This window comes from Panthera tigris, chromosome E2 (genome assembly GCF_018350195.1).
Source record: "Panthera tigris isolate Pti1 chromosome E2, P.tigris_Pti1_mat1.1, whole genome shotgun sequence".
NCBI classification, from domain to species: Eukaryota; Metazoa; Chordata; class Mammalia; order Carnivora; family Felidae; genus Panthera; species Panthera tigris.
In genome coordinates this window covers 17,179,546-17,303,851 of record NC_056674.1, presented here as the reverse complement: position 1 = coordinate 17,303,851, position 124,306 = coordinate 17,179,546, and the positions used below count along the sequence as shown (strand labels likewise).

General features: G+C 37.9%; 1 protein-coding gene and 1 long non-coding RNA gene across 10 annotated transcripts; one reads left to right on the top strand and one right to left on the bottom strand.

Annotated features, from left to right (window-relative positions):
- Positions 1-32,568: 32,568 nt before the first annotated feature.
- On the top strand, positions 32,569-105,310 carry ZNF260 (zinc finger protein 260). 9 transcript variants are annotated; one of them, XM_042969016.1, is made up of 6 exons: positions 33,407-33,533; positions 62,372-62,465; positions 63,384-63,510; positions 66,973-68,366; positions 101,255-101,425; positions 101,585-105,310. In XM_042969016.1, exons 2-6 carry the CDS (start codon positions 62,412-62,414, stop codon positions 102,464-102,466), a joined length of 2,628 nt encoding a protein of 875 aa, XP_042824950.1. In that variant the 5' UTR covers positions 33,407-33,533; positions 62,372-62,411; the 3' UTR covers positions 102,467-105,310. The 9 variants fall into 9 exon arrangements, with proteins under 9 accessions (XP_042824946.1, XP_007096897.2, XP_015399599.2 ...); XM_042969012.1 differs by lacking the exons at positions 101,255-101,425; positions 101,585-105,310 and adding an exon at positions 32,569-32,657 and having other exon boundaries at positions 33,474-33,533; positions 66,973-69,769; XM_007096835.3 differs by lacking the exons at positions 101,255-101,425; positions 101,585-105,310 and adding an exon at positions 32,609-32,686 and having other exon boundaries at positions 33,474-33,533; positions 66,973-69,769.
- Positions 69,273-88,082, bottom strand: LOC107181052. The gene is made up of 3 exons (XR_001511848.2): positions 88,004-88,082; positions 70,941-71,014; positions 69,273-69,352 (listed from the first exon to the last, which is right to left on the bottom strand). It is a non-coding gene; the product is annotated as an uncharacterized LOC107181052 (long non-coding RNA).
- Positions 105,311-124,306: the final 18,996 nt, after the last annotated feature.

Here is a 124,306-nt window from a genome sequence, read left to right as displayed (position 1 = left end):
GAGAAAGAGAATCCTAAGTAAGCTCCTCACTGTCAGCACAGAGCCCAATGCAGGGCTTGAACCACGAACTATGAGATCATGACCTGAGCTGAAATGAAGAGTCGGACACTTAACTGAACCAAACCACCCAGGTGCCCCTATAAGATACTGTTTCTGAATCTAGTGAAGTGATGTCTTTTCTCCTTTATTCAACTAATATGATGAATAAAATTGACTGGCATTTGGATGTTAAATCAACCTTGTATTTGTGCATCATATTGTATTTCCTTATCTATATTTCCAGATTAAATTTGTGAAATAGAAAAACATGTATTGGTCTCTGCCCACCCGACCCCTGCACTGTTCCTGGTACCTGGTATAGAACTTCTAAAACCGTTGTAATTTCTGAAGTGATAAGGATACTAGGAGCATCTTTTGTTCTAATATTTGGTCTTTGACTCTGGTTCCTGACACAGAGTTCCTATGTTCTTTGAAATTTCCTAATAGGAGTGTCTTTTGTTCCAAGAAGGCAACTTCTGGTGATCCTCTGGAAGAGGGATGGTCACCAGAAATATCAAGCTATGATTAGAAACTTGGAATTTTCAGCCCCACCCCCCTCCATGAAAAGGAGAGAAAGACTAGAGATTGAGTTAATGATTGATCATGCATGTGTTGAAGTCTCATAAGAATCCCAAAAGTACAGAGTTTGGAGAGCATCCAGGTTGGTGAATACATTCATGTACTGGGAAGGTGGTGTACCCCAGCTACATGGGGACAGAAGCTTCTTTGGCTCAGGACTCTTCCAGACTTTACCCTGTGTTACTCCTCATCTGGCTATTCATTAGTATCCTTTATGATATCCTTTATTTTATAATAAATTAGTAAACGTAATTGTTTCCCTGAGTTCTGAAAGCTATTCTGGCAAATGCTCAAACCCAAGGAGGGGATCATGGGAACCCCAGTTTATGGTCATTCAGTCAAGAGTACAGGCAACAACCTGGAACTTATGATTGGTATCTTAAAAGGTGGGACAGGACCATTTTGTGGGACTGAGCCCTTAACCTATGGGGTCTGATGCTACTGTCAGGTACATAGCACCAGAATTGAATTAAATTATAGGAAACCCAACTAGTGTTAGAAAATTGCTTGGTAGGGTGAAAATTCCCAAACATTTGGTGACCAGAAGTGAAGTGTCATAGTAGTGTAAAAGTAAAGGAGAAGCTCAGGAGAAGTGTGTTTTTCCTACTCAATTTTGTTCTTTCTTTCTTTCTTTCTTTCTTTCTTTCTTTCTTTCTTTCTTTCTTTCTTTCTTTCTTTCTTTCTTTCTTTTTTTTTTAAAGTAAGCTCTAAGCCCACTGTAGGGCTTGAACTCATTACTCCGAGGTCATGAGTTGCATGCTCTACTGACTGAGCCAGCCAAGTGCCCCTCTTTTTTTAAATTCCAGTATAATTAACATACAGTGTTATATTAGTTTCAAGTGTACAATATAGTGATTCAACAACTCTATACATTACTCAGTGCTCATCAAGGTGACTGTACTCTTGATCCCCTATTTTACCCATCCCCCTCACCAACTTCTCCTCTGACAACCATCAGTTTGCTCTCTATACTGAAGAGTCTGTTATTTTGTCTCTTTTTTCTTTGATTATTTTCTTAAATTCCACATGTGAGTGAAATCATACGGTATTTGTCTTTCTCTTTCTGACTTCTTTCATTTAACATTATACCTGTAGATCCATCCATGTTGCAAATGGCAAGATTTCATTTTTTAGGCTGAGTAATATTTCATTGTATATATACACCACATCTTCACCCATTCATCTACTGCTGGATACTGGGTTGCTTCTGTATCCTGGCTATTATAAATAATGCTGCAATAAAACATAGGGATGCATATATCTTTTCAAATTAGTGTTTTCATATTCCTTGTATAAATACTCAGTAGTGGAATTAATTACTGTATCATATGATAATTCTATTTCTAATTTTTTGAGGAACCTTCATACTATTTTCCACAGTGGCTGCACCAGTGTGCATTCCTACCAACAAGGCAGGAAGCCACCAACAAGGCAGGAGTGTTCCTTTGTCTCTACATCCTCACAAACACTTGCTGTTTCTTATGTTTTTTATTTTAGCCATTCTGACACGTGTGATGTGATACCACATTGTGGTTTGGGTTTGCATTTCCCTGATGATCAGTGTTGAACATCTTTTCACATGTCTGTTGCTCAACTGTATGTTTTCTTTGGAGAAATGTCTGTTCATGTCTTCTGCCCAATTTTTAATTGGATTATTTGTTTTTTGGGTGTTGAGTTGTATCAGTTCTTTATATATTTTGGAGATACACACACACACACACACACACACACCCTTTATCAGGTGTGTCACTTGCAAATATTTTCTCCCATTTAGTTGGTTGTCTTTTACTTTTGTTGATTATTTCCTTTGCTTTGCAGAAGCTTTTTATTTTGATGTAGTCCCAATAGTTTGTTTTTGCTTTTGTTCCCCTTGCCTCAGGAGACATATTTGGAAAAATGTTCTACAGTTGATGTCAGAGAAATTATTGCATATGCTCTTTTCCAGGATTTTTATGGTTTCAGTCTCACATTTATGTCTTTATTTTGAGTTTATTTTTGTGTATGGAGTAAGAAAGTGGTCCAGTTTCATTCTTTTGCATATAGCTGTCCATTTTTCCCAGCACCATTTGTTGAAGAAACTGTCTTTTTCCCATTGCATATTGTTAACATTTTCTTAGCAATTTTCGTAAAGCTGGGGCCCCTGGGTGGCTCAGTCATTTGAGGGTCCAACTCTTGATTTCAGCTCAGGTCATGATCCCGGGGTCGTGGAATCGAGTCCATGACAGGTTCCCTGCTGAGCTTGGAGCCTGCATGAGAGTCTCCCTCTCTCTCTCTCTCTCTCTCTCTCTCTCTCTCTCTCTCTCCCCCTCTCCCTTTACCCTCCCACCCCCCACTCCCCTGCTCACTCACTCGCTTGCACTCTCTCAAAAAAATTTTTTTTTCATAAAGCTTTTGGCACCTCATTTTCTTGTAATGTCTTTGTCAGGTATTGGTGGTATTGTAGTACTGGCCTCTAAAAACAAGATGTGAACTCTACTCCTCTATTTCCTGGAAAAGTCTGTGTAAAATTGGTATTATTTAAATGTCTGGTGGGATCCTATGGTAAAAACAGCTGGGCCTGGAGTTTTCTTTGTTTGTGGTAACAAATTCAATTTATTCAATAGGTATCGGGCTATTCAGATACTATAATTTCATCTTTTTTGTTTTCTTTAAAAAATTTTTTTAAATCTTTATTTATTTTTGAGAGAGAGAGAGAGACAGAGTGTGAGCAGGGGAGGAACAGAGGGGGCGGGGGTGGACACTGAATCCTAAGCAGGCTCCCGGCTCTGAGTTGTCAGCACAGAGCCTGATGCGGGTCTCGAATTCATGAACTGTGAGTTCATGATCTGAGATGAAGTCGGGTACTTAACTGGCTGAGCCACCCAGGCACCCCTCATTTTGTTTCTTTTTTATAGTAAGTTGTATTTTTCAAGAATTTTGTCCATTTCATGTGTGTTGTCAAATTTGTTGGAATGAGGTGGTTTTTAGACTTCTAATATTTATGTATTCCTTAGTGATAAGCTCTCTTTCATTCCTGTTATTAGTGATTTGTCTTTATGATTTTTTATTTTTGATCATTTTAGCCAGTTTTAATCAATTTTGTTGCTCTTTCCAAAGAAATCACTTCTGTTTTGGCAACTTGTGTTTTTATTTCTATTTCATTTAGTTTTTCTCTTATTTCCTTCTAGGTGCTGATTGTTTTTAGCTTTTTAATTTTTTTTTAATGTTTATTATTTTGAGAGAGAGAGCGTGCAAGCAGGGGAGGGGCACAGAAGGAGGGAGAGAGAGAGAATCCCAAGCAGGCTCTGCCCTGCCCTCCAATGCAGGGCTCAAACTCACAAATTGTGAGATCATGGCTTGAGCCAAAATCAAGAGTCAGACGATGCTTCACTGACTGAGCCACCTAGGCGCTCCTTGTCTTTAGCTTTCTAAAGTGGAACCTCTGGTTACTGACTTCAGACTTTTCTTCTAATATAACATTCAAAGCCAGAAATTCCCTACTTTAACTCCATTCCACAAATATGTATATGTTGCATTTTTATCAATCACTTAAAAATACTTTATTTCCCTTTTGATTTCTTCTTTTACCCATGCATTATTTAGAAGTGTGTTGTTTAATTTCCAAATATTTGTGGATTTTCTACATACTTCATTTTTACCGATTTCCAACTTGCTGCCATTTGATCAGAGAATATATGGTATATGATTTTGATCCTTAAAAATTCATTAGTACTTTATGTATGGCCTAATTATATAGTCTGCCTTGGTGAATATGCCATGTGCACTTGAAAGGAATATGTATTTGATGGTCATTACGTAAATTATTGTATACATATTAATTAGCCCAAGTTGGTTGATAGTTCATATCATTTATATCCTCACTAATTTTTTCTTTTTTTTTTTTTTTTAATAGTTGAGAGGTGGATATTAAAATCAGGGCTGGGATGACAGTAATGCTGAAGTGAGTAAAGCCCCTGGGGTGCAAAATTTAAGGAGGCACTCATTCTTAGGGTCATGCAAGTACAGTGTTGTTTGATGCTGTTTTTAGATACATACAAATATGTGATAATTATGTCTTCCTAATGGCACATGACAATGTGCCTTTGTCACTGGTCTAGCTTATCTGAAATTAATACAGTCACTTTAGTTATATATACTATATCTATATACATTATAAACTCCACAACACACTGCTTTTAATAGTCATATGTAGTTTAAAGAATTTGAGATAATAAAAAGAGTTATTATATTTATCCAGTGAGTTACCAATTATGCTCTCTTCCTGCAGATCCTGTTTTCCCACTGGTAGCATTTTGTTTCAGCCTGAAGAGCTTCCTTTTATCATTTCTTGTAATGCAGGTCTGTTGGTGACAAATTCTATTAGTTTTCTTTTATCTAAAAATGCCTTTATTTTGCATTCATTCTTGAATACATTTTTCTCTGGATATGGAATTCTGCTTTGTTAAAATTTAAATAATTTTTAAATAGCTTAGTGTACACTGCCACCTCTAATTCCAGTCCAGTTTAACAGGGTGATACAATGTATTATTACTTGTTACTTAGTTACTCTGCATGTATCCAGTCTGCCATCCATACAGACCATAACATCTGCCTGAGTTTCTCTATACATGTCAAAATATGGGCCCAGACCCTAATTCTGTCCCCAGTTGTAGTCACAAAGACTGAACTCCTCCACCAGCCCCAGCTTACACTCTCACAGAGAATATGTAAACACTTCTTTTTCTATACCTCTGTTTTAAAATTTGGAGGGAAGAAATTCTCTTAGAGCAAGCCCTGATACTAAGACCCCATGGCAGGCATGTATATCGAGTTAATCAATCTCTTTAACCGAGAACTGAATACTTTCATTGTAGACACATGCGCCCCAGGCTGTTTATATCATTTTTATTTAAAAAATTTGTATTTATTTTTGAAAGAGAGAGAATGTGAGTGGGGAAGGGGCAGAGAGAGAGGGGGACAGAGGATCCAAAATGGGCCCCATGCTGACAGCAGAGAGTCTGATGTGGGGCTTGAACCCACGAGTCATGAGATCATGACTTGAGCTAAAGTCGATGCTTAATCGACTGAGCCACCCAGGTGCCCCTATTATATGCAGTTTTAAATGTGTTGTCCAATTCATTATATTCTGCCTCTATGTTTATTAATTCATTCCTTCTACTTTTCTTTGTTTTACTTTTTTTTTACGTTTATTTGTTTTTGAGAGACAGAGGGAGAGTGAGTGTGCTTAAGTGGAGGAGTGGCAGAGAGATAGGGAGAGAGAGACAATCCAAAGCAGGCTTGCACTGTCAAGCATGGAGCCTGTTGTGGGGCTTCAACCCACGAACCATGAGATCATGACATGAGCTGAAATCAAGAGTCAGATGCCCAACCGACTGAGCCACCCAGGCGCCCCTCTTTGTTTTACTTTTTTTTTTTTTTTAATGTTTACTTATTTTTGAGACAGAGAGAGAGAGAGAGAGAGAGCCCAAGTGGGGTAGGGGCAGAGTGAGATGGAGACAGAGGATCCAGAGAAGGCTCCGCGCTGACAGCAGAGAGCCCAGTGGGAGGCTCAAACTCATGAACTGTGAGATCATGACCTGAGCAGAAGTCAGATGCTTAATTGACTGAGCCACCCAGGCACTCCTTGTTTTACTTTTTTTATCCCTAACTTGTTGAAAGGGGTGTCTCATTTATTTATCTTTATTATTTTATTTTCATTAATATAAGCATTAAGTTTATGATTTATCCTCTGACCACTATACTTGTATGCCCTAGGTACTACTGAAAAATTATTTAATGTTTGTAATATGGTTTCTAGAGGTTATTTATTTATAAGATTTCATTTACATTCCAGTTAGCGAACATACAGTGTTACATGTAGTTTCAGATGTACAACAGAGTGATTCAGCAATTCCATACATAAAACTCCTGTGTCTGGAGACACAGTGTTGGCAGGGGTTTGGGTTGGTCTTCTAAGGGAGGGGGCCCACCACACTGAGACTGAGGCAAGCATGACTGAGAAGGGTGATTCTTCTGGAGTGTGTGTGTGTGTGTGTGTGTGTGCACGCATGTGGTTGATGTAAGCAAATTAGGTAGCCAGCATCCGTGCTGCTCTGTTTCCAGCAGGTGGCCCAGCATAAGCTGAGGAGTGGGGGAGGGAAATGGCACTAGCCAGTTCCTTTGTTCCTGGAGATGTCTCTCCCTGAATGCTGCTTCTTTGGGACACACCCCCAGAAGAGCAATTAAGCTCCCCACTGTGTGCTCCAGGTGCTCTTCAGATTGCTATTTCCACACTGTGTGTCCACATGCTGTTTGCCCTGTCTTCTCTCCAAGAGCAGTGCAATGCCCTCTGGGCTCTCCCCAGCCAAGCCCACTAACCTTTAAAACTCCAGGCTTTAAGCCTTGCTGGTTGTAAGAACTCATGAAACTCAGCCCCTCTTGTTTTCCAAGCCACTGTAATGGGGAATCATCTTCTCCATGTACTCCCCTGTGTGCTAGTCTGTCTCTCACCCTTCTCTCCACCCACTTACTCCCCACCATGGCTGCCAGGGTCTATTTCTCTCCCAACTACGTCTCCGCACTTCATACCTTCTTTGTTGTGGCCTCTTCTCTACCTTTAGTTGTGGAGGGTTTGTTCTACCAGTCTTTAGGTTGATTTCTGGGGCATTTAGGATGATTTGATAGTTATCTAATAGTATTCATGGGATGAGGAGAGCCTAGGTTCCTCCTACTCTACCACCTAATCTTCCTCCCTCTAGAAGTTTTCTTTATTTGGATTATATTTCCACAATTGACACAAGATTTATTTAGTAGATTGCTTGTTTATTGCCAAGTCAAAGTCTTGGTTCCCTCAATTTTCATCAATCTATTTTATTAAGCAGCCAAATAATGTTGTTTTATTTTACTTTTATTATATATACCTTGCTTTAGTAATAATGGAAAAATTATTCTTGGTCCCACTTGGTTAATCCACCACTTTTGATTTTCTTTAGGCTATCTGTTAACCTTTATTACCATCCTCTAGTGAACAGCCATGGCACCCATGGCACTTTGGTCCCCATGAAGATCCTTCTTCATATTATTGAGTTAGCATATTCTCTACTGTAGTTCCAAGTCTTTTTAAAATTTATTTTTATATTGTAATTTTAATTTTTTTTCTAGAGAGAGCATGAACATGTGAGTAGGGGGAGAAAGGCAGAGAGGGAAAGAAAGAGAGAGAGAGAGAGAGAGAGAGAGAGAGAGAGAGAGAGAATCCCAAACATGCTCTACACTCAGTGTGGAGCCCGACATGGGGCTTGGTCCCCTGACCCTGGGATCATGACTTAAACCAAAATCAAAAGTTGGATGCTCAACTGACTGAACTGCCTAGGGTACCCTGTTCCAGGTCTTTCTGATCAAAATTTTATAAGCTTTATAGATGGTATACTTGTGAATAATATCTGAAAAGTCTTTGAGATACTTTTCTAAGACATATAAGAATGGCCGGCTTTAGCTCTGCTAGTTTGGATATACTTTTATTCTCAAATGAAATGGAGAATGGAGGAAACAATATAATGAGCCCATCCATGGATGGGAGGTAGATAGGTACAGGAGATAAATACTGCATGATCTTGGAACTAAAAGGAAGAGGATTTAGGTGCCTGGCTGGCCCAGTCAGTTGAGTGTCTGACTTCAGCTCAGGTCAAGATCTCAGTTTGTGAGTTTGAGTCCTGCTTGAGCCCCATTAAGCTCCACTCTCAGCACAGAGCCCCCTTCAGATCCTCTGTCTCCCTCTCTCTCTGCCCCTCCCCAGTCATGCTGTCTCTCTCTCAAATATAAAAATAAACACGAAAAAAACAAAACAAAGCAAGGATTGTATGGAAGAGGATTGGGTGGAATGAAATGTCTTATAAGTAGGGCCTTGTTATCCGTGAGAAATTACTTGGATTTCATTCTAAGAAAAAAGAGAAGCCATTAAAAAAAATTGTAAGTAGGGACTATCAAATCTTGATCTGCATCAGAATTAATCCAATAGAGACATTAAAAATATAAATGCCTGGGACCTACCCTATAGATGCTGATTCAGTCCATCTGGGTTGGTCACTGTACATCAGTACTTTGCAACAACTTTCCCAGTTGATTCTGATCGACACCTAAATTTCAGAACCATGGACTTAACATTTTACCTTTTCATAACTTCTTTATCATATATACAGTCCTCTCATTCTCTGAGTTTCCTTCCTTTTCTTCAAATTTCCAATACCGTGTTAGCTATTGACTGCTGATATTCATTATTTTCAATTTATTTCCTCCATGTAATAATTTTATTTTTATGATACAGGGAAAATAAAATCATTGTTTCCCTTCCACTGTCCTTTCAGATTTGGAGTCCAGATGTGAGACAAAGACGTTTTTAGGGGGGAAAAAAGGCTCTCAATGCAAGGTAATGGAAGGAAAATCCTTGACTTTGAGGATTCCCAATTCAGAAATAACTGGCAAAATAAAAGCACGATTTAGGCAAGGGTCTCAAGAGAGAGATCTTAGCTAAATGGAAATAATGGCTGAAAATGGAACCAATTATAAAAAAGCGTAAGTCTCTTACTCCACATCAGGGAATTTAGAGATATTCTATGGGATAAGGAATATGAGAACATCATTGATTATAGTTCAAACTTTGTTCGTGATGAGAGAATTCATTCTAGTGAGAAAATCTATGATTGTAAAACATAGGGAAAGGCTTTTTGTGTGCACAAATGGTGAAATGCATTATCTGAAAATTCCTGCTGTTATGAAACTTAGTAAGTGTCTGAAGTTTAAATGTTGTATATCCATAAAATGGAATATTATTCAGCTATTAAAAAAAGAAATAAAGTACTGATGCATGCTAAAACATAGATGAACCTTGAAAATATTACCCTAATTTAAAGAAGCCAGACACAAAGGCCAAATATTGCATGATGTCATTTATATAAAGTGTTCAGAAGAGGTAAAACCACAGAGACAGAAAGTATATCAGTAGTTGTATGAGCACTGGGTGGTGTATGTAAATGATGAATCACCGAATTCTACTCCTGAAACCAATATTGGACTATATATTAACTAACTAAAATTGAATAAATAAAAAAAAGAAAGTAGATTAGAAAAGAAAGGGGCTGGGGAGAGGGAAGAATGGGAAGACTATTAATGTTGATAGTGTTTTTTTCCTGGGGTAATGAAAATGTTCTGGAATTGGTGGTAGTGATTGCACAACTTTGTGAATATACTAAAAATTACTGAATTTTACACTTAAAGGGAGTAAATTTTAAGGTTACATGAATTATATCTCAGTTAAAAGAGATTATTATATATATATATATATATATATATACGCACAACAGGCTGGAAGAGCATCACCCTCTAATAGGCATTTCACTTCCATAAAGCATTTATTAGCAAGATGACTGTTTTCTAAAACTACAAAAGTATATTTACAGCTAGTTAGAAAAACTATTAATTAAGTAATATGCAGGGCTTTTGGGTTTAGTAGAAATTTTAGAGATCATTAAAGAATTCACTGTTGAGGAACTACATGAATGTAAATAACGTAGGAAGAGCTTTAGAGCATTTAGAGTTCATATTGGTGATGAGTCTCATGAATTTACGGAATGTAAGAAGTCCTTTACCTATGGAAGGTACTTTTGAGTATATCAGAAAAGGTTTCCTGATGAGACACTCTATGAAATATATAGAAATTTGGTTAATAGTAAGATTTGATTCACACATTAATGACAATCAGAACTTACATGTTGAGAAAACATACAAGAAATGTATCAAGGCTTAAAATTTTTTTTAATTTTTTTAATGTTTATTTTTGAAGGAGAGAGAGACAGAGCATGAGCAGGGGAGGGGCAGAGAGAGAGGGAGACACAGAACCCGGAGTAGGCTCCAGGCTCTGGGCTGTCAGCACAGAGCCTGTCGCGGCTCTTGAACCCATGAACCGTGAGATCATGACCTGAGCTGAAGTTGAATGCCCAACCAACTGAGCCACCCAGGTGCCCCTTAAAAATTTTTTTAATGTTTAGTTATTTTTGAGTGGTGGGGGCAGAGAAAATGGGGGAGGGGCAAAGAGAGAGGGAGACACAGAATCGGAAGCAGGCTCCAGGCTCCGAGCTGTCAGCACAGAGCCTGATGTAGGGATTGAACTCATGAACTGTGATATCATGACTTGAACTGAAGTCAGACACTTAACTGACCGAGCCACCCAGCACCGCTAAGGCTTTTACAACAACATTCCCTATCTTTTTCAGATAGGGAAAATAAGAACAGAATTATTTTCAAAATTTTATTTTCTTTTTGAGAGAGCAAGAGTGAGCAGGGAAGGGGCAGAGAATCCCAAGCAGGCTCCACGCTGTCAGTGTGAAGCCTGACATGGTGCTCGATCTCACAAACTGTGAGATCCATGACCTGAGCCGAAACCAAGAGTTGGACACTTAACCAACCGACTGAGCCACCCAGGTGCCCCTCCTTGTTGCCATTCTTTACATAGAAGTAGAGGTACCTGGTCATAGGGAATAGATACATTCAACTTTATCAGATATTGCAAAATTGCTTTCCAGTTTATAATAGTATGTTCTGATCAACTTGTGGAATATATTAGCCATATAAACCTGTTTCTAGAATGTCTCTTCATGATTACTATTTATATCTTTTTTTCTTTTTATCTATTCCTTCTTTACCTATAGATTTATAAATTTACTTAAATGCATTTTCTGTATTCGGATTCTTCAGTTGTTACACAGGACACATTTATCTTCATTAAGTAGGACATATTTAATTTTCTCTGGAAATTAGTAGTTAGAACTTCACGTAGATAGAAGTTTCAAAATCTTAGAGTGTTGGATTCCTTTGGGTGTATTTGTTTGGGTTTCTTTAACTGATTGAATCCTAGGTCTTTCACCAAAACTTAGAAGTTTTTATCCATTATTTCTTCATCTGTTTTTCAGCCCTGCACTTTCTCTTCTCCTTTCAGGAATCCAATGACATGGATGTCCGATTTTTATCTACCCCACCGCCCCCACCTCCCATTTCATTAAAAATAAAACAACAGAAAACAGCTTTTTATCTCTGTTCAGATCAGATCATTTCTATTGCTCCACCTTCAAGTTTGCCGGATTCTCTCCTCTATAATCTCCATTTGGCTATTGAGCCCATTTGGTGAGTTTTAAATTTTGGTTATTGTATTTTTCAGTTCTAAAATTTCCATTTGGCTCTTTCTTTAATATCATGTTTCTTTACTGAGATTTCCTATTTTCCCTTTGCTTTAAGAGTGTTCTTAATTGTCCGGATATGTCATAAGAAGTAAAATTTCTGGGGCGCCTGGGTGGCTCAGTCGGTAAGCATCTGACTTCAGCTCAGGTCATGATCTCGCGGTTTGTGAGTTCGAGCCCCACATCAGGCTCTGTGCTGACAGCTCAGAGCCTGGAGCCTGCTTCGGATTCTGTGTCTCCCTCTCTCTCTGCTCCTCCCCTACTCACACTCTGTCTCTCTCTCAAAAATAAATAAACATTGGGGCGCCTGGGTGGCGCAGTCGGTTAAGCGTCCGACTTCAGCCAGGTCACGATCTCGCGGTCCGTGGGTTCGAGCCGCACGTCAGGCTCTGGGCTGATGGCTCGGAGCCTGGAGCCTGTTTCCGATTCTGTGTCTCCCTCTCTCTCTGCCCCTCACCCGTTCATGCTCTGTCTCTCTCTGTCCCAAAAATAAATAAAAAACGTTGAAAATAAATAAATAAATAACATTTTTAAAAAGTTAAAAAAAAAAAAAGAAAAAATTTCTAAGAAGTAAAAACAAAATCTTGAGAGCAGCCATCAGATGCTTTGGAGGACAGAAAGAAGTTCAGAAGGAAAAGAGCTTCCAACCCAGAATTCTGTGTCAGGATATCATTCAGGAATGAAGATGAAGAGAATTATGAGAATTTGTCAGCAGACTTTCTTTAATAGAACTGCTAAAGGAAGTTCTTCAAACAGTAAGAAATGATAACAGGAAGAAATATGGAACACTTGGGATGAAGAAAGCATTGAAAGAGGTAAACAGATAAAAATAATAAATAAAAATAAAGTAACAGACAACTCTTGAGTTTTAAAAATTGGCATTTAAAGTTAAAATGATTAAATAGTTTGATGCGACTCTCACTGTACAGAGAGGTAATATTTAAGATGATTATAACAGTATGTGGGGGAGGTTAAAGATACCTAGGTCATGTTAAGATCTTTATTTTTTGCATGAAGTAATAATGTTGATATCAGTAGACTGCGATGGGCATGTAAATCATATTCCCTACCTAGTGCCATCACTAAATAAGATTATACAAAGAAATATAAACAATACAAATATATGAAATGGAGTATTATTAAGTGTTCAAAAAACCCACAACAAAGGCAGGAGAGGGGAAATAGAAATAAAAAACAGTAGAGAGCAACAGAACACAAATAATAAGATGGCAGATTTAAATCTTAACATCAGTAAGTATATTAAATGTAAATGGTATGGATTTTTTTTTAATGACCAGTGTGATGTAGTCTACAAGAAACCCTTCAAGCAATATAGCTAAGTTAAGAGTAAACAGATGGACAAGAAAAAAAACAACTGTTGGTGAGGATGTGGAGAAATTAGAGTATTTGTGCACCACTGGTGGGAGTACAGAATTCTTAAACAAACAAACAAAAAAAAACCCAGTAGTTAAAGTTTTGGGAAAATCTCATCCTATCCATGTTGCAAAAAATGAAACAGCTTGTTCTGAAGAGCACACAAGATATGGTCCAACAACCATTTGAAAAGGAGATCAGTATGGGCATGAAGCCACTACAGTAGAAACACTAACAGTTTAAAGGGGAGAAAGAGGTGGGGGCGCCTGAGTGGCTCAGATGGTAAGCGTCAGAGTTTGGCTCAGGTCATGAGTTCAAGCCCCGTGCTGGGCTCTGTGCTGACCACTCAGAGCCTGGAGCCCGCCTTGGATTCTGTCTCCCACTCTCTGCTCCTCCCCCACTCACACTTTGTCTCTCTCAAAAATAAATAAACATTAAAAAAAAAAAAACTTTTTTTTTTTTTTTTTTTTTTTTTAAAGGGGAGAGAGATGAGAGGAAATGAGGAAAGGCTGTCTGGCTTTGTAGATCCTGCAAGACTACACCACAGAGCTATTTGGTTGCAAATGCTATTCTTCAAGACAAGGAAGAATGATCCCAAAGGTGATTCAGAGATCATGAATTAGGACTGCCTCCTCTGTTTCAAAAGCAGGGAGCATTAATTACCTTGATTTCAACTGGCTAGCTGGTAGCTAGCTGGAGCCTTGGGGGCGCTGTTGCCTAGAGCCTTGGGAGAATAATCCCCACCTGGCAGACTCTTGGCATGACCTCCATCTGACAGAGATACAGAGGCAGGGCTGCTGTCTCAGTGGATCTAGGAGGTGGGACATTGAGCCAAAGAGAATTACTGTCAGGCCTTAAGATGTAATGGTATTTGCCTTGCTAAGTTTTGGACTTGCTTGGAACCTGTCCCTCTTTTTTTCTGATTTGTCCCTCTTGGAATGGGAACATCTATCTCTGTTCCAAAATTGCATTTTGGAAGCTCATAATTTACGTGGTCTCATGGGTTCACAGCTGGAGAGGAATTTTGCCTCAGGATGAATCATACCTCAAGTATCACCTATATCTGATTTAGGTGATATTTAGATGAGGCTTTGGACTTTACATTTTAGAGTCAATGTTAGAACAAGTTTAGACTTTGAAGGCTGTTGGGATGGGATGAATGTTATTTTGCGTGTGAGAAGTACATGAATTTTGGGGGGGCCCAGTGGTGGAATGTTATTTTCCAGAATTCATTGTGAAGCCCTAAGCCCCTAATGTGATAGTATGTGAAGGAGAAGCCTTTGGAAGATAAATGATATTACAATTGTGGGTGCTCATGATAGGATTAGTGATTAGATAGGATTCCTCTTTATAAAAAGAGGAAAAAACTAGACCTTATTCTCTCCTTCATGTGAGGACACAGTGAGAAGGTGGCCACCTATAAGCCTGGAAAGAGTGTCCTCACCAGGAAATAAATCTGCTGACACTTTAATCTTGGACTTCCAGCTTACTGAACAGAAGTAAATGTTGTTTAAGGTACCCAGTTCATGGTATTTTGTTATAGCAATCTGAGTTAAGACAAAGAGGAAATTTAAAAATATGTAAAACAATAAAAATGAAAATACTAAATTTCAAAATTTGTGGTGTGCAGCAAAGCATGCTAAGAAGTTTATAATGCTAAATGCTTATGTTAGAAAAGTAGAAAAGTCTTATCACAATTATCTGAGTCCCTATCTCAAAACAAAAACAAAAACAGAAAAAGATGAATAAAATAAACTTAAAGCCAAAGGATGGTAGGAAATAATAACAGGAGTGGAAATTGAAGAAATTGAAACCCGAATTAATTGAACAATGAATAAACCAAAAGTTGGTTCTTCCAAAAAAAATTTGGCAGGTGCCTGAGTGGCTCAGTTGGTTAAGCATCTGACTTGATCTTAGCTCAGGTCATGATCTCACAGTTCATGAGATCAAGCCCCATGTTGGACTCTGTGCTGACAGCACAGAGCCTGCTTGGGATTCTCTCTCTCCCCCTCTCTCTGCCCTTCCCCTGCTCATGATCTTTCTCTGTCTCTCACAATAAATAAGTAGACTTAAAAAAATTTTTTTTCAATAAAACTGATCATCCTCTACCAAGACTACCAAAGGTAAAAAGTGAGAAGACACAAATCTTCAATATCAGGAATGAAAAGGAGTAGTTGCAGATCCTGCAACTACTGAAAAGACAAATAGGGAATACTATTGTGGTAGACAGGAAATGGCCTCCCCAAATTGTCAGTGTCCTAATCTCTGAAACATGTGCATATGTTACATTACATGGCAAAGGAGAATTAAGTTTACAGATAAAACCAAATTTTCTATGAGTTGGTTTTAAGATAGAGAAATTATCCTGGATTATCCAGATGCATAAGAGTCCTTAAAAAGTGTCAGAAGGCAGAAAAGGAGATTACAATGATGTGATGTGGAGTAACAGCAGCAAAATGGCACACTAGGAAGCTCCACGTTTTTCATTAATCTTTTCAACAAACAGTGTTTGGAAAACTCAATATCTTTATACCATATATAAAGAGTAACTCAAAGACCTTTACATATATAGTAAAACTGTAAAACTCTTAGAAGAAAATATAGGAAGAGTCTTCATGACACATGATCTGCCAATGCTTTTTGGATATGACATTAAAAGCATAGGTAACGGGGCGCCTGGGTGGCGCAGTCGGCTAAGCGTCCGACTTCAGCCAGGTCACGATCTCGCGGTCCGTGAGTTCGAGCCCCGCGTCGGGCTCTGGGCTGATGGCTCAGAGCCTGGAGCCTGTTTCCGATTCTGTGTCTCCCTCTCTCTCTGCCCCTCCCCCGTTCATGCTCTGTCTCTCTCTGTGCCAAAAATAAATAAAAAACGTTGAAAAAAATTTTTTTTAACAAAAAAGCATAGGTAACAAAAGAAAAATATATAAATTGGACTAAATGAAAATTAAAAGCTTTTGTGTGTCAAAGTGTTTCACGGTATCAACAGTTTCATACTATCAACAGTAAAAATGCAAACCATGGAGTGGGAGAAATATTTGCAAATTGTATCTAATAAAAGATATTTAAAGAATATTTAAAAAATTTCTACAACTCATCAACAAAAAACAACCCAATTTAACAATGGGCAAAGAACTTGAATAGTTTTCTGGGCAATAAGCACATGAAAAGCTGCTCAACATCACTATTAAATGTAAGTGAAAGGGGCACCTGGGTGGCTCAGTCAGTTGAGCGTCCAACTTTGGCTCAGGTCATGATCACACAGCTCGTAAGTTTGAGCCCCCCATCAGGCTCTGTGCTGACAGCTCAGAGCCTGGAGCCTGCTTCGGATTCTGTGTCTCCCTCTCTCTCTGCCCCTAACCCATTCGCATTCTGTCTTTGTCTCTCTCAAAAATAAACATTAAAAAAAAAAAAATGTAAGTGAAAACCACACTGAGTTACCACCTCACACCCATTAGAATGATTTTTTTTTTAAGGCAAAACAAAATGAGTGTTGATTAGGATGCAGAGAAATTGGAAGCATTGCTGGAGGAAATATAAAATGGTGCAGCCACTGGGAAAAACTGACATTTGACATTTCCTCAGAAAGTTAAACACAGAATTACCACCTGATCTAGTAATTCCACTTCTGATTATATACTGAAAAGAACTGAAAGCAGGGACACAAACAGATATTTGTATACCCACGTTTGTAAAGCATTCTTGACAGTAGTGAAAAAGTTGAAGCAACTCAAGAGTCCACTAAGAATGTTTATACACATTTTTGACTAATGTGGTAAATAATGGAGTATTATTGAAGACATTATACTAAGTGAAATAAGCCAGTCACAAAAGGACAAATATTGTATGTCTCTTATACGAGGTGTTTAGAGTAGTCAAATTCATAGAGATAGAAAATAGAATGATAGTTGTTAGGGATTGAGGGAGAGGGGAATGTGGAGTTCTTGTTAAATGGGTATGGATTTTCTTGAGTTTTTGAGATGGATGGTGGTTGTACAAAAATGTGAATGTATTTAATGTTACAATTATACACTTAAAATGGTAAATTTTAGAGTTAACTATATTAACTATGTGAGGTGATGGATGTGTTATATTCATAATCATCCTATAATGTGTATGCATATCAAATCATCACATTGTACCCTCTAAGTATATATAATTATATTTGTCAGTTACTCCTTAGAAATGTAGAAAAGGTAACTTTTATGCATATTTTACAATAATAAAAAGAAAAAAGACACAAATAAGTTAAAAATGAACGACAGAAAAAGACATTCCATGCAAATAGTAAAAGGTAGAAGGTGTCCCTTTACTAAATCAATCAAAATACATTTTAATTTAAGAATTGTTACAAGATAGGCATCTGGGTGGCTCAGTCGGTTAGGTATCTGACTTTGGCTCAGGTCATGATCTCATGGCTCATGAGTTCAAGTCCCGCATAGGGTGAGCTTGAGCCCTGCTTCGGGTGAGTTCAAGCCCCGCTTCAGGTGAGCACGAACCCTGCTTCGGATGAGCTCGAACCCTGCTTCTGGAGAGCTCCTCTTCTCTCTCTCTGTCCCTTGCTCGCTTGTGCCTTCTTGCTCTCTCTCAAAAAAATAAAAAAAGAATTGTTAAAAGACAAGAATTTCATTATATATTGATAAAAGAGTAAATTAAGAAGATATAACAAACATAAATCTATATGCACCAAACAACAAAGCCCCATAATATGTGACAGAAACATTGAGAGAGCTGAAGAGAAATAGAGCTTTCTGTAATAATAATTGGAGACATCAATATCCACTTCCACTCATGGACAGAACAATCCTACAGATGATTAATAAAGAAACAGAATTTTGGTAACAGTATATTAGACCTAACAGACATATACAGAACACTCTACCTGCCACAGGATATTACACATTTTTCTCCAGTGCATATTAAACAACCTCCAAGATAGACCATATATTTTTTTTTTAATTTTTTTTTTCAACGTTTTTTATTTATTTTTGGGACAGAGAGAGACAGAGCATGAACGGGGGAGGGGCAGAGAGAGAGGGAGACACAGAATTGGAAACAGGCTCCAGGCTCCGAGCCATCAGCCCAGAGCCTGACGCGGGGCTCGAACTCACGGACTGCGAGATCGTGACCTGGCTGAAGTCGGATGCTTAACTGACTGTGCCACCCAGGCGCCCCTAAGATAGACCATATATTAGGCCACATTAAGTCTTAATACATTTTTAACGTTTATAATCATACAACAGAAAGAAGCTAGAAATCAGTAACAAAGGGAAAGTTTGAAAATTCACAAATATATAAAAATTAACCCAGTCTTAAACAACCAATGGGTCAAGGAAGAAATCACAAGGGAAATTAGAAAATACTTTGGGATGTAAGAAAAGGAAAACAGAATACTCCAAATTTTAATATATATAATTATTTATAATTATATTTCATTTCTAATAATTATATAAAATTATTACTATGACAAAGCATACAATGGGAAACATACACATATATTGAAAAGATCTCAGGGGCGCCTGGGTGGCTCAGTTGGTTGAACGTCCAATTTCAGCTCAGGTCATGATCTCACAGTTTGTGAGTTTGAGCCCTGCATTGGGGTCCGTGCTGACAGCTCACAGCCTGGAGGCTGCTTTGGATTCTGTGTCTCTCTCTCTCTCCACCCATCCCCTGCTTGTGCTCTATCTCTCAAAAATAAATAAACATTAAAAAAATTTTTTTAAATATCTCAAATCACCAACTTAACTTTAACACCTTAAGGAACCAGAAAAAGAACAAAGTAAACCCAAAATAGCAGAAGGAAGGAAATAATAAAGATTAGAGCAAAGATAAATGAAATAGAAATAGGAAAACAATATACATATATGGTGTTTATTTTATTTTTGAGAGAGAGGAGTGGGGAGGGGCAGAGAGAGAGGGAGACAGGGAACCCCAAGCAGGCTCCCCACTGTCAGCACAGAGCCCAACACGGGGCTCAAACCCATGAACCATGAGATGATGACCTGAGCTGAAATCAAGAAGAGTTGGATGCTTAACCAACTGAGCCATGCAGGTGCCCCCAAAACCATTATATTGACTAAGAAAAAGATGTTACTCAAATTACTAAAAACAATAGGAAGTGGAACATTACTATTGATTTTACAAAAATAAATACTATTGTAATAGAATGCTATAAAGTTGTATAACACCAAATTAGATCACCTAGATGTAATGGACAAAATCCTAGAAACACCCAATCCACCAAATAGGACTCATGAAGAAATACAAAATATGAATAGCACTATAACCAGCAAGGAGATTGAATCAGTAATCAAAAACTTTTCAAAAAAGAAAAGCTTAGGACCAAATGGCTTCACTGATGAATTCTACCAAAGAAGAGTTCACACTAGTCCTTTTCAAACTCTTTCAGAAAAATCAAGGAGGAAATCCTTCCTAGTTCATTTGATGAAGCCAGCATTACCTTGATTTGTCAAAGAGCCAGGACAAAGACACTACAAAAAAGGAAAACTATAGAGTGATATCCTTAGGAATATTGTAAAATCTGTCATAAAAATACTAGCAAATCAAATTTGGCAGGATATTAAAAGGATTGTACACCATGAACAAGTGGTTTTTATTCAAAACATACAAGGATTGTTCATTATGTGAAAACCAAATATACCACATGATAGAATGTGGGAAAATACATGATTACCTCATTTGATGCAGAGAAAGCATATGGCAAAATTCAACACCATTTCATGGTTAAAAAACAAAACAAAACCATAATTAAATTAAAAGCATAAGGAAACTTCCTCAACATGGTAAGGACCATTATATGAAGAACCTGCTGCTAACATCATATTCAATAGTGAAAGACTGAAAGCTTTCCTTGTAAGATCAGGAGGAATATTAAGATGCCCATTTTTGACCTTTCTATTCAGCACAGTATTAGAAGTTCTAGCTAGAGAAAAAAAAAAAAAAAAAGAACTTCTAGCTAGAGCAATCAGGCAAGAAAAAGAAAAGGCAGCCAATTGTGAAGAAAAAGTAAAGAATCTGTCCATAGATGATACTAGTTTTTGTTGAGGACTAAAAATTTCATTAAGAAGCTGGTGGATCATGGTCATGTTTGCTGTTTCTTAATGTTTTCAAAAGTTTTATAGTTCTTCTCTGAAGACGGCATGGCATGCTCCAGAACCAGAGAGGTCTACATTGCATGTTTCCTATTGTGGAGTTTCCTTGGTTGTGGAATCTGCCACATGTAAAATCCAAAGAGGCCAACCAGTCATTAATGCTTCTTGATGGTGGGAAGTGCAAGATGCAATACTGTATCCATTATTTCAGAGGGAATATTCTGGAATGCCTCAAACCACTATACCCCCAATATTATCACTGCTGTGGTGACATTTTAATCTTCATAATATTTATCTGTTTTGTTGTGTTTTACCAAACCCTCCAATCTGGTTACTATCTCTTGCTAAACCAGTCTGATTAGGATGATTTCAGTCATGTAGTGGACCAGTATGTAGTCTGTGGGATGTCCAACTGGTCCAGATCTCTTTGAAATATGACAGAAGGAAGCTAAAATAACTTAGTTGTAGAGCCAGAATAAAAATGTGTAATATCCAGGGGCACCTGGGTGGCTCAGTTGGTTAAGCGTCCAACTTTGCCTCAAGTCATGATCTCATAGTTTGTGGGTTCGAGCCCCATGTCGGGCTCTGTGCTGATAGCTCAGAGCCTGGAACCTGCTTCAGATTCTGTGTCTCCCTCTCTCTCTGCCCCTCTCCCGCTTGAGCTGTCTCTCTCTCTCAAAAATAAATAAACATTAAAAAAAATTTTTTAAGACACAAAATCTCCATCCCAAGTGAATGTGAACTGTTTGTGATCCACCTTTCTGACAAGGATGGCCAATAGTTCAATGATTGGATAATGTATTTATTTTCTACTGCTGCACAAGAAATTACCACAAATTTAGCTTGATAATACTCATTTTTGTTTCAGTCTGTCAGAAGTCTGGGGATAGTATATATATATGGGTTCTCAGAAGGCTGAAAACCAGTGCTTGTTGGGGCTGTGATTTCATCTGGAGGTAGAGATTCTCTTCCAATCTCACTTGGGTTGTTGGCACAATTCAGTTCCCTTCAGGTTTGTGACTGAGGTCCCATTTTAAAATTATGTTGTTGTTTTTTTTTTTAATTTATTTATTTTGAGAGAGCATGTACAGGGTAGGGGCAGAGAGAGAGGGACAGAGAGATTCCCAAGCAGGCACTGCACTGTCAGCACAGAGCCCAACATGGGGCTCGATCTCACAAGCTGTGAGATCATGACCTGAGCTGAGATCAGGAGTCAGATGCTTAACTGAGTCATCCAGGTGCCCTGAGTTCCCATTTTCTTGCTGGCTGTTGACTCAGTGTCATTTTCATCTCCTAGAGGCCACCCTGAGGTACTAGCCACATAGCCCCAACCATAGCTCACAACATGGTTGTATGATTTTTTTTTCCAGGCCAGCAGGAATGTGTCTGCTGCTGTTTCTTCTCTCTTTTTAAAAAGCTCCCCAGTTAGATGAATGGTGGTAACAAGGTTGGATTCTTGTCTGCCATTGTACATTTGGTTTCTATGTCTATTATGTCCTTTTTCTTCCTCTATTTCTAACTTACCACATCCTTTAAGTGAATACTTTCTAATCTTTTAATGTATCCAGTGACTTCTTGCTATATTGTTTTAGTTATTTAGTTTTTTTTATTTAAAAAATTTTTTTAATGTTTATTTTTGACAGAGAGAGAGAGAGAGAGACAGAGCATGAGTGGGGAGGGGCAGAGAGAGAAGGACACACACAATCTGAAGCAGGCTCCAGGCTCCGAGCTGTCATCACAGAGCCCGACGTGGGGCTCGAACTCACGAACCATGAGATCATGACCTGAGCCGAAGTTGGACGCTCAACCGACTGAGCCACGCAGGCGCCCCTAGTTATTTAGTTTTTGATTACATAAATCTTGTTCTGGAGCTTATCAGAAGCAGTTTCAGATTTATGCTAACTTAAATCCAATAAGACAGAAATGTTAGACTCCCTATGGGTTTATTCTCTTTTCTCCATTTTTGATGTATTATTGTTTTACTACATCTGTGTCTATATCTATACATACTACATCTGTGTTACAACTCTACAATACCTTGCTATGATCATTACTTTCTATAATTGTGTTTTAAAGCTAATAGAATATGTATAGATTTATAGATTTTGTTGTATTTTCTTATTATTCTGGTTCTTATTTGTTCCTGTGGTTTTGAGTAACCATCTGGGCTCATTTCCTTATCTCCCTACTACAGCAGCATTGTTTCCTCCCACCTCTTTTGTTCTTTTGTGCTGTTACCAGTATAGTAATATTACATATTAACATTTTAAATTATTTTTCCAACACATTATTTACATGTTTTATAGAAATGCTTTTAACATAAGACAATAAAGTAGAAAAATGTGCATTTGTATTGTATTTTATAATTACATAGTTACTTTTACAGGTGCTGTTTTTAATGTATATCAAAATTACAATTAGGGGTCATTTGCTTTCAGCTTGAAGAAATTACTTTAGTAATCTCTTAAAGCTGGTGACAAAGCCTCCAGTTGTTTATCTTGGAATAAACAAGGCTTTATTTAGCCTTAATTTAAAAAAAAAACCCTTTTAATTTTTATTTACTTTTGAGAGAGAGAGAGAGAAAGAGAGAGAGTGAGAGCACAAGCAGGGGAGGGACAGAGAGAGGTAGACACAGAATGTGAAGCAGGCTCCAGGCCCTGAGCTGTCAGCACAGAGCCCAATGCGGGGCTTGAACTCACGAACTGAGATCATGACCTGAGCTGAATACTCAACTGACTGGGCCACCCAGGTGCCCCTAGCTTTCATTTTTTAAAGCCACTCTGGCTGGGTGTAGGATTCTTGGTTAAAAGGCATTTGTCTTTCAGGACTTGGAATTTGTCTCCCCACTCCCTTCTGGCCTCCATTGTTTCTGATGTGAAGTCAGCCATTAATCTAGTTGGGGCTCCATTTTAAGTGATGAGTTCTTTTTCTCTTGGTCCTTTAAAGACGTTTTCTTTGCTTTGTTTTCAGCATTTTTACCCTGATATGCTGGTGGATTCCTTTGTGTTTCTACTACTTTGAATTTGTCGAACTTCATGGACACATAAATTATGATGACTATTAAATGAACATTTGTTTACTGGAGCACAGACTGCTGGATGGGGAGTCATGGTTCAACAACAGAACACAGGAGAAATTGAAATAGAGAAGTGCATTACATGTCTTGGAGGAAGTACACAAGAGGCCAGATGGGAAGGTCAAGGCAGAGTGCAGACAGAGAAAGTACAACATGGGGCACATGGCTTTATTACAGTGGAGTGCTTTATGGTTCCTGGGCTGGGGCTGGATTGGTCAATACAAACCAAAAGAATAGTATTTTAGTAAGACTCCCACAGGAGTCTTATCTAAGGGGCACATACAGATGCTGGTAGCCTGAGGAGACTTGATCAGAAGGCTGTTGGGAAATCATTTCAGGAACTTTCATTTGCTGTGACTCTGCAGGCTGCTACCTAGGGTATGTGCTTATATGAGGGGGTTACTGTCAGTTGAAGATTTTGGCAAGACACTTAACCAAACGAAATCTATGCCAAAGCAGCAATATTAGTTTAGCTAATGATAATAGTAAATAATAGCTAATAATAATAGCTCAGCTAAACTCTCATTATTATTGTCAATAAATTTGGGAAGTTTTTAATTTTTTAAATGCTTTTTTTCCGAAACCTCTCTGTTCATTCTGGTATTCCCATTATGCATATAATGGTGCACTTCACTAGTGCCCCACATTTCTCTGTTCATTTTTCCTTATTATTTTTTCTGTGCTTCAACCTGTATACTCACTAATGACCTATCTTCAAGTTTGCTAATTCTTTCTTCTGCTAATTCAAATCTTTTGAACCCTTCTAATGAAATTTTCAATTCTAGGATTTCCATTTTCTATCTTTGCGGTACTTGGCTGGCTTAGTTGGTACAGCATGTGACTCTTGATCTCAAGGTTGTGAATTCACACCCCACACTGGGATGGAGCCTACTCAAAATTTTTTTTCTGTCTTTATCGCCACACCTTACTTGATGTAGCATTGCCACTATTTCTTTAATCATGATTCCCTTTTGTTCTTTGAATATATTTATAATGGCTTCTTTGAAGTCTTTGTTAAATCTGACATCTGGTTGCTCTATTAGGCAGTCTCTTTTTCTTTTTGCCAAAGCAGGAGTCATATTCTGTAGTTTCTTTGCATGTCTTATAAATTTTCTGTTGGCAAATAAGACATTTTAGATAATATATTGTTATTTCTGCATTCATCTGCTTAGGAAAATGTCAGAGGAGAAGGATATCCTCAAGAAAAGATAGAAGTAGGGCTTGAGATATTCCATGGCTACAAAGACCAGTTAAGGGTGTAAATGGACCAAAAAAGAAAAAAAAAATTAAAGATGTTTTTTAAAAGTAAAAAGGATACAAGGTTTGATTCTGGGAAACTACTGTTTGGCCTCATGGTTTAAAACTTGTTCAAAAGTACAACATTCATTTGGGCTTTATGATAGAATATCTGTTGTATATTGCATCACTTTCTTTCCTGCCTCAATGTGGAAATTAAAGAGGGAGGAATAGGCAAACCGGGAATATAGAAGGGCTGACCTATTGCAGCTCTAGGTACTGTCACTCCTAGTTGGTGGGAAAAAGAGAGCAAGAGAAGGGGAAGTAGTTTTGAATGTTTGGTCTCATGAATACTTTGCAACCTCTCATTATTTTACTGTATTTTAGGGCTTTTTCATATAAAATTTGTATACACTGTATACATAGGTATGAAAAATATCAACTGACCTTATTAGTTAAGTACCCCTTAATATGCTCCAGCACTAAGCAAACATTAATTCATTTTGTCTACATATTTACCTTTCCTGGATATCTCCTGTAAAAGGGATTATACAACATGCGGTACTTTGTGACTAGTTTCTTTTATTTACCATAAAGTTTTGAAGATTCAAGTTATAGCACGTATCCTTTTCATTTCTTTTTATTGTTGAATAATGTTACATTGTATGGGTATGCCACATTTTGTTTATCCATTCATCAGTTGATGGACATTGTTTCCATGTTTTGGCTGTTATGAATAATGCTGCTGTGAACATATGTACATGTTTTATGTGGACATGTATTTTCATTTCTCTTGATTATATACATGGGGGTGGAATTGTGGATCTATGTTTACCCATTTGAGGAACTGCCAGATTCTTTTCCACAGTAACTGCACCATTTTATATTGTCTAGTTGTGTATGAATTTTGATTTCCCCATGTCCTTGCCAATACTCATTACCTTTATATTTGATTCTAGCACATCCTTGTGTGTAGTATCTTATTATTTTGCTTTCCATTTCGCTGTTGGCTAAAGGTCCTGGGATTTTATTATACCTTTATGCATAAAGAAAGTAAACAGAATTCCCTTAACATAAAAATATTTTAACTGTTTATGGCTTTCAATAAAACACAGATGACAGTTTAAACATTATTACCTGGGCAGCAAATAATGAAATAAATAACTAAGTAGGTTTACAGATTTAGAAAGTAAGGGACAGGAGAGTGAGGCTAATATTCATTTAATGTTCTCAATTTAACGCTTTATTATATCAGTTTCTTTGAAATAAATTTTATGACAAAGAATGGTATTAATTCCTCTGCAGCTCCACAGGGAGAGGGAGGACATGGCCTTCCTATTTTTCTAAGATTATTTTTTACTACTGTTCATTAGGTGGGTCTCCCTTCTTAGGTTAAGACATTAACTTGTTTGCATTGTAATACAAAACAGGACTGGAAAGCTCAAAATATAAGGAAATGGAAAGTGCACAAGATAATTTTTAAAAACGTTTATTTATTTGGGGGCACCTGGGTGGCTCAGTCAGTTAAGCGTCTGACTTCAGATCAGATGATGTCAGTTTGTGTGTTCGAGCCCCACGTAGAGCTCTGCACTGACAGCCCAGAGCCTGGAGCCTGCTTCGGATTCTGTGTCCCCTGCCCCCCGCCTCAAAAATAAACATTTAAAAATAATAAATAAATGCTTATTTTGAGAGAAAGAGCACATGCACATGTGTGAGTGGGGGGAGGAGCAGAGAAAATCCCAAGCAGCATCAGTGCTGTCAGCTCAGAGCCCAACATGGGGCTCCATCTCATGAACTGTGAGATCATGACCTGAGCTGAAACCAAGAGTCAAATGCTTAACCAACGGAGCCACCCAAGGTGCCCCTGCAGAAGATAACTTTGTTAAGACACAATGTAACGCAGAGCATATAATGTTTTGCAATCAGGATGACATTTCACTTTCCATCTTGCACAATCCTGTCTTTGCCTAATTTCTCACTGTTACCTCTTCTGCCTCATGATGAACATCTGAGCATCCTAAACAATGTGGCATGTAAATTAAGAAACCATATATACTGATACTCAAAAGACATAGGGTAAATGTAAGATGTTGTTTACAGATCCATAGTTACTGACGTAGTTGGGAACTGAGCTGTGTATTATTAACCATCATATCCAGTGATAGATCCAGTGAGGATCCAGGCTCTCACTACCCACCAAAACTCAACCTCCCATGTTGCCACTGCTAAAGAATAAACAAAGGGGGCATGTCAATGTGATTAAAAGTAGTTAATCAATTAGCAGGAATTCATATTAATCTCTTTGGGTGTGCATAGTTGCCTTATGCTATACAGTTTTCCAGCTATTTTTAATTTTAGTTTTGTGACATACAAGTGGAAAAACACTAATTTTCTGAATGACTACATTGTAAGCACTTTATATTCTTTATAAACTCCTTTGTATACTTTGTAAATATCCCTTCGTTTAGACATGGTAGGTAGAGCACTGGCATGTCTATCTTCATACTTTATCTGAAGAGAATGAGTCTCAGTGATATTAAACTAAAAATAGTGATACAACTAAAAATGGTGCACGTGGAGACTGGAATCTAGATCTGTTTGACCCCAGAACTCATGAACATTATCCTGTAACTGACTGTCTCCACATAAGCTTGAATCTGGGAATATCTGCTGGCCAGGAGGTAGCCCAAAATTATACAAAAACTTCATATTCATCCTTTAGCCCCATAAACCTCCAAACTGGCAGTAATGGGAAGGCAGGGAGTGGAAGGTGAAAAGCCTGAATATTTAACCAATTCTCTTTCGTCTTCTTCTCTGCAGTCAGCATTTGGGTTTATTTTTCCAAATACACAGACTAAGAAAGGCAAGGACACTGCACTTTAGCCTCAACAAGTGACATGCTATTCTACTGAGTCTTCATCTTCCAAGAGCTGTTGCCAGGCCTCCTTTTAGCTCCATATCCCATCTCCCCAGTTTCTTTTTAATCAAGCTTATACTTCTTATGCTACACTTTGATTTCTGTTGGATCATGTTTTCTTTATTCTCCCTTTCTACTGGATTAAAAACTATTCTATTTCTTTTATAGGGTACCCTTAAATTTTTAACTTGTATCTTTGATTTGTAATTAGTGGGTATCTCCAGAAACACTTTAGAATGCTTTAAGTACTTTTTTTCTATTGTTATCTGGTGATTTTAATCTAATTTGTTTTGAAATGCCATTAAAATTAATAATTATTGTTTAGTATATGCTTAGATTTTCCAACAGTTACCGATTTTATCTCATTCAGTCTTTCCAGGTTTAACTTACTTCTTGCCAATGTACATCCTTTAGAAATTCTCCAGTGAGTCTATGAAAGAAAAGGGTGGATAGTATTGAATTTATGTCCAAAGGAAGGCTTCGGACACTATTCCTTCTTTTACTGAGATTCAAGGTCTATTCTATCCGTAGGTTCTTGTCATCATGGACCCGCTCCTCTTGTCCTTTCTCTTCTCCAGTGCTTTGTGTATAGAAAGCAGGCTTTCCCATCTGCTCTTTCAACCATAGGTTACTTCTATACTTTTGGTGCCTATTATAGAGTGGAGGCATATAAACGGGACAAGGCATTCCTGGCATATGACTACATGGGAGAGGAGAAACATGATCCAGAAGGGTGAGCTGGAGAGGAAGAAGGACACTGTGATATGGGACTTCCCTTCTCACCATATATTAACATATTATTAATACATGTATTAATATGTACACAATAATAATACATATTAATACAATAGCGATACATATTAATAATAAAATATAATAATAATGCATATATTAATATTGTAATCTGATTTTACCTCCACCTTTACTGAAAAACCAAGGTCTGTGGACATGATGAAGTCTTTCCCTTGTATGGGCTCTCCTACACACTCACTACTTAGACATCAAATCACTGTCTAGGTAAGATTGGTTCATTCAAGGAATATGTAGTTACTTAATTCAAGAGAATGTATGTTTGTGGGCATGAGAAAGGAGATGCTGAGTGAAATACTCAATAAGTGAACAGTATTTAAAATTAGAAGAACTTGGAGAAGGCAGAGGTTTATCTGGTGAGAATAAAAGGAAATGACCAGTTTCTTGAAAGGGAATACTATCTCCAGGAAGCTTCAAGATAGGAAAATGCTCATAAATGCTAGAGAGGAAAAGAATATTTCAGAAAAGAGAGAAGAAACAACATCTCACCTGAGGCATTTCTTTAAGATTTGCAAGAGAGGACCTTTATTCTTTTGGATACTTTGTTAGAAAAGTGAAAAGGGAGAGAGAAGAGAGGCAAAAGTAGCCATGTAAAACCCCACTTCCCTTAAATGTTTCCATAATAACTTGGTTAAATCTGCCTAGTTCAGCAGTAAACATTTACTATTAAGTATTAAGAATCATAATGTTAGGGGTGCCTGGGTGGCTCAGTCGGTTAAGTGCATTGGACTCTTGATTTCAGCTCAGGTCATGATCTCACGGTTCGTGAGTTCAAACCCCACATTTGGCTCTGCACTGACAGCATGGAGCCTACTTGGAATTCTCACTTTTCTCCTCTCTCTCTGCCCCTCTCCCACACTCTCTCAAAATAAATACATAAACATTAAAAAAAAGAATCATTATGTTAGGGGCACCTGGGTTGCTAAATCGGTTAAGTGTCCAACTTTAGCTCAGGTGATGATCTCCCGGTTCATGAGTTCGAGCCCCACATTGGGCTCTCTGCTGTGAGCACAGAGCCTGCTTCGGATCCTCTGTACCCACCTCTCTCTGCCCCTTCCCTGCATGTTCTCCCTCTCTTTCTCAAAAATAAATAAACATTAAAAAAATAAACATCCTCCACATTAAAAAAAAAATCATTGTTGGGGCGCCTGGGTGGCTCAGTCGGTTGAGCGTCCGACTTCAGCTCAGGTCACGATCTCACGGTTCCTGAGGTCGAGCCCCGCGTCAGGCTCTGGGCTGATGGCTCAGAGCCTGGAGTCTGCTTCCGATTCTGTGTCTCCCTCTCTCTCTGCCCCTCCCCCATTCGTGCTCTGTCTCTGTCTCAAAAATAAATAAACATTAAAAAAATTTAAAAAAAATCATTGTTAAATATTAACTACTCAATAATAAAGGTTTGAGTAATAGAGGAGAAACTGATTATGTATTTTTCTACGCTATAGGCTCCAGTCATATGGAAAAAAAATTTTCCTTTATATGAACTTTCAAATATTGATTTTTATAGTAAATATTTTTATTAGAAAATAAGACTGATTTTGTGATGAGTATTTCAGATACTTTTCCTTGACTCAGAATGTCTGAGAAGTTATTAAATCACCCATGATTTCATCTAGGAACGGGGGGTGGGGGAGAAATCCCTCTAATCTGTTAAAAGAAGTACAGAGATAAGAAGTATTTTTCTTGCGTGCTACCTATTGAATCCTGGTCATTTCAACACATTAGAATTAGTTAATATGGCATTCCAGGTATATAATCCTATCACCTGTAATTTTACCTCTTACTTTCCAATTCTTTTTTAAAAAAATAATGTGTAAGTTTAATGTGTACCATGTTATGATGTGATACGTGTATACACTATGAAATGACTGTCACCATAAAGTTAGTTAACACCTCCATCCTCTCATATAATTATCTTTTTTGGTTTTGTGGTGATAACATTTAAGATCTAATCTCTTAACAACTTTCAAATACATAATACACAGTATTGTTCATTGTAGTCACCACACTGTACCTTAGATTCTCCAGAACTTATCTTTTGTATCCTTTGACCAACATTTCTCCATTTCTCCTACCCTCGTAACCCCTTGGCAACCACCATTCTACTATTTCAATGACTTTTTTTAAAAAAGATTCTGCATATAAGAGAGATCATACAATATTTGTCTTTCCAGAGAAGACACTTAGCATATGCCCTCAAGGTCCATCCAGGTGGTCACAAATGGTAGGATTTACTTCATTAAAAAAATTTTTTTAACGTTTATTTTTGAGAGACAGAGAGAGAGACAGAGCACAAGTTGGGGAGGGGCAGAGAGAGAGGGAGACACAGAATGCGAAGCAGACTCCAAGCACCCAGCTGTCAGCATAGAGCCCAATGCAGGGCTCCAACCCACAAACTGTGAGACCATGACCTGGGCTGAAGTCCGTCGCTTAACTGATGGAGCCATCCAGCCTCCCCAGATTTACTTCATTTTAAAGGCTGAATAAATACTCCATTGTGTATATATACACCACTTTTTCTTTATTCATTCATCCATCAATGGACACTTTGGTTGATTCCATGTCTTGGCTATTGTGAAGAATGCTACAGTGAATATGGGAATGCAGATTTCTTTGATACCCTGTTTTCATTTCCTTTGGATATCTCTATACTGCTATTTTACTTGATTAGAAACAGTCATAATTCCATAAGCAGAATCAAAATGACACATACCTTACTAGATACATAGTGTTTCTCAGTAGTCAATACCACTTACATAGTGATCTAATTTAATAGTCACCATGGCGTGGAGTAAGTACACAAAATCACGATAAATAAGAGTTGGTACATACTCATTGGGTCTCCTATGTCTCACCCACTTCACAAAGCCACAATCCCATAGGATCTTCCACCACATTCATAACTCCGCTAAGTCCATCTCATAATTCCATACAAGACAGCAAATCAAACTCGAAAACCACTTACTCCACAGTTACATAGAGCCTCAAACACAAGTCACTAACAACTAATTATTCTGCAAGGTTTATCAACTTCCTAGACAGTTAAATATAAACTGAACTATTACCCAGCTTGTTTTTCTTCTAGGTATTACCCCAGGAGAAATGGAAACATGCCAGCTTTATACATAATATGTAAAACCTGGAAATACAACAAATGTTCACCAAGAGAAAAATGCATACACAAATTGTGACATATTCACACAATTGAATGTTCAGAAATGAAAAGAATGAACTACACATTAATAAACCTTACAAAACTAGGATGTGAAAAAGAGAATTGCAGAACTGACAACTAAAATGTGGGCATGTATATCAGAACTATTGCGGGGGCATCTAGGCGAAGCCTCCCAATTCGCCTCAGGTCATGATCTCATGGTTTGTGAATTCGAGCCCCCCCCCTCCCCCCCCCCCCCCCCGTGGGGCTCTGTGCTGACAGGTCAGAACCTGGAGCCTGCTAAGGATTCTGTGTCTCCTCTTTCTCTCTGCCCCTACGCCGCTCGCGCTCTCTCTCTCTCTCTCAAAAACAAACTTAAAAAAAAAAAACAACTTTGTCTATGCTGTGAGACTGGAAAAGGACACGAGAGAACTTCCTGGCAGCGATGGTATAAAATACGCACCAGGGCAGGCATACACATACCCAGCGTCTGCTATGTGCCAGACGCCATTCTGGGTGCTGGGGCTTTCTCAAGGGGCAAAAACTGACAAAACTCGTCACCTCTGGTTCACGACCACGGGGTCCCGCACACACAGGCCTGAGTGAAGAGAAACCTCGACAGGCACCGGCTCCCGTTTCTCACTTCAGCCTTCCCGCCCGAACTGCAGTACCCTCCTCAGCCCTTCTCGGCCCGACATCCCTCAGCACGGATTCGATTGCCTCCCGGGCTCTCCTCAACCTGGATCCGATTCCCTCAACGCTCCTGGGTTAGGGTTTCCGGTTCTCTCCCGGTCTTCCCACACTCAGGCTGCCTCCGTTTTCCTCCTTGCCCCGCCTCTGGCAGGCTTCCGCTTCCCTTTACTTTCCTCCCTGCCCAGGTTTCCGATTACTTTCTCGGCTTGGGCTCTAGTTCATGCAAAGACCTCTCGCTCTCACAAAACCATCACCCGGCTCTTTCATGTTTTAAGAACCGCCAGCGGCAACCTTCCGCGGAGGACGAAAGATCAGCCCACCCGGAACTCTCAGGAGTTTTGGGGGCGTGACGTGGCATCCAGGCGGTTGTACTCTGCCGCGCTCGAAAACCAGGACATTTTTTTTGTGTTGGACTACATTTCCCACAGGCCCCAGGGCCACGAATGGACTTCGACTTTTGGTTCCGCTTCCGGTATCTTCGTGGTTATTGGGTTATGCCTGGTGAGTTAAGGTGGTCCAGGTCGGGTTGCGGGAGGAGCTCGCGGTATGGAGGTCCTAAGCTCCCGGGGCGCGGGTAAGGCATGTGGAGCCAGGAGCCTTGTCCCGGTGTTTGCGTGAACCTCGCACGACGGTGGTTTCGGGCGTTATTGTCTGTGACAAGTTCGTTGTGAACTGTTAGTGCACACGCCTGCATGCGTGTGAGTGAGTGTGTGACAAGCCCTGGAGTGCCCAGACTGGTGTACGATAAGGCTAGTGGGACTGTCAGTACACAGTCTACGGTGACGAAAGGTGTCTGATACTGTAACCGAGTGATCCTGTGACAGCTGGGTTGTAACCGACTGTAAGTTTGAACGCAGTGGGTAGGATTTTTTAAAATTTCCCCAGTAAACCTTAGGAGTGTTTCACACAGAGGGGATATTGGGGAAGTGAGTGTTGCCCACCCAGGGTCCACTGTAGGTTCCATGGTTACTTGGAAGTGTTTCCCTGGATTCTCCTCTGTTCTTACATCTTAGAGCCAGTTTGATCTATCTATAAAGAAATAGACATCAGAGGGGAAGTCATTGCTTTCAGAACCACACTGTGCCCCCTAGAAACTGCTGTGAACTTAGATTCCAGCGCTGTTTATAGGTATGGCCTTTTCCCGTGACACTGTTAAAAGTCAGCAGTATTCTATTTATCTCTTATTCCATCTAGATATATTTGTGGTGGGTCATGGGTCATGTCTGATGGTGGACAGTGTGTTGTTTAGCCTGTCCAGAACCTCAAGGGTCCCTTCTTGGTCTTGTAGTTCTGCAAGAGAAGCCTCCTGAAGTAGAGGAGAGTGTTGCTACTTAACAGCGCGTTCAAGGTCAGTTCGTGTTTACTTTTTGTTCTGTCATATATATTTGCTTTACAGAACATAAAATATTTGCTTTCCTTCTAGATTGTATGACCTAATTGTGACCCATCCATTTACCTGATCCCTAGGTGGTTGCCCCTTCCCAGTTAATAACAGGACCATAGGGATGGGTCCCCTTCTTTTCCAGTGCTTTTCCTTTTCCTTCCCAGTTAATATTCACATACATATTGGTAATTATTCAGTTTCCTCATGTGCTCTTTTCTTTCCTAAAGATGGTACAGAAATAGAACTAGTTGAACTCTTCGAGGATAAACTAAGGACTTTATTTATTTTTGGGACAAAGAGAGACAGAGCATGAACGGGGGAGGGGCAGAGAGAGAGGGAGACACAGAATCGGAAACAGGCTCCAGGCTCGGAGCCATCAGCCCAGAGCCTGACGCGGGGCTCGAACTCACGGACCGCGAGATCGTGACCTGGCTGAAGTCGGACGCTTAACCGACTGCGCCACCCAGGCGCCCCTAAACTAAGGACTTTAGAGTGTGTTTTGTCAAGGAAGAGACTGGTGGTTAGGTAGAATAACACACCAGACACCTTTGATTTTATTCACAAACTTGATTTTCAAACAAAGGAAGGTAGGAAATGGTTTCATTGATTTTAGTCAGTAAGACATTTTAGGAGTAGGAATATGATTGGAGTTTGTGAAGAGAGGTCTGTGTGAACAAGGGCGGGGAGTTTTTCCTGAGAATCCAATCTCTTGGAGTGGTGAGAACTAAGTCTTGAGATTTGGCAGTATGACTTTTTCAGACCACATACTGTGAGAGGCTGCATAATATAACGGTATTTGAATCTAAAGGTAATATAATGCAAGCCACTTGTGTAATTTAAAAATTTCTTTTGTACACAGTTTAGAAAGTAAAAGGAAACAGTTGAAATTAAGTATAATATCCATTAACCAATATATCTAAAATATTATTTCAACATGTAATAATATAAATAAATGGAAATATTTTACATTCCTATCTTCATACTGAGTTTTCAAAATCTGATACATATTGTTATAGCACTTTTCAGTTTGGATGCTAAATTTTCAGTGGTTATGGTGAAATGTATTTCCTTATGTGGATCCTGAGAAACTTAACAGAAACCCATGAGGGAGGGGAAGGAAAAAAAAAGAGGTTAGAGTGGGAGAGAGCCAAAGTATAAGAGACTCTTAAAAACTAAGAACAAACTGAGGGTTGATGGGGGGTGGGAGGGAGGGGAGGGTGGGTGATGGGTTTAGGAGGGCACCTTTTGGGAGGAGCACTGGGTGTTGTATGGAAACCAATTTGACAATAAATTTCATATATTGAAAAAAAAATGTAGTTATACCCAAACTGTAAAGTTGTGTTTAATTGGAAAACATTTTATATCACTTTTGTATTTAAAAATTAAAACAGCAGCGCCTAGGTGGCTCAGTCAGTTAAGCGTGCAACTTCAGCTCGGGTCATGATCTTATGGTTCGTGAGTTAGAGCCCTGCATCAGGCTTTGTGCTGACAGCTCAGACCTGGAGCCTGCTTCCAGTTCTGTGTCTCCCTCTCTCTCTGTGCCCCTCCCCCTGTTCTCTCTCTATCTCTCTCAAAAATAAGTAAACATTAAAAAAAATCTTTAACAATTAAAACAAAATTTCAGTTCCTTGTTCACTCTAGCTACATTTCAAGGAGGTCAATAGTTATTAATCTTTATGTTTTACAATTTTATGTTGTAAAATGTAGATAATGATATCAATGCCTTATGGGTTTTTTATGAGGATTGAATATATTTATCTGGGCACAGCCCTAGAACACTTAATAACAGCCTTGCATTTATCAAATCCTCAGGAAACAAATGAAATTATGGTTATGTAAAGAGTCTAAGTATCCACCATAAATTTTCTAAAAATCAAGAATAAAGACATAAAATTGGGGCACCTGGGTGGCTCAGTCGGTTAAGTGTCTAACTTTGGCTCAGGTCATGATCTCACGGTTTGTGGGTTCGAGCCCCACGTCGGGCTCTGTGCTGACAGCTCTGAGCCTGGAGCCTGCTTCGGATTCTGTGTCTCCCTCTCTCTCTCTGCCTCCCCCACTCTCGCTTTGTCTCACTCTGTCTCTCAAAAATAAGTGTAAAAAAATTTTTTTAAAAAGATATAAAATTAATTTTGATGAGATTTAAAAGGAATCTTTGAAAATCAGATTTGCTAATGTCCTAAAATAGAACTTACTTTGTTTTCTTTTTCCAAATTGCTTATTTATATGTATTTCTTTCTTTTTTTTTAAGTTTATTTATTTATTTTGGGAGAGAGAGAGTGTGCGCACACACTCGAGCAGGGGAAGGGCGGAGAGAGAGGGAGAGAGAAAGAATCCCAAGCAGGCTCCCTGCTGTCACCATGTGCCTGACATGGGTCTCAAGCCTGTGAACCCATGAGATCATAACCTAAGCTGAAACCAAGAGTCAGGCGCTATATTGACTGAGCCACCCAAGTGCTCCCTCATTTTTATTTAAATTCTAGTTAGTTAAGGGGTGCCTGGGTGGCTCAGCTGGTTGAATGTCAGACTCTTGGTTTCAGCTTAGGTCATGATCCCAAAGTTGTGGGATCATACACTGTGTTGGGCTCTTCACTGAGCGTGGAGTCAGCTTGAGATTCTCTCTCTCTCTCTCTCTCTCTCTCTCTCTCTCTCTCTCTCTCTTTCTCTCTCTCTCTCTCTCTCTCCCTCTTCCTTCTCACCCACTCACGTGCGTGCTGTCTCCCACTCTCTCTCTCTAAAATAAATGAAATGGAAAAAAAATTTAATCCTAGTTAGTTAACATAGTGTAATAATGGTTTCAGGAGTAGAATTTAGTGATTCATCACTTACATACAACACCCAGTGCTCATCATAACAAGTGCCCTCCTTAATACTCATCACCCATCTAGCCCATCCCCCACCTCCCTCCCTCCATCAATCCTCAGTTTGTTTTCTATCAAGAGTCTGTTATGGTTTGCTTCCCTCTCTCTTTTTTTTCCCCCTTCCCATATGTTCATCCCATATGTCATTGCAAATGGGAAGATTTCTATTTCTTTGATGGCTGAGTAATATTCCACTGTCAATACTACATCTTCTTTATCCATTCATCAGTCCATGGACCCTTGGGCTCTTTCCATAGTTTGGCTATTTTTGTTGCTGCTATAAACATTGGAGTGCATGTGCCCCTTCGAATCAGCATTTTGGTATCCTTTGGATAAATACCTAGTAGTGCAATTGTTGGGTCATAAGGTAGTTTTATTTTTACCCTTTTGAGGAGCTTCCACAGTGATTGCATGAGATTGCATTCCCACCAGTAAGAGGGTTCCCCTTTCTCCACATCCTCGCCAACATCTGTTTCCTGAGTTGTTAGTTTTAGCCATTCTGACAGGTGTGAGGTGGTATCTCATCATGGTTTTGACTTATATTTCCTTGATGATGAGTAATGTTGAGCATTTTTCATGTGTCTTTTAGCCATCTGGGTGTCTTCTTTGGAAAAATGTCAATTTGTGTCTTCTGCACACGCACTTGAGCAGGGGAAGGGCAGAGGAAGAGGGAGAGAGAGAATCTTAAGCAGGCTCCACACCCAGGCTGCGTGAACATGGGGGTATCTATATATATCTTTTTGAGTTAATGTTCAAGTTTCCATCAGATAAATATCCAGAAGTGAAATTGTTGGATCATATGGTAGTTCTGTTTTTAACTTTTTGAGGAACCTCCATACCGTTTTCCATAGCAACTGCACCAATATACATTTCCACCAGCAGTGCACAAGAATAGATTTCCTTTTCTCCTCATCCTTCCCAACACTTGTTATTTCTTGTCTTTTGGATAGTAGCCATTCTAGGAGGTGTGAAGTGATGTGTCATTGTGGTTTTGATTTGTATTTCCCTGATGATTAGTGGTGGTAAACAACTTTTCATGTATATTGGCCACCTGCATGTCTTCTTTGGAAAATATCTATTCAGACTCTCTACCCATTTTTAATCAGATTGTTTTTTGGCTGTTGAGTTGAAGCAGTTCTTTATATACTTTGGATATTAACCTCTTATCAGATGTATGACTTGCAATTCTTTTTTCCCATTCAGTAGGTTACCTTTTCATTTTGTTGATGGTTTCCTTTGTTGTGCAGAGGCATTTTAATTTGCTGTAGTCCCACTTGTTTATTTTTGTTTTTGTTGCTTTTGGTGTCCAATCCAAAAATCATTGCCCAGACCATTGTCAAGGAGTTTACTATGTTTTCTTTTAGGAACTTCATGGTTTCAAGTCTTATGTTCAACTCCTTAATCCATTTTGAGTTCATTTTTGTGTATGGTGTAAAATATGTTCCAATTTCATTCTTTTGCATGTAGTTGTCCGGTTTTTCCAACACTGTGTCATGAATACTGTATGTTCTTGGCTCTTTTGTCATAAATTGACTATTTATATGTGGGTTTCCTTCTGGGCTCCTTGTTCTATTCCACTGACTAATGTGTCTTTTTTTAAATATTAATATCATAACTGTTTTGATCACTATAGCTTTGTAATACAGTTTAAAATAGGGGCGCCTGGGTGGCTCAGTCGGTTAAGCGTCCGACTTCAGCCTGGGTCACGATCTCGCGGTCCGTGAGTTCGAGCCCCGAGTCGGGCTCTGGGCTGATGGCTCAGAGCCTGGAGCCTGCTTCCGATTCTGTGTCTCCCTCTCTCTCTCTGCCCCTCCCCCGTTCATGCTCTGTCTCTCTCTGTCTCAAAAATAAATAAACATTAAAAAAAATTTTTTTTAAATAAAAATGCATGATGCTTCCAGCTTTGTTTCTCAAGATTCCTTTCACTCTTCAGGGTCTTTTGTGGTTCCATACATATTTTAGGGTTGTTTGTTGCATTTCTCTGAAAAATGTCATTGAAATTTTGATAGGGATGCATTGAATTTATAAATCTTTTGTGGTAGTCTAGATGTTTTAACAGTATTTAATTCTTCCAGTCTATGAGCATGGATTACGTTTCTATTTATCTGTGTCTTCCTCACTTTCTTTCAGCATTGTCTTATAGTTTTCAGTGTACAGGTCCTTCACCTCTTTGGTTAAATTTATTCCTATGTTTTTTTATTATTTTTGATGCAATTGTAAATGGGGTTGTTTAAAGATTACACCAAAACAACCTCTTAGAACTAATAAACAAATTCAGTAAAGGTGCAGGATACAAAATCAATGTACAAAAATCAGTTGCATTTCTATATGCTAATAATTAATGATCAGAAAGAAATTTTATAAATAATAATAGAATGTCACCTGCAAATAGTGACAGTTTGACTTCTTCCTTTCTGTTTTGGAGGCCTTTAATTTTTTTTCTTACCTAATTGCTCTGGCTAGGACTTCTGATGTTGAACAAAAGTGGTAAGAGTGGGCATCCTTTCTTGTTTCTGATCTTGGAGGAAAAGCTTTCAGATGTTCCCACTGAGTATGATCTTAGCTTTGTGCTTGTCATATATGACCTTATTATGTTGAGGTATGTTCCCTCAATGCCCACTTTGTTTAGTTTTTAACTAATTGATGTTGAATTTTGTCAAATGCTTTTTCTGGATCTATTGGGATGGTCATATGATTTTTATCCTTAATTTTTTGTCCTTTTACCCTTAATTTTGTTAATCCTTCATTGTGTGTCAATTGATTGACTTGTGGATATGGAAACATCCTAGCATTCCTGGAATAAATTTCACTTGATCATGGTATATGATCTTTTTAATGTATTGTTGAATTCAGTTTGCTATTTTTGGAAGATTTATGCATTTGAGTATGTTTTTTATTTTGCTTCTGCCAACAAGAAATTTGGCCCGTAAGGGTACCTGAGTGGCTCAGTCAGTTAAGTGTCTGACTTTAGCTCAGGTCATGATCTCACAGTTCATGAGTTTGAGCCCTGTGTCATGCTCCGTGCTGCCAGCCTGCTTTGGATCCTCTGTCCTGCTTCTCACTACTCCTTCCCCATTACTGCGCTCTCTCCTTCTCTCTCAAAAATAAATAAACATAAAAAAAAAAAAAGAAATTTGGCCCATGAATTTGCCACATTTTTAAAAGAGATAAAGTTACAGTTTTATGATACTTCTAGACATGTAGTTATAAGTAGATAGTGGTAGTGGTCACCATGTGATCTGGCACATCTAAATATTCAAAACTTTTGTAATTTCAATTACCAGAGGAGCATAATAAAACTAGTAAGACTGCTATTCAGAGTTTCATATTTTTTAGAGATTGTGATTTCTTTCATAAGACCTAGGAATGATCTGGGAGATCCAAGTTTCATACAAGACCTCATCATACACATTATACTTGAAAGGACATATTTACAAACACAGAAGTAAATATGCATATAACTCCTGTGTTGGATATGGGAACAAGATTGAGCCTTTTATTATTAGGCTCAAGCTGTCGCTTGTTAGATAAGATTCTTTGAACTAGTTATATGTGTGCAGCTTTATGTGGAGGGCAAGAATATTTGTCCTCCTATGCTTTTTGAGAATCTTTGTGACAAATATTATTAATGAGGAAGAACTGTAATCTGAAGGTTGGACACTGAAATAAGTTAACATGACATGGAAAAACAGACCTGAGAATCTCAAATTTCACTGTAAGAAAAAGGAGAACAAAGGGAATTTTCAAAAATAATGAAACAAGATACATGAAATATTCTTTACAAGTTCATTAATTAATAGGCAACTTTTACTTGGTGTCATTGTTATGCCACTGAAAGTGCTTGATGTGTTTTATTTCATTTGATACATACAGCAACACTTTGAGGTAGGTCACTGTTGTTTTTCCCATTTTACTGATGAGGAAATAAAGTCAGTTAAGTAATGTAGTGAAAAGTTACACAGTTAGTAACAACCAAAAATAAGGTTAATGAACTGAATTTTGGATGACAGATTCTATGTTCTTTATTATGATAGTATACAACCTCTGATCATTTTTTAAATCTGATTGTCTCACTAATTCATCAAATTTTTTTCATCAACATTTAATATGGATCAAGGGCAAATACTGCAGATATTGACAACCTACAGCTCACCATACTTTATTTAACCTTTATTGCCTACTATTAGATATTCAGAATGATCATAAACTATTTTGTAGTATATGTGGATCTTTATAATAGAATTTTATCTGCATTCATATGTTTCTTTTCTTTTTAATGCTTTTTTAAATTTATTTTTGAAGAAGAGAGAGAGAGAGACAGAGCATGAGCGGGGGAGGAGCAGAGAGAGAGGGAGACACAGAATTCAAAGCAGGCTCCAGGCTCTATGCTGTCGTCACAGAGCCCAACACGTGGCTCGAACTCACGGACCGTGAGATCATGACCTGAGCCAAAGTCGGACTGAGCCGACTGAGCCACTCAGGCGCCCCTCTTTTCTTTTTTTTTTTTAAAGTAGGCTCCATGCCCAACATGGGGCTTGAACTCACAATCCCAAGATCAAGAGTCACATGCTCTACCGACTGAGCCAGCGAGGCATCCCTGCTTTTATATGTTTCTTTTCTTTTTTTAAATGTTTTTTTGAGGGAGAGAGAGCATAAGTGAGGGAGGGGCAGAGAAAGAGAGAGGAGAGACAGAAGATCCGAAACAGGCTCTATACTGACAGCAGCAAGCCTGATGTGGGCCTCGAACTCACAAACTGTGAGATCATGACCTGAGCTGAAGGTGGATGCTCAACAACTGATCCACCCAGGCACCCTTATATCTGTTTCTTAAGGAAGAATTTCTAGAATTTGCATTTCTAAGTCAAACATCAGATATTAAGTGCCTACAATTTGCCAATATTGTTCATGTAACATGTAATTAAGTGCCTAAAGTATGCCAGTATTGTTCATGTAACTTAAAGAGACATAGCTTCTATCCCTTAACTTGTTTATAACAGACCATGTAAATATATACTATGAATAGGACTAAAACTATGGTAGGGTATGGTAAAGATTATTAAAGAAATCAGACAATGTCCCTTTGTAGTTGTTGAAAAGGGATATAATGGACACAAACCCAAGGCTATAAGGTTTTGATCAACTTACACTAAAGCCATGATTTGTCAGAGTTCCCCAAAAACATCCTCAAATTTGATGATGTGCTAGGACTTACAGAATTAAAGTAAATGGTGGTTATGAAAGGATATAATTTAAAATCAGCAAAGAGAAAAGTCACATAGGATTAAAATCAGCAAAGAGAAAAGTCACATAGGATGAAGAGCAGGAAAAAACTAGATGTGAGCTTCCATTGGACTCACACAAACAGTGCTTAATTCTCCCAGCAACAATTTGTAAGAACACATGTGAACTGAGCCATGGAAGCTCACCTGAGCTTTGGGTCCAGAGTTTTTATTGAGGATCAGAAACAGCCACGGGAAACAAACAAACAAACAAACAAATGAAATATAGGCATGGAGTAACTATGTGATTTACCCTTACCTACTCAATTTCAAGCCCCTACAGAGGGCCCCTGGCAACAAAACAGTTTACCAAAAGTCACATTGTTAGCATAGACTATTTGGCATAGCTCAAAAAAGCTTTTATTATTTTTTAAGTTTACTTATTTATTTTTGAGAGAGAGAGAGTGAGTGAGCAGGGGAAGGGCAGAGAGAGAGGAGAGAGAATCCCAGGCAGGCCCCACACCATCAGCACAGAGCCCGACATGAGGCTCGAACTCAGGAACTGTGAGATCATGACCTGAGCTGAAATCAAGAGTCACTTAACCAACTGAACCACCCAGGTGTCCCTCAAAAAAAGCTTTTAAAGGGAGGATATTCTAAGGGCTCCCAGCTTATCTCACAGTAGCTGGCCACGGGCCATTCCTTTCTTTGGAAAGTGCAGAGTCTGTGTACTCCAGGTCTACTAAGATAATTTTTATTGTACCCAAGTGATATCCATGGAGGTGAATGGAATTATTTACTAACCTTTATGCTTTAGTGTATTTTGGTAGGTTATACATTATTTCTAACTTTCCAGCAAATTACTCATGCTCAGATTTCATTCCATAATGAAGTAATTCTGCACTACACAGGCAAGAACCAGAGTTAGAACTTACTTTGTAGTGAGAAGAATGTGAATTCCAAACTCACCTCTGCCACCTTATCTATGCATGTGTTTTATATATTTTTTCTAACTGAAACATAAATTACTGCAAATCATGCAAACAACATTCTAGTTTGTTTTTAACATGTATATATACCCATTTAACCATCACATTTTAACATGTATATATACCCGTTTAACCATTTTCCTAATCAAGAAAAACGTATTTCCTTCTAGTCATTACCAACTCACCCCTCCCTACCCTCAACAAAGGTAACCACTGTTCTTACCACTATTATGATAGATTCATTTTAATTAGATTCATATAAAAGAAGTTGATATGTGATTTTACATAATATTGTGTACATTTTTATCTGGCCTGTTTTGCTTAATTTCGCATTTGTGAGAATCATCTGTGTTTGTACTATTTTATCATTAGGTAATCTCCCATAATAAGAATAAATCCTATTTTATTTTGCTCTACTTTTTTTTTAACTAATCTCTATGCCCAAAATGGGGTTCAACTCATGACTCCAAGATCAAAAGTCACATGCTCTACTGACTGAGCCATCCAGGCACATCTGTCCTATTTTTTGATGGGCATTTGTGTCATTAACAGTTGGAGGCTTAAATAATGAGCCACCCAGGCACTCCTCTACCTTTTGATTCTTATGAGTAGTCCGCAAAGAATATTCATGTTCAAGTTTTTGTGTAGATATACATCTTCGTTTCTCTTCTATATGCCTACCAGTTGAATTGCTGTATCATATGGTAACTCCATTTTGAACATTTTGAAAAATTGCTAGACTGTTTTCCAAAGCAGTCACACTATTTTTAATTCCAATCAGCAGCATATGAGGGTTCTGATTTACCCACATCCCCCCAACACCTGTTAGTACCTGACTTTTTCTTTGTAGGTATCCTAGTAGGTATGAAGTAGTATCTCACTGTAGTATTTTACTCTGCTAAAATATATTTAAATAAGATTTAGTATATTAAACATTTTTAAGGTTAAAATTCAGTGGCATTAAATACACTTACATGGTTATGCAACCATCACCACCTATCTCCAGAACTTTCTCATCTTCTAAACTGAAACTCTGTACCGATAGTGACACTCTTTGATTCCCTTTTGGGTATGTTCTATAGTATCCTGTTTGTGGTTACCTTGGGAAGTATATATCCTAAAGTTATATAGCAATCTATTTTAAATTGACATCAACTTTGTTCACATACAAAAACTCTGCTTTTCAGTTCCACTTTCATTGACTTTAGATTAAGTCATGAGGTAACTTTTTTTTTAATTTTTTTTTTTAACGTTTATTTATTTTTGAGACAGAGAGAGACAGAGCATGAGCGGGAGAGGGTCTGAGAGAGAGGGAGACACAGATTCCGAAACATGCTCCAGGCTCCGAGCTGTCAGCACAGAGCCCGACGCGGGGCTCGAACCCACGGACCGCGAGATCATGACCTGAGCCGAAGTCGGACGCTTAACCGACTGAGCCACCCAAGCACCCCAACTTTTTTTTTTTTTTAATAGGCTCTATGCCCAACATGGGGCTTGAACTCATGACCATGAGATCAGGAGTTGGATGTTCCACCAACTGAGCCAGCCAGGTGTCCCATGAATTAACATTTTTATGTACTGTGTACCCATTAATGTATATATAACTTTTTTATTCATTTATCTTTTATATCTGTAGAAAACAAAAAGTGGAGTTAAACCAAAATTACAAAAATAATGGCTTTTATATTTTCCCTATGTATTTTCCTCTACGGGAGTTTTTTATATCTCCATATGGGTTTGAGTTACTGTCTGGCTTCCTTTCAACTTGAAAGTCTCCCTTTGGGATTTTTGTAGAGAATGTCTAGTGAAAATGAACTCTCAGTTTTCCTTTATCAGGGAAGTCTTAATTTCTCCCCCACTTTTTTTAACTTTTTTTTTTTTACTCCCCCCCCCCCCCATTTTCTAAAGGACAATTTTGCCACATATAAAGTTCTCAGTTGACAGTGTTTCTTTTAGCATTTTAACTTTTTTTTTTTTAAGTAATCTCTGTGGCCAACGTGGTGCTTGAATTTACGACCCCAAGATCAAGAGTCGCATGTTCTATGGACTGAGCCAGCTGATGCCCTTTTAGCATTTTAAATGAATCATCCCGTTGGAGCATCTGGGTGGCTCAGCTGGTTGAGTGTCTGACTATTGATATCACCTCAGGTCATGATCTCACAGTTTGTGAGATTGAGCCCTGCATTGGGCTCTGCAGTAACAGTGCAGAGCCTGATTAGGATTCCCTCTCCCTCTCTGCCCCTACCCACCTTGCACACACATGCTGTCTTTCAAAATAAATTAATAGGGGCACCTGTGTGGCTCAGTCAGTTGAGCATCTGACTTTAGCTCAAGTCATGATCTTGCAGTTCATGAGTTTGAACCTCACATGGGACTCTGCTGCCAGCACAGAGCCCAGTTCAGATCTTCTGTCTCCCTCTCTCTCTGTCCCTCAACCCCCCAGCACTTGCTCTTGCTCTCTCTCATTAAATTTTTTTAAAATAATTTTTTATTAAAAAAATTTTTTTAATGTTTATTTGTTTTTGACAGAGAGAGAGAGACAGCATGAGCAGGGGAGGGCAGAGAGAGAGGGAGAAACAGAGTCAGAAGTAGGCTCCAGGCCCTGAGCTGTCAGCACAAAGCCCGATGCTGGGCTTGAACTCACAGACCGCGAGATCATGACCTGAGCCAAAGTCGGACGCTCAACCTACTGAGCTGCCCAGGCACCCCTCTCATTAAATTTATTTATTTATTTTTTAAATGTTTATTTATTTTTGAGACAGAGAGAGACAGAGCATGAACGGGGGAGGGTCAGAGAGAGAGGGAGACACAGAATCCGAAGCAGGCTCCAGGCTCAGAGCTGTCAGCACAGAGCCCGACATGGGGCTTGAACTCACGGACTGTGAGATCATGACCTGAGCCGAGGTGAGTCGCAAAACCGACTGAGCCACCCAGGTGCCCCTGTTATGGTTTTTATATGCATTTCCCTGATCACGACTTTTGGCATATTTTTCCTCCACATGCTTATTGATATTTCTATATCTTCTTTGGAGAAATGTCTATTGAAATCTGTTACCAGATGTCTTTTTGTTCTTTAGTTGTGGGCATCTTTACATAATGTGGCTATTAAACCCTTATCAAATATATCATTTATAAATATTTTCTCCTATTCTGTAGATTGTGTTTTCAGTTTTACCGGGAATGTTCTTTGGAAATTTCAATTTTGATGAAGCCCAATTTTTCCATTTTTTTCTCCTTGTTTGTGCTTTTGGTGTGCTGAGAATCCTTTGCCAAATTTAAGGTCATGATGATTTACTCCTGTATTTTCTTCTATAGGTTTTATATTTGCATGCCTTACAGTTGGGTCATTGATCAGTTTTTAGTTCATCTTTGTATATATTGTGAGGAAAGGGTCTAATTTCATTCTTTTGTATGTAGCTATCCAGTTTTCCTATCATCATTTGTTAAAAAGACTGTCCTTTCTCCACTAAAAGGTCTTTGCACTCTTGTCAAAACTTATTTGACCAGAGAGGCGCCTGGGTGGCTCAGTAGGTTAAGCATCTGACTCCTGGGTTCCGCTCAGGTCATTATCTCACAGTTTGTGAGTTTGAGCCCCACATCAGGCTCTGTGCTGACAGCATGGAGCCTACTTGGGATCCTCTCCTTCTCTCTCTCTGCCCCTCCCTACTCGCTCTCTCTCAAAATAAAAAAGAAAAATCAATGGACCAGAGAGATACATGGATTTAATTTCCAATCAGTTCTATTCTGTTGATTGATATATAACCTTATGGGGCACCTGGTGGCTTAGTTGTGTCCGACTTGATTTTGGCTTGAGTCATGATCACAGGGCTGTGGGGATTGAGCCAAGCCCCGAATCGGCTCCATGCTGGGTGTGGGACCTGCTTGGGATTCTCTCTCTCCCTCTGCCCTTCTCCCCTGCCTGTGCTCTCTAAAAAAAAAAAAACAAAAAACAAAAAACAAAACAGTAGATACATCTAACCTTATGCCAGTGTCCAACTGCTTTGATTATTGTATATCTGTAACTTTTAGATTGGTAAATGTTAGTTTTTCAGGGTTTTTTTTTTTTTTCCCTAACTGATTTGGTTATTCTGAATTACTTGCAATTTCATATGAATTTAGAAGTCAGCATGTCAGTTTCTACAAAGAAGCCAGTTGGGACTCTGACAGGAGTTGCATAACATTTAGATCACTTTGGAGAATATCGTGATCTTATTATTGAGTAGCCTGGTTCATAAACATGGGATGATCTTCACTTAATTACCTTAAGTTCTTTCATTAGTATTTTGTATTTTTTAAAGTATACAGTTTGAATTTTTGTTAAATATTTTATTAATTTGGATACTATTATAAATGGAATTACTTATTTCAGATTGTTATTGCATATGTATAAAAATATTTTATTTTTGCATATTTATTTGCATCCTGCAATCTTGCTCCATTCTAATAGTGTTATAGTCAAATTTTTGGATTTTCTGTATATAAGGTCATGCCATCTATTAATGGAGATCATTTTCCTTCCTTCTTTCCACTATGGGTGCCTTTATTGATATTTCCTATTTGTCCCAGCTAGATCTGTAGAACAATGTTGATTAGAAGAGGCAATAAGGTATAGACTTGTCCTCTTCCAACATCAGGGGTAAGCATCACTAAATCTAATGGTAGCTGTCAATTTTATCCTGTGGAGATAGTTCCCTTCTATTCATACGTTCACTCTCTTTTGTCATGAAAGGGTGTTGGATTTTGTAAATGCTTTCTCTTCATGAATGAAGATGGTCATGTAGTTTATTTTTTATTTTTTTAAGTTTTATTTATTTTGAGAGAGAGAGAGAGAGAGAGAAAAACAGAGCACGTGAGTGAGGAAGAGGCAGAGAAAGAGGCAGAGAGAGAATCCCAAGCAGGCTCAGCACTGTCAGTGCAGAGCCTGAGGTAGGGCTTGAACCCATGAACGGTGAGATCATGACCTGAGCCAAAATCTAGAGTCAGACGCTTAATTGACTGAACCACCCATGTGCTCCTATTTTTTATTATTCCGATATGTTACATTAGATTAACCATCTAATTTTGAATTCCACGGATAAATCCCACTTGGTCAAGGTATATAATTCTTTTTATATGTTCCTAGATTCAGATTACTAGTGTTTTGTTTAGATTTTTTGTATCCATATTCATAAAAGGTATTAGTGATAGTTGCCCTTTTTTGTAATGTCTTTTTCTGATGTAGCTATCAGGTTAATTTTGGGTTCATAAAATTAGGAAGTTTTCCCTCCTTTTTACTTCAAGAGTTTGTAAAGAATTAGTATTCTGCTTGGTTTGGTAGACTTTAACTGTGAAGCTGTGCTGACCTAGGCTTTTCTTTATGGGTAGTTTTTAAAATAACTAATTCATTTACTTATTTGTTAGAATATTATTCAAATATTCTACCTCCATGAGTAGATTTGGAAGTTTGTGCCTTTGTATGAATTTATTCAATTCATCTGAGTTTTCTGATTTTTTTAAATGTTTATTTATTTTGAGAGAGAGATAGAGAGTGCATGAGCAGAGGAGAGGCAGAGGGAGAAAGAGAGATTGAGAGAGAGAGAGAGAGAGAGAGAGAGAGAGAGAGAGAAATCCCAAGCAGGCTCCATGCTGTCAGCACAGAGCCCTGACACGGGAGCCCAATCCCATGCACCATGAGATCATGACCTGAGTGGAAACCAAGAGTTGAACACTGAACCAGTTGAGCCACCCAGGCGCCCCATGGGCTTCCCGATTTCTGGTTGTACAATTGTCCATCCTATTCCTTTGTAATCAATTTTTATTTCTGTAAGGTTGGTAGTACTGTCCCCTCTTTCACTTATGATTGTGGTAATAGGAGTCTTCGTTCTCTCTGGTCATTCTTGATCATCTAAACATTTGTGAACTTTTAAAAACTTTTCATAGAACCAGGGGCGCCTGGGTGGCTAGGTTGGTTAAGCATCCGACTTTCGTCAGGTCACGATCTTGCGGTTTGTGGGTTCAAGCCCTGTGTCAGGCTCTGTGCTGACATCTGAGAGCCTGGAGCCTGCTTCAGATTCTGTGTCTTCCTCTCTCTCTGCCCCTCCCCCCCCCCCACTCAAAAATAAACATTTAAAAAAATTTTTAATAAAAAAACCCACTTTTCATAGAACCAGATTTTAGTTTCATTTATTTTTGGATATTTTTCATATATGATATGTTTACTCTTCTTTTTACAGTGACTTAAGGAGGGAGGTTAAATTTGACCTAGATATTTACTTTTAATTACAGGCACTTTAAACTTTAAAAGCTTTCCTCTAATCATTAATTGCATGTCATAAGTTTTGATATGTTGTCTTCATTTATTATTCACAAATTGTTTTCTAGTTTCCTTTTTCATTAAAAAAATTTTTTTTTAATGTTTTTTAATTTATTTTAGAGACAGAGAGCATGAGCAGGGGAGAGGCAGAGAGAGAGAGACACACACAGAATCTGAAGCAGGCTCCAGGCTCTGAGCTGTCAGCACAGGGCCCAATGCAGGGTTCAAACTCATGGACTGTGAGATCATGATCCGAACTGAAGTTGGACGCCCAACCGACTGAGACACCCAGGTGCCCTTCCTTTTTCATTTTTAATATATTGATTATTTAGGAGTGTTTTGTTTAAAAAAATTTTTTTAAGCTTTATCCATTTTTCAGAGACAGAGACAGAGCATGATGGGGGAGGTGCAGAGAGAGAGGGAGACACAGAATCCGAAGCAGGCTCCAGGCTGTGAGCTGTCAGCACAGAGCCCAGGCTCGAACTCACAGACAGTGAGATCATGACCTGAGCTTGAGTCGGACGCTTAACCTACTGAGCCACCCAGGCGCCCCTAGGAGTGTTTTGTTTAAATTCCATGTTTTTGAGTTTCCCATTTTTCCGTTATTTATTTCTAACTACATTATGGATAGACAAACTGTTTTTTATTGTTTTTTTTTTTAATTTATTAAGTTTTCTGTTCTAGCCTAGTATATAGTTTCTTGTGGAAAATATTCCATGTGCATTTGAAAACCTTTTTTCCTAATTGTTCTATCCATTATGAGCATGGGATATTGACGTCTGTGGCCACTTTTGCTGAATTGTCTTTCTCTATTTCTGTCAGTTAATTGTGAAAATATACATAACAGGATTTGCTATTTAATCATTTTACAGTATACAATTCAGTGATATTAAGTAAATCCACAATGTGCAACCTTTACCATCTAATTGCAGAATTTTTCATCATCCCGAAAGGGAAGTCTGTACCCCGTAAGTAATCACTCTTCACTGCCTCTCCCTCAACCCCTTGCAACAACGAATTTTTCAAAATCTAAAGTTTTATCTATTTTAGGTATTTCAAATAAATGGATTAATATTCATATAAATGGGACAACAATATAATAATTGAAAGGCATTTGTGTCTGGCCTCTTCCAGTTAGCATGTTTTCAAATTTCACATGATGTAACAGGTATCAGTAATTGTTTCCTTTTGATGGCTAATATTCCATTGTGTTGTGTTTTCTTTTATGGCCTAACATATGACCTATTCTAGACCATTTTTCATTTGTACTTGAGAATATGTATTCTGGTATTTGGTGTTGTTTTTGGTGTATGTCTGGGATATCCAATTGATTTATAGTGTTGCTGTACTCTCCTATTTCCAAATTATCTTTTGCCTAGTCTTTCTATCCATTATTGGAGTTGGTTTATTAAAGTCTCAAACTATATTGTAGAACTTTCTATTCCTCCCCTCAATCCTGTCAATTGTTGCTTCATATATTTTGGGCTTTAAGGCATATATATTTATAGTAGTTGTATTTTCTTGGTGGGCTGACCCCTTTTATTGACATAGAAGATGTTCCTTTGTCTCTTGTCTCTTCTAAGCCTATTTGGTCTCATGTAGGCTTCCAACTCTTTGAGGACTACTGGTATGCAACACATTTTTATATCCTATTTTCAACCTATTTATATGTTTGGATTTGTCATCAGTTTGTTGTAGACTGACTACAGTTGCACTGTATTTTCTAGCCATTCTGCCAATCTCTGCATTTTAGTTGAAGATTCTAATACATTTGCATGTAAAGTTATAACTGAGGAGGACTTTTCTACTTGTTTTCTATATATACTGTGTCTTCTATGTTTTTTTTTTAATTTTCTAATGTTTATTTATTTTTGAGAGAGAGAGAGAGCGAGGGAGGGACAGAGAGAGAGGGAGACACAGAATCCAAAGCAGGCTCCAGGCTCTGAGCTGTCAGCAGAGCCCAATGTGGGGCTCGAACCCATGGGCTGTGAGATCATGACCTGAGCTGAAATTGGATGCTTAACTGACTAAGCCATCCAGGTGCCCCTCTTCTGTGCTTTTCTGTCCCTAATTAATGACTTCCTTTCTGTTCCACTGACTTTTTTTTGTAGTTTACCATTTGACTCCTTTTATATGTCCTATTCATTATACAATTTAATCATTTTATTAGCATTTATCCTGTAGATTTCAATTAAAAATTTGCATTTGTGATGAACTAGTTTGAAATAAAACTAACTTTATTCAGGGGTCCCAAAATCACTCTCCGGTTCAGTGATTTTCTAGAAGGACTCACAAAAGTAAAAAAAAAAATTTGGGGCATCTGGGTGGCTCAGTTAAATGTCCCAATTCTTGATGTCAGCTCAGGTCATGATCTCATGATTTGTGGGATAGAGACCTTCAGGGGGCTCTGCGCTAAAAGCATGGAGCCTGCTTGGGATTCTCTCCCTTTCTCGGCCTACCCCCCCCCCCCAATTTCTCTTTCTCTCTCAAAATAAACATTTTTTTGCATGAGTTTTTTCTTTTTAAAAAGGTTTATTTTTGAGAGAGAGAGAGTGAGTGCATGAGCAGGGAGGGGCAGAAAGAGAGGGAGACAGAAGATACCACAAAGGCTCTGTGCTGACAATAGAGAGACTGATGTGGGGCTCAAACTCATGAGCTGTGAGATCATGACTAGAGCTGAAGTTGGACACTTAACCAGCTGAGCCACCCAGGTGCCCAATAAACAACCCTTTTTTTAAAAAGTCAGAAAAACTGTTGTACTCAGTTTTTGCCCCCCCCCCCCCCCGCCAGTGACAGGATACAGATTAAAATCATTACATGCCAGGTAATCTACCAGGAGCTAGTAAAGGACCTTCACTTTTGTTTGGAATAGGCAAAGCTTTAAACATTTCAGACCCGCTGAGTCAAACCTTCACTGTACGCCTATTTAGCTTTAATAGAAAAACTTTGCCCCTGTAACTGCTCAAGTTCTCCCTTTTAAAGTTGCTTTTGTCCTAGATTATATCTTTATACAGTGTACCCTTTAAATAGGTTTATAATTATGTTTTATGCAGGTCTTTAAACGTATTACAAAAAAGGAGGAACAACAAACAAAAAAATGCAATTCTATTGGGTTATATATTTTTGCCTTTTAGTTGCCTTCACCACTGTTCTTAATTCATTTAGTTTTAATGAGATATAATTGACATACAATTACTTCTGGTATACATGATTTAATATATGTATATATTACAAAATGATTACTGAAATAAATTTAGTTAACATCCATCACCTTCTTCTGTTAACTTTTTTCCTTCTGATGAGAACTTTTAAGATTTAACATCTTAGCCACTTTCATACATACGCTGCATCATTAAGTATAATTACTATGCTGTACATTAATATCCCCTTGACTTACTTTATAACTGGGAATTTGTACCTTCCTTGACCACTTTCACCCATTTCGCCCACCCACTCTTCCACTTACCCCACACCGATGGAAGCTACCAATGTGTTGTATTTGTGAGGTATTTTGTTTTTAAATCTAATTCCAGATATAAGTGAGATCATTCAGTATTTGTCTTTCTCTGACTTACTTCCCCTAGCATAATCCTCTCAAGGTCAATTCATGTAGTTGCAAATGGCAGGATTTCCTTAGTTTTTTATGGCAAAATAACATTCCATTGTGTATACACACCAAATTTTCTTTAACATTCCACCCATCAATGAACATTTAGTTGTTTCCATGCCTTGTGTATTGTAAATAATGTTGCAGTGAACCTAGAGTGTGCAGAAATCTTTTTGAGAGATTTCATTTCCTTCAGATAAATATCCAGAGGTGGAATTGCTAGATCATACAATAGTTCTATGTTTATTAAGGAACCTCCATAGTGTTTTCCATAACTGCTGCACCCATTTACATTCTCAATAGTGTAGGTTTCCCTTTCCTCCACAACTTTCCAACACTTGTTACTCCTTTTCTTTTTGATAATAGTCATTCTAACAGGTGTAAATCAGTATCTCATTGTGGTTTTGATTTGCATTTCTCTGATGATTAATGATATGGAGCACCATTTCATTTATTTGTTTGCCTCTTGTATTTTGGGAGAAAATATGTATTCAGATCCTCTGCCCGTATTTTAATTGGATTGTGTCTTTTTTTATACTGAGTTGTAGGAATCCTTTATATATTTTGGGTATTTAACCCCTTATGAGATAAATGATTTGCAAATATTTTTAATGGTTGATCCAGAGCTTCCAGTATATAATGTGTACAGCTTCCAGTGTACAGCTTCCAGTATATACTAAATTCCAATGAGATATAGAAATGTTGTCTTTTAAAAAGCAGAACAAAAGAAATCTTATATACATATATAGCATTTGTTATATTAATTTTATTTATCTTTTTTTTTTTAAGTAACCTCTGCACCCAATGGGGGGCTTGAGCTCATGATCCCAAGCTCAAGAGTCACATGCTCTGCCAGCTCAGCCAGCCAGGTGCCCCTTATTGTTTTTGATTTTCTACATTTGATGCTGTGGATTCAAAGTACCATCTGTATTCAGTTACTTACCCAGTATAGCTTTGCTACCCACCTCCTTTGTTTTATAGAAGTACAAATTATACTTTTATTTTTATTTTTTCCTTTCTTATTTATTTTTAATTTACATCCAAATTAGTTAGCAGATAGTGCAACAATGATTTCAGGAGTAGATTCCTTAATGCCCCTTACCCATTTAGCCCATCCCCCCTCCCAAAACCCCTCCAATAACCCTCTGTTTGTTCTCCATATTTAAGAGTCTCTTATGGTTTTTCCCCCCTCCCTGCTTTTATATTATTTTTGCTCCCTTCCCTTATGTTCATCTGTTTTGTACCTTAAAGTCCTCATATGAGTGAAGTCATATGATTTTTGTCTTTCTCTGACTAATTTCACTTAGCATAATGCCCTCCAGTTCCATCCATGTAGTTGCAAAAGGCAAGATTTCATTCTTTTTGATTGCCGAGTAATACTCCATTATATATGTATATATATGTATGTACATATATGTATATACGTGTATATATATATACATGTATATATGTGTGTGTGTATATACATATACACACATATACATATATGTATATGTATATGTGTGTATATACATACATATATACATATATATGTATATACACACATATATATACACATACCAAATCTTCCTTATCCATTCATCCATCGATGGGCATTTGGGTTCTTTCCGTACTTTGGCTATTGTTGAAAGTGCTGCTATAAACATGGGGGTGCCTCTGCCCCTTCAAAACAGCACAACTGTATCCCTTGGATAAATACCTAGTAGTGTAATTGCTGGGTCATATGGTAGTTCTATGTTTAATTTTTTGAGGAACCTCCATATTGTTTTCCAGAGTGGCTGCACCAGCTTGCATTCCCACCAGCAGTGCAAAAGAGAGATATTCTTTCTCCACATCCTCACCAACATCTGCTGTTGCCTGAGTTGTTAATATTAGCCATTCTGACAGGTGGTATCTCATTGTGGTTCTGATTTGTATTTCCCTGATGATGAATGATGTTGAGCATTTTTTCACGTGTTGATCAGCCATCTGGATGTCTTCTTTGGAGAAGTGTCTATACGTGTCTTTTGCCCATTTCTTCACTGGATTATTTGTGTTTTGGGTATTGAGTTTGGTAGGTTCTTTAAAGATTTTGGATACTAACCCTTTATCTGATATGTCATTTGCAAATATCTTCTCCCATTCCGTTGGTTACCTTTTAGTTTTGCTGACAGTTTCCTTCCCTGTGCAGAAGCTTTTTATTTTGATGAGGTCCCAGTAGTTCATTTTTGCTTTTGCTTCCCTTGCCTCCAGAGACATGTTGAGTCAAAAGTTGCTGCGGCCAAGGTCAAAGAGGTTTTTGCCTGATTTCTCCTTGAGGATTTTGATGGCTTCCTGTCTTACATTTAGGTCTTTCATCCATTTTGAGTTTATTTTTGTGTATGGTGTAAGAAAGTGGTCCAGGTTAATTCTTCTGCATGTCGCTGTCCAGTTTTCCCAGCACCACTTGCTGAAGAGAGTGTCTTTATTCCAGTGGATATTCTTTCCTGCTTTGTCAAAGATTAGTTGGCCATATGTTTGTAGGTCCATTTCTGGGTTCTCTATTCTGTTCCATTGATCTGAGTGTCAGTTCTTGTGCCAGTATCATACTGTCTTGATGATTACAGCTTTGTAATACAGTTTGAAGTCCGGGATTGTGACGCCTCCTGCTTTGGCTTTCTTTTTCAAGATTGCTTTGGCTATTTGGGACCTTTTCTGATTCTATACAAATTTTAGGATTGTTTGTTCTAGCTCGGTGAAGAATGCTGATGTTATTTCGATAGAGATTGCATTGAATATGTATGTAGATTGCTTTGGGTAGTATTGACATTTTAACAATATTTGTTCTTCCTATCCAGGAGCATGGAATCTTTTTCCATTTTTTTGTGTCTTCTTCAATTTCTGTCATAAGCTTTCTATAGTTTTCAGCATATAGATTTTTCACCTCTTTGGTTAGATTTATTCCTAGGTATTTTATGGCTTTTGGTGCAACTGTAAATGGGATTGATTCCTTGATTTCTGTTTCGTTTGCTTCATTGTTGGTGTATAGGAATGTAACTGATTTCTGTACATTGATTTTATATCCTGCAACTCTGCTGACTTCATGAATCAGTTCTAGCATTTTTTTTGTGGAATCTTTAGGGTTTTCCATATACAGTATCATGTCATCTGCAAAGAGTGAAAGTTTGACCTCCTCCTGGCCAATTTGGATGCCTTTTATTTCCTTGTGTTGTCTGAGTGCTTAAGCTAAGACTTCCAATACTATGTTGAATAATGGCGAGAGTGGACATCCCTGTCTTGTTACTGACCTTAGGAGGAAAGCTCTCAGTTTTTCCCCAATGGGGGTGATATCAGTGTTGGGTCTTTCATATATGGCTTTTATGACCTCGAAGTATGATCCTTCTATCCCTACTTTCTTGAGGGTTTTTATCAAGAAAGGATGCTGTATTTTGTCAAATGCTTTCTCTGCATCTATTGAGAGGATCATATGGTTCTTGTCCTTTCTTTTAGTGATGTGATGAATCATGTTAATTGTTTTGCGGATATTGAACCAGCCCTGCATCCCAGGTATAAATCCCACTTGGTCACGGTGAATAATTTTTTTTTAATGTATTGTTGGATCTGGTTGGCTAATATCTTGTTGAGGATTTTTGCACCCATGTTCATTAGGGAAATCGGTCTATAGTTATCCTTTTAGTGGGGTTTTGTCTGGTTTTGGAATCAAGGTAATGCTGGATTCAGCACTGACAAATTTGGAAGTTTTCCTTCCATTTCTATTTTTTGGAACAGCTTCAAGAGAATAGGTGTTAACTCTTCCTTAAATGTTTGGTAAAATTACCCTGGAAAGCCATCTGGCCCTGGACTCTTGGTTTTGGGAGATTTTTGATTACTAAGTCGATTTCTGGTTATGGATTATGGGTCTGTTCAAATTTTCTATGTCTTCCTGTTTCAGTTTTGGTAGTTTATATGTTTCTAGGTGTTTGTCCATTTCTTCCGGATTGCCCATTTTACTGGTGTATAATTGCTCATACTATTCTCTTATTATTGTTTTTATTTCTGCTGCGTTGGTTGTGATCTCTCCTCTTTCATTCTTGATTTTATTTATTTGGGTCCTTTCCTTTTTCTTTTTGATCATACTGGCTAGGGGTTTATCAATTTTTGTTAATTCTTTCAAAGAACCAGTTTCTGGTTTCATTGATCTGTTCTTCTGTTTTTTGGTTTTGATAGCATTGAGTTCTGCTCTAATCTTTATTAGTTCCTGTCTTCTGCTGGTTTTGGGTTTTATTTGCTATTCTTTTTCCAGCTCTTTAAGGTGTAAAGTTAGGTTGTGTATCTGAGATCTTTCTTCCTTCTTTAGGAAGGCCTGGATTGCTATATACTTTCCTCTTATGACCACCTTTGCTGTGTCACCTGGTTTTGGGCTGTTGTGTTATCATTTTCATTGGCTTTCATGTACTTTTTAATTTCCTCTTTAACTTCTTAGTTAGCCCATTCATTCTTTAGTAGGATGTTCTTTAGTCTCCAAGTATTTGTTATCTTTCCAAAGTTTTTCTTGTGGTTGATTTCGAGTTTCATAGCATTGTGGTCTGAAATATGCACAGTATGATCTTGATCTTTTTGTACTTTTTGAGGCTGATTTGTGTCCCAGTATGTGATCTATTCTGGAGAACGTTCCATGTGCACTGGAGAAGAATGTGTGTTCCTGTGCTTTAGGATGAAATGTTCTGAATCTATCTCTTAAGTCTATCTGGTCCAGTGTGTCATTCAAAGCCATTGTTTCCTTGTTGATTTTCTGTTTAGATGATCTGTCCATTGTTGTAAGTGGGATGTTGCAAGTCCCCTACTATTATGGTATTATTATCAAGGAGTTTATGTTTGTGATTGATTTATATATTTGGGTGCTCCCACATTTGGAGCATAAACGTTTACAAGTGTTAGGTCTTGGTGTATAGACCCCTTAATTATATAATGCCCTTCTTCATCTCTTGTTTTAGTCTTTATTTTAAAGTGTAGATTGTCTGATGTAAGTATAGCTACTCCGGCTTTCTTTTGGCGACCATTAGGATGATAGATGGTTCTCCATCCCCTTACTTTCAATTTGCAGGTGTCTTTAGGTCTAGAGTGGGTCTCTCATAAACAGCATATAGATGGATCTTGTTTTCTTATCTATTCTGTTACCCTATGTCTTTTGATTGGAGCACTTAGTCCATTGATGTTTAGAGTTGAGTACTGAAAGATATGAGTTTATTGCCATTATGTTGCCTGTAGAGTTGGAGTTTCTGGTGGTGTTCTCTGGTCCTTTCTAGTCTTTGTTGCTTTTGGTGTTTTGTTTCGTTTTTGTTTTTTTGTCTTGTCTTCCCTCAGTACCCCTTAAAATTTCTTACAGGGTTGGTTTAGTAGTCATGAACTCTTAATTTTTGTTTGGGAAACTTTTTATCTCTCCTTCTGTTTTGAATGACAGCCTTGGTGGATAAAGAATTCTTGGCTGCATATTTTATGATTCAGCACATTGAATATATCCTGCCACTCCTTTCTGGTCTGTGAAGTTACTGTGGATAGGTCTGCTACAAACCTGATCTGTCTTCCCTTCCCTTGTAAGTTGAGGACTTTTTTCCCTTGCTGCTTTCATGATTCTTTCCTTGCCTGAGTATTTTGTGAATTTGACTATGATATGCCTTGTTGACAGTCGGTTTTTGTTGAATCAAATGGGAGTCCTCTGTGCTCCCTGGATTTTGGTATCTGTGTCTTTCCCCAGGTTGGGAAAGTTTTCCGCTAGGATTTGCTCACATAACCCTTCTACCCCCTTTTTCTCTCTTCATCTTCTGGGACTCCTATGACTCTGATGTTGTTCCTTTTTAATGAGTCATTGATTTCTCTAATTCTTAAATTGTGCTCTTTTGCCTTAGTCTCCCTCTTTTTTTCTGCTTCATTAGTCTCCATAAGTTCGTCCTCTATATTGCCGATTTGCTGCTCTGCCTCATCCATCCTTGCCATTGTGGCATCCATTCGAGATTGCAGCTCAGTTATAACATTTTTTATTTCGTCCTGACTAGCTTTTATTTCTTTTATCTCCGCAGAAAGGGATTCTAATCTATTTTCAACCCCAGCTAGTATTCTTATTATCGCGATTCTAAATTCTGGTTCAGACATCTTCCTTGTATCTGTGTTAAGTCCCTGGCTGTTATTTCTTCCTGCTGTTTCTTTTGGGGTGAATTCCTGCATTTCATCATTTTGAAGGAAGAAACAGAATAAGGGGAAAAATATTAAAATAAAAATATTAAAAGCAACACACAAAAAATCAAATAAATTATGCTATGATCTTAGGTCTATTTTGGTCTGCTTGTTGAAAGGTGCTTGACAGATTAGAGAAAGAAGGGAAAGACGAAAAAAAAGAAAAAGTAAAAGGAAAATGTTTGAAAATTTGAAAAATGAATACAATGAAATATAATAAAGTGAGATGATAGAAGTAAAATAAAATTTTAAAAGTTTACAAAAGTAAATATAGTAGAAAAAATTAAAGAAAAATGTTAAAAATTGACAATGAAAATAAATTTCTTTCTGTATTCACAAAAAGAAAAAAAAGTTGAATAGATGGACCAGCGAAAAGACTGAAATACGATTGAAATTACATCATTTTCCCCTAGAAGTCAAACTATGAAGCACTTTATAGTCTGTAAACTGAGCAGGCGGAGAGACTTGTGGTGTTCTTTAAGAGCCAGGTTGGTCCAGTTGGGCAGGGCTTAGTGTAATGGCTCCGTTCTCCACTAGATGGCACTGCTTAGCTTACTGGGGTGGATTGTTTTGGCACTTAGAGGTGTGTATGCACATGCGCAGGAGAGGTGAAGATGGCACCACCCAGATACCCACTCTCTAGTATCGGAACTCTGTTCTCCCCGATCAGCAATTGTGCATCCGTCCTTTGTCTTCAGCTTCCATCCACTCCCTAGTTTTACATTGTCCATGACCAAGCTGTCAGGTTGCCAGGCTGTACCTCCCCTTCTGCGTTTTTTCTCAGTTGTGGCTGTGTTTCCCCTCACTTCTGAGAGACTGTGGCTTTGACCTGCGCAGACCTGGGGGAGACTGTGGCTGGGTGCCAGCCCATCCCAGAAAAAGTTCACATGATCTTGTAGCAGCATTTCAGGGATATGGAAAATCACAACACACATCTGGCACCAGGCTTCACCCTTAACGTCCTTGTTCCAGCACCAGTGAATGTGGTTGTTCTCTGGTTCAGGTTGTGTAGATTGTTGTGTTACTTCTCCAATCAGTTTTTACGTGTGCAAGATGGTTTAGTGTTGATATGGCTGTATTTCATGGATACGAAATGCAAAAAAAACTTCCATGTTGTTCTGCCATCTTGGCCCCTCCCCAATTATACTTTTATATATTGTAGGCCTAATAAAACATGTTATTTCATATAGTTGATATTTAAATCAGTTAACTAAGAGAGAAAAAATATACATGTATACTGTCTTTGATTATCAAATAATTACCTTTCCTGGTGCTCTTTATCTTTTCTTTTTAAAAAAATTTTGTTTTTAAATGTTCATTTATTTTTGAGAGAGAGAGGAGAGAGGGAGCATGAGCTGGGGATGGGCAGAGAAAGGGGAGACACAGAATCTAACGCTGGCTCCAGGCTCTGAGCTGAGCCTGATGCGAGGCTCAAACTCCCAAACTGTGAGATCATGACCTGAGCTGAAACTGGACACTTAACCCACTGAGCCACCCAGTCACCCCTCTTTATCTTTTCATGTGGATATATATTACTGCCTCGAATCATTTGCTTTCTCCTTGAAGAACTCCCTTCAGTATTAAGATAGGTCTGCTAGCAATTAATTCTCCCAGTTTCTATTTCATCTTCACTTTCAAAAAATAGTTTTGCTTATTATAGCATTCCTGGTTGAAGTTTTTGAGTCTTGGTTTACATTCTGGTCTCTGTTATTTCTGAGGAGAGGTCATTAATTATTCTTACTGGGGCTCACTTGTAAGTAACAACTCATTTTCTTCTTGCTGCTTTCATATTTCTCTTTCAGCGGGCACCTGGCTGGCTTAGTCGGTAGATCAAGAGGGGCTCTTGTCTCAGGGTCATGAGTTCAAATGCCACATTGGGCCTAGAGCTGACTTAAAAAACAAAACAAAACAACAAAAAAACAACAACCAAACAAATTTCTCTTTCACATTTCACCGTTTTTACCATGTTGTGTCTATTTGTAGATCTCTGTGCCTTGATCCTGCTGGGTGTGTTGAGCTTCCTGGATGTAAAAAATGTAACTTTGAGAACTTTTCATTGTTATTGGACAATGTTAAAATGATCCTTTTCTCTCTTCTCATACACCCATTATATATGCAGGTATGCTTGCATCCAGGTTTTCTAAGTCTCTTTTCCATTTGTTTTTCCTGTTAGATTGCACAATATTTATCTTTTAAGTTTGCCAGTATTTTCTTCTGCCAGTTTATATCTAATATTGAGTTGCTCTAGTGAAATTTTCATTTCATATTACAATACTTTTCAAGTGTAGGATTCCCATGTGGTATTAAATAGCTTTTCTTTATTGATATTGATGTGACACTGTGACCATACCTTTATGTAAGTATAGGTTCTTTTGTTTATCTGAATATATTTATGGCTACTTTGAAGTCTTTGTTAAATTTGGTGTTCTTGCAGGCAGTTTCTGTTTTGTTGATGGGCCATTTTCCTATTACTTTGGACTTTTTCTTGATAGAAAGTAGAAATTTTAGATAATTGTAACATATCTGGTATTTTTGTCTGTTTCCCCTACTAGTGCTCCCCACCACCAGACTTGTTATTTGCTTGTTTTCTTTAGTGACTAGCTAGTTTAAGTGCAATCTGTCTTCCCCAGCCCACACTGAAAATCTGTGATATTGCTCCTTTAGGGTACAGCCTTGATTATTACCACAGTCACCCTTGGATGACAGTGGTTTCCACAGGTCTGTCTTTTGAGTATCTCCCAGCCGTTAAGCTGCAGAAATCGTGATTTCTGCTTTCAACAATGCTGTGAAGTATATATTGCCTCACAGACCAATGTAATCAAGTCAGTATCTGGGATTTGTTCTGACAAAAGGAACAGCTCTGTAAGTGTCTAATTCTTTCTGGGAAACTAGCCAGCCTGTAGTTCATATATCTCCAGCGAATCTTTGAATCTTCTCCTAATAGTCTTTTAGTAAAACCTCACTGTTTTTGAGAATGTCCTTAGGCTTGAACTTTTCTACAGTTACAGATGAGGTCATTTCCTATGGAGACACATATGGAACTCTCTTGTCTGTGGCCAGCTTCTCCCTCTGGACAAAATCACCAAGCCACAGACCTTGTTCTTGGGTTAGGGACAGTGGCATGCTTCTCTCTGAGTCACACTTCTGCTTTTAGGAGCTGGGTGCTTTGTAGGTGGGGAGAGGGTGAGTGCAGCAGCCAGAGGTTTCAGTTTGCCAAGATCTGTTGGCATGGAAATCCTACCCCAAGATTCAAGACAGACAACTGGAACCCCAGTATTCTCACCAGGGCCACACCCAAGGTACATATTACATTTTGTGTTTGGAAGCAAACAGAAGAAAATCTATGTCCCTTAGCTGCATTTCCCTGAGCACTGGGTAGCTGAGGGCAGGATGAGAAACGTTGGTATCCTGCTCTTCCCAGGAAGACAGCCACCTGACTGGGAACACAGGTTGACAATTGGTGAGGAAGCCTGTGTCCTTGATTGTACCAATTTGGAATGGAGTATCTTTCTCACTAAGATGTGATGAACAAGGAAGGGTGCAGGTTTGGTTCAGATACTGCAGACTCTCAGCTTATAAGTTTTGGTAGATTTTCCTGAACAAATGTTTCTTTATTTGCTATATATTTTTATATATAATTTTCATTAGTTTTGACAGGGAGCATGTCATCGGAGCTCCTCATGCTGTCATGGCAGAAATGGAATTCCCGGACCAATTCCTTACAGTTCTAAGCATGGACCATGTAAGTTGCTGAATCTGTCTCCTTTGTGAACATTTCCTTTTTCTGAATCTTCGTACCAAATAGGGCCTGCCCCACATTCCCATAGTTTTTCACTTTCTAGTGAGAGTTGGAACCAAACATAACAGTATAACTCGTGTGCCTATCTATTCTCCAAATAATTCTCAACATTCTTATTTGTTAAGTCTTTTGTTAACAGCAACTATAGAGTAGAAATGGAATACCTAGATGGAGGAATTTACCATACTTTTTCATATTCTTGGATAAAGATCAGATGTATCCATTTGATTACATATGGGAAAATTCTGTACTTCTGGAGACTGGAGTTTCCAGGTAGACTGGATTTGATTTTCACTGATCTCCATCATACATAGATGATTGTAGACTCCCAGAATTGAAGAACACCTTATCCACTGTAAATGTCTAAATACAATTAAGCCTGATATTTTTTCACCAAGTAAGACTATTCTGTAGCCACTAAAAAGTACTTATTAAATGGTTTGTCATTAGAAGCAAAAGTTCTGATCATATCATGTTAAATAATACTTAACACAGTGTTGAACTTAGGGCTGCAAGAAATTATAAATTAGTGTTCACATCCCATTTTCTAAGTTAGATACTTTTCCTTTACAGAGAAACAATATAGAAACTCACCTTTATTAATTCATGCAGCTCATTTTATTTCCAGACATGCTTAACATGCTTATGGAATTAAGAAATTCCATAATATGCAGGAAGATATTCTCTGAGTCAAATAGATTCTTTAAAGATATGTAGATAGTCCTGTTTGGGAGCGCTAATTTCCTTACTCCCATACCATAACATTCTACCCACCCTTGCCTACTAGTTTACTAACTGGCTTACCATAATGCAATTCTTTTTCTCAAAAATATTTCATTTATATATGGTTTTTTGTTTCAGGAATTGGTGACTTTCAGGGATGTGGTCATCAGCTTCTCTCAAGAGGAATGGGAATATCTGGATTCAGCTCAGAGGGACTTATATTGGGATGTGATGATGGAGAACTATAGCAACTTGGTCTCACTGGGTAAATTTATCTGCTTCATATAATTTAGAATATGCTCTATTCTATCAGCTGCTCTATTCTATCATAGAGTTGCTTGTCAGTAAACCCAAGACTATCTTTTGAAAGAAAATGGGTACATCTCTTTGTTTCCAAAGGCATGGGTTGAACATTGTGTTGGAGATGACACCTCCATGAAGCACATCCATCATTCTTCATGTTTGTATTCTCTCAGTCCCTTCATATTTCTACTTTCCCTGATACCCAGGGAGTTTATTTTGAATTTTAGAACACATATAGTATATCCTTTGAGAGAGCTATTGTACTGTGATTAAAGTCAGCATTGCTATAAATGCTTTGTTATTATCACACCTTCTTGAAGAACAGCTAAGAAACCATGTCCTGAGTCATTACAATTATTAGAAGAATCTGTGTAATTTATATCTTAGATGGATAAACAGAATTTATGTTCATTGCCTGCCATATGCATTATATTATACCTGTTTTGTGGTTGAAGAACTTTGCATTTAACATTGTCAGTATTATAGCAAGGATCTTTTAATGTTTTAGAAAGCTACTTGTTTTCCTGTCAGATTACATAGTTCTTGCCATGTACCAGGCCCTATTCTAAGGAATTTTAATATATGGGCTCTTTTAATTTCTAAATAACCTGATGACATGAATAGTACTTGTATTATTTTGCTAAGACAAAGAGTATTTAGGCAGTTATCCCAAGGTTATACAGCTTATTAGTGTCAAAAGCAGGTAAATCCTTACTTTTTGTGTGACTAACGACCTCCATAGGTTTTAATATGTAATAGAGTTGACCCTTCAACAACAGAGGTTTGAACTATGTTGGTGTACTTCTGTGTGAACTTTTTGATGAAGGTAATAGAATACTGTAAATGTATTTTCTCTTATGATTTTCTTAACATTTTCTTTATGAATACAGAATATAATACATACAATATATAAACTATGTGTTAGCTATTTGTTATTGGAAAGGCTTCCAGTCAATAGTAGGCTATTAATAGTTAAGTTTGGGAGGAGTCAAAGTTATATGAGGATTTTTGATTGTGCAGGGCACGGGGGCCCTAACCCTGGTTTCACCGGTCAACTGCATTTTCAATGTGATCATTCTCTGAAAATTGTTTTAATTTCAATTACATTTCCACATTTGGTGGTCTTTTCTTTCATTTTTTAATGTTTCTTTATTTTTGAGAGAGAGCGTGAGCAGGGAAGGGGCAGAGAGAGAGGGAAACACAGAATCCAAAGCAGGCTGTGGGCTCTGAGCTGTCAGCATGGAGCCCGACACAGGGCTTGAACTCACAAACTGTGAGATCGTGACCTGAGATGAAGTCAGACACTGAACCAGCTGAGCCACCCAGGTGCCCCATCGTTTCATTTCTAGGTAGAACGGCTTTTTGATTTACTGATACTGGCATTCATTTATGATTTTACTATCCTAATCCAATAATGACTGTATTATTATACCTTTGTTACATGTAACATAATTCAGTCACAGGAAATTATTTCTGCCCTGTATTATGTAATGTTTATCATTCACTTTGGATTTTCCTCAGGTTTATCCTCTCATCTGATTGCCAGTCTCCAGCCAATGTCCAACAGATCCTCTGTTACAAAGTGCCTTCCACTCTTGCCCACCTGTACCACCTTTTCCACATCATTCTGTTAGCTTATTCCCCTTTTCAGAATTGTATAAGCCTTATATGGTATGATATATACCTACTATAGTATCAAAAATATTCTGATACTGCTGTGCAGAATATAACATCGTTGGTTCTGAGTATAGGAAAATGGAAAGGAATACCTGGGAAAGAGCATGAAGGAAAACATTTAAATATAGATTAGGATTTCTGTAGGATAGATGAGTGATAATGAAAAAGCTAACGAAGGGGCACCTGGTTGGCTCAGTCTATTAGGCATCCAACTTCAGCTCGGGTCATGATCTCACGGTTCATGAGTTTGAGCCCCATGTCGGGCTCTGCGCTGTCAATGCAGAGCTTAGAGCCTGTTTCGGATTCTGTGTCTCCCTCTCTCTCTCTCTACCCTCCCTCCCTTGCTCGTGCTCTGTCTCTCTCTCTCTAAGATAAACATTTTAAAAATTTAGAAAAAGCTAATGAAGAAAAGTAAATAAAATTCCTCATTTCTATTGACACATGAAGAATATCATCGTTCTGCATAGCAGGGAATTAACAGCAGTGATGGAGACAGTGCAAGTAGAGTCAATTAGAAAACATTCATAAACACTGTGTGTGTGTGTGTGTCTGTGTGTGTGTACAAATCACTACAGTACAATGTGAGGGTTAAAAGGCATGGAGACATACTAAAACTACTACATTATTCTTATACATACAAAATTATTATTTTTTAAATGCTTGTTTATTTATTTTTGAGTGAGACAGCACAAGTTGGGGAGGAGCAGAGAGAGGGAGACACAAAATCCGAAGCAGGCTCCAGGCTATGAGCTGTCAGCACAAAGCCCAACGTGGGGCCTGAACTCACAAACTGTGAGATCATGACCTGAGCTGCAGTCAGATGTTTAATCAACTGAGCCACCCAGGTGCCCCATTACTTTGATGATCCACTGTATTACCCAGTGGATATTTGTAATATTTGTAATATTTCCTTTTTGTCTTATTTAGATTCCTTTCATCCAGTGATTTTATTTCCCTGTAATTTTCAATGTGTATGTCCTTGGGGTTTGTTATTCAGTGGCACGTAATGACTACATTTGTCCTTTTGGAATTTAAGGACTAAGGTTAAACAATGTAACAGAAAATTACTGAATACAGAATTGAAAAAAATAATGTGAAGGCAAGCAACCAGATATTAGAACAGAAACATAAATATGAACTTACAATCAGTATATCCTTTCTGAGGATATAAACTTTTAGACCCAGACAATGAAATGTGGGTGGTGTATAAAGAATGCATTTCTTGAGAAATGAAATATCCTGTGGGTGTAAATTTGGTTTGCTGTAAGAGGTGAAAAAAAGATTATGTGAAAGGGGATAATGGATTAAAATGAGATCTTACAAGCACCTTGGTATCCACTAAAGTATTTGGATTCTATTGTTTAAAAAAACATACAAAATTATTAGTGTGTATAGACGATCAAATCATGATCCACATCAGCATTATCTCTATATGATAACTAGTTCTACATCTATTGATGTTGGTCAGTTTATCTGGACTTGTTTCCGAACATTAGTACTTGACAAGCTTACTAGATGATGATCAACACCTACATGTCAGACACTGACTTAATCTGTTTCCCTTATCACAAACCTCACAATCTTATATTATGCTTTCATCATTCTCTGATCTTTCTTAAAACTTCATTACAATACTTTAATCATTCACTTGCATTGTTTATATTTACAATTTTTCTCCTCTGCATTGTATAAATGTTTCATTTTTATACCACATGAAAAAAATTATTTCTTTTTCCCTCTCTTTCAGATTTGGAGTCCAAGTATGACACAAAGTATTTATTTAATGGAAAGGACATTATTGAAAATAATGGTTTTCAGTGGAAAGTAACAGAAGGTAAATTCATTGGTTTGGAGAGCTCCATTTTCAGAAATGACTGGCAAAGCAAAAGCAAGACTGAAGTACAAAGACCTGAAGTGGGATATTTCAGCCAAATGAAAATCAGCTCTGAAAAAGTGCCAAATTATAAACATCATAAATCTCTTATATCACATCAGAGAATTCATGAAAGCAAGAAACCCTATGAATATAAGGAATATGAGAAAGTCCTTAGCTGTGACTTAAGTTTTGATGAATATGAGAGAATACATACTGGTGAGAAAACATATCCGTGTAATGCATATTGGAAAACCTTTGGAGATGACCCACATACCCTACAACTGAACATTCATACTGGTGTAAAACCTTGTAAATATATGGAATATAGGAATCCATTTAGTTTTTATGAAGACCTTAGTATACACCAGAAAATGCATGATGATCAGAAGTGCTATAAATGTAAGGAATTTAAAAGGACCATTAGAAGAGTTGAAGAAATAACTCCACTAAAAATAATTCATGATGGTGAGAAAGCCTATGAATGCACTTTCTGTGGGAAATCCTTTAGAGTGCATGCACAACTTGCTCGACACCAGAAAATCCATACTGATGAGAAACCTTACAAATGTATGGAATGTGGCAAGGACTTTAGATTCCATTCACAGCTAACTGAACATCAGAGAATTCATACTGGTGAGAAACCGTACAAATGTATACAATGTGAGAAGGTCTTTAGAATTAGTTCACAGCTTATTGAACATCAGCGAATTCATACAGGTGAGAAACCTTATGCATGTAAAGAATGTGGAAAAACCTTTGGGGTATGTAGAGAACTGGCTCGACATCAGAGAATTCATACTGGAAAGAAACCCTATGAATGCAAGGCATGTGGAAAAGTCTTTAGAAACAGTTCATCCCTGACTAGACATCAGAGAATTCATACTGGTGAGAAACCCTATAAATGTAAGGAATGTGGGAAAGCTTTTGGAGTAGGTAGTGAACTTACTCGACATCAGAGAATTCACAGTGGTCAGAAACCTTATGAATGTAAAGAGTGTGGAAAGTTCTTTAGACTTACGTCAGCACTTATTCAACATCAGAGGATTCACAGTGGTGAGAAACCTTATGAATGTAAGGTATGTGGGAAGGCTTTTAGACATAGTTCAGCCCTTACTGAACATCAGAGAATTCACACTGGAGAGAAACCTTATGAATGCAAAGCATGTGGGAAAGCCTTTAGACATAGTTCATCCTTTACAAAACATCAGAGAATTCATACTGGTAAGAAGCCCTATGAATGTGAGGAATGCGGGAATGCCTTTAGTGTGGGTAAGCACCTTACGTGATATCAAAAAAATTATACTGGTAAGAAGTCTTTTGAATGAAAGACATGTACAAAAGTTTGGTTTCTGAGTTTCACTGGGAAAATTGATGCATTATAATAAGTAATCAAGGTGATTATGTTGCTCTTACTGCTTCCAGACTTTCTGGCCACTCTATTTAGTACAATCACTCAGTGGTGTATATACTTTGTTTTGTTAGATACTGCCAAATATTTCTCCTGTCAGTTAACCTTCTGAATATCCATTTAGGTAGGATGGCCCCTATTCATTTCTGATATATGTGGAAAATGTGTTTCACTAATTCTTAACTAATTTCACATGAATTTCTTTTCCAGGCATGTTTTGTTTACAATTACTTTTGGTGTTTGTGTTTCTGTTCTTTTGTATATTCATTGTTTTTGGCTTACTAATTTGTAATATTCTTCAAATAAATCTTTTGCATTCTAATTTTTTGTTTGTTTATATAGTGTAATTTTCTTCCTCCAGAGAGTTAAAACTTCCAGTCAGATACTATGTGGTTTTAAAGTCTTGTGTCTGTGCATGGTATTTGTGTAAATGTATGTTTCATTTTCTATTCTAACTTTAGTAGTAGATGTGTAATCTCCTTTCCATTGTCATTAAATGATTGATTTCTTTTAAAATTTCTGTTTTGACATGACAGACTTGCCTAAATTCCTACCACAATACAATTCCTTTAGAAAAGCCTTTTCTTTTTACCTCTAGACAGTACCAATGAGAATCCAAAGGGGCGCTTTAAATATTTCATAAAATTTACTAAGCCAATCTTATCTGTCTCAGATTTATTAAAGGAGGGGAAAATCTACAACTATTGCAATGATTATAAACTTGGTAAACTCACCTTTAGAGGATTTAGAACTCTACTACTACCATGACTCCAACTGGGTTTGTGTATTTGTACTTCTTCTGTGTTGCCTTGCTGGGTTTTGGCAGCTTAACAATCAACAGAACTTTGATTTTATCAAGGAAAGGAAAAGTAAAAGAAGAAAGAAAGAAAATTAGTGACAGAGATTAAGTGTCCATCATCTCTTTTGTGAATCAGAACAGTTGACTGGGTTATGCAAATAATGTTCATTATGAGCCACTGGTTATTAGATTTTTATAAGAATTTACCTATTGTTTCGATACATTTTTGTCACTATTATTCATTAGATTTTAATTTTTTAAATTGGTCTTCCCCAGAATTTCTGGACTCTTTAAAGTTTTGCATGACCAGCAATAGTAATTAAGCCATTTTCTTATGAGATATATTGGGCTATTTTCTTTAAATATTTCTAATTAGTGTTTTACTTAAATGAGCAGTTTTAGGGGTGCCTGGGTGGCTTAGTTGGTTACATGTCCAACTCTTGATCTCAGCTCAGGTCATGATCTCATGGTTCATGGGTTCAAGCCCCACGTCTGGCTCCTCGCTGAGAGTGCAGAGCCTGCTTGGGTTTCTGTCTTTCCCTTTCTGCTGCTCCCCTGCTCTCTCTCTCAAAATAAATAAATAAACTTTAAAAAATCTCAACTTTATAGAAAAAAAAAATTAGCAGTTTTAAAAAATATATACTTGGTAGATATTTCATATGCTATAAAATAAGACAAGGAGTCCCTATTGTTATTCTTATTAGGATATGTACTAGTTCGTATCTTTAAAATATTTCAACTCTATTATAATTATTAATAGTTTGTTCTACTTACTGAGCTATTATGTGACCACACTGCTGATTTGCTCTTTCATCTCATTTTACTTGGTTATTCTGAGTTCCAATCAATACTGATTAGTTTCTCTCTTGTTGGTGTAATACTCCAGAACTACTTGCCAATATACTCCTTTGTGTATTTTTATTTTATTATTATTTTTTTGCTAGCTTGAACAATTAAAACAATAAGCTATCTAATCCTTATGTATACACTTAAATAACCATGTATCTTGGCATTTACTTTTCAAAATCATTAAAAATGAAAATTTAATAAATTCAACATATCCTTATTATGCCTCCCTTATTTGTATTACAGCTATATTTTGGTAACATTCCATTAATGTTTTTCTTTGAACTGTGTAATGAACTCCTGTTATTTCACAGACTGCTAGTACAATAAACCATAATGTAATTATTGCTATTAACTATTTTTTTGCTACTTCGTTTTGATGCTCATTCCTTTCCATATTCATTTTGTCCTTTATCTTTTCCACATCTTCCCTAGCCTACTTAGAAACTTGTTTTCCCCCCTAATAAGAGAGAATGTTCCAGACCTATCTTGTTTATTGCTGCAGTGAACCATGAAATATAATAGAATCCTTTTTTAAATTATTAAATTAATTATTAAATGAATAATTGAGAATATTAATGAATAATAATTATTAAATGAATTATTAAATGAATGAAATCATTTAATTCACTGTAGGAAATCACTGTAATAACAGTAATAATCATATACAAAATTCATTGATGGATACTAAAATTTGAAGGTGAAAATGTAGAGAAACAGGCCATTAAAATTATACCAACGAATCCCAAATACATAATTAAAAGGAGAAAACATTCCATATATTACCTTAACCAAATGATCACCGGCAGTAAAACATCAGGCACTAATAAGAAGGGCACACCACATGAGTAGTATTGCCACTAAAAAAAAAAAAAAAAAGCATAACCATAACATAATCATGAGGAAGCTATAGACAAACAAAATGAAGAACCTTCTATATAATAACTTACCCAATACTCCAGGAAACCATGACTTTTCAAGGTCATGAGTGGCAAGGAAAGACTGAAAAACTCAAAAGATTGGAGGAGACTAAGGAAATTTAGAACTAAATACAATGCAGGAATTTGATCTTTGAGACATTAGTGGAGAAAACCTGGTGAAATCAAAGCCTGTACTTTAATTGATAGTATTAGGCCAATGTTAATGTCCATTTTTGATCACTATACTATGATAATGCAATATATTAGTATTACGCAGACTGGGAGAAAGATGTATGGAAATTCTGTACTCTTGGAATTTTTCTGTAAGTCTAAAACTTAAAAAAAAAAAAAAAAATTGCTTCCAGGGATGCCTGGGTGGCTCAGTCAATTAAGTGCCCGACTTCAGCTCAGGTCATAATCTCGCGGTTCATGAGTTCGAGCCCCACATTGGGCTCTGTGCTGACAGCTCAGAGCCTGGAGCCTGCTTCTGATTCTCTGTCTCCCTCTCACTCTGCCCCTCCCCCATTCATGCTCTGTCCCTCAAAAAAAAATAAATGTTAAAAAAAACTTTATTTCTACAAAATAATGGTCATAAAGATGCTCAATAAGATCAGGAAATGATGCATGAACAGAGTGAGTGTTTCAACAAAGAGACAAATTAGAAAGTACCACACAGAAATCACAGAAATGAAAAATACAATCACTGAATTAAAAAATACAACACAAGGGTTCAACAGCAGACTAATGAGGTGGAAGAAAGGATCAGTAAATTCAAACACAGGGCAGTGAAATTCATACAGCCTTGAAAAGAAAGCTAGAGTAGCAATATTTATAATAGACAAAATAGACGCTAAAACAAAGACTGTAACAACAGATAAAGGATACTACACAACCATAAAGGGAACAATCCAAAAAGAAGATATAATAAATGTAAATATTTATGCATTCAACATGAAAGCACACACACACATAAAACAGCTAATAACAAACATAAAGGAAGTAACCTATAGTGATACGATAATAGTATGGAACTTTAACACCCCACTTACATCAACAGACAGATCACCTAAACAAAAATCAACAAGGAAACAGTGTTTTTTGAATGACACATTAGACCAGATGGATCTAACAGATATATTCATAACATTCCATCTTAAAATAGCAAAATACACATTTTCTTTTTTAATTTTTTAAATGTTTTTATTTATTTTTGACAGAGAGAGACAGCGTACGAGTTGGGGAGAGGCAGAGAGAGAGGGAGACAGAATCTGAAGCAGGCCCAGGCTCTGAGCTGTCAGCACAGAGCCCGATACAGGGCTAGAACTCATGAACCATGAGATCATGACCTGAGCTGAAGTCTGACGCTTAAATAACTGAGCCACCCAGGTGCCCCATACACATTCTTTTCAAGGGCATGTAGAACATTCTCTGGAATAGGTGACATGTTAGACCACAAAACAAATTGAAACAAATTCAAAAAGACTGAAGTCATATCATGCATCATTTCTGACCACAATGCTCAGAAACTAGAAACCAACCACAAGAAAAAATGCTGAAAGAAAGCAAACACATAGAGGCTAAATAACATGCTACTAAACAATGAATGGGTCAACCAAAAAATCAAAAAGGAAATCAAAATATACATAGAGACAAAAGAAAATGAAAAAACAACAGTGCCAAAATCATTGGGATATGGCAAAACCTATGCTAAAAGGAAAGTTTAAAGAAATACAGGCCTATCACAAGAAGCAAGAAAAATCTCTAAGAACCTAACCATACACCTTGCGGAACTAGAAAAAGAATAAATAAACCAAAAGCCAGTAGAAAGAGTGAAAGAAATGATAAAGATTACAGCAGAAATAAATGAAATAGAAACTAAAAAAACCAATAGAACAGATTAATGAAACCAAGAGGGTTTCTTTGAAAAGATCAACAAAATAGATAAACCTTTAGCCAGGCTGGTCAAAAGAAAAAGAGGACTCAAACAAAATCAGAAATGAAAGGGAGAAATAACAACCAATGCCACAGAAATACAAAACAGTATAAGAGAATATTATGACTTATATGCCAGCAAATTGGACATCCTAGAAGAAATGGATAAATTCCTAGAAACATATAGCCTGCCAAAACTGAAGCAGGAAGAAACAGAAAATTTGAACAGACCAATTAACAGCAATGAAATTAAATCAGTAATCAAAAAACTCCTGACAAACAAAAGTCCACGACCAGACAGGTACATAGGTAAATTCTACCAAACATTTAAAAAGAATTAATACCTATACCTCTCAGACTATCCCCCCTCCCAAAAAAAGAGAAAAAAAGAAGAGACAGGAAAGCTTTCATATTTATTGTATGAGGCCAGCATTACCCTGATACCAAAGCCAGATAGACTACAAAAAAAAAAAAAAAAAAAAAAGAGAGAACTATAGGCCAATATCTCTGATGAGCATAGATATAAAAATCCTCAATAATATATTAGCAAACTGAATCCAACAATACATTAAAAAAAATAATTCACCACAAGGAAGTAAGATTTATTCTTGGGCTGCAAGGGTAGCTCAATATTCACAAATCAATCAATGTGATACATCACATCAATAAGAGAAAGGATAAAAACCATGTGATCATTTCAATAGACCTAGAAAAAGCACTTCACAAAGTACAACATCCATTCATGATAAAAACCTCAACAAAGTAGGTTTAGAGGAAATGTACCTCAAAACACAATAAAGGCCATATATGAAAAACTCACAGTTAGCATTATACTCAATGGTAAAGAACTGAGAGCTTTCCCCCCAAGATCAGGAATAAGACATGAATGTCCACTCTTACACTTTTATTCAAGATAATACTGGAAGTCCTAGTCACAACAATCAGACACCACAAAGAAATAAAAGCCATCCAAATTAGTTAAGGAAGAAGTAAAACTTTCACTATTTGCAGATGACATGATATACTATATAGAAAACTCTAAAGACTCCATCAAAAAACTACCAGAACTCACAAATTACTTCTGTAATGTCACAGGATACAAAATTAATGCACAGAAATCCACTGTATTTCTATACACTAATAATGAGGTAGCAGAAAGAAATTAAGAAAACAATCTAATTTATAATTGCACCAAAAATAAAATACCTAGGAACAGGGGTATCTGGGTGGCTCAGTCGGTTAAGCACCCAACTTCAGCTCAGGTCATGACCTCGAGGTTCACAAGTTCGAGCCCCACGTCAGCTCTGAGCTGTCAGAGCCTGGAGCCTGTTTCAGATTCTGTGTCTCCTTCTGTCTCTCCCCCTCCCCTGCTCGTTCTCTGTCTCTCTCTCAAAAATAAGTAAAACATTAAAAAAATTAAAAAAAAAACACCTAGGAATAAATTAACTAGGGTAAAAGACCTATACTCTGAAAATTATAAATTTTTTAATGTTTATTTATTTTTGAGAGAGAGAGACACACAGAATATGAGCAGGGGAGGGGCAGAGAGAGGGGGAGACACAGAATCCGAAGCAGGTTGCAGACTCTGAGCTGTTAGCACAGATCCTGACGTGGGGCTCAAACTCATGAACCATAAGATCATGACCTGAGCCAAAGTCAGATGCTTAACTGACTGAGCCACCCAGGTGCCCCAGTACTCTGAAAATTATAAAACACTGATGAAAGCAATTGAAGATGACACAAACAAATGGTAAGATATTCCATGCTCACAAGTTGGGAGAATAAATATTTCTTAAATGTCCATACTACAAAAGGCAATCTACAGATTTAATGCAATTCCTATCAAAATACCAACAGCATTTTTCACAGAACCAGAACAAATGATCCTAAAATTTGTATGAAACCACAGAAGATGTCAAATAACCAAATCCATCTTGAAAAAAAAACAATGCTGGAGGCATTATACTTCCAGATCTCAAATTGTATTACAAAGCTATAGTAATCAAAACAGAATGGTTATTGGGGTGCCTGGCTGGCTCAGTCAGCAAAGCATGTGACTCTTGATCTTGGGATCTTGAGTTCAAGCCCCATGTTGGACGTAGAGCTTACTTTAAAAAACAAAACAAGGGGTGGGGCATCAAAACAAGGGGTGGCTCAGTTGGTTAAGCATCCGACTTCGGCTCAGGTCATGATCTCGTGGTCTGTGAGTTCGAGCCCTGAGTCAGGCTCTGTGCCTGTTTCAGATTCTGTGTGTTTCTGATTCTGTGTCTCCCTCTCTCTCTGACCCTCTCCCATTCATGCTCTGTCTCTCTCTGTCTCAAAAATAAATAAACGTTAGAAAAAAAAAACTGGGGGCACCTGGGTGGCTCAGTCGGTTAAGTGTCCGACTTCAGCTCAGGTCATGATCTCGCGGTTTCAGGGTTTGAGCCTCCCGTCGTGCTCTGTGCTGACAGCTCAGAGCCTGGAGCCTCCTTCGGATTCTGTGTCTTCCTCTCTCTCTGCCCCTCCCCCACTCACACTCCGTCTCTCTCTCCTTCAAAAATAAACAGTAAAAAAAATAAAAAAATAAAAAATACACAAAACAAGGGGTGCCTGGGTGGCTCAGTAGAGTTGGTTAAGTGTTCAACTTTGGCTCAGGTCATGATCTCATGGTTGTGAGTTTGAGCCCCATATCGGGCTCTGTGCTAACAGCTCAGAGCTTGGAGCCTGCTTCAAATTCTGTGTCTCCCTCTCTCTCTGTCTCTTCCTCACTCTCACTTTGACTCTCTCTCTAAAATAAATAAACATCTAAATTAAAAAAAAAAAAAAAAAAAAAGGGCCTGGTTGGCTCACTTGGTTGAACATCTGACCCTTGATTTTGGCTCAGGTCATGATCTCCCAGTTCGTGGGCTCAGAGAGCCTGCTTGGGATTCTCACTCTCTCCTCTCTGTCCATCCCCTGTTCGAGTGCTCTCGCTCTCTCTCAAAATAAACAAACATTAAAAGAAAAACAGACATGTACACCAATGGAACAGACTAGAGAGTCCAAACATAAACCCATGCATATATAGTCAATTATTTTATGAAAAAGGAAGCAAAAATATACAGTAGGTATTGGGCCACAAGGAAAAGAATGAAACTGGGCACTAACAGCACACACAAAAATCAAGTCAAAATGGATTAAATAATTGAATATAAGACCTGAAACCATAAAACTCTGATAAGAAAACATAGAGACTAAGCTCATAGACCTCCTTCCTAGCGATGATTTTTTGGATTTGATACCTAAAGCAAAATTCAACAAGTGAGACCACACCTAACTAAAAAGTCAACAAAATGAAAGGTAACCTACAAAATGGGAGAAAATTATTATAATTTGCAAATAATGTATCTTATAACACCCCAAATATACAAAGAACTCATACAACTCAATAGAAAAAAAGATCCAATTACAAATTTAAGAGGATCTCTTGGGGCGCCTGGGTGGCTCAGTCAGTTAAATGTCCAACTTTGGCTCAAGTCATGATCTCATGGTTTGTTGGGTTCGAGTCCTGTGTCAGGCTCTCTGCTAATAGCTCAGAGTCTGGAGCCTGCTTCAGATTCTGTGTCTCCCTCTCTCTTTGCCCCTCCCCTGCTCATGCTCTGTCTTTCTCTTTCTCTCTCAAAAATAAATAAACATTAAAAAAAAATTTAAGAGGGTCTCAAAAGACATTTTTTCAAAGACATACAAATGCCATCCAGGAAGATGAAAAGGCACCTAATCATAATGGTAATGCAAATCAAGGCAAATGTAAACCACAATGAAATATCACCACATGTGCTAGAATAACTATTATAAAAAGTCAAGAAATAGTAAGTGTTGGTGAGGATGTGGAGAAAAGGGAATGCTCTTGCACTACTACTGGGAATGTAAATTGGTAAAAACACTATGGAAAATAGCAGTTTCCTCAAAGACTTAACAGAACCACCATATGATCCAGCAATTCCAATTCTAGGTATTTATTGAAGGAAATTAAATCATAATCTTGAAAAGATATCTGCACCCCATGTTCACTGCAGCAGTATTTATAATAGCTAAGGCATGGAAACAATTGAAGTGTCCGTTAGTGGATTAATGGACACAAATTGAGTGTGCGTGGGGGTGTGTATACATACATACAATAGAATATTACTTTGCCTTGAAAAAAAGGAAATTTTGCCATTTACAACAACATGGATGGACCTTGAGAACATTGTGCTAAGTGAAGTAAGTCAGAGAAAGGCAATTACTGTATCATCCCACTTATATCTAGAATCTAAAAAAGAAAAAACCTAAACTCATAGATACAGAGAACAGACTGGTGGTTGCCAGAGGTGGGGTGTAGAGAGTGGGGAAAATAGGAAGAGGTGGTCAAAAGGTACAAGCTCCTAGTTAAAAGGTAAGTCTTGGAAATGTACAGCAAGTTGAGTACAGTTAATAATACTGTGTTATATATTTCAAAGCAGCTAAGAGAGTAGACCTTAAAAGATCTTGTATTCAAGAGGAAAAAAAAAAAGGAACAATGTGATCAAATGTTAAGTGCCCTTTCCTGCTTATACCCTCTCTCTCAAAAATAACTAAGTCTTGGGGCGCCTGGGTGGCTCAGTCGGTTAAGCGGCCGACTTCACCTCAGGTCATGATCTCAGTCTGTGAGTTCGGGCCCCGCGTCGGGCTCTGTGCTGACTGCTCAAAGTCTGGAGCCTGCTTCAGATTCTGTGTCTCCCTCTCTCTCTGCCCCTCCCCTGTTCACGCTCTGTCTCTCTCTGTCTCAAAAATAAATAAACATTAAAAAAAAAATTAAAAAAAAATAACTAAGTCTTTAAAAAAAAAAAAAAACCTTCTCTAGAAGTTTCAAGGCCCATACATTTCCTGCCCTAAAACCCACATACTTTGCTAATATATAAACTGTTCCTAGGCTCAACAGGACAAAGGAGATTTGGGACCTATTGGGCTTCTCATTGGGTTGCCCTTCAATAAATCTTTCTCTGTTTCAAACCTGGTGACTCAGAAATGGGCTTACTGTGCATGGGGCAAATGAATCTGATTTCAGGCTCAGCAACAATGGAATGCTACCAGATTCATGAATCATTTCATAATGCCAACTGAATCTGTAAAGTTGACTCTGTTGAATCTTTTTAACAATAGCCTCAATTGATTAAATCACTGGCCTTTGGGAAATAATTCAACCTCCAGCACTTCTCCCCTCCACAGAAGTTGGGATGGAGGGTGGGGTGCTGAAAGTTCCAACCCTCTAATCACATGATCAGGGCCACTAGCAACCAGCCCCTGCTTTGGTTACTTAAGGGTTTCACGGTGTCGCTTCATAACATAACAAAAGACATCTCCATAGCTCTCTAAACTTAGTAAATTCTAAGGATGTTAGGAGCTCAGTGCCAGAATAGGCTATGAAGACCAAATAACATTTATTATAAATTAAAATATTACACTCACTAATGTTATAATTGAACTTTAAACAGCTTAAAGAATTTATACTTATCAAAATTAGTAATCAAGTTTAAATGCTCTAAAAAGATGATTATTGATATGTTATTCATTATGTGTAGAAATTTAGTAAAATAAACCTTAAAGAAAACATAAGTAACAGTATCTTTCACCCATATCAAAAGTCCTGTGAATGCTAAAGAACTCATAGCCCGTTTGAAGAACACAGGATTAATATATTCTTTGGCACATAAGTTAGAGCTAACAAATGTAGAGTACTTTTAGACAGAGTAACACAAACATAAGGCATTCTGTGCCTGTTTATTCTGTGCAACCAGAAAGTAAGTAACTGCTATTACTTATTAAGTACTAACTTAACTATTCTTTCATCAAATATCTAATGAGTGCCAACCATGTGCTAGTTGTTGTAGTAAATACTGAAGACTTAACAAACACAATAAATCCCTTCTTTCATAAACCTCACAGTTACAATGGAAATTATTAAACGCTAATACATATTTCATACATCTACAGGTAAAGATTTTTTACCAAATAACTTTCCTATATGTACAACTTAAAACCCTCTATTTTCATTTAATATTGTGAAATTGTACAAAATTTCTGGATATGAGAGACTCCATTTTTGAGAGAAGCTCCATTTTCCTTTCTAAAACAAATGGCTAATGATCTAATAAGCTTAAACTGGGCAAAAAGACCCTTGGTCTGGCCCAGAAGTGGCAACTGTCTTACAAGCAATTGTTGGTAAAGTCAACAGGACAATGGATATCCTGATCAATAAACTGGTGGCTGTGGACTTTCTGAAGACAGAATAGTTAATTAATGCATAGGAGGATCAATTTCATTTATTTTTTTAAGTTTATTCATTTATTTTGAGAGAGACAGAGCACGAGCAGGGGTAGGGGCAAAAAGATAGGGAGAATCCCAAGCAGGCTCCAGGCAGCCAGCACAGAGCCCAGTGTGGGCCTGGAACTTACAAAATAATGAAATCATGACCTGAGCCAAAATCAAGAATCAGATGCCCAACCAAATAAGCCATCAAGGTGCCACAGGAACAATTTCATTTATTAACACCAAGACAACAGTTGGTCAATGTGTAATCACATTGGCTCAGCCCGTTAGTTCCAATTAACTTTTTTTCCCTTTTATCCAAGTCAGGTAAAAACCCCTTGCTTTCACCTCACAGGTGGGACACTTTTCTGGTTACTGGCAGAATCTGTGCTTCCCTAACTGTAATTCTTCAATTCCAAGTAAACACTCATTTGCCTCTCATTGTGGATCTTTATTTTCAGGTTGACAATATATGTTGCACGTTCACGTACCTTACCATTCTTACTAAACACATGGTTATAAATGGCTGCTCTTGAAGAAAAGTCAGGGCAAAGAGCACACAAACAAACAGCACAGAAACAGCAAACTGAAGAATGCTTGGGGCACAAGCTAGGGAGGTTAGTTGCTCATCTCGAAGAGTGTCCCAGAGCAGTAGCCACAGCATTCAAGGAGAGACCCTTCTGGGAACAAAGAAACTGTCAGGAGTCATTTCACTCCCTCGCCCCTCATCATAAGCACCTGCAGGAACCAGAACAACATTCACACTCTCTACCTAAGTTGCTCATACCAAGCCCTGCGCCCCACCATGAAGTCCAGAAGAACAGCCCTTCTCAGTCAACTTGATTCTGTCCCAGCACAGTGATTCCCCCTCTCCCAGAAGACCCTTGCTAACACCACAGCTCCTGAGCTGGGAGCTTTATGAGGCCTAGGTTCAGTGGTAGTGGTGACAGGTATCATTTCACAAGCAGACCAGAGCACACCTAGTTAAAGAGTATCACATTCAGGTGAGGAACCAATCATTGCCCACAACAGGCAAAAAGAGTCTCTGCAGATGACTGGCCTGAAGAATACAGTAGCTAGGACACAACAGCAGAACTCATGGAGCACACACTGCAGATACTCCTAAGAAGCACCAGGCCCTAGGGAACAAGGGACACTACACTGCAGGGCACTACAGACCTCTTCTTCATAATGCCATTGCAGTCAAAGAAGATATAGCTAACCTTCCTAACACAGAGAAACAGGCACAGAGACTTAGACAAAATGAGAAGACACAGGAATTTGTCCCAAATGAAAGAACATGACAAGGGCACAGAACAAACAAGGCCACAGCTGGAGTTCTAAACAAAACAGATATAAGTAACATGCCTGCTGAAGAATTTAAAGCAATGATCATAAGGATAATCACTGGAATTGACAAAAGAGTAGAGGACATCAGTGAAACAATTAACCCAGGTATAAGAAATACCACACCAGAGATAAAGGGCTCAATAAACAAATGAGTAACATTCTTAATGGAATGAAAAACAGGCTGTCAGAAGCAGAGGAACAAATTAATGACCTAGAAAACAGAGTAATGAAAACTAATCAAGCTGAACAGAAGAGGGAAAAAAGAATTATGCAAACTAAGAATACACTTAGGGGACACAGTGACTCCATCAGGCGTAATAACATTCCTATTATAGGAGTCCCAGAAGAGAGAGAAAAGGGGGAAGAAAATTTATTTGAAGAAACAATGCCCACAAACTTATGGTCAACTAATCTTTGACAAAGCAGGAAAGAATATCCAATGGAATAAAGACAGTCTCTTCAGCAAGTGGTGCTGGGAAAACTGGACAGCGACATGCTGTACAGAATGAACCAGGACCACTTTCTTACACCATACACAAAAATAAACTCAAAATGGATGGAAGACCTAAATGTAAGACAGGAAGCCATCAAAATCCCAAGGAGAAAGCAGGCAAAAACCTCTTTGATCTTGCCTGCAGCAACTTCTTACTCAACACGTCTCTGGAGGCAAGGGAAACAAAAGCAAAAATGAACTACTGGGACCTCATCAAAATAAAAAGCTTCTGCACAGTGAAGAAAACAATCAGCAAAACCAAAAGGCAACCGACAGAATGGGAGAAGATACTTGCAAATGACATATCAAATAAAGTGTTAGTATCCAAAATCTATAACGAACTTATCAAACTCAACACCCAAAACACAAATAATCCAGTGAAGAAATGGGCAAAAGACATGAATAGACACTTCTCCAAGGAAGACATCCATATGGCCAACCAACACATGAAAAAATGCTCAACATCACTCATCATCAGGGAAATACAAATCAAAACCACAATGAAATACCACCTTACACCTGTCAGAATGGCTAACATTAACAACTCAGGCAAAAACAGATGTTGGCGAGGATGTGGAGAAAGAGGATCTCTTTTGCATTGTTGGTGGGAATGCAAGCTGGTGTAGCCATTCTGGAAAACAGTATGGAGGTTCCTCAAAAAACTAAAAATAGAACTATCCTATGGCCCAGCAATTGCACTACTAGGCATTTATCCATGGGATACAGGTGTGATGTTTCGAAGGGACACATGCACCCCAATGTTTATAGCAGCACTATCAACAACAGCCAAAGTATGGAAAGAGCCCAAATGTCCATCGATGGATGAATGGATAAAGAAGATGTGGTATATATATACAATGGAGTATTACTCAGCAATCAAAAAGAATGAAATCTTGCCACTTGCGACTATGTGGATGGAACTGGAGGGTATTATGCTAAGTGAAATTAGTTCGAGAAAGACAAATATCATATGACCTCACTCATATGAGGACTTTAAGAGACAAAACAGATGAACATAAGGGAAGGGAAACAAAAATAATATTAAAACAGGGAGAGGGACAAAACATAAGAGACTCTTAAATATGGAAAACAAACTGAGGGTTACTGGAGGGGTTGGGGGAGGGGGGATGGGCTAAATGGGTAAGGGCATTAAGGAATCTACTCCTGAAATCATTGTTTCACTGTATGCTAATTTGGATGTAAATTTTAAAAAATTAAAATTAAAAAAAAAAAAAAAAAAAGAAACGATGACTAAAAACTTCCCTAATCTGGGGAAGGAAACAGATATCCAGATCCAGGATGCAAAGAGAACCCCCAACAAAATCAACAAAGGCAGATCCACACTAAGGCATGTTATAATCATACTGGCAAAATACAGTGGTAAAAAAATATATTAAAAGCAGCAAGAGAAAAGAAGACAGCTACATACAAAGGAAATCCCATAAGGCTATCAGTGGAGTTTTCAGCAGAAACTTGCAAAGCCAGAAAGGAGTGGCATGATATATTCAAAGGCTGAATGGGGAAAATGTGCAACCAAGAATACTCTATCCATCAAGCCAATCATTCAGAATAGAAGAAGAGAGTTTCCCAGACAAACAAAAACTAAAGGAATTCATGACCACTAAACAAGCTCTGTAAGAAATATTAAAGGGTACTCTTTGAGTGGAAAGGAAAGACTAAAAATGACAGTATGAAGGTAGAGAACACAAAGGCATTAAAAATGAATATTTCTGTAAAAAATCAGTCAAGAATCTCACACATACACCAGAAAGGAAGTACAATGTGATACCATATACCTAAAACATGGGGAGGACAAGAGTAAAGAATAGGTTCAAACTTAAATGACCATTAACTTAATATGGATTGCTATATGCACAAGATGTTATGTACATACATAATGGAAACCAGAAATCAAAAGCCACTAATAGATATGCAAAGAAAAAGAGAAATACAAATATACCACTAAAGTAAACCAGCAAACGGTGAAAGAGTAAAAGACAAGAAAGAATCAGAGAAAATCTTTAGAAACAACTACAAAACAGGTAAAAAAAAAAAAAAAAAGGCAATAAACACATATCAATAGTTACTTTAAATGTAAATAGAGTAAATATTCCAATCAAAAGATAGAGGGTGACAGAAGGGATAAAAACAAAACAAAACAAAAACAAGCCCCCTCTATATGCTGCCTATAAGAGACTAATTTTAGACCTAAAGATACCTGCAGTTTGAAAGTGAGGGAATGGAGAAACATTTATCATGCAAATAGATCTCAAAAGAAAACTGGAATAGCGATACTTAGATCAGACAAAATAGACTTTAAAACAAAGAGGATAACAAGAGACAAAGAAGGCCACTATATAACAATAAAGGAAATGATGCAACAAGATGATATAAATCATAAATACTTACAGACCCAACATGGAAGCACCCAAACACATAAAGCAGTTCATAAACACATGGAAACAAATCTACAATACAATGATGGCCGGAACGTTAACATCCCACTTACATCAATGGAAAGATCATCCAAACAAAAAGTCAACAATGACTTTGAATGACACACTGGACCAAATAGACGTATCAGATACATTCAGAACATTCCATCCTAAAACATCAGAATACACATTCTTTTCAAGTGCACATGGAACATTCTCCAGAATATGTCACATATTAGGCCAAAAAACAAACCTCAACGAATTCCAAAAGACTGAAGTCATACCATGCATCTTTTCTAACTACAACACTGTGAAACTAAAGTGAACCACAAGAAAAAATCTGGAAAGACCACAAGTACATGGAGGATAAATAACATGCTACTAAATAATGATAGGTTAATCAGGAAATAAAAGAAGAAATAAAAAAGTACATGAAAATGAAAACAAAACAGTTCAAAATTTTTGGGATGCAGCAAAACCAGTTCTAAGAGTTCTAAGACAAGTTTATAGCAATACAGGCCTATCTCAAGAAGCAAGAAAAATTTCAACCTAACCATACAACTAAAGGAGCTAGAAAAAGAATAACAAACAAAACCTAAAATCAGCAGAAGGAAGGAAATAATCAAGATCAGAGCAGAAGTAAATAATACAGAAAATTAAACAGCAGAACAGATCAATGAAACCAGGAGCTAGTTCCTTGAAATATCAATAAAATTGATAAACATCTACCCAGACTTATCAAAAAAAAGAGAAAGGACCCTAAATAAATACAAATAAGAGAGGAGAAATAACAACAAATGGCACAAAAATACAAGAGAATATTATTAAAAAATATATGCCAACAAATTGGACAACCTAGAAGTAATGGATAAATTCCTAGAAACATATAACCTACCAAAACTGAAGCAGGAAGAAAATTTGAACAGACCAATTATCAGCAATGAAATTGAATCAGTAATAAAAAACTCCAAAATAAACAAAAGTCCAGGACCAGATGACTTCACAGGCCAATTTTACCTAACGTTTAAAGAAGAATTAATGCCTATTCTTCTCAAACTATTCCAAAAATCAGAAGAGGAAGGAAAACTTCCAAATTCATTCCATGAGGCCATCAATACCCTGACACCAAAAGCAAATAAAGACACCACAAAGAGAACTACAGGCCAGTATCTCTGATGACCATAGATGGAAAAATTCACAATAAAATACTAGCAAACAGAACCCATTAATACATTTAAAAAAATCATTCACCATAATGAAGTGAGATTTATTCCTGGGTTGCAAGTGTGATTATATATTTGCAAACCAATCAACGTGATAGAGCACACCAATAAGAGAAAAGATAAGAACCATATGACCATTTCAGGATGCCTGGGTGGCTTGGTTGATTGACTGTCTGACTTTGGCTCAGGTCAAGATCTTGCAGTTTGAGAGTTCGAGGCCCACATCAGGCTTACTGCTGTCAGCGCCAAGACCGCTTTGGATCCTCTGCCCCCCTCTCTCTCTGCCCCTCCCCTGCCCCCACACACAGACACATACACACACGCACACACACGTGCGTGCGATCTCTCTCTCAAAAATTAAACAATAAAAAGAACTATATGACCATTTAAATAAATGCAGAAAAAGCACTTAACAAACTACAACATCCACTCATGATAAAAACTCTCACCAAGGGCACCTGGGTAGCTCAGTCAGTTAAGCATCCATCTTTGGCTCAGGTTATGATCTCGAAGTCTGAGTTCGAGCCCTGCATCAGGCTCTGTGCTGACAGCTCAGAGTCTGGAGCCTGCTTCGGATTCTGTGTCTCCCTCTCTCTCTGCCCCTCCCCCGCTTATGCTCTGTCTCTCAAAAATAAATAAACATTAAAAAATTAAAAAAAAAAAACTCACCAAAGCAGAGAGAACATACCTCAACATAATAAAGGCCATATATGAAAAACTCACAGCTAACATCATCCTGAGTAGGGAAAAACTGAGAGCCTTTCCCCTAAGGTTACGAACAAGACAAGGTTTTCCACTCTCACCACTGTTACTCAACATTAATACTGGAGGTCCTAGCCACAGCAATCAGACAACAAGAAAAAATAAAAGGCATCCAAATCAGGAAGAAGTATAACTTTCACTATTTACAGATGACATGATACAATATATAGAATACCCAAAAACTCCACCAAAAAACTGCTAAAACTGATAAACACATTCAGTAAAGTGGCAGGGTACAAAATCAATCTACAGAAATAGGCTGCATTTCTACACACCAATAATGAAGCAGCAGAAAGAGAATATAACAAACCCATTTACAATTACACCAAAAATAATAAGATACCTAGGAATAAATCTAACCAAAGAGGTGAAAGACCTGTACTCCGAAAACTTACAGTTTTATAAATACTGTTTTATAAAAGTGTTATAAACACTGATGAAACAAATTGACAAAAGAAATGGAAAGACATTCCATGCTCATGGACTAGAAGAGCAAATATTGTTGAAATGTCTATACTAGTTAAAACAATCTACACATTTAATGCAATCCCTATCAAGATACCAACTCAGGTGGGGTGCCTGAGTGACTCAGTCAGTTAAGCATCCAACTCTTGATTTTGGCTCAGGTCATGATCTCACAGTTTGCGAATTCAAGCCCCACACCAGGCTCTGTGCTGCAGCACAGAGCCTGTTTGGGATTCTCTCTCTCCCTCTCTCTGCCCCTCCCTCGCTCTCTCACGTTCTCTCAAAATAAATAAATAAACATTAAAAAAATACCAACAGTTTTTTTACAGAACTAGAACAAACAATTCTAAAGTTTGTATGGAACCACAAAAGACCCTGAATGGCCAAAGCAATCTTGAAAAGAAAAGCGAAGCTGGAGGCATCATAATTCCTGACATCAAATTCTATTACAAAGCTGCAGGAATCAAAACAGTATGGTACTGGCACAAAAACAAATACATAGATCAACAGAATAGAAAATCCAGAAATGAATCCACAACTGAATGGTCAATTAATCTTTGGAATATCCAATGGGAAAAAGACAGTCTCTTCAGCAAATGATGTTGGGAAAACTGGAAAGCAACTTGCAAAAGAATGAAGTGGACCCCTTTCATACAGCATACACAAAAATAAATTCAAAATGGATTAAAGACCTAAATGTGAGACCTGAAACCATAAAAATCCTAGGAAAGAGCACAGGCAGTAATTTCTCTGACATTTGCTGTAGCAATTTTTTTCTAGATAAGTCCCCTGAGGTAAGGGAAACAAAAGCAAAAATAAAGCATTTCAGAAATAAAGAGAAAATACCAAGGCACCTTTAACATAACTTTTCATTATCACAACCAGTATTTCCTCTTCCAATGGACAGCTCTCTCGAAGACGAATCAAGATGGGGAAGGATATAACAGACCATTCTTGGGGCCCAGATGACAAGGTCAACTGGCTCCATTTGCTCCTCCACATCAGAGCTTGCAAATCAATCTCAGGGTCAGAGAGAAGAGTCAGGGTCTTTACTGTCAAGGCTCACAGCCGTCTTGTACTCCCACACATGACTATGTGTGACACAGTCACCAACACAAATCTCCCCAAATTCATACAGTCTCACACCCACCACTAGACACAAAGTAACACCTTCAATCACAAACACAACACCTTCCGACCCTCCCCACAGTCATAATACCCACGGGAGCTCATTCACAAAGCTCTCTACCCTTGTACACAAAGTGGAATACAAGGTCACACAGTCACAACCGCATACTCACTACGGGGACACACAGTCACAGGTAACCCATATCCATACACAGTATTACACACAGTAACACATTAACAGTCACACCACGGGGACTCACAGTGGCATAATGAGCTAATCCTCACCGGCACACAAGGTATCACACATATTCACAATCACACATACACATATCACTGGGACAGTGGCGAAATTTCACAACTGCCCCTCCTCAGCCCCTTCTGCCCGAATAGACTTAATACTCAGGTCTCCCTCCCGACGCCGGGGGCTCTGGGCTTTGTCCAACCTCGGCCTTCTCTGAAACGTGTTAGTCGCCCGGCCGAACCCCAAGAGACCACCACAAGCTAGCGTCCAAACACAACTGAGCTCAAAGCTGCCAGCCGCGCTGAGGGAAGGAGCGGCGAACGCGGTGCCTCCTGGGGAATGTAGTTAAGCGCCACACTCGCGACGAAGATGGCGCCCGGCTCGAACCCCGCCAAAGAAATCCCCGCCCCTACCCACCCTGAGGCATGAATTGCGGCCCAGTGTTTCGGCGCTCCAGGGGTAGGTAGCCTTGCCCCTTGGCTCCTACTTGGAGTAAGCCCGGCATGCCTGAACTGAGTTTATTATAACCCAAGGCACACCACTGCCCTCTCCCAAAGGTAAAGTTAACACAGGTCGAGTATTAAACTGAGTCCTGACACTCGGTCTACTTACACTCCTCCCCTCACCAGGGAGACACTCCCACAAACTCTGGCGCAGAAAAGAAAGCGCGAAAAAGCTGACTCGAACCACCGAAACTTATGGGAAATGTAGTCCGCAGTCAGAAAAGTAGAGGACCGGCCAATACCGACAGATTCTGTCCGGTATTGAGCCGGGGCTTGACGGAGCCCAGGAGACCTCTGGGAGTGTTAAACCAGCCAAGGAGTGCGCAGGCGCAGACTTTCTGGCTCGCCATGGTCGTCTTTGTCTGCCGGTGAGTTTGGTTTCGGCTTCGCGAAGCGCAGATCTGGGCGTGGGACCTGGGTTTCTGGGCTCGGAATCTGGTCAGGGAGGCTGTAGGGGAGGATTCTTGGAGATTGCGACATGGCTGGAGAGGCTAAAGGGGAGGAATCGCCTTCTATGACGTGCATTGTTCAAAGCCTATGTGGATGGGGGCAGGGGTACTGGGGGAAACTGGGGCGGGACCGCGGCGGGGTGGGGGTGGGGGTATGACGGAGTGTATGAGATTGTTGTAGAGGTACCACTTGTGTGAGAACTCTGTGGTTCCAAGTGTGTGAGAATGGATGGCATTGTGAGCTTTATGGGGTAGTAACCTCAACCTCACTTTTCTCGTTTCTGAAATAATTAATAAAGATGCATCTTTCTGGAGCATCCGCTTTTCTGAAAGAAAGGAAAATGGCTAAGATATAGAGATAAGTAATTTTTAAAGCGATTTTTATATAAAAGCAGACTCATTGTGCAGTAGAAAACAAAATTAGTATTAACAATTTTTTAAAGTAAACATTTCCAGAAAACTTGTTTCTAGATGTCTAGACTCCCCCTATGTATTGACTCAGTTCTTTGGAGGAACTTTGGTGAGGCCAATTTGAAAAGCCCTGGACTAAGGAAGAGCTTTGAGAGCTAGTTTCCACTAGCGTAGACAGCATAGAATTGGGAAGGATGATGTCCTGTCTTTGGTTCAGAGATGTCAGGTAACAGATTTAAGATTCTCTTGTTTCTCAGTGACATGGCAGTGACTCGTAATTTGACCAGGTTTCCCCAGACCAAAGGTTGGCCTTTGTAAATGTAGCGAAACAAATTTTCTTCTAAAATGACGCTTCCTTCTAGTATTGTATCGCGCTTAATATATTTTTCAGTAAAATGAAAAAGGACCATGGTACAAAAATGCATATACACAAATAATAGCTTTGGTACATACAAAAAGGTAATCAGTAATAGTTATGAAGACAGTAATTACAATAGTGACAAATCAGATAAAACACCTAGGAATAAATAAGAAATGTATAAAAATCTATATGAAGATTATTCTTTAGTGTTAATGAAAGACCCAAAATAAGACTTGACCAAATGGAAATACATATCTTACATTTTAAAAATCTTCAAGCTATTTTGTGAAGAAAGTGTGCCTGTTTGGTGCAATATACTACTTTTTTAGTGGGTGGGAAAAAGAATGTGTATTCATAGGTGCATGAAGGAACTTTTATGTATATGAAGATTATTCTTTAGTGTTAATGAAAGACCTTTTGAAGTTTACCCAGAAAATAACGGTTGTCAGAGGAGGGAGATGCAATAGTTAGGGCAGGGGTAAGAATCACAGTTTTGCTTGCCTGTGTTGTATATTTCCATTTTTAACGGATGGAGGGATTCAGTTTCTGTGTTCAGTCCATTACTTTCCAGATGTTTATCACTGCCTCATTCTTGAATGTTTCCTTGACTTCCATTACACTACTCTCATTTGTATAATTCCAGTCAAAACCAAGGAATAATCTCCCCCTCAAAAAAAAAAGCTCCATTAGTGACTTAATGTTTCTGTTTGTCCCTTAGCTATTAGTGTTCCTAGGTTTCTGAATTATCTTTTTTTTCTTTTCCCCCTCTAAGAACAAAATTCCACTGCTGTGGCTTCACTTGACAGGTGACTAACAAATGTCCATTCGTAGTTGAGCTCTGTCCAATTTGCTAATGGACAGCTCCACCTTGAGGCTACACCGGAACTTCACGTTCTTTGTGTCCAAAATGTTAATTCTGGTATCTCCGCCTCCTATGGTTTGCCTCCATCCATTCCCCTTTGCATTACCTGTTTCATCAATTAGTAACACTGTCCAGCCAGATTTTAAGCCTCTTATATCTGAGTCAGGGAAGAGCTTCTGAGTAATTTTGACTTTTGTCATTCATTCTCCATTACATATTGGAGGCCTAGATTTTTTTTTTTCCCCTTAATGCTTATTTATTTTGAGGGGGGTAAGTAGAGAGGCAGAGGTAGAGGGAGAGAGAATCCCAAGCAGGCTCCATGCTGTCAGCACAGAGCCCAATGTGGGGCTCCATCTCACAAACCATGAGATTATGACCCGAGGTGAGATCAAGAGTCTAACACTTAACTGACTTAGCCACCCAGGCACCCTGACAAAAATGTTTTTATTGGGGAAAATGATATTCAAAACTGTGACTCTTTAATCAGGAGCAAGGCCACAAGTGACACTTGCACAGGTTGTGATTCTGTAGAACTTTAACAACTCAGTCTTGTAATTTCTCTGTATAACCTAAATTCTGAAAAATAAATAACCTAAATTCTGTTTCCCATTCCTGAAATGTGTGGAGGCTTTAAATGGCATAATGGGTTTGGCTGAGGATGCAAAGTGTAAATGCTCTTTTTCAATGTGCTCATGTGTATGTGTGTGCTCCAGCTTCTAAGCCAAAAGGTCATCATTACTTTGTTCTTTTTCATAGACCAGCTTCCTTGTGCATCCCCAGGAACTGCACTTCCTTTACCCATCAAATCCCTTAAGGATCCTTTGGTCTCAGCGTGAATTATGGGATTCTGCTTTGACCCTCAAGAGTAATGTCCAAGTCCTGTGTCACTGTTTAGAAGTTTAAAGACACCAGTTTAAACAAGAAGAGCAATGAATAACTGAGGAAGAAATGTAAAGGAGGTGCTTTCCAGGTGAGTAAGAAGGAACCCAGAAGGATGAATGGGATAAAGATTCATTGTTATTTTTTTATGATATATCTTTTTTTTTTAATGTTTGTTTTTGAAAGAGAGAGTGTGCACATGGGGAGGGCAGAGAGAGGGAGACAGAGGATCCAGAGCAGTTCCACACGGACAGCAGAGAGCCTGATGTGAGGCTTGAACTCAAACCAGAGATCATGACCTAAGCGAAGGTCAGATGCTTAACCACCCAGGCTCCCCTCTTATAGTTACTCAACCTGCGACCTCTGAAAAAACTTTTGAGGCAAGTTTTTTTATAAGCCCATTGGAGTAACAGTTGCTGGGAATTCTTTAGATACCTAAATAACATTTCCAGATTCTCTTGCTTGATCATGCTCTTTTTTTTTCTCAGATTTTGGGGGACTGCTTGCCCCTGTAACCTCTATTCTGGATGCTAGCCTCTTTACTTCATTTGTAGTCTCAATTTTATAAATTTTCTAGCCTAAATATTGTGTTTTCCCTTTCACTAACGTTTTATTTCTCCCCACTTCCATCTTAAGAGTTGAATATTACCCCTTATCATTATTTCTTATTCCCTTCCTACCTACTATCATAGCACAACATTTCTCACTCTCTTGCTTTTTAACAATATAGCAGGCTGGAAATTAGTGCTGACTTCCTACTAGTTCACACTCTGTTACTCTTTAAAAATAATACTATCATCTTTAAAATCCAATACATATACTTAATAGGAAATTAAGGGGCGCCAGGGTGGTTCAGTCGGTTAAGCATCCGACTCTTGGTTTCAGCTCAGGTCATGATCTCGCAGTTTGTGAGTTCGAGCCCTACATCAGGCTCTGCACTGACAGCTCGAAGCCTGCTTAGGATTCTTTCTCTCTCTCTCTCTGTCTGCCCCTCCCCCACTTGCTCAATCAGTTTCTTTCAAAAATAAACAACAACAAAAAAGTTTTTTAAGAAAATTAAAGAGGGGCGCCTGGGTGGCGCAGTCGGTTAAGCGTCCGACTTCAGCCAGGTCACGATCTCGCGGTCTGTGAGTTCGAGCCCCGCGTCAGGCTCTGGGCTGATGGCTCAGAGCCTGGAGCCTGTTTCCGATTCTGTGTCTCCCTCTCTCTCTGTCCCTCCCCCGTTCATGCTCTGTCTCTCTCTGTCCCAAAAATAAATAAATAAACGTTGAAAAAAAAAAAAAAGAAAATTAAAGAATGGTTCCTCAATCCTGGCCCTCGGTTCTCCATTTCTGTTCCCCAGAAGCAGCCACTATTAAATGTGCTTTCTTCTAAATGTTTTTATGAGTACACAAGGAGGCTTTAACAATGACATGATTTGACTATGACAAGAATACTGTTGTTGCTGTGTTGAGAGAAGATATATAAAGAGGCAAAGGCAAAAGTAGAAGAATAGTGAGGAGTCTATTAAATAATACAGGGAAGACATAATGTGGCTTAGACTTTGGTGGTCCTAGTGAGAATTATGAGAAATGGCCAGATGCTGACTGTATTTTGAAGATAAAGCCAAGAGGATGTGGAAACATAATGGGTGTGTTACCTAGGAGAGAGTTGTTCAAGGGTTGAGCTCAAGCCTTGAACAACTGAGAAAATAAGGTTATTTAACGAGATGAGAAGAATTTGGGAGTTGGTTTGGGAGAACAAGGGTTTGATTTGGGGCAGGGTAAATTAGATCCGTATTAGACATCTAAGTGCAGATTTTGAGTAGCAAGTGGTTATGTGAATCAGTTGAGGAAAGAGGTCCAGTCTAGTGATTAAATATTTTCAAAATATATATCAGAATGCTCAAATGTCAACCAAACTCTTAAATGTATTCTGTGAAAATGGTGACGTGTTAGAGCAGGAGTTGGCAAACTACATCCTACTATGTATTTTTGTAAGGAGTTTTACTGAAACATGGCCATGTTCAGTGCATCTCGTCCATTCATTTTCTTACTGTCTGTTACTACTTTCATGCTACGGTGTCCAAGTTGAGTAGGTATCTACAGATACATGATATTGTAAAGCATTAGACAGGACTAAAAAGTGTATCAATCATGGTAAAGCTAAGTGACTATAATAAACCCCAAAATGTACTGGTTTAAGGAATATAAGAATTGATTTCCTGGTCACATAACAGTTATGTGGTGAGTAATGAAGATTTGCATGGTAGCTTTGGTCTTTGTGATCCTTTAAATGATCCAGATTTCCTCCAGGTTCTGTTGATCATTTAGTTGTGGTTGAAACGGGTCAACAGTGCATCCTAGTTCCACCCAAGTAGAGAAGGGAGAAATGATCACTGTAGGGCAAGAGGCCAGTAAACTTTCTGTAAATGTCCAGATAGTAAATACTTCAGGTTTTGTAGGTCCTAGGATCTCTGCTGCAACTACTCAAGTCAGGCATTATAGCACAAAAATAGTTTCCTTAGGATTAGAGTATTTTGACTTCTATTTCGAAAATATTTGGGTGGGGGGGCACCTGGGTGGCTGAGTCTGATAAGCAAGCAGCTTAGTTTCGAAACTAAGCTGACTCTTAGTTTCGAGTCAGGTCATGATCTCGTAGTTTGTGAGTTTGAACCCTGCATCAGGCTCTGTGCTGCCCATGCGGAACCTGCTTGGGATTCTCTCTCTCTACTGTCTCTCTGCCCCTCCCCCACTTCCGCTATCTCTGTCTCCCTCAAAATAAATAAATAAACTTTAAAAAAATATATGAGATGTGTTAATTACCAAGATGTCATTTCTGCGTTTTCTTTAGTTAGGAATATAGTAGGCTAAGTCCTGATCTGTTCTACATCATACTTTTGCAAATATAATGAATTTAAGAATTGGAAAATTTTAAATAAATGTTATTACTGTCATTTGTAAAAGTTTAGTAAATTCCACATCTTGAACCATCTACTGGGGTAATAAAATAACAATGGTCTCTTTTTTTCTATATCTACTTTACTGTTTAGGTTTCTTGTCTTTTTTGGTCTCAGTTTTCATAGGTAATATTTGGTTTTCAAATTTGTTTGTATGGAGGTGAGCGAATAATCTCTACAGTCCTTTTCTGTCTATGGTTATTTCCAAGTAATCATTTTTTATTTTTATAATTTTGCTGTTATTCCTCTTTAGTTTTTCCCTAAGAATCAACTTGTGGATTTATTATTTCAAATTTTGTTTGTAATAATTAATTTTTCTTATCTGTACTTTTTTTTTTCTTACATTTACTTTTCCTTATTGTAATTCCTTGGTTTGAATGCTTATTTTATTGTTATTTCTTTTTATTTTTTTTAAAGCTTATTTATTTATTTTGAGAGAGCGAGCTCACGCACACAAGCAGGGGAGAAGCAGAGAGAGAGAGGGAGAGAGAGAATCCCAAGCAGGCTCTGTGCTGTCACTGCAGAGCCTGATGCAGGGCTAGATCTCAACGAACCATGGGATCATGACCCGAGTTTAAATCACCCAGGTGCCCTATGTTATTTCTTTTTAGAATAATGTAAACATATATGTTAAAACTTACCCAAGCATTTTTTTCAAATGTGTTCTATAGGCTCTGATATACATTGTTTTTGAATTTTTCTGAATATTTCTGAATGTTTTGCAATTTATTTTAATTTTATCTTTGACCAAAGTGTTTGTTCAAGCCAGTATATTTTGAAATTTACAAGTGAGGGGTGCTTGGGTGGCTCAGTCAGTTAAGCATCCGATTTCAGCTCAGGTCATGATCTCACGGTTCGTGGGTTTGAGCCCAGCATCAGGCTCTATGCTGACAGCTTGGAACCTGGAGCCTGCTTTGGATTCTGTCTCTCTCTCTCTCTGTCTCTCTCTCTCTGCCCCTGCCCTGCTTGTGCTCTGTCTCTTTATCAAAAATAAACATTAAATTTTTTTTTTAATTTGAATTTTACAAGTGAAAATTTCCTTTTTTCTAATGTTTTTTTTTAATGTTTATTTATTTTGAGAGATAGAAGTGAGAGAGAGTACACGTGCACATGCACACAAGCAGGGAAGGGGCAGAGAGAGAGAGCTGAGAGAGAATCCCTAGCAGGCTCTGTGCTGTCAGTGCCAGAGCTTGATGTAGGGCTCAGTCTCATGAACCGGTGAGATCATGACCTGAACTGAAATCAAGAGTCAGTCACTTAACCAACTGAGCTACCCAGGCACCCTGTTTTAGATGTGTACCTTACAGAGAGTTTAGGTAGGTTTTATTATGTCAGTTGTTAAACCTTTGCGTGTGTCAAAATCACCTAGAGGGCTTTTTAATACAGATTGCTAGGCCTTACCTGCAGGTTTTCTTGATTCAGGAAGTGTGTGTTGGAGCCTGAGAATTATCTGTATGAGCCTGTCATGGTCTTTTTCTTTTAATAGTTCTTTTTTTTCTAGTTGTATTTATTGACAGGAACAGTATGGTTAGTATTGGTTCTTTTATTTAATATTATGTGTTCTGTTTTAAATTTGACCTCATCTTTTTTATCCTTTACTATAGGATCTTTGATTTCCTTGTCTTGAGTACATATGCCTTTCCTTCTGAAAATAATGGAAAGTTTGTTATATTTTATTATAATAATTATTTTGTTATATTCTCTTGGTTGCCTTTATATTCATAACTTTCTTAGTCTTCGCCTTCCATTTCTTCAGGTACTATACTTTACTCCTCACTAAGGAATGACGTATATTTTATACTTTAGTGTATTTTTAGTCTCCCTCCTCTCTTTCCCACACTGTTGATAATTGTGATTATTATTTCAGTTTTAAATAGTATCAGTTGTACTCTTCTTCCCTCCCCATTCATATATATGAAATTATTTGCATCTTCGTCTTTGATTGTGCAGTGAGCCATCTATCAAAGTCCTATCCATCATTTACCCTTGGGCTTCATTTTTATTAAAATGTCCCTTCATTATCACTTTTAGCCCAGTATCTCTAATCTTCTATTCCCAAAGCATATTATAGTTTCCAGAGCAACTTGAATTCTAAGTATATGCTCTCTTACATTTGTATTTTTCCCTTTCATGTTTAAGACCTACATTGAAGCTCATTGAGACAAAAGCTGGTATTTTACCCTTGTTATCTGCAGTCTTGAGCACAAAGAAGGTGATTAACAAATAACTGGTGATTGTTGTAGAGCTTCAGGTGTGGAAAGATTTACTTTTTCAGCTTTACTGAGGTATAATTTCCATAAAAGTCAACCCCTTTAGTATATTATTTGATAAATTTGGTAATTGTATACAGTCATAAAACCAACACCAAAACCAACATATAGAACAGATCCATCAACAGTTCTTTGTGCCCTTTTGCTGTAGAGCCATACCCCTCCCTCATCCCTGGTGATCACTAATTGGCTTTATGTTACTAGGACTTGCCATTTCTAGAATTCATATAAATGTAGTCATTCACTGCATAATCTTTAGCATTTAATTTCTTTGATTTAGTTTTACATTTTTGAGATTAATTCATGTTATGTATATGAATATTTCATTTTTTATTGCTGATTATTATTATAAGTATGGATATAATTTGTCATTGATAGACATTTAGATTATTTCCATTTTTGACTATTATGAACATTCATATACTAGGTCTTTGTGTCAACATATATGTTCATTTTTCTTTAATAAATGCCTAGAAATGGGATTGCTGCACAGAATAAGTATATATTGAACTTTATAAAATACTCAGATTATGTTCCAAAGTAGCTGTATCATTTTTCATTCCCACCTACAGTTTTTTGAGAGATAGTTGCTTCACATTCTTACACTTGGAATGGCAGTTTTTTAATTTTAGCCATTTTAATGGGTGTGTAATGTATCTCACTGGGATTTTAATATGCATTTCTGATCACTAGTTTGGATGAACGTCTAATGTACTTATTGGCCATTCATATATCTGATTTTGTGAATATCTTTTCTAGTCTCTTACCCATTTTATAAATTAGATTACCTTTTTTTACTGAGATTTAGGAGTTCTATATATTTTGGATATGAGCCCTTCATCAGTTTCTACCAGTCTGGCTTTTCTTTTTTTTAAGTGTGTTTTTGAAGGGCATTAGTTTTTTATTTTGATTAAGTCTACCATTTTTTCTTTATAAAAGAAATAGTTTTAACACTTATGTTGAGGTCTTTAATTCATTTTGAGTAAATTTTTGCCTATGGCATGCAGTAAAGGTTGAGGGTTTTTGTTTTCTAATTTTAGAAATTATAGCATTGATGTGAGTGACAGTATATTACTAGAGTCAGCTCTTACAATGATTTATAAGAAAATGAGGAGGCATGCATGCAAGTCTTGATCTCAGGTTTGTAAGTTTGAGCCCCATGTTGGTTGTAGAGATTACTTAAAAATAAAATCTTAAAAAAAAAAAAGAAAAAGAAAATGAGGATAAAAGTTTGAGAGGGACAGGACAGATCAGGATAACATTGAAGATTTGCAGCCAGTAGAAAACATTTATAAAAGAAAGGATTGAGAGTGAGGACAAGACAAGAGCTCTTCACAAAAGAAGAGCTTTGGTGCCAGTCATTTCAGGCATAATGATAGAAAGAAAACAAATGAAAACTGAAATTGATGGCAACGACAGTTTCTATATCTAGAAATGATAGTATCAATAATCAAAACACTGCAGTAAATCAGATTTCAAGGCAAAAATGGCTGTTTTCTGGCCTATTTTACTTTTTTTCATTAATATGTACTTTGCTGTTTAGCCATGTGAAACTTAACTGAGACTAGATAAAACGAGTACTATCTATAGTTACTATACGATTATAGATCAATTCAGGTTAAAAGGCTCAGGTCTTCAAGGACATCTCTGCAGGTATAACACGTAGGGGCTTTTAAAAGTGAAATAGGATTATAGTTATGCTTGCACCATCCTTCGTCACCCACAGTTCCTCCTCCACATAGGCAACCACTTTCAACTCAATAAACTGGTGTTTATTCTCACATTTTATACATCTATTTTACCTACTTTTGATTTAACCATTTTACAATATTATCAGCTTGGGGGTGCCTGGCTGGCTTAGTTGGTAGGGCGCGCGACTCTTGATCTCGGGTTTGTAAGTTCAAGCCCCACTCTGGGTGTAGAGATTACTTAAAAATAAAATCTTTTGGGGTGCCTGGGTGGTTCAGTCAATTGTGGGTCCTACTTCGGCTCAGGTCATGATCTCCTGGTTCATGGGTTTGAGCCCTGCATCAGGCTCTGTGTTGATAGCTCAGAGCCTGGAGCCTGCTTTGGATTCTGTGTCTCCCTCTCTCTCTGCCCCTCCCCTGCTTGTGCTTTCTCTCTCTCTCAAAAATAAATAAACATTAAACTACATTTTTTTCTTTTTTAATTTCTTTTTAATTTTTTTTTAATATTTATTCATTTTTTGAGAGACAGAGAGAGACAGAGCATGTGTGGGGGAGGGGCAGAGAGAGAGGGAAACACGGACTCCAAAGCAAGCTCCAGGCTCTGAACTGATAGCACAGAGCCCAATGTGGGGCTCGAACCCATGGACCGTGAGATCATGACCTGAGCCAAAGTTGGACCCGCAACCGACTGAGCCACCCAGGTGCCCCTAAACTACATTTAAAAAAATAAAAATAAAATCTTTTGAAAATAAAATCTTTTATACATACATAATTTTATATATGTATATAAATATATATATGATCAACTTGTTAACATGAAAGATGGGATTTAGAAAATTTCCTGTATTAATTTTTCTTCATATTTTCTCTGGAACTCCTTTAAGAGATCTTGAACCTCTTAGACGCCTCCACTAACCCACTAATTTTCTAATCATTATTTCTTTCTCCCTTCTTTCCATTCTTTTTTTTTTTTTTTTTTTTTTAATTATTCTGGGAGATTTCCTGGAATTTTTTCCCCTAAGCTGTTGAATTTTTTAGTTCAACATAAGCACTTCAGTATAGAACTCTGTTGATAGGGGTGCCTGGGTGGCTTAGTTGGTTAAGCATCCGACTTCAGCTCAGATCATGATATCTCAGTCCATGAGTTGAGCCCCATGTCGGGCTCTGTGCTGGCAACTCAGAGCCTGGAGCCTGCTTCAGATGCTGTGTTTCTCTCTCTCTGCACTCCCCCATTCACACTCTGTCTCTCTTGCTCTCAAAAATAAACATGAAAAAAATTAAAAAAAGAAAAAGAACTCTGTTGATATTTCTGTGTTTTCAGTGCTTCTGTGATACTAATTACAGTATTGTTTATGTGTGTGTTTCTTTTGTTCCTTTCCTTGTTTTTTCCTATTTGTTTTGATCTAGCTTTCACATTAGGGCTTTCATCATTTTTTTGTGATCTTTAGCTCTATGTTAAAATTTAACATTGAGGTACCAGAAACACTATTGTAATCTTTGTGCGTGGTTGGGGCTTGTAAAATGGTGGGCTTCACTATGCAGCATTTAGTCCGATACCTAGATGATTCTTTTAAATGACTCCAAATGTGAATATCTGTAAGTGTTTTCATGACCTTTTCATTTTTTCAGTAAAGAACCCTCCCTGGGTGCCTGGGCGGCTCAGTTGGTTGAGTGTCTGATTTGATTTCAGCTCAGGTCATGAACTCATGGTTTGTGAGTTTGAGCCCCGCATGGGGCTCCGTGCTGTCCATGTGGAGCCTGCTTGGGATTCTCTCTCTGCCCCTTGTGTGCCCTCTTTCTCCCTCTCTCTCTCAGAATAAATAAAAATAAGGAAGGAAGGAAGAAAGAAAGAAAAAAGAAACCAACCCATCTATTGTTTGACACCACCAACCACCAGCATTTCTAAAGAGCAGCAGTAGAAAGGGGTTGGAACCCTATTCTACATAGGAATTTTTACTCCCTCTTTTCAGTATCTACTTTGCCTATCATCACTAAGTTTGGAGGCTCCTGGTTATACTTTGGATAATAAATTCCTATGTCCTTCCAGTTAGGAGAATTAGGTACATAAGCTGCTGCTTTTATAATCATTTTATAAGTTCCACCTTCTACTCTTACCCAGTCACTCCAGTTATAGAGCCTTTGTGTTGACAGCTGTATCACAAATTAACTTGCTTCTAGGTAGCATCCTCTTTTGCTGGCTTTTTATTTAAGCCACTTGATTCTGCTGTTAATTTGTAGTTCTTTATTTGCTTTCCTATCAAAATTTCCTAAATCTTTTCATCCACCGGTGTCTTCTCAACCTCTGCAGTGTTTATGAGTATATTCCCTTCATCCTCGTACTATCATTTGAATGGAGTTTCAGGAAGATACAGAATAAATATCTTATTTAACCATATGTCCTCTTTAATAATTCTATTTATTTTTTATCCTTTCATCTTAGGCTCTCCCAATCTTGTGTGTTTGTTTTTTCATCCTGTTTGTTACCTGTTCTTTATATTTTATTTTACTGATTTATAAAATGCAAAAGTTACATTTAAAAACAGTTTGAGCTGGGTGCCTGAGTGGCTCAGTTGGTTAAGCCTCCCAACTCTCGACTTCGGCTCATGTCGTGATCTCACAGTTCATGGTTTCGAGCCCCACATTGGGCTCTGTGCTGATGGTGCAGAGCCTGCTTGGGATTCTCTCTCTTTCCCTCTCTCTCTGTCCTTCCCCGGCTCGTGTACACACTCCCCCTCTCTCTTTCTCAAAATAAATAAACTTAAAAAAATAATAAAAATAAAAACAGTTTAAACTACATGTTCCTGTGAATGTTATTTGTATTTAAGCTTTCTTTTTACTGTGGGACTAGGTTTGAAATAAAGAGTCTATTTTACAATACCACATTTAAAAATTTTTGTTAAAAATACTGGAAAAAATCACAAGTGTTAGTGTTGATGATGATGATAGCCACTTTATTGGATATTTACTACATGCTAGGCACTAAATATTTTACAGTTATTAGCTCTTTTCAATGATGATTTTGTTTTTATTCCCTTTTAGAAAAGGTCTGGGAAATGTATAAATAGATGAAGACTCATCATGGAAGACATGAGAGTTAAGTCTCATCTTTCTCCATGAAAATATAGTTTAGAAAAAACCGAGAAAACCTGGGCATAACAGAAAAGTATTTCCTTTGAGGACAGATGTTGATTCTTTACGACTACATGAGAGTTCAGAACATAATTTATACTCAAATATAAGTGAAGCTAAGAAAGAACCATTAAGAATACAATTGATATTATATGTTTCATCCCAATCTGTAATTGTCTAATCTCAGGATAAGCAATGTAAGTCTTTCATCATAAATTCAGCTTCATTAGATACCTGAGAATTAATACTGGAGAGAAACCTATGAATTTGGTGAATGTGGAAAAGCTTTCATCTATGTCACATTGTCAAGAAATACTGAAGAATTCTTGTTGGAAAAAATATCTGCGTGGTAAGAATGTTGGAAAGCCTGAAGCCTGAAGCAGATCTCCTTCAGCATGATCAAATTCATACTAGAGAGAAACCTCATGAATGTAATGAATGTGGAAAAACCTTCAGCCTGAAGGAAAACCTCATAGAGCATAAGAAAATGCATACTGGAGAAAAATCACATGAATGTACTGAATGTGGTAAAGTATTCTCTCGAGTCTCATCCCTTACTCTACATTTGAGAAGTCATAGAGGAAAGAAACCATATAAATGTAATAAATGTGGAAAAGCCTTCAGTCAGAAGAGAAACTTCCTTTCTCATCAGAAACATCATACGGGAGAGAAACTCTATGAGTGTGGGAAAGCTTCTATTCAGATGTCAAGCCTCATTAAACACCAGAGAAATCATACTGGAAACAAACCCTATGCATGTAAGGAATGTGGAAAAGCCTTCAATGGCAAATCATATCTCACTGAGCATGAGAAAATCCATACAGGAGAGAAACCATTCGAATGTAATCAATGTGGAAGAGCCTTCAGCCAGAAGCAGTACCTCATTAAACATCAGAATATCCACAGTGGAAAGAAACCCTTTAAATGTAATGAATGTGGAAAAGCCTTTAGCCAGAAAGAAAACCTGATTATCCATCAAAGAATACATACTGGAGAGAAACCTTATGAATGCAAGGGGTGTGGGAAAGCTTTCATTCAGAAGTCAAGCCTTATTAGACACCAGAGAAGTCATACAGGAGAGAAACCCTATATATGTAAAGAATGTGGGAAAGCCTTCAGTGGCAAATCAAATCTCACTGAGCATGAGAAAATTCATATTGGAGAGAAACCCTATAAATGTAATGAATGTGGAACAATCTTCAGGCAGAAGCAATACCTCATTAAACATCACAATATTCATACAGGAGAGAAACCCTATGAATGTAATAAATGTGGAAAAGCCTTCTCTCGAATCACATCACTTATTGTACATGTGAGAATTCATACGGGGGATAAACCTTATGAATGTAAAATATGTGGGAAAGCCTTCTGTCAAAGCTCATCTCTTACTGTTCATATGAGAAGCCATACAGGTGAAAAGCCCTATGGTTGTAATGAATGTGGAAAAGCCTTCTCTCAGTTCTCAACTCTTGCTCTGCATATGAGAATCCATACTGGAGAAAAACCTTATCAGTGTAGTGAATGTGGGAAAGCTTTTAGCCAGAAGTCACATCATATTAGACACCAGAGAATTCATACTCACTAAAGCTCGATAAACGCCTTGAATTTAGGAAAAGCTTCAGCAAAACTCAGACTTAATGGTATACCAGAAATTCATTTTATAATAAAGTGGCTTGAATGTGGAAAATACTTCAACAAATCAAAACTTAAATACTAACAATTTTAATAAGTATCATAGTTTAAAAACCTATGCTCCCAAAACTCCCACAGCAAACATTGTTAATGATGTACTTTTAGGAGCAATCTCATTGAAGTAAGTATGGATCCAGTCATGGACACTAAGCAGCATGGTTCTGGAAGGCCTACCTGATGCATTAAGACAAAGATATGAGAGGTATAAGGATTTTAAATTAAGAGACAAAATTGTCATTTTTAAAATTTTTTGCTACAGATGTAATCAAAAGTATTTGTTCTTGATGCATTCATAGAAATCAAAGATTGGGACAGAATATTGTATTCAGAAACATGCATGCCTTTATGGGGAATTGGTAATTGATAGAGATGATAACAAAAGTTGGTAGGGGAATTATGGATGATTCAAAAAATGGTCTCAGGGTAACTGATTCTTCATGTGGAAAAAATATTGGATCTCTGCCATAGTAATACATTAAAGAATTTATTATGAAATCCAAAAGTATTGTAAAGACCAGAATGCAAAAAGCAAAACTTGGTAACATAAGAATTTTATAGGAGAATGTTTTTAAAACCTCCAGTAGGAAAGAATTTCTAAAATAGATTCCAGAACACACACTCTTGAGTGTATATGCATATACCCAAGAAACTGATACATGTACTTAAGTTAGGGAGTCATGTATCTTTATGTTCATTGCAGCATGAATTACATTAGCAAAAAATTGGAAACGTGTGTTGCTTGTGAAATGGATAAATACAATGTGATATAGGCACACAGTAGAATATTCTCTAGTAGTTAAGTATAACAGATTATATATATAAATAGAAAGACCTGAAAAATCATGTGGCGTGAAAAAAATGAAGAGATCAATATGTTATAATCGTTAGCTCTGTGAATTTGAATGAAATCAACACTATTATTAAGCATTAGTTACGGAAGAACATTTTTATGGAAAACTGAAGAATGGATTGGAAGGATACACACTCATTTCCCAAAAGTGATTGCCTCTAGAAAGAAAGGTAGCAGAAAAGAAATGGGACCAAGCATGGTTGTTAAAGGATATTTCAGTTTTGTATCTAAATACCATCATTAAAAAGAAATAAAGATTCCAACTAAATATAACAAAATGTTAGTTAACTCTGGGTTGTGGTAATATATGTGTTCTATTTGTGCTATTCCTGAAAATTAAAAAAGATAAAGATAGGAGTAGGAAAGTTGTACATGCAGTACATGTAATAATGGACTCACAATCCCAGGCAGATGCTACTATTTTATAGAAAATATTTCTAAAATCATACCTTTATTAGAAGTTATTTTTTTTAATTGGATGGTAGCTTAAATTATTTAAATGTACTCTTGCATGTCACATCACTAATATGTGTGGTCTCAGAAATTAAAGCATGATTCTGCAACAGGTTAAGTGGGTTACATACATTTAAGAATCATATGATTTAATAATACTTGCACAGACTTGATACTACTAAGAACTAGTTTTTACTGAAACATCAGAAATTTTAAGAGTCCACATAACTAGTATTAGCATTAATAATTTGATATTTTTAAAATGAAGAAACCAAGTTACTCTTAAATTTTTAAATATGCCACTGAGTAAAACTTCAACTCTTGCATTTTACCTTCAATTTTAACCTCAGACATTTTTATTCTCTATTCTGCCAGATATAATTGATAAATCCCCTGTTTGTTTGTTTCTTTGGTGAAAATGGTGCTAAAAGAGATCTGAGACCTAAACAGTATTGTTTTATGTGAAGCAAATCTTTTTGCCAATTTTTGTTTACTTGATCCCTTTCCACAACAACTTGACAAATAAAGAGTTGTTAGTGCTCTTTTTGAAGTGATAAAAATGAGTATGCAATATTTAAACCTTAGGCATATGTCAAATATATAAATTTCTTTTAAATACAAAATAATGAAATGCTAATAAAACCATAGTACTACACCACTTATTGGCAGTTTTGAAGATTGGTCTTAAGATTATAAATTCCAGGGGTTGTTTATGTGTTTACATGAATCTAAATTATCCTCTATTTTCTTCCATTCTTCATTAAACATTCCCCTTGTATTTCTTAAGTGTTTTGCCCTTCCATTTGTACACCTTTGAAGTCACCAGAGCAATTTAGAACTCTTAATTCAGACCAAACTAGGAGGATTACCTTTTGGTGCCTGCAGTGGGTTGGTGCCAAGGTGCAACAATGATTACGATAGTCAGATAGAGTAAGACGAGTAACACCTGGGATACTGTATACTGTAAGTTTACTCTGATATTCCCTACTGATTCAACTTGTTGCTAGTTATTTGCCACCACAAACAACCCTACAGTAAACATTTTTTTTTTAACATTCTTAAAATCAGACCTTAAATTTCAGATGTTTTTATTTCTGAGGCAAAAGATTGTTAGATTAAAGGACATATACTATTTTTTAATTTTAATAGATAATATCAGTCATTTTCAGAAACACATCTTTCCTCTAACCCTGCAATAGATGGTAATATACTACTTAAATTTATGTTTGTCTGATGAGCATACACCTCAACTGCTCCTAGATTTGCTGCTTTGTAAATTTTTGCATTGTTGGCTCATTTTCCTATAGGATTATTTATCTGTCAATTTTGAAGACCTCTTTATATGTTAGACGTTAGGAATTTGCCTAATTTTTGTCATAAAAATATTTTTCCATAAAAATATCTTAAATTTCTGTGTAATCGATATGTATTTTTTCTAAGCTTACGGATTGGTTAAAAAGATACTTTAATCTCTAGATTGTATATGTAATTTTTCTTAGGTTTTCTTGCAAGTTGTTTATTGTTTACTTTTTTCAATATGTAAATATTTAATATATCTAGAATTTATTTTTTAACGTCCTATAAAATGAAGATTCATTGTTATTTTCTTCCAGATGGGTTTCCAGTTATACAAGCACAATTTGTTAAAATAACCCATCTACTCAGCAGTCAGTCACATAGTTCTGACACCAATCTGCAGTGTCCACCAACAGCAATCACAGATTTGAACTGGCAATCAAAAAAAACAGAATAGGCTTTAACCCAACATTAGGTTTATTATTAGCTTTGTCCTGATCAAAACAACAACAACAAAACCACCTTTACAATACTGTAACTACCCAAGCAAAGATAGCTTCGAGGACCTATGTACTGCTGAAGGGAGAAAAGGTCAGAATGGGTGCAGTTCACCTAAGCCCTGGGAAACAACGTTCTCACCCAGGATATCTTACTATAACCCACCGCTGCATCTGCATGGTGTACCCCCATCACATGGGGCACACCCAGTTGTAAGACTGAAACCCACTTAAGCACAGGGAAGCTGCTACCTTGTTTTCCCAAGACTTAGGATACCTTAGTCATATAGGCTAGCCATGTCTTCATGCCAATTCACAGCTCTTCCCTCATCTAGGTACAGGATACAAATGAATCTACAGTAGTATTTTCTTCAAGGAAACTGGTATGAAGGCAAATCTAAGGTTCTCTTTCTACACATGGGTCAGTAAGAAAGGCCTGTTGTTTTTACCAGTACCATCCTTTTCCTATTTAACTGACTCAGTTATGTGATCCTTTAACCATATGATCTTTTCTTCATTCAACTGAAACTGCCTGTAGTTTCACTTGTACCAAAACCTATTCTGTATTTTCATTTCACTAATTTATTTTTCTACTTCTATACTAATACTATATTAACTGATAAACTGATTTAACACTAGCCTTACTGCATTTTGATACTGCATATTAGACCAAGTCCTCGCTGTTTTTCATAGTTCTATTGGCTATTCTAGTTTTCTTTCTATATAAATGAAGATGGTGTTCTCAAAATACAAAAACTCTTTGATAGTTGGAATTACATTAAATTTATATATTTATTTTGAGAGAAATGACATTTTTTATTTTAAGTCTTCCTGACCCAAATTGTAGTGTGCCTTTGCATTTCTTCAAACTATGATCATGTCCTTCAGCATGAGGGTTCTGAACAAAGTAATCTGAATGCCATCCCTGCTTAATATTATATTATAGAAAAAGTTTGTTAGTTGGGTGAATAAGAAAAATCCCTATTATGGACTAAATGTTTGTAGCCCCCCAGAATTCATATGTTGAAGCCCTGATTTCTATTGTGATGGTGTTTGGAGATGGGGCTCTAAGTAATTGGGTTTGGATTAGGTCATGAAGGTGGGACACTCATGATGGGAACAGTACCTTTATAAGAAGTGGGAGAGAGATTATAAGAACATAAAGAGATTTCTTTCCATTTGTATACACAAGTCCTGTGAGTGCAGGACTTCTTTCTGTAGACAGAAAGAAGCTGTCTACATACTAGGAATTGGACCTTCACAGGATTTGCCAGCACTTTGATCTTGGGATTTCCCAGCTTCTATAACTAAGAAATAAATGTCTGTTTAAACCACCCAGTCTATGGTATTTTGTTGTAATGCCCAAGATAAGACAATCCCTTTCCTGCTTAATTCTACTGGGCTCCTAATAAATGGTAAAACAAAAAGCACTTTTCATTAGGAGAGTAAAATTCCAACTCCCATTATTAATAAGGTCTATAATTTTAATTTAAAATTGTTTTTAACGTTTATTTTCGAGAGACAGAGACACAGTGGACTACAAATCCACAGAAGTCTGGGGCAAGACATGGATAGAGACACACAATAGATAATCCACAGCCTGAAGGAAAAGCTAGGGTAAGACTCAGGGAAATTAGGGTATTCAAAATCAGATGTATATATGGGGGATTTAGAAAGGCATACACCTGCCCATCCAAGAAGCATACTAAAGAAAGACCTGAGAAGACAAGATTCACATCCAGATAATCCCTAAATTCAGAGAAATCCTAGATAAATTGTAAAGGAGTATCCCAACACAGAGCCAATCAGCAAAGACTACAAAAGATGATTGTTGTGTGGTGGTGTTCTTTTCTTTCAGTTCCCAGCATTCAAAAAACTCTGTCAAACTAGGTAAAAATGGGTTCCAGTTCAAGATGGCAAAATAGGGAAGAACCAGTAGAATTCGCCTCCTCCTAGGACACACTGACATACAGCTACATATGGAGTAATCACCTCAAAAAAAAAAAAAAAAAAACAAAAAAAACGTAAAGGCTGGCTAAGGGACAACTACACATTGGGCAAACAAAACCACATCAAAGCATGTAGGAGAGGCTGAGACAATCTCACCATAAACCTCAGCCCTAGAGTGGCAACCCACAACTGGGAGATAACTCAAAACCTGGAGCTTCTACGGGGAACAAGGAATTGAATGCCACATCGGGCAACGCCACTTTTAGGATCTTCACCTGAGAGATGAGCTCCGAAACATCTAACTTTTAAAACCAATGGGGATCACATCCTGAGACCCACAAGATTGTAGCAGTCTGGAAGAGAGCTCTCAGGGGCAATCATGTCCAGATATAAAAAAATTTTTAAATTCTTTTTAGAAACCTCCATACTGTTTTCCATAAGTGGCTGTACAAATTTATATTCCCACCAACAGTGCACAAGGGTTCCCTTTCTCACATCCCTACCAACATTTTAGTTTAGTTTTTTTTTGTTTTTTTTTTTTTTTAGTAGCCATTCTGACTGGCATGATGTGACATTTCATTGTGGGTTTGATTTGTATTTCCCTGATGATTAATAATGAAATTCAGCATAAACTCAAGTAACATATGATCCAGCAATTAGCCTTCTGGATATTTATCCTAAGAAAACAAAAACACTAACTCAAAAAGTTACATGCAGCCCTGAGTTCACTGCAGCATTATTTACAAGAGCCAAGGTATAGAAACAACCTAAGTCTCCACTGATGGATGAAGAGATAAAGAAATTGTGATATATGTGTGTATACACATACATACATACACACAACAGGATCTTATTCAGCTATAAAAAAGAATGAAATCTTGCCAGTTGCAACATGGATGGATCTTAGGGCATTATGCTATGTGAAATAAGTCAGAGAAAGACAAATACCATATGATCTCTCTTATATGTGGAATCTAACAAAAAAAAAAAAATCAAAAACAAAAAAAAAAGCTAAAAATAAATACCAAGCTCTAAAATAAAGAGAACAGGTTGGTGGTTTCCAGAGGTATGGACAGTGGGGGTTGGAGAAATGGAAAATCTTTTTTGTTTGTTCAAATGAATTGGTTAGGGGTGCCCAGGTGGCTCAGTTAAGCATCCAACTTGGGCTCAGGTCATGATCTCTCAATTCATGAGTTCAAGCCCCGCATTGGCCTCTGTGCTGACAGCTCAGAGCTTAGAGCCTGCTTCAGATTCTGCGTCTTTTTCTCTCTCTGCCCCTTCCCCACTTGTGCACTGTCTCTTTCTCTCAAAAATAAACATTTAAAAAATGAGTTGGTTAAAGAATGAATAAATAGATGTTATTTACATCTGTTAATTTTACATTAATAGAGAAAAAAGCTAAAATTGAACTAAGGAAAAATATCAAGTGGTCACATGTGACAAGAAACAGTCTATGCAAAAATAGTTTAGAAAAGTATCAGATTACACAGTCTTCAACAATCAAAAATAATGAACCTGGAGAAAGGGGGACAATCTAATTTCCAGAATTAACATTTTATAACAGTGCCCAATTTTCAACATAGAGCACAAGGCATTGAAAAAACTGGACATGACTCATTCAAAGGAACAAAATAAAAGAAATTGTCCCTGAGAAAGCCCAGTCATCAGACTTATGAGGCAAAGACTTTAAAACAACTGTCTTACAGCATACCTGTAAGCATGCAGCTCTTGATCTTGGTGTCATGGGTTCAATCCCCACATTGGGCACAGAGGTTACTTAAAAAAATGAAACAACTATCTTTTTATTCAAAATTTTTTAATGTTTAGTTATTTTTGAGAGAGAGAGACACACAAAGCACAAGCAGGGGAGGGGCAGAGAGAGAGAGGGAGACACAGAATCTCAAGCAGGCTCCAGGCTCCAAGCTGCCAGCACAGAGCCTCATGCAGGGCTCGAACTCAAACCGTGAGATCATGACCTGAGCTTTGGTCAGATGCTCAACCCACTGAGCCACTCAGGTGTCCCAAAACAACTGTCTTAATATGGTCAAAGACCTAAGGGAAAAACATAAGACAAAACTATCAGGAAAACCATATGAACAGAGTTAGAATGTCAACAGAAATTACAAAATAGTACCAAACAAATTCTGAACCTGTAGTATACAATAGCTGATATAAAAAAAACTTACTAAAGGGGTTCAGTATCAGATTTGAGCAGACAGAAGAAAAACAATGAGTGAACTTGAAGACCATTAAAATTGAGTCTAAAGGGCAGAAACAAACCAGAATGAAGAAATGTGCATAAGGGACAGACATTAGGACACTAATAAGCAATCCCTATTAAAATTCCAATGGCATTTTATATAAATAGAAAAACCCATCCTAAAATTCATATAGAATTTCAATGACCCTGGATAGCCAAAGGAATCCTGAAAAACAAGAACAAAATGGAGAATTTCTTGCTCCTGATTTCAAAATTTACTACAAAGCTACATTAATTAAAACAGTATAGTACTAGCATAAGGACAAGCATATAGCAAACAGACTATGGTAGAGAGCCTAGAAACAAACCTTTGCATATATTGTCAAATGATTTGCAACAAGAGTGCCAAGAATATTTAATGTGAAAAAGACAGTCTTTTCAATGCATTTGCTGGGAAAACTGGATATCCACATACAAAAGAATGAAGTTGGGTCCTAACCTAACACCCTATATAAAAATTAACTCAAAATAGAACAAAGACTTAAACTTAAGACCTAAACTCTTAGAAGGGGACACCTGGGTGGCTCAGTCCATTGAGCATCCGACTCTTGGTTTTGGCCTAGGTCAAGATCCCAGGGTCATTGGATTGAGCCCTGTGTTGGACTCTAAGCTGAGCATAGAACCTGCTTGAGATTCTCTCCTTCTCTCCTTCTGCCCTGCTTTCCAACTCACACACACTTCTCTAAAATAAAAGTTAAAAAATTAAAAAAAAAAAAAAACCAAACCAAAAACCTCTAAGAAGAAAACATAGGTGAAAACTTCATGACATTGGATTTGGCAACAATTGTTTGGACATGACACCAAAAGCACAGGTAGCTAAAGAAAAAAATAGATAAACTGGACTTCATCAAAATTAAAAATGTTCGTATTAAAGGTCACTATCAAGGGTGAAATGAAAAGACAAAAAAATTGGGGTACCTGGCTGGCTCAGTCAGCAAAGCATACAATCTTGAGGTTTTAATTCGAGCCCCATGTTGGGTGTAGAGATTACTTAAAAATAAAGCCTTAAAAAAAAACTGGAAAAGACATTTGCAATGCATATACTAATATCTAGAATATATTTAAAAAATCCTATAACATCTAGACATTTCTCCAAAGTAGATAGATATACAGATGGCCAATAAGCAAGTGAAAAGATCCTCAATGGCACTAGTTTTTAGGGATATGTGAATCAGAACTGCAATGAAATACCATTTACCCATTAGATTGGCTATTATAAAAAAGCGCAAAATAAGTGTTGGCAAGGATGTGGAGAAATTGGAACCCTTGTCCATTGCTGGAGGGAATGTTAAATGGTACATTACTGGAAAACAAGTCGGTGGCTCCTGTTAAACACGGAATTACTATATGGTCCAGCAATTCCACTCTGGTGTATAAACAAAATAATAGAAAGCAGGGACTCAAAGAGGTATCTGTACAACTGTTTTCATAACAGCATTATTCATGATGGCTAAAAGGTGGAAACAACCTAAGCATCCATTGACAGATGAATGGATAAACAAAGTGTAGTAAACACATACAATGGCATATTTTTAGCCTTATAAAAGAATATGGATACAACATGGATGAACCTTGAAAACCTTATGCTACGCGAAATAATTCAGATACAAAAAGCACAAATATGATTCAACTTCTATGAGGTACCTAGTACAGGCAAATTCATAGACATGGAAACTAGAACATAACTTACAAGGAGGAGGGGGGATGCAGAGTTACATAGTTTCAGTTTGGGATGATGAAAAAGCTTTGGAAATGTATAGTGGTGATAGTTACACAACATTGTGAATGTACACCACTGCACTGTACAAAAATAGTTAAAATGGTACATTTTATGTTATGTGTATTTTACTACAATGTAAATATATTACCTGATAGCATGTGATGAGTAAATGTTAATAATAATAATTATCACGTAGTACGTGAGGGGAGAAGTCTCATACCAATAAGTTGAAAAGCAATAATCCTACAAAATCAGTCTGAGCTGTGTGATTAAAAGAGTAATATTTGTTCAGACAAGGTAAAGATCAATACTGAGTCTTGTCTTAGGCACAAATAAAAATTAACATTAGAAGATTTTGTTTAAGTTTTTTTTTTTAATTTTTTTTTCAACGTTTTTTATTTATTTTTGGGACAGAGAGAGACAGAGCATGAACGGGGGAGGGGCAGAGAGAGAGGGAGACACAGAATCGGAAACAGGCTCCAGGCTCCGAGCCATCAGCCCAGAGCCTGACGCGGGGCTCGAACTCACCGACCGCGAGATCGTAACCTGGCTGAAGTCGGACGCTTAACCGACTGCGCCACCCAGGCTCCCCTAAGTTTTTTATTCTGAGAGAGAGAGAGCACATGTGCGTACGTGAGCAGGGGAGGGACAGAGAGAGATGGAGAGAGAGAATCCTAAGCAGGCATGGTGCTAATCAGTGCAAAGCCTGACGTGGAGCTCAGTCCCATGAACTGTAAGATAATGACCCGAGCCAAATCCAAGGGTCGGTCGCTTAACCAACTAAGCCACCCAGAAGCCCCTAGAATATGTTTTTATACAGATAGAGCGTACAATGAAGGCAAATGTAGGGAAGAACACAATATAAGTAACATTAAGCAAACTTGAAATAGGGTACAGGAAGAGTAAATCTTACCTACTCTAGTACAATTATCTTCCAATAATTCCAGATTCTGTGACCCAAAATGCACTCATTTGGCATTGTCTCCATAAAGACCCTCAGTCATAAATGGAAACTATTTTCAGTGATCCTTCAAATGGGAAAAGGAAGAGTATGCCAGTTGGGCAGCAATTTTCCCATCTGCAAACATAGGGACATTTATTGAACATCTTTTTACAGCCCAGGCCTTTAAGGAGCTGTGTGTTTTTATAAAAGCCTCAGTCATATACTTTGCCAAACGTCCTAAATACAGAGTGCATAAACTCTAATCTGTTTTGTTTTGGTTTTTTTTTTCATTAAATCATTGATTCTTGACCCCATCAAGTCAGGTCCTGTTGTTGACCAGTGGACATAAAATACGCTCTTCCCTGAGGCTTACACAGTATAGTACAGGAAACAGATTTGGGTCGGATAACCATAAAAGTTGTGGGACAGAAGCATGTGAAAAGATCTGCAGGACTACAGAGGAGCCTATGACAAATTTCAAAGCCGTGTCTGGTGAGGCTTCTCAGAGAAGGTGAAATTTAAGCTGAATCTTGACAGGTGAGAGTGACATCACTGGGCAGAGAAGGGAGAAAAGATCATTACCAGGCAAAGGATATCCTATGTGCAATTGGTCAAGGGCTGTATAACAGAAACTGTATATTTGCTATCCCCAAGTTAAGAGCAGTTCCCACCCACTTCACCTAGTTGATGCAGACTCATCAGCGCGGTGGTTAGTTTCTCAGGCAAGTAATCTCTGAGATACCCAAGTAGGGCAAAAATGGTATTTTTACTGCTTATCAAAATATATAAATCATGTAGCAACATGAAACTTCTGAAAATTTTATTTTGTTTTAATTCCAGTGCAATAAAATTTACATGTATTTGTATGACTGATAAATATGTCTCCCTAAACAGAAAACATGTTTATGTGTATTCACAATTGAATTTCACTGCTCTTTGCCCAGTTTCTGGACTTCAGAAGGTGCTCAAAAAATATGGAAGGGAGGAAGGAAGGAAGGAAGGGAGAGAGAGAGGGAGGGAGGTAGATACCCCACCTCCAAACACGACAAATGAGTTGCCAATAATTGATAGAAGTCTAAGATGAATCCCCAGGACTCCTGATTTCTGGTCAGGACTCTTATTGAACAACAAAAAGCTATATATAGGTCAGGGGAAATTTTTGTAGTTATTTTGAAATTCAGCATTTTCTGTTGATATGAAGATCTAGTTATATTCTTTCCAAATCACTGTACCTTTCTTTTTCATGGTCATCTCTCCAAGAGCTCTTAATATACTTGAAAGTCCATAAACTTTGGAAGCAATGATTTTTGCACCTCTCTCTGAGTATTAATATTCACAGTAATCATCTTTCAGGGAACTACAATATCTCAGATCTGACAAATATTTCCATTATCTGCCCAGGATAAGATGGCAATGACTTCTACTGTTCTTTTTTATTCTCTTCTCACAAGTGATTCATGGTGTCTTCATGAATGGAATACTAGGAAAAATGGTATTCATATTTGTAGATTTATGAAATATTTCCAAATTGCATTAAAAGTAGTTGTACCAATTTACAATCCCTTGGCAATGTATGAGAATCCCCACCAATCTGTGTTCTCACTAACCCTTTTTAAAAAAATTTTTTAATGTTTATTTATTTTTAAGGGGGCGTGGAGGGGCAGAGAGACAGGGAGACACAATATCCACAGCAGGCTTCTTGCCTCGGAGCTGTCAGCACAGAGCCCAAAGTGGGCTTGGAACTCAAGAGCTGTGAGATTATGACCTGAGCCAAAGTAGGATGCTTAACTGACTGAGCCACCCAGGAACCCCGAACCCTTGTTTTAACATGAATTTTCCTGGGTTGCCTGGGTGGCTCAGTCAGTTAAGTGTCTTACTCTTGATTTCAGCTCAGGTCATGATCTCATGGTTCATGGGATCATGCAGGGATCAGCCTTGCATTAGGCTCTGCACTGACTGCACAGGGCCTCCTTGGGATTCCCTCTCTCCCTCTCTTGCTACCCTTCCCCTGTTCATGCATGCGAACATGTGTGTACGCATGATCTCTCTCTCTCTCTCTCAAAAACAAATAAAAATAAACTTTAGAATGTGCTTTAAAAAAAAAAAAGACTAAGTTTCCCAAATATGTTGATTGTAGAATGGTAGCTTACTGTGGTAGTAATTTGCATTTTCTTTATTATATGTGAGGATAAGCTTCTTTTCAAATGCCTATTGTCCATCTAGTTTCCTCTTCTGTGGATTTTCTGTTCATATAACTCTTCACCCATTTTCTGTTTTTTGCATTTAAAAATAAATATGTGTGAACTGTGTATATACTCTGGATGCTAATCTTTTGTCACTTATATGTGCTGCAATACTTACTCTCAGACTACAACTTTTTTCACTCTATGATCTCTTTGGATGCCTAATAGTTTTATTTTTTTATGTTTTATTTATTTTGAGAGAGAGAGAGAGTACATGCATGCACGAGCAGGGGAGGGGCAGAGAGAGAATCCCAAGCAGTCTTCAGGCTGTCAGCTCAGAACCTAAGGCAGCACTTGAACTGCCTTACTCACGAACTGAACCATGAGATCATGACCTGAGCCAAAATCAAGAGTCAGATGTTTAACCAACTGAGACACCCAGGCACCCCCTAATAGTTTTAAAAAAAAAATTTTAATGTTTATTTATTATTGAGAGACAGAGAGACAGAGCATGAGCAGGGGAGGGGCAGAGAGAGGAGGAGAAGCAGGCTCCAGCCTCCAAGCTGTCAGCACAGAGCCCGATGCAGGGCTCAAACTCACAAACCACAAGATCATGACCTGAGCCAAAGTTGGACACTCAACCGACTGAGCCACCCAGGTGCCCCAATAGTTTTAAATTTTAATGTAATCATCTTTTATGTTTGCTTTTAGGATCTTAAGAAATATTTTCTAATCCATAGTCTCTAAGGCATTGTACTATATTTTCTTTCAAGAGTTTTACAGATTTGTTCTTTATAATTAGTTCTTTATCATTTTCCCCTTTTATTGAGATATAATTGACATATAATATTATATTAGTTTTGGGTGTACAACATAATGATTTGATATTTGCATATATTATGAAATGATCACCAAGATAAATTTAATTAACATCCAAGACCACACATAGCTACACTTTTTTCTTGTGGTGAGAATTTTTTAAATCTACTCTCTTAGCAACTTTCAAATATACAATATAGTATTATTAACTATAGTCACCACACCGTACATTATAGCACCAGGACTTACTTTATCACCGAAGTTTGTACCTTTAAACTGCCTTCATCAATTTTGCCTAGCCTCCACTCCACACCTCAGGCAGCCACCAATTTGTTTTCTCTGAGTTGAGGGTTTTAATTGGTTTTGTTTGTTGTTTTTCTCATAGGTGAGATCATAACACTATTTTTCCTTCTCTGTCTGACTTAGCTCACTTAGCATAATGCCCTCAAGGTCCACCCATGTTGCCACAAATGGCAGGATTTTGGTTTTTTAATTTTTTTAAATTTTTTAACGTTTATTTATTTTTTAGAGACAGAGAGAGACAGAGCATGACTCCAGGAGGGGCAGAGAGAGAGGGAGACACAGAATCCGAAGAAGGTTCAGGCTCTGAGCTGTCAGCACAGAGCCTGATGCAGGGCTCAAACCCACAAACTATGAGATCATGATCTGAGCCAAAGTCAGACACTTAACTGACTGAGCCACGCAGGTGCTCCTCCTTCTTTTTTTATAGCTGAAAAATATCCCATTGTATACAGAAAACCTCTGATAACCAACATGTACATGAAAAGATGCTCAACATCATTAATCATCAGGGAAATGGAAGTCAAAACCACAGATATCACCTCATGCCTCTCTTAGAATGACTATTATCAAAAAGACAAGTAAATGAAGTCGAACATCATTTGAGGTAGAAAAAAATGTAAGACTGATGTCAAAGAAAAAACAAAGCCAAACAGCAGTTAAAGTGGTAAAAACTGATTTTATTCAGGACTAATTTCAATAGGGGAAAAAAAGACCTCAGTATTGAACCAAGCTTAATCCTGAATATAAGCATGGGCAAGTGGAAATGTATAGTCAGGGAGCACGGTGAGGGTCAGAGGATGTTAAAATTATAAGAGAAACACCAGGAGTAAGGGTCTGGCTAAACCAACTAAACAGGATTCTTGCTGAAGACAGGCCAGCATGAACACACAGCACCTGGGCGATGGTGGAGGATGAGGAATCTGATCAGACATCAAGGGTGATCACATATTAACGGTGGAGGATTCAGTTAAACTGACTGAGGGCTCTTACTAAATCTTGATTTTATAAATAATTGCACAGATAGGTCTAGGAGAAGGTTCAGGAGTCTAAAGTTTGGTCAAAGAATCTTTGTCACTGAATTGTTGGCACCTGAATTGCTGGGGGTTGCCTGGCTGGCTCAGTAGGGACTCTTGATCTTGGGGTCATAATTTCAAGCCCCATGTTGGGTGTAGAGATTGCTTAAATAAACGAAACTTAAAAAAAATGAATTGTTGGCACTTGGGCTAAACAAGACCTTGGGGTTAATTTTATTAGTATGCTATTAATGACCCATTTCAGAGACTTCTGTAGACAAATTACACATGTCCATTTACAGTTCAAAAGGATCTCCCTGGTGGCAAGGATTAGTATGGAAGCACTGGTCTCAAGAAGATGCAGGCCAGACTATAGTAATAAACTATAGTAATAAACTATTGATTTCAGAGAGTTATGGCCATATTCATTGAATTGACAGAAGGAAAGGCTTGGGAATGTTAGTGGAGAATGCATCTTTCCCATTCATCTATTTTTCAAGAGGAGAGATTATATTCCCTAAATACTGCCCAACTTTTTATTTCTTTCCTGGAGAGGCAGAGCAAAATAGTTGGTTAGAGAATTTATTGCCTCTCAGGTCCAAATTAACCTTTTGCTGCTTGATTGGTGAAAACAAATGTTTCCTTTTTAAACATTTTTTTACCAGCTGGCGTAATGTTAAGCTTTATGATTAGAGGGTGCTGGAGAGACCTGCAGAAGGAAGGAATTGGCCTTGGTTCTGGAGTGGCTCCCTGTCCAGGTTTCTGACAGTAGGCTCTTCTCTACAGCTTTGCCCCACAGTTTACTCCAGTACAAACTGCCTCTGAAGCACAGCTTTCTCCAGCATTTGGCCACCGTGCTTTCTCCATTCTTGACCACATCAGAGACATCACAGCAGAGATCTTCAAACAACATGTGTCTATACTCCAGCTAGGTCTCTACTCCCTCTACACTCTTTATATCCCTACACATGCACACTGGGGGACTCATGCAAGGCAGCACCAACCTCTGTCCCACAAAGCTACCTGGAGCTGTTCTGGCCCAAGCTCTTCACAGAGAAGGTGTTAGGTTCCTGCAGAGAAAGGTCTCTACAGCTCCAGATCCCAGTAGTGTCCACAGTGGTGCCCCAAACTCCCTCTACATGCCTATCTATCAGGCTCTGCTCACCTAACTGCCTGATAAATATGAATCATATCTGGGCCTGGGTAAACTGGTAAACTTCTCTGCCATCTAGTAGCCTTTGATGAAGTGTGAATTCTTTCCCTTCTAAGTTTGTCCTTCCTTGGGTACTCTGCCTCAGCCCTGGAGTCCTTTCAGAGTCCCTTCCCATCTTAATAGTTACATTATTATTGTTGCTTAATAATTCCTTATATTAAACTTCCCGTTTTAATTATTATATAGTTTCCTGTCTTCAAATTAGACCCAGACTAATATGGAATTTGGAAGAAGATGGAGGCATGAGCAGCTCTAGCCCTACCTCTTTTCTCTTCTGCTGTGGAATCTGCCTGTCTGCATAGAGCATGCATTCCCCAATGCTCTAGGTCAAGACATGAAACTGGAGATTGAGAGCCTGTTCTTGCCACTGTCGTGATTCACTGGGTAAGTCTGTTTATTTTAATTTTTTTTAATGCTTATCTATTTTTGAGAGAGAGACAGAGTGCAAGCAGGGGAGGGGCAGAGAGAGAGGGAGACACAGAATCCACAGCAGGCTCCAGGCTCTGAGCTGTCAGAACAGACAGAGCTTGAACCAATGAACCGTGAGATCATGACCTGAGCTGAAGTCAGATGCTTAACCAACTGAGCCACCCAAGTGCCCCATGTTTTTTTTTCTTTTTTTAAGTTTATTTTTGAGAAGGAGAGAGCACACGCATGCAAGTGGGGGAGGGGCAGAGAGAAAGGGAGAGAAACTTAAGCAGGCTGACAGCACAGAGCCCAACACAGGGCTCAATCCCTCAAACCATGAGATCATGACCTGAGCTGAAGCCAAGAATTGGATGCTTAACTGACTAAGCCACCCAGGCACTCCCAGTCTATTTATTTCTGGAGTCCAGTCAGAAAGCTCTTTGGACCCCCACAGTGACCATACTCCAATTTGCCTTTTATCTGTAATAAAAGTAATATTTGGCCTCCATACATCTTAACTCTTTGTCTTAAATCTCAGTTAAATAACAACTCACAGGCATAAAGTGGAGTGATACATATTTGGCCTCTTCAGAAACCCTAGCATATAATGCCACATGACACACAACATGATATATAAATATTCAGACTAACTTTGCTTTTATGCTCTTGCCTTTTAGTAATTTCCATAAGTAACTTTTGACAGGAGGAAAATCCAGACTTGCCACACATGATCTGTTTTTCCAGACCGGGATGAATGACTACTTGGACCCAAGATGGTTCAAACCACTGGGGAATGGTTTTTATTGGGTATTAGTGGGATGGGAAGAGTTGGAATTGTTATGAAAGAAGACTGAGAATGATACATGAGCACTTCCTGCTACACTCAAGCCACCATTCCAGTTGTCACATTCTGCTCAGTCATTCAGCTACCTCAGAAGGTAGATTCAGATTAAGAAGCCAATCATAGATGGTTCTGGTTCAAGAGGGCAAACAGGAGGACATAAGACCTCCCACAGACACACCAAATCTACAGCTACATATGGAATAATTCCCTCTGAAAAAAATCCAGAAACTAGGTGAGTGGCTGCTGTACATCAGGCAAATGAGAGAAAATCCATTTTTCTACTCCTACCCATTTGGGTAGGAGAGGATGACACACAATCTTTGCAAATACCCCACCCAGCACAGTTACAAACCATCAGGAAAGAACTCAAATCCCAACTTCTCCCTAATGAACAAAGCATTTGGACCACATGTATGGCACACCACTATAAAGCCTTATACTTGAGGGGCGCCTGGGTGGCTCAGTCAGCTAAGTGTCTGACTTTGGCTCAGGTCATATCTCACGATTCATGAGTTTGAGCCCCACGTTGGGCTCTGGGCTGACAGCTCACAGCCTGGAGCCTGCTTTAGATTCTGTGTCTTCCGCTCTCTCTCTCTCTCTCTCTCTCTCTCTCTCTCTCCTCCTCCCCCGCTGGTGCTCTGTCTCTCTCTCAAAAATAAACATTAAAAAAAATAAAAGACTTACACCTGAGAGACAGTTCCCCAAAATATCTAGCTCTGAAAGCAAATGAGGATCTGTGTCCATGAGACCCACTGGCTATAGCAGACTAAGACATAGTACTTAACAGGCTCGGCTATCCCCCAAAGGCTCAGCACAGAGGCAGAACTGAAACTCCCAGTCTTAACACGAAAGAAGCCTATCTAAGTCATCTTAGAAGCTGTGAGCTGAGGGGCAGTTTTCTAATTTGACAAACATCGAGAGGCCAAATACAGTTCTCCCAAGAGACTAGGAACACCAGCAGGCACAGTCTTTTTGCTGTCCCTCTGCCACAACACAGGTCAGTGGAGACTCCAGGAAAGGAACTTGTGCATACAACTGACACTCTGGCTATGGTGGAGGCAGTCCAGAGGACACACCCCTTGATAATCTGATTCTGGTGGCCAGTGGGTTTGTGTTCATTGGTTCAACAAGACAGTAGCAAATTAAGGAACAGTTCTTAACTGGCTATCTGGCTGGAACTCAGTGCAGAGGAAGCAGACAGAATCACATATCTCCCAGTCTTCCACTGAAAGAGGTATGTTTGCATACTTTAAAAGCTGTTGCTGAGGGTGTGGCTTCCAATCAGCCCAAATCTAGGTGCTGACTGAGATGCTTCCCTTTGTGACTGATAGGTCTTGGCACACTCTCAACAACTGGGAGCCATTAAGAACAAAGAAGGCTGCCTGGAAAAGCACAAAGGTTTAAGAAACATGGTTTCTTAAGAGCTAAGAGCATGGTTCATCTCTTAAACAAAGTCACTCCTTCAAGACTGAGAAAGGTGGCTGTTTTATCAAATGCACAGAAACCAACACAAAGTAAAGGAAAATGAAGAAGAGAAAAATATGCTTCAAACAAAAGAGCAAGATAAAAATCCTAGAAATACACCCTAATGAAAAGGACATAAATGATCTGTCTGGTAGAAAGTTCAAAATAATAGTTATAAAGATGCCCATTGACTTCAGGAAACAATGCATGAACAAAGTGAGAATGAAGAGACAGGAAATATAACAAAGTACCAAACAGACAAGACAGACTAGAAAAATAAAATATAGAACTGAAAAATTAAATAGAAGGATTCAACAGCAGACTTGGTGAAATGGAAGAAAGGATCAGTGAAATGAAGACTGAGTAATAGAATCCGTCATTCAGAGGAGCAAAAAGAATTTAAAAGATTTATAAGAGATTTAAGGGGCATCATTAAGGAGACCAATATTTGCATTTTAGAGGTTTCAGAAGGAGATCAGTGAGACAGAAAGGGGCAGATAGCTTCTTCAAAGAAATAATAGCTGCAAAATTCCCTAACATGGGGGAAAAACAAACATCCAGATCCAGGATGCCCAGAATGTTACAAAAAAAGAAAAATCCAAAGAAATCCACACTAAGACATACTATAATTAAAATGTCAGAAGTTAAAGACAAGGAGAGAATCTTAAAGCAGTAGAAGAAAAAGAGCTTGTTATGAACAAAGGAATCCCCCCTAAGACTGTCAGCAGAAACTTTACAAGCAAGGAGACAGTGGTCCAATATATTGAAAGTGCTGAAAGAAAGAAAATCAACCAAAGCATACTCTACCCAGATAAGTTGTCCTTCAGAGTTGAAGGAAATGTAAAGAGTTCTGAAGACAAGCAAATTATGAAGGAGCTCATTACCACTATACCAGCTTTACATGAAATGTTAAAAGGACTTCTTTAACATTAAAGAAAGGACACTAATTAGTAACAGGAAAACATGAAAGTATAAATCTCTCTTGTAAAGGTAAATATATTCATAAATTCTGAATAATCTATTGTTGTAATGGTAGTAGGTTATAAACCTAGTATGAAGATTAAAAGACAGAATTAGTATGAATAATTATAACAAATAAGTTAACAGATACAGGAGAAAAGATGAAAACTGGTATCAAAAACATGAAACATGGTGACAGAGAATAAAAATGTAGAGCTTTAGAATGCAAATTCAGGGATGCCTGGGTGGCTCAGTAGGTTAAGTGTCCAACTTTGGCTCAGGTCATGATCTCTGGGTTCATGAGTTCAAGCCCTATATGGGGCTTTGTGCTGATAGCTTAGAGCCTGGAGATTGCTTCAGATTCTGTGTCTTCCTCTCTCTCTCTGTCCCTCCCCCACGGATACTCTGTCTCTCTCTGAAAAAGAAACATTATAAAAAAAAGAATGTAAATCCAATCATAATTTTTTATCAGTTAAAACACACTACTGGGGCGCCCAGGTGGTTCAGTAGGTTAAGCATCCAACTTCAGCTCAGGTCATGATCTCACAGTTCATGAGTTTGAGCCCCATGTTGGGCTCTTTACGCTTACCACAGAACCTGCTTTGGATCCTCTGTCTCCCTCTCTCTCTTCCTTCCCCAGCTCACACTCTCCCTCCCTCTGTCAAAAATAAATATTTCAAAAGAAAAAAAAAAGTTAAAACACACTATTATAACTCCAAGATAGTTTAGGTAAGCTTTGAGGTAACCACAAAACAAAAACCTACAGCAGAGACACAAAGGATAATGTAATCTATGGCTTGCATACAGAAATCATCAAATCACAAAGGATTAAAGCAAGAGAAAAAGAAAGGAACAAAGGAATTATAAAACAGTAAGAAAATTAACAAATGGCAATAAGTCCAAATCTGTCAACAATTATTTTATCTATTTTTTATTTTTAAAAAATTGGGCGGGGGGGGGGGGGCACCTGGGTGGCTCAGTCAGTTAAGTGTCCAAGTCTTGGTTTTGGCTCAGGTCATGATCTCACGGTTCTGTGAGTTCAAGCCCCACATTGGGCTCTAAGCTGACAGTGTGAGTCTGCTTGGAATTCTGTCTCCCTCTCTCTGCCCCTCCCCCCACTTGCACTGTCTCTGTCTCTCTCAAAATAAATAAATAAACTTAAAAAAAAATTATAAGTAAAAGGTTTTTTTAACATTTATTTATTTTTGAGAGACAGTGTGAGAGGGGGAGGGGCAGAGAGAGGGGGAGACACAGAATCCGAAGCAGGCTCCAGGCTCTGAGCTGTCAGCACAGAGCCCTACAAGGGGTTTAAACCCACAAACCGCAAGATCATGACCTGAGCTGAAGTCGGATGCTTAACCAACTAAGCCACCCAGGTGCCCCTATCAACAATTACAAAATTCTCCAAGCAAAAGACATAGAATGGCTGAATGAATAAAAAAGCAAGATCCAACTATATGCTAGCTATAAGACATACACACTGAAAGATATTCCATGCAAATGGAAACCAAAAGAAAGGTAGGGAAGCTATACTTACATCAGAAAAATAGACTTTAAGACTTAGACTGTAGTAACAGACAAAGAAGCTTAATATATAATATAAAGGGATCAATCCAATAAGAGGATTAAACATTTGTAAATAAGGCATCTGGGTGGCTCGGTCAGTTAAGCTACCGACTCTTGATTTCAGCTCATGTCACGATCTCACGGTTCATGAGTTTGAGTCCCGAGATGGGCTCTGCACCGATAGCATAGAGCCCACCTGGGATCCTCTGTCTCCACCTCTTGCTGCTTGTTCTCTTTCTCCAAAATAAATAAACATTTTTAAAAATGTGTAAATATTTATGCATCCAACATGGGAGCAGCTAAATATATGAAGCAAGTGTTAACAGATCTAAAGAAAGAAAGACAGTAATGCCAACAACAGTAGGGGAGCAATAACCCACTTTTCACAATGGATGGATCATTCAGATAGAAAATCAACATGGAAACATTGGAATTGAACCATACTTTAGACCAAATGAACCTAAAACACATACATAGAACAATCCACCCAGGAGTGCCTGGGTGGCACATTCGGTTAAACATCTGACTTTGGCTCAGGTCTTGATCTCATGTTTCATGGGTTTGAGTCCCATGTTGGGCTCTACACTGATTTGCAGAGGCTGCTTGGGAATCCTTTTCTCCCTTTCTCTCTGCCCCTCCCCGACTCGCACTTTCTCTCTCTCTCTCTCAAAACAAACAAACAGACAAACAAACAAACAAACTTTAAAAAAAATGAACAATCCATCTAACTATGGCAGAATATGTGTTCTTCTCAAGTGCACAAAGAACATTCTCCAGGATAGATCATATGACAGGCAACCAAACAAGTCTCAGCAAATTTAAGATTACTGAAATCATACCAAGTATCTTTTCTGACCAAAATGGTATGAAACAAGAAATCAACAAGAAAAATGCTGGGAAATCTACATATATGTGGAAATGAAAAAACACACTTCTGAACAATCAGTGGGTCAAAGAACAAATCAAAAGAGAAATTTTTTAAATCTCAAAA

Excerpts from the sequence above, each read along its gene's own strand:
- ZNF260 (XM_042969016.1), top strand. The coding sequence starts at position 62,412 with ATGGCAGAAATGGAATTCCCGGACCAATTCCTTACAGTTCTAAGCATG. Across the intron at positions 68,367-101,254 it reads AATGCGGGAATGCCTTTAGT|CCTGAAGCAGATCTCCTTCA; the intron begins GTGGGTAAGCAC and ends GAAAGCCTGAAG. Across the intron at positions 101,426-101,584 it reads GTGGTAAAGTATTCTCTCGA|ATGTCAAGCCTCATTAAACA; the intron begins GTCTCATCCCTT and ends GCTTCTATTCAG.